The following is a 129912-nucleotide window of genomic DNA, read 5'->3' as shown; positions in this document are numbered from 1 at the left end:
TCTATAAATAAACTCTTCCAAATATACTTCTGAATCATCATATATTTCTTTGAGTAGCCTACTTAATTATTGGTATGAAGGATAAAACTCGATTTCTAGCCTCACACCTACTACTTTAAAGTTCAGGTATCCTGTCTTTTTGAAATAGGTTAAGGTGAACAGTTGAAATGCCGTTATTAGTATTAACTATGGCATTTCAGATGTTGTAATTACCGTAAAAGATCGATAAGAATCGGTCGAGGATGGCGCATCCACCCATATTCACCTTTTCCAAGGAGTTCATATTTTTCCATTTGGATATCTTATCAACACGCCTTCTGATCATTTCTTCAACGTCACTTTTCGTTCGAGGGATATCTCCTCTTTGTGCATCACTCGATGAATCTTATCTTCTTTAATGGAACGATAGGCATTGTGCAGATGCCACTTCACTTCAAGGTCTGTGATAGTGACTTCTGACCTTGTTAATCATTGTTTCTATACGTAAACTCCTCCAAATCTACTTCTGAATCATCGTATACTTCTTTGAGTAGCGTACTTAATTTTTTGGAATCCTTTAACATACCTACTTTTTTTAAACTATTATTATTTTAAGTTCACAACACTTAATATTTAATAAAATAACTGAACTTAAAAACATAACATATAAAATAAAAAGGAAATGTTATAAAATAAAATTAAAACATTGTAAAATAAAAGTTGTATGTAAAATCATGATTAAAAGATAAATTTTTAAGAATTTTATCATTGCCATAATTTTATTCTTAATAAGGGTAAAGATACTAGTGGGAAGGGAGATTTGATGGCATCTTGCTGAATATATTGCTTCCTGGACCTATGAAATGATTGTCTATATCACCATTCTGTTGAAATTGTTAGCTCCCGTTGAGACCAAGCAATCACTCTTTGATAGGAAATCTCTGTAGTTTTCTACGACGATCGCATTTACCACAGAAATTAGAGGGGCAACAAAGAAACACAAGCATAATAGATGCTATGAGGTTTCTACGCTCTCAATACAGAAGGACCATAAAAAAGAGTCAGAAGCCAATTTATTTGGTAAAATGAACGATGAGGCCTCCCTATATCACAGCCATTTTTCATCCATTGTGGTAAAATGATTCTTTTTTTATCCTCTCCGAGCTAACCTGATTAAGTTGAGCTCCGAATCTCGAACAACTTCTCTGAACTATTTTAGAAGCAGAGTTATGAATTATGCTTGTCACCAACTTTTCCCTAAGCAAGCTTGAGGGCACACCACTCAGAGCAATAAAGAAGGGAATTTGACAGGGGGGGGCAACTGTTTTGGAGCTTAGTCTTGATAACATCCGTTTAATTGCATTGAAGAGAACGAAGTTCTTGATAGATGTAGCGGGCTACAGCTGTCCAACTCAAGTAGTATTGCACTCCTTAAAGAGTTATTCATCCGAGAGAAAACGAGGGTAAAAATTAAGGGGTTGATTTGGTCTCATTAGGGAAGAAGTGTCCCAAGTATTGACTCGCAGGATCTTGACATTTTTGCCCAATAAAATTCTACTTCTTTGATGACGTTAAGGAGCTTTGTTGGGCATGCGAATATCCTGTTGCGAAATACTTCCCAACCAGCCTAGGGGAGAAACCAGGGCATTCTCTAACTGTTCGAATCCATCCAGCGGATGACTATGTGCTATCATCCTGTCCAGGGGAGGAAAAGACTATCCCATTCTCGTTGTCAGATTTTGTAACGATAACGATGCACCATCATCCAGCATACGATCACAAGCCATCGGGCCGTCCAGCGGAGAAACCAGGGTATTCTCCGACGGTGCGAATACATCCATTGGATGACTACGAGCTATCAGCCCGTCCAAGGATTGGAAAGGACCATCCCATCCTCGTCCGAGAGAAAGACGTGGAGGAGACTTAGAATATTATTACATGATCATACTATCTGAGAGGGACTTGCCTGTCAGGATATTTATAAGTATCAAATGTAAAAGTACACTATAACGCAAACAGCTTATCATAATAAAAGAAATTGCGAGGGAGGGAAACGTCTTAGTTGCAATGCACAACGATTATGTTATATTGATTTTTATATTTATGGGTTGAAAACTTTTTAAGAAACTTCAGTATTATATCGTTTTATTGGAAACTCAACATCTCTTTTAAACTTTTATTAAATAGTATTTCCCTTTTTTGTATTAACTTTAGATATCTAGAATCACCGGTATCTACAACCATAATCATCTCAGAAATGTTGACCTGATCTTGCCCGGGATTTATAACTTACTATTATGAATCGAAAGGAACTAAGCATGATTCTGTTTCTGAAACAACTGAATCAAAATATGCCTTACATACATTTCCAATGAACGAAGAACTTAAAGAAAAGAGGCTTGGTTGGGGATAGTATCTTATCTATGGTACAAGGTACCATAGGACCAAAGGTCACAAAATCAAAGTCCTTAGGGCCACATTCACAAAGATGTTTACAGATTATTGCTATCAGTTGAGCCTTTTTCTTCCCTTCTATTTACTCCACGTTCTCCACAAGCTCCATTTTCACGCATGCATCATGGAACTTAGTGAGCCTCAAGCAACGTAGGAGTTTGACCATCTTCATCGCCACGTTTAGTGTTTAACTACTTGATTTAGGGCACACACTACGGAGTAGTGAAATGATAAAGTACGAAGGGTTTGAAGGTGAATCAAGGACTATATTAAATACATTATTATACTATACACACTAAATATAAAACTGAGGTAAACATAAAATATTACTACAAAGTACACACATAAAATCACTAGTAAAACCGGCATATAGATCCTGTCTAGATCTAATATACATAAACATAATAATACATAACAGAAACAATTTGGACAAATACTGGTCATTAAGCCAAAAAGAATCCGTCAGACAGAGTAGCTGAGGATAAATATCAGAGCTATAAAGAGGTATGGAGGGATGGAGATTATGTAGTGGAAATGGTGACCGGTCCTCATATGGTTTCTCAGATTGTTCCTATTCATGGGTTTCTAATTAAATTAAAATTTAATTATCTCAATAGCAGTGTCAAAACTGTTTTAGCTTTGGGAATAACAAGTTCAGCTTCGAGAACGAAAGAATTAAAGTGTAGGAGTATGATAAGTCTTTAAAGGCTTTTCTGGCTTCCTTGGACTTATCTGATATTAGTATATTAAAGAAAAGTTATAATATGATGGATAAACCAGACCAAAAGTCTTCTCAGAAAGTATAGGAATCATTACTTTTTAGACCTGTCACTATTAAGAGTAGCTTGGCTGAAGAAAGTCCTAAAAAAGATAGTGATAATGACGTTATGCCAAACAATTTACCAGAGATCTTGGAGAAAAAGGAGTGTATAGTGGAGTTAAGTGCTGTCGATTATACATAGTCGGTTATAGGGAAGTTTTTGGGGATATTGCCCATAATAGAGAATATGTCCTAAAAGAAGGTATGACTAGTGATAAAAATAGAAGAGAAAATTAAAATGACATGATTGAAAAAGAAGATTGTGTCGTTGTTGATCAACGCTCCTCGGATGTGGGAGTGAAAAAAGGAAGAGAGTAAGTAGATAGAAAAAAGCCGGGTAATTTATCTAAGCCATATTTAGATGCCAAGCAAATTTTAAAATTTCATACTCGTTCGGAATCAGCTAGAAAGAGGAATAAAACTGACAGTGATTACTCTCATGGAAGGGAGGAAAACCTCTCAAAATAATTCAATTAATCATAGATTGTATTCCATGGTAGCTACACAAAAAATTAACGGTATGGACAGCCGAGTTAAATTTCAATAGCAAATAACGGATTTCTTCCAAGGCAAATTTGAAAACAATCCTATTCGCCAGGTGAATCTAGAAGGGAGAAAAATAATTTCATTCAATATTAGAGGAAGGTATGCCTTAATGAAATATTTGTTAACCTTCAAACTAGATATACTTTGTTTACAAGATACAAAGTCGTTGGTTTCTTCGACTTGTGAACTTTCTTGTCCTTTTTGTCTTCCTCATACCTTTTCTCATTTTTTACTGGTTCTGGAACCTCCACATGAATAGTAACCTTCATTCCAAAGAAAGTTGATAATCCTGTTTTTATCAAAGAGTTAATTGGTAGCAGTGCTTGGCATAAAATTTTAGTGACGTCCTCGAATGTTAAGTTTTCCCTAATTAACGCGTAGGTCCGAACGAGAAATCGTCTGTGCATTTTTAAACAATCATTAATGACCATATAAAAAATCTGGGTCATTTCTGCTCATAGGGTTATTTACTCAGTAAACATCCGAGTATATTTTTATTAGAATGCATAAAAAGAGTGCTTTTATCTTTCAGAATAAATATTAAAAAATGTTTCTTTAATCTAACTAACATTCCCTTCTAATACTATCTATTCTTTTAGGATATCGGATATCGTTGAGCAAGAATCAAGAAGAAAAGTGGCATAAGGAATTAATAAATATTTAACATAAATTGAAAACTATGAAACTGGATAAGCCTTTTCAATGCTCTAAAATAAAAAAATAAAAAATAATAATAATAAAATAAGATGGCAGAATCTTAATCAAAGATGATGATATACTTTCATGTTTCTGTCAGGACTTTCAATCCACGGTAGGGGGAGAAAGACTAAATTTTTCTCAAAAGTATCACAAGCCTTCTACATATTTTTTCGCATCAGAGTTATTTTGTAATTAAATCAAGGATAAGTTCAAAGACAATAAAGTCTTTGGACCCGATGGATTTGGATGTAAAGTGTTTTCATTGCTTATTGTTATAATTTTGTATATACATTATGAGTTTTATAAATAAAGGCCTTATTTAAAAAAACATATGATTATACACTTCTATTTCACATTGTTTATTACAGGGACATAGTCGTATGTTTTGCCAAACACATTAGGTAGATATAAATATATAAATACCTTATTTTAAAAAAATATATTGCTATGAAAATTTAGGAGGCTAATTTTATATAAAAACAACCTCCCAGGCCATTTGTGACCGAGAACAAGAACGGGGTAACAATAAAAATATATATTTTCAGTTAATAACTAATATTGCAATGTATCACATTGTCTTATATTTAATGATTTAATGAAAAATCAAAAGTATTCATAAGTACTTCTTAAAGTTATTTTTTCAAGAAATAGAAAATTTATATTTACATAATGATTTCATATTTAAATTTTTGTTATAAATATAATATTTAAAAAAAGCTAATGCATATTTATTTAAGTTTCCTTCTTTGAGTCAGAATACAATCTTCTATAGTCTTCAACTATGTACTTGTAGAAGAAATTTCAGCTGTGATTTGTTATTTGTTGACAAGGAATATAATATAGTATGATCACAACTCCCCTTACGGCAAGATCATTACTAACATTGAGCAACCCAGTTATTTCTTATGTCTACTTGAAATCATCCATTCCATTTCATGATGCAGGATCGACTTCTAAAAATCCATAAGGAAGCTCCATAATATCCATAAACTTTATTTTCTTATCTGTGATAAAGTCTTTCAAATTTTCATGTACATCTTTTGCATATAACTGTTGTTGCTCTATATTATTTACTTTTAGATGACAAACTTACTCGACTATAAAAAAAGGAAAGTCCCACAATTTCCTCAAGAAGGTACCATATATGTCTGGAAATTTTGAATGATGTTGATTTGGAAATTTGACAATTAATAGTTGAGTATTTTATTAATGACTTCATTAAATTAAGGTCGTTGAAAGGAGCGTCTGAGGGGATGGATGCATTGTACCATCATCTCATAAAAATTATGACTTAGAGTTTTGGCAGTTTGCAATAAAATAAAAACCGATTTTCGGCAGATACTTTCGTACGATCAAGGGCTGCTGAGAGTTCTGGTGTATTACAGTTTTTCTACCTCTCTTGGTTTTTGATATATACATTTACATTTCATCCTCTCTTTCATCATTTATAGTTTCACTATTATCCAAAGCATACAAAATTGGCTCTGTAATAGATGATGACGACTGTTTGATTTGATTACTTATTGCTTGCTGTTGCTCCTTTCTTTTAAGTACTGTTTTTTCATTAGCTGCAAGGACTCTATAAAAGCCAGCCATGGATTCTCTTTGTCCTTTTTCTCTCCGAGGTAACATGAAGTCTTAATCTTCTTTAATTACAACCATTCTAGTCAGTACATGTGCATGAGCTATGTCAATAAGATCATCAAGGGAGGAAACAAAGGCACACTGTTTTTGAATATGAGTTTTTAATGGTCGGGGCTTATTCTTTTTATTGAACTTCCATGCAAAAATACCCTTAAAGCTATAAATATTAAAGGCAATTTCTTCACTCTTATCTTTGTCACAGATTAACCCTATCTGGATACAATTTATTTGGAGATCTTATTTACGTTGCCATAGTTACAGAATGAATAATATAGATACACTACTTTAAAAAAAAACTTAAATTAATTTATCACACAATGCTTTTGTTTTCTAAAAAAAATGGTTGGACAAGATTTTAAAAAAAATTGTGTGTTACGCTATTTTTTTTTTAATGTTGCAACTCCATTTAACCAATTAAAGGAACATGAATTTTTTTGTTTTTTTTGTCTTTTGTTTAGATTATCAATCTACTGTGTAGTATGACAATACTACAGATAGTTCTAAAATTAACCATGCATTCTAAGGGTAGTGCTATTTTTAATTTTAGAATGGTTAAGGTGTTAGATTAAAAAAAAAATGTCTAAAAATATAATTTGCAAATTTTGAACCGTTTATAAAATTGATAAGATATCCTAAGTTTTTTTAACGTTACATGTCTTTACCCTAGGCCTCAAATGACCACAAAGGTCTTTTTTTCTTCTTTTTTTTTTCTTTGTAAAATACCATATTTTCATTGAAATATTTTTTTATTAGACACAATTTTTTGATTTATTTACAAAACTTGGCTATATAGGTGTTTTTCTTCAAAAAAGGTCATCAAGGTTAAGGTCATCAAAATTGGCGATCTTTTTATTAAGCTATGTAAAAAAACGAATTTGTAATTTTTGTAAATATAAGTAGCAGTTCATTTGCTGTGATACGCAGATGAACAAAGCAAAAAGGCTACATTTCAATAAAATATTTTTATCGTTCTTTTAGACACGTAAAAAATTATTCATCATAAATATTTATTTAAAAAAATTGATAGAAGTTTAACATAACTAAATTTGTTACTTTTACTAACAAGCTGTAATGCGTAGTATACGGATTCTCAAAAGAATTGAATAATTTAAGAATTTGCAAAAAAATAAAAAATGTCTAAAATAATGTTTAAGGACATGCTTGACTGCTTTATAAATCAAAATGCCAATTTTGACGTAAAATGGTAGCATTTCTTGAAAAACAATCGAATAAAAATATCTTTGACATTTATTATAGTATATATATGATTATAAACAATTTATAAATGTCGTGTACAAGTAGCAATTTTATACAACTCATCACTTGTATATGAAAATTGTACAAGTTGTCACCTCATAATAAGGTGAAGAACTTAGATTACTAGTGATGAGGGGGATTATACTATGATTGAATATATTCCATGCATGATTGATATATTAATTGTGTAATTTTTGACTTTTTTAATTATTAATAATATCAAATATACAGAGTTATAATGTTTGTAGATCTATAATAAATACCTAATTTTAATAGATCAAAATGAAAAAAATAGAGTTAATTAATAATTAGGAATTAAAATGAATATTGATGTCATTAAAAAAAGTGCGATAAGATCTAAAATTGTAACTTGTACATAAATCACAACTTGAAAACAACATATTTGATATTTATTCAGATAGAAACATGAACTTCTGGTCAAAGAACCTTTGGCCCCCTCAAAGCCCAGATCTGAATCCACTGAATTACTGCATTTGGTGGCAAATTGAGAAAAGGGCCTGCAATGTTTACTCCGAATATTGATGCCCTGAAGACCTCTGTTAACCAGTAGTGGAGGATTATGAGAAAGTATTACGTTGCCAATGTGTGCAAGGGGTTCCTGAGGGGGTTGGAGGGTCTCATTGAGGCTGATGGTGGCGAAATACATAATTAATGTGTATTTCTATAGTTTAAAATAATTTTAAAACAAAATTTACTATGAACAATATCATCTTGATGAATTATGAGTATTTTTAATGACTACTTAGAGACAAGTCTCAGTACTTTTTCTAAGCCCAGTATTCCCATTCATGTTACTCATATGTTATAAGATAATCTGTAATAATTTAATTAAGTGTTGATTTATTAATCATCGATTCATTTCATTATGAGGATGCTTTAACATTTTGTTTGAACCCCTATTAAAACAGTTCTAATAAAATCCATGACAAGCTTCCCATAAATAAATAAATTAGAAAGATTAATTTTTGTCAGGATGATTCTGAAATGAATAAATGATTAATTAATGAAATATGAATGATTGCAAATCATCTCCATTTGCTAAGTCTTCACATAAGAATCAATTTATATAATGTATTCGTCTAGGTTTGTCATTTTGAAGTATATTTTCTGCATGCTGAATTAATTACGCAATTAATGCATCCAGGTGCCTTGTAGAAAAAAAAAATTAGGTGATTTTTACAATGAATAATAATATATACAATAAGAAAAAATATTGTATTATCAAAAAAGAGTTGTTCAGAATCAAGAATTCAAAAATAATAGGTTCATTTTTTTTTATATTTATTTTGAGATGTGTTCTAAATACTAATTAGTTTTTCACAATACGTTTGCACTTGGGTTGGGTTTCGGTCTGGAAATCCTCGACCGGTCTGAGACCGTTATAATTTTTGGTGGACCCATTTAGTTTGGTCCAAAAAAAAAAGTCTCAGTCTGGACCGGTCTTATAGAAAAGTTTGGTCTAGATCGGTCCAAATGAAAAATTCGGTCTAGTTTGGTCCCAAAAAAAATCAGTCTACACCAATTTTACAGATAAATTATTTATAACATGACATAATATGTCTTTTCAAGTACAATGACGTCAAACGAAGTTTAAACAGAGATATCTCGCATGAATAAATTTATGTTATATGCACACAGTATTTGTTCTAGAACATAGAACTTTTGAGATTTTCAAGGTTATCCAGATATTTATTCTTCGTTAAATATAATGAATAAATTAATGACAGTCGATCTAGAAAAAAAGAAATTTGGTTTTTCATAATATATGAGACCGAAAAAAATAGGTCCAAAGGGTAAGGCCGAAAAAAATTGGTCCATCAATTGAGACCAAACAAATCGGTCCATCAAGTGAGACCGAAAAAAAGGTCTCCAAAGTGAAACCGAAAATAATTGTTCTACGGTCTGGACCGAAATATCTGAATAAAATAAACAGTCCTTGGTATAAACTTAGATAGAGAACATCACGGCTTCAGCTGACCCTGACGTGATGTTCTCTATCTAAGTTTATACACAACTTGACATGTATAAACGTGTATTATAAAAGTATGGTACGTTTAATGTTCCACGTGTCTGCCAACCCGTTGCTCGATGACGATTGCAGGAGAAGGTTATGATTGGATATTAGCCGACAATTAATATTATTCAAAAATGGGTAAAAAAGTTCAAAGTGGTAAAATAGTGACGTTACATGAAGAAGGCTATTCTGAGAGCGAAATTGCCGTAAAGATGTGATGTAACAAGGCAGCTGTTCACACTGCCATCAGTAATTTTGCAAAATTTGTTATTTATACGAACAAAAAGAGAGCAGGGTGCCCAAAGAAAACGTCCACGTGAGATAACGCCATGATGAAGTTGACTTTTTCGAGATCTCCCACTAGTTCCTTCAAAAAAATTCAATCTAATTTTGATTTGAAAAGGGTGCAAAGTAAGTGTCATCACTATTTTTCTCTGAAGGAACAAGTATATTTTTACTACCAAAAATACTAAATATCTAAACATATTTGTCTGTTTCATCCCCCGCGGGTAATGTTATTGTAATATAATTTCCTTCCAATTTTTAAATTCAATCCAATTTTCTAAGAAATGGATCGAAAGGATTTCTAAGAGGGGAGATAAATACCAAAAAATAGTTCCAATCCCCCGGCAAGTGCAGAGTACTTGCGGGTACTCTTGGATCCTTAAAAATCACCGCCAATTCATCTAATACATTTTTTTCGTAAATAATCCAAATGAGGTGACAATTTGCATCATATTTTCAAAATTATAGGCAACTGAGAAAAAAGAAAAGAAATTTGACGGTGAAATACAAAATTGATTTTGATTGAAGTGGTATTTGCTGAAAAATCAAAGTCAAAGTATATCTAAGTCAATTTTTAGCATATTTCGTGGCAATTTTTGTGATATACTAAAAATACTTTCAACAACAGAAGTTCATAATTAGGCATGGTAAGAAAATAACATCATCAAAACATTCAATATATCTTTAATATTTAAAATTATATTCTAGTCCATTTCGGCGAATGCAAAACGTCCAAGTAGAATCTAAGCATATATTGCGTCTTATTTAAATTATGTGGATGCTTCATACCATCGCTTCCCCAAAGATCTCCTCCTACAAAAATAACGTTTGCAAAGATTCAAAGTGGATAATCCCGTCCATCCGAATACAGAATATATTTGTGAGCGCAATTGATTATAAAAAAGATCTCAAAAATGAGCTACTAAGTCTTCCACTGGTCAAAATACTTCAGACGAGGTTGATACCTAGTCATGCTTTTTTTCCGAGACTTCCGAGACTCTACAATAAAAACTGCATCGGAAAAACGGTATAAAAGATGCGAAAACCAAGTTTTCGAAAACAACATGGTAGTTGCAATGCCGAATGAAGATAACAAATTGGGTAGCAAGAATCCAAATTATAAACTTTTAAGCTACGATCAATGGATCACTGAAAAATTTGGTAAATAAAGAAAAAGAAATGCTTTACTGGAAGACAAAGATTTAATAAATCTTAAAATCTTTCATAAAATAAAATTGAAACAATCTAACACACAATTATACAAGGACTTGAGTTAACATTTACCAAAAATAAATTAACCAAGGGAACACTCATTTTGTACAAATTAATTCAAGCCAAAAAAGGAATTTATCTTTTCGCCAAGGATTTTTCATTTCATGACGTAATGCCCCATAAAAGGAAGATCGAGGCAATCGAAGGAAAATACTTCTAATTTGATCATCCATCTCAAGGGATGTTCGAATTTGGATTCATATTCCACGTGGAACGATGGGAGGAGAATTCATCTAAGGAAAACTACTAGACCTCATAAGGGAGTAAAGTGGACTCAGCATCTGTTAATCTAAATGAAGTCGCGTGGTACAATGAAAATATCTTACACGAAGAGTACATCTTTGAACTGAAATAAAAAAAGTTTGCGACTAAAAAAACCTGTATAGAGTAAGTGTTTCATCCTGGGAGTGATACCTTTAACATTTTTCTACAAGTCAATTACCAAAAATAAAGTTTTAGATAGAAAATTTTATCTGTTAAAGTTGGGCAAAAGATGTATAATATGTAATATATATATCTTTAATGTATGTAAAATTAAGAAATATTTCTTTATTTTGTTTTTCTGATTAGACTAATTTTATAACTTCTTTTATCTCGGGTGTGAATTAACTATATGGTCAGATTTGGTTGTTGTATGCATTGAAATGTTGGTTTTATTATTTTTTCAACAGAAAACATCCATTACATATTTTGATTAAAAAAATCCAAAAAAAAATCAATTTTTACAAAAAATAACACAAACGACGTATAAATTATGAGGCAAAATAGTTATAGACTATCGTCTTCTAAGTTAACCTATGGAATTCTATATCCACGGAATAATCACGTATGTAGCTTAGCTTATATTTCCTTTCTTTTTTCCTCATTAAATATGCTGTAAAAACTGAGTTGGACTCGTTTTTTTCAATATTCAACCAATTACTCATTTCAAATGATCCTCATTTTTGATGCATCTGTATTCTTTGTGTCCAGAATGCCATGGCTATTCTAAAGGACTCTAGACATAGAGTGGACACTCAAGGCAAGGAATGGTTTAGTAGTTTTCAATTTTGATCGGCTTAAAGTTAGAAGCTGGTACATGTTAATAAACAGTTTTTGAAAGGAGAACAAGAAATGATTCTCTGAAATCTAAAAAATAGTAATATCTCTAGGGGGACAAAAAAAAAGTAAATTTTGACCAATACATTTTTCAGAGCTATTCATGACGTTGGCCCTCTAAAAAAAACTTGGTTTAATGCTTTAGGTTAATCCAACTCTTTTTTCTTTTTTTTTTGGCATCAGATGAATTAAATAAATTGATTACAGTAATGGTCAAAATTAAAAAAATATCCCTAAAGGAAAGACAAAATTTATATATACGGACTTGTCTCAGATGTACGGCACTTGTATCGCGACAAAACTTCATAAGATTTTAAACAATAAATTTGACTGAAAAAATTATGAAATATGAAAAATCTAAGTTCAATGCAATGTTTATATCAAAAGAAAATGATGCTAAAGAGTAATTTGAATTTTAAAGCAGAAATTAGACTTTATCTTAGTATTTAAAATTTGTCAGGTTATGATAGTATAAGGGCAGCACTAGTGGCTTTTCTCGTACATAAAAAATCCCTATATTTTTTTTTCAATGGTAACAACACAAAAAAATGGAGCTTTTAACGCGCATTGTTGTCGTTGATGTCGGCCGTTTTGAAGGCCTAAAAACCAAGTTTTATAACAAACAATAAAAACCATTTCTTCATTAATATTAAGGATAATAGGTATGTATCTATTTGATCTCAAAATGGAGACATAAAATAAATGGATTTAAACACTACTGTGTATCAGAAATCCAGTGCCTTTTATTATTATATATCAAACCCTTTTATGTATGTTGTTTGTAATATGTAATCATATTTACATAATAATATGAGTATAAAGTGGTATTTAATACAAGGCCTTTTATTCTTTAAAGTTGATGAGCTTCCCAAGATGCTGTCACCCTCAATCATGATACAATTTATGGTGTCAGTGAAAACACTCAATTTAAATTAAACAATTTATCTTTTATGGAACATATTAACTATTTTGTGGTTATGTAATCTTTACTAAATTTTTATAAGGTAAAATTGGCTTGTTATTCACATAAAAAATCCATTTGAAATTTGTTATAATTAAGGGTAATAATATTTTTTCCTCAACATATATAATAGAATGGTAATTAGATTCATTTTTTCAAAAAAAGAAAAAAAAAAGTTCAAAATAAATTGTATAGACTATTTATTTATTTCAAAGATTTTGTAATATTTGAATTTAATTTGACTTAACCCGCTTACTTCACTATTGAAAATGTTCATGCTTAATAAATCACTCACTCATTTCTCCTAATCAAAGTTATACGCAATGTTATTTATGTCTATTTTTCATTAAATTAAGTTATTTTCCCATCATTTCTTATAGTTTTAATTAACTACATATATTGAATATAATTAGAGTTGTTTGATTCTAAATATACATCCTAAAAACAGAAATTGATTAGAGAAGTAGTTCATAATAGAACTAAGTAATATTTCTTTCATAAATTATTTTTCTATCAAATGAAGGCTGAAGTAATAATGTTTATTAACTTAAACCACAAAAATACCATCTACATTAAATATTAATCGAGATTAGAAAAAGAAAATAGTCGAAGATTGCTCTCCAAAAAGTGAAGATTTCTTCCTTAGTATCCAACAGATTATGTTTAATTGTGATATCATTTAAAAGATTTGAGGAAAATACATATTGTTACTATGATTACAGAGCTCCAATTAAATATTTTGGATTCCGAGTAACAAACCTAAGCAAAGGTGTGAATATTCTTTCTTGGGACAAGTAGAGCCTATCACTCAAAATAAAGGGTGATTAAATTTTATACTGATTATTTTTAGTTGATAAGTTTAAAAAACGTAAGGTGATACTCATTTCAAAAATAATATTTATAATTCTATTTTATAGAATGATCACTGTGTTACTTAGAAAATTGCCTAACAGTAAATTATCCTACGTTATTAATTATTAATTAATACATAATTGAATATAAATATATGTCTAGAGTGCCCTTCAATGCTAAAATTAGGCTACTACATGATCCCAATTTCTCAATTTATTCATTCCTTCTTAAAGATTTTTGTTCAGGTATTCATAGGTTCATTTCTTTCAGTTCGTTTAAAAAAACAAACAGCAATTACTTGATTGAATTACATATTGGATTAGCAAAACTTTTCACTAGCATGATGCCTGTTTTGAGGAAACACAGATGACGTCACTTAATCATTTACAACTTTTTTAACAGAATTTACTAAGTAAAACTATAATCAATTTATAGATTTTAGATATGAAAAAGGTTGAATATAATTATGTGAGTTGTAAATTCTAAGATTTTGTTTCACTTAAAAAAAATAAAAGCCAAAATTAACTTTGTCACCTTGACAATTTGAAGCATGTTTGAGAGGAGAGCAAGTAAATTGACATTATGTTTTATTAGATTAGCTCCAATAAACTATGATAAAAAACGGGGGAAAGACCAATTTCACTCAGTATATAGCAGGAACATGGAAAAAAAGGACTCTGTAATTGATCCTCAAATTTACTTTAAGTCCATCAAGACGTACAATAACTAGATTGGTATCCAATATGATCTAAAACGCGTGTGATACTTTTTGTAGTTGCAACTTGAACATGGTCTCTTATTCTCCAAAGATATTATCATTTTTTTATGATTGAAGAAACAACATATAAATTTAACGTATTCTTGACTGCTTGTACTATTGAACGACGGAGATTTACACTGAGGATTTGTTAGATAGTAGGTACGGAGTGGGATCTGTATTTGTTTCTTTCCTTTCATAGCTGCCCACAGCTAAGTTATAATAAAACGTCATTAATTTGTAGATAAAAACATTCTTCAAGTTATCAGAGTGGCCATGTCTTTTTCGGTTTCTTTATTTAAACATACCCGGATAGCGCATTTTTTATAGCTCTAGTTATAATTGTTAGACTTGTAAATCTTAAAGGATCATGTATAAAGACTACACAATTTTTGGCAGTTACTGCCTCCTCTCCTGTTTGCATTTGTTCCACATTCCTTTAAGCCTACGTTAGTGAACATCCTTTTTACGTATTTAGTGAAATGAAGTACCACAAATATTAAACGAATTTTATTACATGATACACGATTACGCCATTTAAATTTTTAATTGTTTTATAACTGGTCCAACCATGTTTAAATGCGTAAATATTGTATCTTACATTTAAAAAAATGAGTTTAAAACAAGTAGAAAACTAGAGATTTTTAAAACTATTCTTTATAATATTAGTTTGGATTATCAATAATATTTTTTTGAAATTTTCCTTGGTTAAAACATTATATTTTCATTTTAATAATAACTTTTATGAAATCTATACTAATTGCAATGAACTTTTGGCACAAAAAATGTACTCAATAATTTTGATGAGGTTGAGTGGGATGGATAGAAAAAAAGCTGAAGTTACATTATTAGAAATGTGTATAACCCTAATTGAAAAAATGGAAATAGGAAAAGCAAAAGAATGTCTTTAAAGCAAACAATTCATCAAACCTTGATTATGAATTGTAATATTTAAGAATAATTACAAGGAAATTCACCTTACAACAACAAAAAGTTGCATAGTTTCTGGAGGATATTTTGAACGGATTTGAAGCAATTTCATAATATTTGGCGTATATAAAATCCCAGTTCACTAACAAGAGGTTACTATGAATTTAGACAAACCAATCAACCTTCGAGTAATTATTTTCTTTTTTTTAAATGTTATCTAAATTACCAAAAAGCTATAATCTTCTACGCTTATGTAACCTGCCCAGCCTTCCCGCAAACGAAAGTAATGCCCATGTTTTAACAATAGGTGGGACTTTCCAATTTTTGTGAAATTACAGTCATCATACAGCAACAAAAAAAATGTTACTTATTAAATTACAATTATTGAACCCTCACTTTCAAGACGATACACAGAGTCTGAACAAGTAACTTTGTCAATTATGATCAACATGTACCATGAATCATGACATCCCCACCCTAATGAGGATTGAATATCAAATTGATTCAAATTGGATCATCACACAAAATACAATAATAAAAATAACAATAAAAAAGATTCATGATAATAAAAAATATATATCCAGTTCCTCACAAACTAGGCGTAACAGATATCCCTTTAATCTAGGGGTGAGGGATGTTGTTAGTCCTTTAGTTCTGAGGAATAGAGCTCGGAACTGAGAATCCCTTCTCTTTATTGTATTAGGGGTAGATTCCTTGAGGGAATGAACATTAAATCGTCATCAAAGAACAATGTTGCTCCTTAAATACTAATAAAAGTAGGGAAGGAACAAATGTAATATATATAAAAAAAGAGAGGAAAAATTCCATCCCTTTACAAAAAAAATATATAAACACACATTCCTTGAACAACATCTGCAAATACCCGCACGTGCAAACCTCCCTCCTCTCTTTTATTCTTTCTTGTCTGTGTCGCACGTGCTATTGACTCCTTCAAAAATGGCTCCCCCATTCCCTTTTTCTTCAAATCCTTCTATCCACCAGATGACGTATCCCTACAGCACATCATGGACTCCATGTTTTCTCTTTCTTTCTTTTCTTCCTTCCTTCCCATTGCTACTCTCTTCTCTTCTCTGCTCACTATTTTTCTTTTACTTTTAGATCTTGTATAAATAAATACAATAAATACACAATAATATGCGTATAGAAGCTAAGAGATACTTTATTTATTTAAGAGGTCCTCTCTTTTGAGCAATAATTTTTGTTTCTCACACAAATGAAAAATCCCGTCTTTAAATAGCCTTTGGGAAAACACACATTTCATTAAAAAACAATATCGAAGGAGAAGTTCTAGTCTGTAGTAGGGACTGTTTAACGTCCGCCACGACAAGTTTGCAGATGCAGAGCGGTATAACTCATTTTACTTTTTTACGATCATTATGACTCAAAATATTAAGAAATGTGATAAATCCAAGCTCATAACAAAGTTTATATCACAAGAAATTGATACTTGCTACTAAATAGCTTCACTGAAAATCCGTTTATTTTCAGTTATGACAAATACTAAATTAAATGTAAAATATTTTTCTGAAATTTCTTCAGTTTGTACTGAAAGATTGGTAGCTACTGAAGTACTACTGCAACAATTTATGGAAAGTAAAGAGCTTCCAATTTATTCATCAAAACAACAATCAAAATTCGTGAAACCGCCGGGAAGTAATCATAAAGATGTACAGTTTTTGTACCACAAACTAACATAGTTAATTCGATTTATAAGATAATAAGGATGTCTCGTTTTAGGGTTACCATAAAATAAATAAATCTCAAATGAGACTTCTTGAATTTGAAAATATCATAACCCTGCCCAAGTTATAGCAGTTAATCCAATCCAAATCACTGGCGTTTATATATATATTAAACACTGTTTACAACTAAGTACTATTGAAGGCAATACTCAACTTCATTTGATGTAGCTTTTTCCCATAATTTCATTGTTGCCAATATTTTTGTATATTTATATTCATTTCTCCAGAAATTCAGACTTCGTCTTTGAGCATACAATTTGAGATCCTGTGAGATTCTGTAAATTGATTGGATAGAAGGTAACCGTGTAGCAATTCTTGTACATAAAAAAGTCCCTATATTGAATGGGAAACTGATAGTAAGCCTATGACATATTTTTATGCAGCATTTTACATTGCTATGATACACGTAAGGGAATAAAAAATAGCTATTTGAGGTGAATTGCTCGAGATTTTTCGTGGCTTTTAATGAAATTAAGAAAATTAGATCTTTATTCACTCTTTCAACCTTTTCTCAAATAATAAAAAAATACAGAAAAATAAATAGGAACAAAAACTACCAGTTAGTTATTCAAGTTTTTTTTAAATTTGTGTTGATTCGAATTTTACTCAAACTCTAAAAAAATTTGATTTTATTGAGGTCAGCCATTTTTTGAAAATTACTTAAATTAGACATAAGTATTTTTTTGAAAATATGACTTTACTTTAACTCAAATTATAATCAAAACTTAAAATACTCGAGTAATGATGATTCTAATTCCTTGTACGACTTAAAAGGACCAAAAAAAAGTTCATATATTATTAGTAAAAGATGATTTTACGAATTATAAAACCCCATTGCATATGTGGAAATTGTCAACACAGCAATATCCCAATGACTAGCCTACCTAGACGCAAAATACTTTCACAAATGACATGGGCAATTGAATCCAAAGCATAGTTTTTCCTTTAAATATTAAATTCTGAATTCAATCTGAATAACAGTTACTCACTACGGCAAGTAGACGATTTAATCATCCTTGTGTAATTATGGATAATTATATACATTATATAATACAAATCCAACTCGACGCAGAACGCAAAAAGTCAAACTTGTCCGCATTAGGAAATGTTTTACTCAAATTCATCACTATCTACAACAATTACATTCAATTCCTTAATTACAGTGTTATTCCACAACCAACTAAAACCTAAACCGTATTTTCTTGTCAACTATAAATTTTTTTAAGAATCATGTACAAAACTATTAGTGCTCTGAATAATGTTGCTTATTTAAACTAGAATAAGCTCTTGTTAAGAATTGAACAGTTGTTTACTATTAAATGGAGAATTGCCCAACAGTTAGCGTGAATGAGACAAATGGTTGGCTAACAATTGCTTTTGCAGAGGAAAGGTTACAAGAGGTCATAGATATTTATAACTGTAATGAAGGTTGATTTGTTGTACTCCAATTAGTTCTTGATAACAAGTTGGGAACAATTTCCTATAATTATTAAAATAAAAATCGTCCGACTGTAGGTAAAATGAAACACATGAAAATTATTGATATTTGTGGTATAACACCCTAATATATATAGTCAACCCTGTATTATGCGGTCAAGCAAGGGAAATTGAAAAAGTGTACAATTACTGCAAATGAACTCCTAAACCAGTTTTGCTTGTAACAATTCAAAATTTGAAGACTGGATATGGCCGCTTGGTGCGGTGATAAGCTTTAAACATGTAGCCGAAAGAACAAGATTGGCAGTAAGTACATTGCCAGCTCTATAAAATCAATTCTGGATAATAAAAAAACAACACAACAATTCCTAGCTATGTTACTGATGTTAATGACGTCACCAGAGTTTGATGTGGGAAATATAAATTAATAATTTGTAGAATTGTTTGAATATAAAAGGGCCTAAATATATTTATTTATCTTCCCAAAAGTTATATTTTGTTTCATAGATTCCTCATCAATATTTCATTTAAAATATATCCCTACATAATAGCAGAGTGATGTCACTATATTGTAACACGGCAAGGAATTATTGTCTTCTATTCTACTTGCAAACACTATTACATACAGGGAAGGGGAGCAAAACGTTGACTGTTAATTAATGTTTAATTTATCATTACTATCAAAGGTTTAGCAGAAACAAAAGAAGAGGTGCAATGGGTTTACCACACCCAATATATGACCCGAAACAATGGTCCGCAGCGCTGTGGCCTCTGATGTCATGCCTCCATTTTTTTCAAGGCTTGACGAAAAATCGTCCAGGAGGTCTACTATAAGGTTCTTAGGTAGACCATCTTGCCATGGAGGAAGAGCAACTAAGTGTATGCTCAGGACAGCACCCCCTCTCCCACGTCCGCCAAGTGCCAAAAGTTATGTGCAGATAACATGGCTAGATTCTCGTCCCAGGAGATGTGTCCCCTTCCTCACAAGATTTGAACTCACTTGACTTTTCTATATGGGTCACTTTGGAGAGAGGAAACCAACAGGACCTCACACCAAAAGTTTTAACTCACTGAAGTCTTCCATTGTGGCTGCATGGGACAACCTGTCAGAAGAGTTTGTCATCAACTATTGTATGGCCTTCAGGCAACGTGTAAAAACTGTAATTCATAATGGAGGGGACCATATAGAGTGATTTTTTAAGAAAATAATTTTTTGTCTATTAATGAAAATATAAAAATTACATATGTGATATCTAAATTTATCTCCCAAGTCCACGTTTTGCAGCTCTACCCTGTAGAGCATTACAATGTACGTATACTTGAATAAGTATACGTACATAAATACTTCTTAATTATCTATTTTATTTTTTCTGCTAGTTGAAGTCGCACTCTATAAAACACTTTTTTATTTGGTAAATAGATATTTTGGACAATAAATGAATAGAATTTTTTTATTATCAGTTTTTCTTCGTATATTTAACGTCATTATTTGTTCAAGATAAGGTAAAGACCAATATGTACAATACATAATATGTTTATATAAGGATACAACAGCTAGTGTTGAGACTCAGACCGACATTGAATTTACTTTTGGTTCGGTCCTAAGTTATTTTTTCTAGATCGATCCTTATCGATATTTTGATCTAGACCGAGGTCTGAAATAAGTGGAATGGAAAATGTATGTTCTAAATTGACCTCATTTTTATTTTATACGACGGATTTTTTTTTGTGTAGAGCAAATTTTACTACTAGACCGGTCAAAGCAAACTTGAACCAAATTAGTTCTAAGATAGAGGTCGAACCCCAGCAGAAGAGGCTCGCATCTCCACTACTTCATAAACAAAATGTTTTGCCGAAAACGTAACCTCCCAAATTACTGAGCTAGAAAATGGCACTTTATAAAATAAAGGAATAATGGAAATAGTTCTTTATTATGTTATCAAATTTCTGAGGCAGTCTACTCTCTTACCCTCCAAAAAAATCTGCAGACGCCACCGTATGGGAATTACACAAAATCACATATTTGTGTTCTAGTATTACTGGAATAAATATCAAAATACCGATACTTATATAAGTACTGAAATCTGTACAAAAATATATTTTGACTAGATACTACCTTCGAGTAAGGATAATACTTTTATAGAGAAAGGGGGGGAAGGCAGGAATGAGATATGTAGTAGTATGTCTTTATATATACAATTACTGTATGATTCTACGGTATAATTTTATATCATGTATATATACGGTATATACGGAAATTCGTCTCTCTTAGGTTTTTTTACTCAACCATCTAACAAAAGATGAGCATAATTTCAAAATGACCATTTTGAAATATTAAAAAATAAAACTGTATTTTTTATCTACAAATATCCCATCCTATTGGTGTTTTGTAAGATGATATTTCTATGCCTACTAGAGTAGTTCTTTGTAATTCAAACAAGATGTCCTGACTCCTCCTACTCCTTTTCCTCTCTGTCAGCAATGCACCAATGCGAGGGAATAGATGTGGCGGAAAAGAGAAAGCAGAGAGAGGGGGTTGCGGGTTGTGAAAGAGATGTGAGGGTTTTCTTCTTCAACCTCTTTTTATTATTTCTCTCCGATCGAAAAAGAATCAAATTGAGCGGTTAAATCCGTTCAGAACCGAATGATCCTTTGATATAGCAATTTGCAAGGGTAGTGTTAATTGACTACTGTCTGTATGAGTGGCTCTCTTCATTTGTGCGTCATTTTTTCTTTATCATAGTGAAGAAGGTAAGAGGTTCTTTTCAATTATTTGTAAATATTTAAACAAAAAGAAGAGGGAAATCCCCATTTTTGTATCAATAAAAATTATTAAATTTATCTACTTTATTCAAAGTTTAATTTTTGACATAAAACAAATAGAGAAAATAAAATATTTTTGTCCATTTTTCTATTATAAAAAACAACATTGGACAAATCCCCATTTTTTAACCCTTAGAAGCTAATAATCTGGTTTTTCGAGATTGATCTTGGTCTTAAGAACCATTACTTATCATCTCAATCACTCAAAGTCTTAGAATTCATTTTATCTTGATATCCACCCATAAACGTCCTTATCTCGTTGCCTATATTAAAAATGTGTAAGTTTTGATTTTCTACGAATTGCAACTTGTACCTCTCATTCATTTATAACATCCCTATTTTTAATTACTAACTACATATTTATTGATGCTTTCATTTCATTTTGATGGATTAAAATCGCTCATTTATTAGATATTTATGAGTAATATAACTTTGGGATTAGAACTGTAATATGTTCCATAGATAATTTTTTTTATTATTTTCATTTGATATTAGAATGGACGTAGTTTTTGATTACCTTAATTGGTAAAGGTGTCAAAAATGACAACTACCTTAGAAATACAATTAAAACTTAAGGTTTTTTAAAATGAGAATGCAATATATTGTTTAAATCCTTTAGTGGCACGTCAATATAAAAACAAACATGAACAAAAATCAAGAAGAAGAGAAAATCCCCCCCAAATTTCATTGATATACCATATTTAAGTCAAATATAGGCTTTGTATTCAAACTTGTAGTATTAGTTAAGATAATCAAGAATTTTAGCCTTAGATTAGAATCTTTTTTTGATTTAAAAGACTTATGTTGGCCCCCATATGACTCCTTTGAAATAAAATTTATAATTAATTTATTGAAATGATCAATTTGAGCTTTGAAAGTCATGATTAAGCATCTATTTTTCTACAAAATAAAGATCAATTGTTTCTATGGGTCACCAATCCCTCAAAGTCTTGGTTTCAACTTCTCCAAATCCTTGATATGTGCTAACTTGGGCTTGAAAACAACATTCTGAGGAGATTTTTCAGGATTGTTGTAAAGGCCTAAAACTTCAGACGGATAAACTGTATTAGCCTTTATGCAACAAAAAATAATAATTTGAACCTAAAAGAAGATTAAATGATTTAATCTATTTATAAAAATAATGATTGTGTCTTTGGTGTAAAGTGTAATTGTGACCTTTGTATGATTTGTGGCTATAATCACAAAGTTTTTCCTCCCTGTAAATGTAATATATATTCCCCGAAGGAAAGCTCTTCACCTAGAAATTGCGGAAGTAAACTTTTGATTGGTAAAATATATTTCCCCCAAAAACAGGTTTCAAAAAATAATGCAAGGCGCTTTTTTTTCTTTTCTTTTTTTGAATAAAGCCTTGTTCCCAAATTCATCAAGGAGATTTGGAAATTTAGCCAAAGCAAAATAATAATTACATGGGTTCCCAGTAAATTATTCATTTGTAGGATTCCGGAAAACCATTTGAAATGTCAGTATCCTGGGAAATTCTACCATCATTATTTTAAGCTTACCCATACATTCGTGAAAGACCCAAAATTTATTCATGTTTTCAACATTTGAAGGTGAAGTTATCATTAAATAATCATATGTTGATCTATTATACGTAGCTAAAACACATAATTGACATCTTTTTTTAACTGTAAAATAATTTTTTACACACTTTTTATACTGTATACAACTTTTCATTGAGAATAATATTCAATTAGGTACATAATGGAAGTTTATATTATGAAGAATTTATATGCAATATATCTGAAGCAATATTTTTTCTCAGAAATTTCTTGTAAAGTAGAAATATCCTTGAGACATAATGGCTTTAAGGCAAAATTATTTAAGGTAAAATGTCCTTAAGCAAGATAGTTCGAGGCAAAAGTACCTACCACCATATAAAAGCTGTAACTTGTACATTTAGTAGATTTTACTTGTTATTATGGTATAAAAAGAGATGATTCACTTAATGGGTATCTTTGATTTTATTCTCATTGATAAGAATTTTGTATCACATTATAAATTTCAGATGTTCACAGTGAAGTAAAGGAAATACATAAAAAATAAGTAAATTAAATTGATCAAAATGAAATGATAGCATTAATTAATAGTGGGTAATTAAAATAACTACACTTATACATAAATCAAACGTTGTAGCACGAACAAACTTGCAGCTAGTGATCACCTATGTTATTTATTAAACCTATGCAGAGCGTTGCTAGCTTTCATCATTTGGATGCCCCAATCATAGGAAGGACTAAGTTTCCAGACGAGGTCCACGTCCTCTTCCTTGTCTTCAGCTAGGATGATGTCATGAACTCACATTTATTTGCGAAGGGACAACACATCACCAATGACGTCTATCTGGATGTCTTGAGGGACGTGTGCAAACCCGGAATTGACCTGGGGGCTACTGGAAGGCCATTTATTTTCCAGCAAGATGGGACTCCGACCCTCACTCCCCATCTTGTCCAAAATTGGTGTTTTGGACATGTTTTGGGTACAGAAAATGTTATCTTCTAGCTCTCCGGATCTGAACCCCATGGACTACTATGTATGAGACGTGTTAGAGAGAGTCTAATAAAAATAAACTTCTTGACACTTCGTTTTTACTTCTTGAGGGCTTCCATTCTCGAAGCAGTGGTCAACATGGATAAAGAGTTCCTAATCAGGGCATGTGTCTGGTTCTAGGGACAGGTTTGGGGCTATGGTTGAAGCTGGAGCTGGTTGATTTGAGTGATTCACTTCACTATCAATTGAAAAAATATGAAATAAGAATTTAAATACTACGATTCCATGAGTCAATAAATACATTTTATTTCAATATTAAAATGTAGTTATCTATGGATTTATTGATCATTTCGGCCAAATTAGTGATTTTGGGTCGTAGAAGGTTTAAGTCCCCCATAATTTAAAATGTACCCGAGTTTTGCTAGTTTGAACAAGCTAACAAAGCCTCTCATCTGGGGTCCTACTAACTTAATACAATGGATTTCTATAAATTGTACAAATGTTATAATTGTTAAAATGTGAATAAAGATGCAGACTTTTTGAAAGCCTTGAGGGTGATAAACAAAAATTAAGGGCATATTTGGAATCAGAGGATCAAACTCTACTAAACTAAGCATTTTGAGATCTTGGGACATTTTTGTTGTTTAATTATTGTCTATGTAAATGTTATTCACATTATTATTCATATATTTAAATTATTTGAACTTGACCAAAGGTAGTTATTTTTATTAGTTTGCTCACGCCCTATTAATATTAAATTTATTAGAATGAGTTTCTTTTTGTGGAATCATTATGGCTATTAAAAATAGAGTAAGGTTTTCTTTTCTTTTATATCTTTCCCTTCTTTCTTCCTTTTCTCTCTCTCTCTCTCTCTGTCTTTTATTCTCTTTTTTTAATAAAAAAATTCCCTCAGAAATAATATAAGTGATATTTTCCTTTTTTCTTCTTGATATTATTATTAATTCTTTTTCAAACTCACTAGCTACGGGTATATCATATATATATATTATTTTTCTGCTTCTATGTGTGTAAGCTTACATACATATTTCTCTTTACTGAAACATGTCAACAATACCCTACGGGATTATCCAGGATTATTATTTACAAAAAAAGAAAAAGAGTAAAGATTCTCGCGGAATATATATTTATATACTACATAAATTCCTAGCTTATGATGTCATTTATCCCCTTTTCTAAACCCTCCCCCCTTCCCTCTCTCTTCTTCTCTAACCATTATTCATTGAGCCATCCCTAAATGATCCCTAGGGGGTTTTTAGTTGAATAATAATAATAGAAAACGTAGAGAAATCGTTTATTAATACAATGTGAGAATCTGTTAAAATAATATCTTGTCATTCCATATCAAACCGCTTAAAGATTTTAACCTCAACAATTATGAATTTAATTAATGCTAACATGTAGATTTTTACTTGCAAACTCTAAATCTGTCTTCTTTTTTTTTTTTTTTTTTTGATCAGATGATTGATTTCCCAGATATGAAGCGTTTAAATTTGAAATTTTAGCAAAAACTCTGATGCACATCAAATTTTAAAACGTCAAATCATTAGCTGCTAAAACTGCAGTTCCATTTCAAGAATCAAAGTGCTTCTGAAAAGTAAACAGGTCTGAAAAAGTTGTATTTCGCAATTATTTTTATACTAAGGGTTACCATGGTTATTAGACGTCAAAAACAGACACATTTTAGTTGTATAATATAGTGATGTAAATAGAGTGTATTTTTTAGCTGGCCCAATGCTTTGGAATTGGTAATCTAAATAATAAATATTATTTTCATTAGCCCGTTGTCTTTATTATTTAACTCTTGAACTTTTTTCCCTACTAGATTCAATTAGATTCAAAATATGATTCGTGTGTACTCATGAAAGACGAAGAGTAACTTTGAGGATTTGTTGTGGATTGATAATTTTAAGTCCTTGTTGCACACAGAGTAGAATTGGGGATCAACAACAGAGTAATTATCAGTGTTGCCATGTTGATTCTTTTTTTTCACCATCCCTATTCGTCATTAGAGGCAAATATATTTGAAGAAAGTTATAATATCTTTCTAATTCTCTTGTTCCTTATTATTAGTATTTGGTGAAAGGTTAACCTGTTTCCTCTCAAATAAGCTCTTGTTCAGAAGATGTGAACAATCCTCTCTTTTTACTATGAGGCAATTTTATCAATTAAATAAACCCATTCACCCATATTATGAAATTGTCATGACTTTTATTAGAAGAATACTTTCTATTTCTATTTCTTTGATGGCGTTTAATATGAAATCTGCCCCCCCCAAGGCATCTCAAATTATATCCCAGTTAAAGAACGACGCTCAAAATGAAGAAATTATTCTTCACATAAAAAAGTTAATCTTGAACCTATTTATCTATGGAAAAGAGAGGTTGAGAGAGACCATTAAGAATAATACCCGCTCCAGTTAGCTCTGCCCAGTGTCTCCCCACCCCCTTCCTCTTTTCATACTCTATTTAAAAATAATAAATCTTATTATTTGGAGTTGTAGTATACGCATCAGGTGATGACGATAATGGTTTGAAATAAAAAAAGTATAATCCGGAGCAACCAAAACGATTCCATTATGGGGGAGTTACTCTACCATACTTAATGACTGCCTCTTGTGAGAAAACTCTCAGCCATCGTTTTCATGTTTTCTATATATATGTGAATGTGATGCTTTAACATGAAAGTAGTCATAAATGAGCAACATATGTAAATACACGTTATACTTCATTACTTATGTTACATTTAAATATAAATATCTCAAAATAAAACTTAAATCTATTTTTTCACATATGGACTCATGGATAATTGTAAATTTTAAAGAATTTCTTTCAAAAAAATTCGTTTAATTATGATAATAGTTGTAGCAATCCATTATCTTTAATGCATTTTATTTTTTCCCCCATAATTTTTATCTCATGGCAATCAAAACAGTGTTTAAATTACTCTAAAATTTCAATTATTTTATCAATTTTCGACAATTAGCCTTCCAGAGCGTGGTACATCTTTGACAACAAAATTTCCCGGAACAGAATCAACAAAACCAAAATTCCACATCACAGGCTGTCATACTATCAAGGCCATAAATATTATTCACATTTTCAGCCGCCGTGCGTGTGTTTTCATAAATGATTAGATGTTTTGTCCCAGTTGGTTTGTTCCGTTTGCCAACAAATTCATATCCTCATATTTAAAAAAATCTAAACTAAATATTTATTAGTAACTTTTCACTTACAAGACTTTCATTAATCCCAACAATCTGACTGGTTATTTTGAAATTCTATATACTCAAGAGCGTGAAATTCATTCATCTTGTTTGAACCCTTCTTGATTAATACTTTTCTTGATCTAAAAAGTTGACTCGTGAGAGATACAAATATTTTAGTTATAAAGTACGGATAATGTTAAGAAGATTGCCGTTTAAAAAATAAGATCAATTTTAATGGAAGACAAACTTGACAACTTAATTTTTACCTAATGTCCGTAGGAATATATTTTTGGGGATCTTGGTTCTTGGAATTTTTCTTTCTAAATCCACAGCTATTCACAAAAAGATTCAAATATTAAATGTTTTGCTTTGCTGCATAATTTGCCCGAATAACCTTTTTTTAAGAAAATAAATCCTTCAAAAAAAATGTTTACCCCTATTTTCGACTAAAAAATCTTCATTCTCCCCAAAAATATTCTAATAAAAACCCCACCCCATGTGGACGCCCCAGGTAATGCCCATCGAGGCAAACTTTGTGTTGCACTCTTTTTAAGAGTACTTAGATGAATAAGTGAATGCATCTATTATAACTTAAGTATGAGTACTCTTTGTATTACGCATTCCCCTGCTACAAAAAATTCAACAAATATTTATTTTCAGTTCCTTTTTTTTTCTGAATGCAACAAATACCCAAAATATCAGAGCAAACATCCAAAAAGTTTAATATTTGTAGTTTCATTTTTCAAAAAGTTTAATATTTAAATTTTCTTGCCAACAACAGAAGGTTTTTGAATTTTTTTTCAAAAATTTAATATTGAAAATATTATGTTATAATTTTTTTTCCAAAAGATAATTATTTATTTAAAAAATTATATTTATTTGTAATTTTTTGGGGATAGATATGGGGTTTTAAAATTTAATTAAAATTAAGTTTTTAAATTTTTTTACAAAAAAATTAATTTTTTTAATTTTTTTGGGAAAAATTATAATTTTTGGATTTTTTTTCAAAAAATTCAAAAACCAGGCCCCCCACCAATACATAATCCTGCAAAAAACCTTGCAGTTACACATCATGTCTAATCAATGGTTTGCATGTACTTCATACATGGATTCATGCCACGAGTACTTTAAATAGTATTTTGTATTTAATTAATTCATTATTCTATTTCCAGGAGCGTACGTGTAAGGGATGGAGCCGGATCCCATAAAGCTAATGGAGCCGGGGACGGAGACGTGTGAGGGATGTTGTGAGACAATTTATGATCGATATGTGATGCGTGTAAGTGATTCATCTTGGCACGAAGACTGTCTGTATTGCTCAGTTTGTCGTATTCATTTAACTGACTCCTGCTATTTCAAGGATGGGCGTCTCTTTTGCCGAACCGACTATGAAAGGTGAGGAAGTTTTATTTTCAGTCTTTGTCACCTAACCATAATACCTACACATGGTCATTCTTAACTGTTTTTCCTTATTTAGGCAATTCGGAATCAAATGTGGACGATGCAGTCTTCCACTCCTTCATACGGATCTCGTGATGCGAACTGTGCTCTACATTTATCACTCTCACTGCTTTGTTTGTACAGTCTGCTGTTCTCCTCTTCAACGAGGAGATCAGTACGTCATTCGTTCCGGGCAAATTGTATGCCGAACAGACTTTGAAAAGGAGTTTTATGTCCTTCAACAAGGGTTTTCATCCTCTCCAGCTCCTCCTCAAAATGGGCGAGGTGGAGGAACGACAAATGGCGCCTGCAAAAATAATGTTAACAACAGTAATGCTAATACGAGTAATAATCCTTCAATGACTTCCAATCGACCCGGGGGTGGAACCAATAACGGAGTATTACCCTTGGAGCCTTCTTCCTCACCGGGACCAAATGGATCTGGGGATCAACGCTCCTCTGGTAAATAGAGAAAGAGAAACAGTAACATAACCCAGGTGGTGGCACGTTGGGATCATACTCTCCCAACAAAAAAAAAACACAATTGCCTCTCTCAGACAGAAATAAATGGTTTTAGGGGGGAGACATATCAGAATATTTCAGAGGGTGGATTCAAATTTCTGCACTTAAATATATGAATATGAAAATCATCCTTCATTATTTTTTAAAATAACATAAAAATAACTAAAAAGAAATCAAATTAATCTAGGTTTCAAATAAATTGTGTTATTTGTAGTCTAGTTTTGTATCAATTCTAATCTATTTGGTCACTTCCAGTTTTAGAATTTAGGATTGGTCCCTGGAACCGGCTCTTAGTACTGTCAGTCTTTGGGACCCATCCTTAGAATTTTCCCTAAAAATGTAGATATCGAAGCCAAATAAGATATAAATTAAGTATATTTCACATATCTTGAAACAAATATTCCTGTTTTCTTAAAAAAAGGAAAAACACCAATTTTATTTTAACAAGGTTAGTCACCAACGATTTTCAATTCTCAGAGAACATTTACTACCATAGTGGATGACGTCATCGGGATCCCAAATAACGGTAGAGAATAACCGAAAAAACGAAACATGCCTTTAGTAAATAAGGAATCAATTTAAAAAAAAACTTAAATAACCAATTTCATTACTTTTTATGATTTTTTTTTATTTACCCAAACAAATACCACCAATGACGTCACTATAAAGCGAAAGAAAGAGAGTTACTTAATAAATCTGCTGTGTTTGCCCTACGATTTTCTTGTTGGTTAACTTTGTTCTAATTACATTGAAAAGCAAACTCAATGACTTACCAAGGGATCAATTTTACCTTCTTTAAGAACTAACATGTAACTAGACTGCAGTCCTGGGTGCTAAATAAAGACTTAAATTACCTCCCCTAGTGAAAGTTAAGCCAGCCGCCACAGAATGAAATAGAAAGCTTCTGATACTAGAGATATATTGAATACTCGTATTCGCGTTTCCATCTCTTATTATTTCCATTTTATCAGCACACGCAAATTTAAATAATCGGATCCACCTATTTGTAATTTTAAATATCCGATACATCCCTAATATATTTGTATAATTGAAAATGTATCCTACTAAACCTGCAAAATTGATATTCAATCATTCAGAACGTATACTAGACTCTTCTTCTGAATAATCATCTATTTTTAAACTGTGTCTATTTTTAAGACTGAAGAGATATATTTATGTCATTAATATAAATAGTACTTGTTTCACTTCAGGTCTCTCAGATGAATTTGTGGTTGAAGGAACTGGATCCTCTAGGAGTCGAGATGGTAGAAGAGGACCTAAACGACCCCGTACTATACTTACAGCAGCTCAACGTAGGCAATTTAAGGCCTCTTTTGAAATAAGTCCAAAACCCTGTAGAAAGGTAATAATTATTTAATTATATTTGCATTTCCTTCAACTCCGTTTCTCTCACAACGCACACCTTGGATTAAAGGATAGATAGAATCCCTTTTTTTCAGACCCCCTCCATGTATTTACTTAATGCCACCCCAAAAATATGTACATATATTCTATTTATCTACGATTATGTGTATCTAATATATATCTCTTAAAAGCATAAACTATACTCATTAAAGGGGATTTTTGTAGTTAACTTATTGCTTTCTAATGTTTTTGAGACCCGTGAACATAAAAAGAAGCAGAAAAAACTTTTATTTTTCGCAAATGAGAATCTGCAATAAATCCTCTGGAAGGGCTGTAAATTGCACTACAATTCATGATTAAGATTTAAGATAAAAATACTCATCGGTCTTAGACTCTGGATCAATTTTTTATAGAGTGACTACAATAGACAAAAGAGACTCTGAATTGAATATTAACAATCAGAAATGATTTCTAAGTTAAATAAACAAAAATAAGATTTGCTGCATTTTTAGAACAATTAGTTAGTTGATAATAGGTTATTATTTTAATAAAATTGCTGTAAATCAGTTTAAAATGGATTTTAATACTGGAAACATCTTTCAGAATAAATGCAACTTTTGTTGTTGCAAAAATGTATACTATTAGCCAATTTTTAATCTACGTTTGGTAAATTTGATTAATTTGTTCAATTTTAAGTTGTAATTTTCTTTGTCGATTTCCCTTTTTCAATTTAAAGAATGTGTATTGCTACGAATTCAGTACGAGTAGTATCAGGTGTTATCATTTAAATAACACTCATCTCATCAAAGTTAATAAGTACATTTTTAGTTCCTTAAAATAATTAATATTTCATAGATGTTTTTTACCGAAAATGAAATTATAATATTTCAACTGTAATAATCACAAATTATATCCTGCTGATACCCAAATCAAATGTTGTTATGATTCATTAGCGTAATTTTGACTTTATTTCAACTGTGTATCAATCACTAAAATTTGCTTAATATTTAATCCAAGTTAATTAACTACCTCAAAAAAGTGGATGTTCAATAACAGAGGGTTAAAACCTCAAATCGGTAGTTCTCAAACTGTGGAAAACGAACTTTTCTTTAATAGAAGAATCTACCCTTTAATTTATATAAAATTACAGGGAATACCCGACATTGCTCGGAGTTGTTAGGCGTCAATTAACAGACATACTTTGCTTTAATTATATAGATATCCTTTTATTTTTTTATTTTTAAATGATGTGTGGAGTGTTAGTTACACACGCTCGTGGCCACATTTGTAATTCTTAGATCCAGTAGTCCCGCTCATATATTAAGTTTCCTGGATTTTTTTTATAAATCTACAACTATTCACAAAAAAGAATAAAAAAACATTTTGGAAAAAAATATCAAATAATTAATTTTTTTGGAAAAAATTTCAAAAATTAATTAATTGACAAACAATCCACTTAAAAAAATGGATTTTTTTGAAAAAAAAAATCAAAATTAATAGGCATTGACAAAAAATTCCTCTAAGAAAATTAAATTTTTCGGAAAAAGAAATTCAAAAATCAACACCTATTAACAAAAAAAAAAAAAAGTTGCAATGATTAAATTTCAAATATTAATTTTTTTGCTCTGCTGCATAATTTGCTGAAATGAAGAAAAAAATTTCTTGTAAAAAAAAAAAATTCCTCGTTGATTTTCCTGATAATGCAATATAATACGAATATGTGGGTGAGACTGAATAACAAAAAAAATATATACCCTCAATGACATCAAGAGGGTCATTATTACATTCTTAAGGATCAATGAGTGGCACAGGACCGGACTGGTCCTAGATAAAGACCGAAACAACACGACGAATTGCAAATATATCGTTACAATTTTCATTTCCTTTTGTCGTAGAATGGGAGTTTTAAGAGTCATAGTAGTTTTTTTAATCATAAGGAGTATATTTGCTAGAGTACTCAATTGCAACTTGAAGAGACTACTACTTTTAGTAGTGGGACTCAAAGGGAAATTTGATCTTGTACATATGTACATATATTTGACAAAAAACAAAAACAAGAAAAACTATATGTTGATAAAAATAAAAACTAAAGGACCCTTGACGAATTTCTCCTTTCTTTCTTTTTCTATCTTTTTTTATATTTGATGCCACTATACAATTATGTAAATACTTATTCCTTATGTATGCATTTTTGTAGGTAAGAGAGGCTCTGGCAAAGGACACAGGACTCAGTGTTCGAGTAGTTCAGGTTTGGTTTCAAAATCAAAGAGCGAAAATGAAAAAAATCCAGCGTAGAGGGAAATATGACCCTAAAAAAGGTAACTATTGATATTCAAAAGATTGTAAACTGTTGGACTTGGACATGAAACCAGTCATAAATGAGCAACTTAAAAAAATGAGCTACATAAATCGTCCCTTGGTCCCCTCCAACTAAATTTTCAGATGGGTGGCATATTCTATTTCTGGAGGAAAAGTGGACATGAGTATCGTACGAAGAATCATTTTTTTTTTTTATTCACCTTGATTGGCACAAAATTGTCAAATGTAGGCTGTTTCCAATTTTAAACATATTCAATATATAAAATTCAATTCCTACACTAAATTTGACAATCAATATATTTATTCAATAAATTATATTTTACTCGGTTGTATTTGTAATAAAAATAAATGCTACATACATTTTAGGAATGAAAATGGACGAGGGATTTTTCATGTATCAGCAAATAATTCTTCCTTTTTATCAGGCGAGGTTAGGAACTTTTTTTTTTTTTTTTTTGACGCTGAATATTATAGAGGGCGGGTAATTGAGAAACTATAAGAATAGTATCAAAAATAGCTTTTATGAATAAGAAAACATGAAAATTATTCCCTTAAAAAACGAGAAAAATCAATTTTAAAAAAGAATGGGAAATTTTGAACATATATGGTAAAGAAACGATAATATTTATACATGGTCTTCTCTGTCAAATTCGTGTGGGGAAGCTTTTGAACGGTATAACTACTAAAATTAAATCTATTTTCTGACCTGGAATTCAGTCGTGACTGGATTTGATAGAAGTATTTATAATACATGATAGGCAGTCGCTCAACCATATTTCTGACGTTGTGTATCTGCCTGAATCTATCAGTTGAACAAGTTACAGGACTGGTTTACTTTCGACCCTTCATTCTAGTAAAATAGCTAGAAAATATTTAAGTTTTGCTCATTGACTGGATTCATGTTTAACCTTCAGAATGACAATTATTTGTGACACATTTAATGTATATTACTTTTCTTTTCTTATGTAGGTGGTGATCCTAATAACTCTGGTGATGGATACTGTGATAGCGATGCCTCCATCGATGAGAGTGCATTTGATACTCTGGAAGATATGGGATCCCCTGGTATGGGTGGTGCTGGGGGAGAACTTATGGAAGGCTCTCACCACATAGCAAAAACAGAGCTCAGTGATCCTTCAATGACACCTGGGTCATCCACTTCCTCTGTGGGCTATCCTCAACACCCCAATCCCATTGATAAGCTTTATTTAATGCAGGATTCCTATTTTACACAAATTTAATGGCCATTTGTTGTTCGTTCATTATTATATTATGTATTATTCAATTGGTGATCTGACTATAATTGACCAAGGATGACCAAAATATATTGTTCATATAAATTTCTTATAAAACAAGCGTTACCAACCGTCCTTTCTAGGGACAAAACGGATCAAAATCGATGTATTGGACTATATCCTGGTTTTTTTTTTCGAAAAGTAATATCCTAAATATATTTTTTCTATACAATAAAACAGAAGATCCAAATTATTTTCCGAAACTGTTAAGGCTACAAGGTCATTTTTCGGAAAATAAAATTTGGTCACACTATTATGAACTCTCTGGGAGGTGATATTTGCATTTATTGATTGATTTACTACATTGTACGCCCACAAACTAAGTAGGGAAAGGAATATCATTCTTATATCAATCAAAAAATACTGTATGCATGAAACATGCACTCTTTTTTTCTTCCCTTTTCACCCTTAGTTGATCAAATTAAAGGCTATTTTAAAGAGTAGACTTTCTATAAAATTAAGAGAGAATTGAATTATAACAATTCTACTCCTTAAAAAATTACATTTAGATGGTCAAAAAAGGAAGACAGGAAAACGGAATACATGTTCCATGTATAATGTCTTGAATATTCCTTGTATCAATAGAGTTATCACCATCTACATAATTTAAAAGAGCGCTTACATGGGCAATATGTACATCACAAATAATTAAGTTCCTGATTACCTAATACCTACTTTATATAGATTGCATAGGATATTTCTAAGTTACTCAATTATTTTTGTGTGTTTTTGTACTATTACAGAATATATCTATTATATATATACGTCTTTTGGCTTATTTTTTACTGTTTTTTTCATATTCGGAATAGAAAAACTTCGATTCATACACACTTTTATTTTAATTTATATATTTCATCCCAAAGAAACTGCACTTTAAACACGACAATAAATAAAAATATGTAGAGGAGGGGCAACATTCTTAAAGGTGTTCTCATTTCTTTGTTGGGATGGTCTTCTTCTTATGAACTTTTTATGCTAGGCCTTACTGGGAAATTAAAGAGCCTTGTAAAATAATTGTATCCGTAGGAAATCATATTTTTTCCCCGCAAATAATTGATTGATAGCACGTAAAACACAAAATAGCTTCTCAAATCATTTGACCATGAGGATATTTCGATTTAATATATAAATAAATGAGGTTTATACGTCATTATTGTTCATTTTTGATTGAAATTGAAATTTTCTTTGAATTTCAATAATCAAAATATGTAACATTTAATGCTATAAAATGCATTAAATGTTAGTTTTCCCTTAGAATAATGATTAGCTTTATGCGCTTGCCTCATATTGTGCTTTTTTGTCAATCAATAAGTCTTCTATAGTATAAAATGATATTTATTAACAGAAAAGTGATTAGCAATTCTTATATTCGAATCGTTTCTGTGTTTATTTATTTCTGTTTTTCTCATTATTTTAATTTTATTACCTACTTTGTGTCTGGTTCAAATTTCATCACATAGTGAGATTTTGTTGCTGTATACATTGAATTTTGGAGGAATGATTACATCATTTTTCCAACAGAAACAACCATTTAATGGGATTTATAGTAATACAGGTTACATATTTTGATGATTAAAATTCAGAGGAAATTTCAATTTAAATCAAAAATATACAATAATGACGTATAAACCTCATTTATAAACTTGATTTTGAAATGCAGCTCTTCGAATTTCTGGAGGCAAACTTATGGTAAAAAAATGTTTGTTACACCATTTTTTTAGGAAACAAAAAGCATTTCCGTGATATTATTTAAATTTTAACTATAACAACGTCAACAAGATATCAAAATAAATTGTATCAGAATGGGGAATCTTTAACAAAAATAACAAGGAACAAATTCCCTTTAATACTTATGGCTTGAGGTCTTTTTCTAAATCACGATCTTTATCAAAAGAAGACTCATGTTACAATAACGGAAGTAATTAACTTTTGGGATAAAGTTAACATTCCTATTAAAACCAATCTAATAGCTTGAACGGCTTTTTAAAGAATGGAAGTTCTTTTAAAAAAAAAAATCCCGATCATTAAAAACTAAAACTCTAAAACAGTTACCCTTTATTCCTCCTTCAGATCTTATTACATTGTTCATGTTCATGCAAATTCACTTACTAGGATGTCTATAATTAAAGAAGATAATGATTTCATCATTGCCCAGCGAGGAAAAAGACGAAAAGAGTCCATGGCTTGCTTTGATAGAGTAGAGCCCTAGTAGCTTAGGAAAAAAAAGTATTTGAAGGAGCAACAGAAAGCAAGAAGTAATCAAAACAAACAGTCGTCATCCACTACTGAGCTTATTTTGTCTGATTCGTATGTATGTGAAACTATGAAAATATCTCACCTAAATTGTCTTATTATATCACAAACTACCAAAAGTCTAGGTCATAATTTTAATGACCTTGTTTTTAAGAAAGAAACAGTTTGAAAAACAAAGGCTAAACACAGATGTAAAAAAGCAACCGATATAAAATCTGAATTTAAATTAACTCCCAAAGAAGGAAAAAGATTGCAAAATATATGTATTTTTATAGTAATCATATATATATATAAGTTTAGATCAATCCATTTAAGGCCTCAGTTGCTCCTTACGACGGCCTTTGTTTAATTAAGTCATTAATAAAATATTGAACTAGCTTTACTTTAGACGAATCATAATTAGATATAAGGAAAAAACATTATTGATTAATATACATGACTCTTCTTTCCCTTGTAGTCTCTGTAACCCTAGTTATTTCCACTCTAAGTATTTTGGTTCCGATGCCACCAAAGGGAGATAATAGTTTAAGACATGGTTACTATAAACATAGTTCACAGATAATGTAAAAAAAAATTATATTTTACATGCTAAAGTATTGATAGAATATGTATTAATATAGTTATAAAACAAACATTAAAATAATCCTACGAATTCATTTTAAAACATTAAAAGAGAAACAAATGCTAAAGTTTCAATGGCAATAAAAAAAGACAACTATTGAACTTTTGAGGCGCAGAACTTCTTAAACTGTCAATGGTTGTGTATAAGGCGACGAAGAAACTTCCTTTTGTTATTCAAACTTGAAGGATAGTAACGAATAAGATCCCAGCATGTTTACACAATACAACATCCAGATCAGGGATTTTGATGGTGAATACTGAATACCTTGCAGCGGTCCCAATATAAAAAGCTCTCAGTTCTTCCTTTCTGATTGGTTCGCCTTCAGTTAACATCCTAGCTATTCTACTTTAACGGCTCGAGAGAGCAAACTCCAAAGCCTGTGTCCTTGTTGGAACATTAGCGACATTTGATGTGCCTCCGAATAATAGCAGAGGAGTTACGAACTTATCCAGATATGATAAGGGAAATAAATTCCTTCATAATGCAAAGAGCAGGGCAGTCAGCAAATGCATTTATTGCTGTATTAAATAGTTTCCCAATATCTTTACAAGGTGCGTTAAAAAATAGCTATCCTGTGGAGATTTGAAATTGTGAAGTAAAACTTTATCCATCATTAATTTTCGCAATTGAGTTATTAATTCTCTTTTTCCATGATATCGGTAGGCTTAAAACATTAAAAACATGTTGAATATTTCTTCAGCAGCTTCCTTAAAATATATTTCGAAAGACATTCTCAAATGCCATGGAATGGGCATTATATAAAATTCTGTAGCTTTCATGAATCGGTAAATTTTTTTACCACAGTTGAATATTCAGTTGTTACGTAAATCGTGAATCGAAACAATTTCATTTGATAAAGTCAACCATTCCAATTTTCTGGGTTCTACAAGGTTTTTAAAATAAAACTTCCTATTGTAATTTTGTTTCACCTTGTTAATGGTCAAGGACGATGAAAAAGACGATATTCCTTCCATAAAATCCTTTGAATTGCTGCTAAAGATGGAGAAAATTTCTCCAGATGATTATTTATGAAATACGTTCCAAGCATAAACCAGGTGTAACACAGACTTGGTGATATAGTAGATCTCAACTCAACCTTCAGATGTCGCATAAGATTAATTAAAACTTTTTGGTATATTTTAGGGATTATTCTGGCGAATAGAGATATTCCTCCTCTGATGAGAGATTTGAGTCTTTTGATTGAAGGTAAATCAAATCTATGAAACAATCGATTGAGCCAGCTAGATTCCATTCCGATTTCTTTCTCGGCCTGCAAGGGAATAGCTGTTGCTTTTGTAAATTGTATTAGGAATTATTAAGAAGTTATACAGATCGATTCTGTCCTGAAGGTTAAATTTTCCCCAAGATGAGAGCTCTAAATTAACATATTTACCCAGAAACGTAGAGTTGAAAAAAGAGGCACCGTTTTTTCTATCTGATCCCAAGAATTTCAATTGCTCCCCTAACAGCCAATCTGCATAATCTTAGAGATTCATATGAGAGTTCCATAGCCAGGGCAGGACGATTTGATAACATTTGAGGTGGATCCAATCATGCTCTTTCATTCTTTATAATCATGCTCCTTTGGAAATAGAATTATTGACTTCGGGAAGCATTTGTGTCATTGAAAGTGTAAGCTTTTCCAGTATTTTGGAGCTGGAACCGTTTGCTCTTTCTGAATGGGATCCAGTATGGGGTTGGGACTTGAAAGCTTGTGAGGGAACATTTCTTGGGATTGTTTGTTTATATAACTACTTTTGATATACCACAGATGACGTCCCTTTATCATTTTTCCTTGTGATGTATGCAATTTTTTCTTCCTTTTGCGGAATTCACCAAACAAATTCAATGAGGTTTCAAATTCAGTTATAGTGAACTATCAATGACATTATCAGGAATCCACTGCGGACAAAAAATCTCTCCTTTGCCAACTGAACCTTGAAAAGTTGATAACGTTGTTTTAATTTTGCCACTTGGATTTAGCTTTGGTCTTGGAGTAAAACATCTCTTTTAGAACAATAAAAATGAAGATTTTTTTTTTTTTGTCGTTCAGGTGCCCAAAAATGGCATTCATTTTCTGTTCAAAGTTTTATTGCATTGAAGGTAATGTATCACTTAATCCATGGTGTAATTCCCTTGCTTTCTAATACCTTTTTTTTGCATTTTCCCATCTTTACACTTTTCCTTCTTTTTTTTCTTCTTTTTTTATGGATGTTTATATGAAAATACAGTTAATTTAATTCAATCATCCCTTTGTGTTTCTCATTAGGCTAGTCCTGCTAGCAAGACGAAAGAAATTCGTAAGGAAATTATACTCTTATTATTTGAGATAGGCAAACTCAAAACATATTAAGTTATTATGGATGAAATTACTGGAGCAACGCTATTAATAATGGGTTTAACGATCCATGAAATAATATACCATGAATGAGTGAAAACCCCCCTAATTACGCCGATTTATCAAGAATATTTATTATTATATATGCTTTTACAACAGAATATAATATATTATTACAATAAACAACTACTTTGATTAAAATGTTTACTGTATAACTATGAAGTCATAACATTGTAGCTTAAAATCGCCATTCTACTTATTTTTGAGTTACAATCTATAGAAAATATTCAAATGAAAGAGTTGTATTTAATTGTTTGTTATTTTCTAATCCCGTTATAACGCGAATAATGTCCTGGAGCATTCCACACCCAAACACAATTAACTTTATTATGGCTATTTTTACAAGATTTATCCTTACAACTTTACATTTCATCTATTTTTCGAAAAAATATATTGTTTTTGTTTTTCTTTAGGGTTTTTTTAATACTTTAAAGAAAACCGACTTGACTCAACCAACAATGAGTTACATATCATTAAAATCTACATAGTATTTTATTCGATTCTGGATGAATAAGTATAGGATAAGTTATTACTTCTTTTATTTGTAAAAAAGAATATATTATGAAATAGCCATGACATATCAAGCAAGATGAGGCAATTGACTGCTGATAACAAAATACATAGGTTATTTATGTGTTTGCGAAGTAACACCGTGGTTTATGAGCTTTATAAAGACATCGTGCACTGAAATTATTGTTTGGGGTCTTTTCAAATAATATATTGACAAATATTTTTTCCAAAAAAATTTCAAAAACCAAGCCATTTACAATAACCATTAAACTTGACCAGTTTTAAGATTAGAAGATTTCATTAATACCTTCACAAATATTTATTTATATATGTATACTTAGAGAGGGTAGTTTTGTCGACCTATTTTTTTAAACAAAGATTTACTTTGAAATTTACCAACTAGATTAGAACTACTAGGACAAATTGAAACACTTTTTATCAAACATTAATATAGAATCATTAGATATGGTTTTTAACCCCAAGAGCTTAGAATTTTATTAAATTTGGTATACACTAGTAATGGTTCGGGCTAATAATGTGCATTAAAATAACGTCAACATTTTATGATGGTTGTCATTTTGGACGCCTAAACAACCAAGTTTTTTAGACCAATGGTTCTCAAATGGGGTAAGTGTACTCCTTGGGTTACTTGGAAGCACTCCAAAGGTACTTAAAATTTTGAAAGAATATTTCACAAGTGGTACATAGTGCAGGGCGTCTGCAGGGGGTGGTCTGGAGGGGCTGTAGCACATCCCCCAAATTAAAAAATATTATGCATATATTACTCCAAAAAATGGGTAAATTACTCGTTGGCAGTTAAAATGTAAAATAAAAAAATTTGGATCTTTATAAAATGACGATTCCCCTCTTTTGTTATAAAACATGTTTTCAGTATTATATGAAAATATTAAGAAATTTTTAATTATTGTAATTTTAGTAAAACTGTGATGCACATCAAATTTTAAACACTCATCTTTTCTGAATCGGTTGCCCAATTAAGGAAAGTATTTATTATTTAAAAAATATATAAATTGTATAGTATATATTATATTAAGTATTCAAAATGAAAAAGTTCATGAATTGGTATTCTTCCTCAAGTTCTCTTTAAATAAGTATCATCCTAAAAAGATAGGTACATTAAAGTGTAATCAAAATGAGAAAGAGATACGACTATTATAAGGGGCGTCCGCAGGGGCAGGGGGATTAACACTTACCACATAGACGTAACGAATTTGAGGATTTCTTGTTAAGGAAAAGAGTTTGAGCTCACATAATATAAAAGTATATCCAAGGAAAATAATTATATTCATTGTCCAATTCATTTCAATTAACTCAAAATATCTGAAGAGTCGAATTTTATCTTTTATTTTGTTGAACTGGAATGAATAAGTTGCACTTAATATGGCCTTTAAAATAATGCTGAAGCTGTTATAGTCAGAGAAGATCAATCCCGGAGTAACATTAGACAAACTTATTATTATTTATCTATGAAAGGAATATCCATTATTCATTTTTAGAAAAGTAAGTATAATCTAAATCAGAAAATGTATTCAATCAGGTGATAACTAAACATAAACATTTTGGAATTAGTGAATCTTTGATACAGGTATTTCTAGTGAGTTGTAAATATCTAATTTAAGCTCCATCGTTTTGATAGATTCTTTGGAAACCCAATTGAAAAAAAAAAAAAAAAAAAAAATTATTTTCTTATTCACGCCTTAATTCCTGTTTTATCAGGATTATTGTTACTATAGATAACATAATTTTTCCCTGATGTCACATATTCATGAATTTGCTCTTTTTGTCTAGGTTTTGTGAAAAAACATTCCGTGTATTCCATTAACATTTTATCAACAAGATGAGGCGAGGCGAAAGAGGGAAGAAGTAGAGTATACATATGCACATATAATCAGGTGTGCGCGTTTAAAACTGAACACTCCTTTAAATTTTACGCCATGCACATATTCGTGATTTTATTGAGTTGAAACCGGGTTATACTTCGAGGCAAGGGTCTTGACTAGTTATAAACAAAACTCAAGCAAAATCTAAATAGCAACAGTGAAACAACAGCCGATAATTGACGTTAACGTTGAGTCGCAATTTTGGAACTTTCCGCGCGGGGAAAAACTCCCACTGAAATTGCCAAGGTTTTGAACTGCAGCCACGCCACCGTTTACAGCGTGGTAGCCAAAGGGGCTCCTGAGGCGACCACAAGGTCTAAGTCAAGGTCTCGAAGGTCGGACGAAATGGTTGCTGTCGTGAAAAAGTCTGTGGAGGACAAGAGAGGCAAGGTCGCCGTCATCGGCCTCTCCAGGGAGTTCAACGTCAGCAGAAGGACCATGGACCGGCTAGTTAAGAAAGATCTTGGCCTTAAGGTCTACAAGAGAACCCCTCGTCAAACCTTCAAGCCTGTAGACAAGGAAAAACGCCTAAAATTTAAAGGAGTGTTCAGTTTCAGACTCGCACACCTGTATTGTTAAGTTATTATCGACTCGAGATCATCTCAGATGTTGTCGGGGTATTTATACTATAATTTTGTAATACTAAAACTATCTTGATTTAAAAAATATATATAAGTATATCATGTAGTGGGGCACACAACAATTGACATGATCTAACTTGATACCAGCGCTCTCAAGGAATCTATATTTATTTATAAGTTTAAACCATTACGCGTTTCCTACAAATGTTTAACTTCCACCACGCTTTTTAATAGTGACAACAAAGAGTATAACTATTACCGAGAGTAGCTATGTACCACTCACCTAGACTGTTACTGTTAGAGTACCGCTGCTATACTCTATGACGACGTCATATCTGTATGTTTGCCCTAGAATCGACACGGTACATCAAATTTAAAATACTGGCAAGCCCAATTACATTATGGCATAACCTTGTATTTTATTAACCTTGTATTAACCTCCTTCCAGCGTTGTGTGAACCCGCCTTAACATTAAGGATAAAATAGTGATAGTTCACATTTCAATCAAACTTTTGTGAAAAAAAGTAGCAGTTGAAGTACTTTTACAAACACTTTTCCTTTAATAAATGAATGAAGTTGACTGTTTACTTCAGGAACGACATTTTTATCTTGAATATGGCATAATTTTGATTTTTTAATTATAAAATAGGGTTAAATTAAAAATACATCTGTTATTGTAAGTTATGACAAGAGGATCGTTTACTGTTTAACGATTCCTTATTAAAATATTTAATTATTTTTTAAATGTGAAGGTACGATATGAGCTGATAAAGTTATAATTTAATGAAAAGAGGGCAAGCTCTAGGCAAATGCGTGATATTGACGAGATGAAGGAAAGAATGTTTTTGAAATTTGAAAGTTCATAGTAAAGGATAAAAAAAAAGAATAATTGAAGTCCCGAAGCAGGTTTTTACTATTGATGAAACTCAGTTCAGGACCAAAAAAAAACTCGGTTCCGTCTTAAGAAATTTTTTTGAGATCGATTTAGACCAATTTTTTGGTGCAGACCTGCAGTCTCAGACCGTGGACCGATATTACTTGTCGCACTTTATGAACCGGTTTTTTTCGGTCTAAATCTATTGACCTATTTTTTTTTTTTTTTCATTCTCATATACTATGAGAGACCTATTTTATATCCTGGATAGTATTAAAATAATTTATGTGGGTGTCTGATTTCTGTTCGTCCCGTTTGGAAAAATAATTATGAAAACTTCAAAAAGGGAGACAGATACATACTTAAATCACAAAATAAAAGTTGTTGAGAATTCTGAGTTACGTACTTAACGTATGTTTCATTCTGATCAGACCAGATTCCTGTGCTGTGGAGGGCAAGTTTATTTTTTGCAAATAGGTTGATTTTTTTTTTTTTTTTTTTTTCATAAAACAAGATCGATTCCCCATGTCTCAAAGTAATTTAAAGTATGTGTTGTCCGTTTAAAAATGGACCAAAAAATTAAAAATCCATAAAACGAATTATTGTACTGACAGAAAAAGGAAGAACGTATATTAAATTCGAATTAAAAAAGGGAATTTGGTATTTGAAGGAAGAAGAGGGTTAGGGAGTTAGTCTTAGTAAGTATCTTCAATCTTCATTATGGTTCAAGAAGGAGCATGCCAAGTTAGCAATGACAATGACAATAAACAAATCCCAAGGTCCTAGCATTTGAAAAAATTTCTTTATATTTCCCAAAATTAGTATTTTCACAATATAAATTCTATGTTTCATTTTCGAGAGTGTCAAAAGGGGGTGCAGGTTTGATACAAAAAGGTTTCACAATAGAAATTTACCAATTATATGTTTGTAGTTTATATTATATCTTTTTATTTTAGAATTTTAGCATACACAAACTAAATATAAATCAAATACTTTTAATTTTTCATTGGCTATCGTTTAAATAGCGTTTTTGCGCTGGTATATATTTATTGTATTCACTTTATAGAGCAGAGTCCCATAACACTTTTGAAGACATTGCTTTGGAAATAAAAAAGTAGTGTCAAACTCGGCACAACAACACACAAACTAAAAAATAGATTTGCCATGGAATTTTGACAGCTGTCTTTTGAAATTTGGTATTATCTGAAAAATAGGTGAATTCAAAATAAAATAAAAAATAGCCCCATTTAGGTGGTTTTATTAAAAAAAAAGATCTTACATAGATTATATACATACCTTGGATAACCCTGAAAATCTAAAAAGTACTCAATAGTTCTTATTTTGATGGGCAACGGGATAAGTAGAAGTATGCCTCATTTCCCAATGAAACCTCTTCTTTTGCCCGTATTGTTTTTCATTGAGTTTTTGGTGTATTTTTGTGGAGTATCGAGGAAAGGGGCATAGTAGAACTACGAAATCATAAACCACAAATTTATTGGAAAGGATACAAGTAATAGGGAAGGCCCATAGAGCAGTAAGGCATATGTTCTACTTTGCCGTTGCTCCACAAAAAATCGACCTAATATGTTTACGAAACGAACAATATATACATATAATATAGAGAATAATTCAAAATCTATTCATCCATATATTACAAAATGAAATTAAGCTAAAAATATAAAACATTAAACTAAATATATGACATCATAAATAATTAAAATATATGATAGATTAATATAGACCGAATAAAAATATCTTTTAGGGACCGAACTAGACAGAGTTATTCCTTTGATCAAATCTAGAGCAATTTTTTCCTTTGAACCGGTCAAGACCGATTTTTTTTCAATACAAATCAATATTTAAAATTATATGTACTAAAAGGACCATGACAGTCTGGGATTACTTAAGAGTGAAATAGAAGTTGTTATGATAGACTTATTTAACTAGCTACCAGATGATTTTCGTGCCTTTTTCTGTTTCTTTTTGGCAAGAAAGGTTGTGTGATACGATAAAGGTAACGACATACCAGGTCTCTAGAACTCCATGGTAGAGCGTATAATACTCAATTAGCATAAGTTCTAGCCACACACATTCTACTTTCAGCATAGGTTATCTCGTCTCTTTGAAAGAAGTCATCCCAAAACTTCAAATACTGAAATGAGGTAGCCAGTAACTAAATCCAATGTTATTAAAACAAGTTTAGGCAACAAGTAAATTGTAGGGGAAACACTGCGTATTTATTGCGTAACTCTTATTATTTCTGGTTGATGTCATTTGGAGAATTTATTTAGGTAAATGGAACACATCAAAAATAAAAAATGTAATCTTTTAAATTTGTTATATTTATCGATGATTCCTTATTTACTAACACTACACGTTTCGTTTTTCCAGTATTTGGGGTAATATGACGTCATCCGTTATGTTAGTAAATTTTTAGTGAGAACAAAAAATCGTTTCTAACTAACTTTGTTAAAATAACATTGAGTACGTCATTTGAACTGTTCTAATTACAATAAAAGACCGTAAGGTCCGGTCCTAGGAAAAAATTAATCAGGACCGGATGGATATTACTGCAGTGTTTTAGATCAATCTAACTCTAAGACTGACTAATAATTATTTGAGAGAGAAAGAAAGAGAATATTTTTGTATCCCTGAAGCGAAGAATCACTTGTACACACTTCCATTTTCATCGCTCTAAGAGTATCTCACTAAACAAATAATACAACGTTCCTTCCTACTTTTCTGTACAAATAAACGTTCATTCAAGAGTTTAATATAGAGAATGTGAATATTATATTTGGTAGGGTTTTATCTGTCCTTAATATGGAAAAATTGGCCCCATTCTACGTCCCGCCCCGTATTATCATTAGTATTTGAAAAACGTCCAAAAGTTTAGAACATTCTCTACAATGCATCATTTTACTAATTCATATATAGTAAAGAGTCTCAGTTGACCAATTAAATAAGTTCAGTAGAACTTTAAGTATCTTTTATACATGAGAATAATTTGTCATTATTCTTAATTTAGACCTAATTAAATTATTTATTATTCATATGAGCAACATTCGTATTAAGAATTCAATTCTAATATTTTAACTATAATAATTAAAAAAATAGATCTTGTTGAGACCTCAAACTAATACTGTTAAGATAAAATTTTAAGCCAAAATTTATATTTTTTTATCAATGCATTGAGCTCATACACGTATGTTTAGCATTTTCATTGACTTTACAAGCACAAAATCATTGAAATAAATTCTTCAAATGTTGCAAACTTAAATAGAATTTTATGTTTATGTCGATTGTGTTAGACAAGGATGCTCACTAATGGAGGAATAAAAAGGTTCGTCTAACTCTACCTATAAATCCAAATCCCCGAGTGGGAGTGCCAAGAAAAAAAATAATTCAAAAAATAAACATTAAATCAATCAAAATTAATTAGAGACCTCACTTCTTTCTCTCGCTAAGTGCAGCATAGAAGGCCCAAGCAAAAATAATATAAATCGAATTTGAGTTTATTAAGAGACATCTCTAAAGAGTGCACCTGAAGAAAAAGTCTACAGAAGTTCAGCTTCTACTCAAAGTAAAGAAATCTGAAGATATTAGTTAGTTTTTCAGAATCTTCGTCATTCATGTGACTCTGTAGCAGTTTTAACTTTGTCAAGCTCATCATTTCGTCAACAAAACTTTTTTTCATGACGAAGACGAAAATCTGACAAAAATCAGGACGAAGACGAAAATTTGAAAAAATCATGACGAAGATGAGACCAAGAGGAGACTAAAGCCGAAGTACTGACGAAGATGAGATGAGGATGAGACGAAGATAAGACGAAAACGGAATAAAAGATAACTACGAGGAAACAATGATGATGTCTGACAAAAACAATATAAATCAATATTTTTTCTCAGAGATTCATGAATGATACACAATGGACTAAAATTTAAAGGATTTTGAATATTTTACTTTTTAACTTCAACAAAAGCTATTTTGCAATTTATAGTCATATCTCTTAAATGTTTCTAAGCCTGAGCCCCCCATTCTAGATACTGACAGCCTTTGCAACCCCAGTACGAAGTCATGTGGGGCATATAAATAAAAATTCAACTTATACTCTAGAGGAAAAATCAGTAAACAGTGGCTTTATGCTTCATTGGTAATGGAGTCTCGAATAAGGGTTTTCTTTACTAATCGTAATGATTTGGTGTTGGGTTATGAACCTAGTACGGACCATACTGACACATTTTTTTGTACTTTGAAACCCTATTTTTCAAGCATTGTTAACTACTAAGAAAATATATATTAAATTGGAAAAACTGTTTCATATCCAGAGAAAACTCTGACAAAGGCCAAATTTTGACGAAGACCTGATCAAATATCATGACGAAGACGGAACTCTGGCAGAGACGAAATTCTGACGAAGAAGAGACTTTAACAAAGACAAAACTCTGACGAAGATGAAATAACAGATAACTATGACGAAGCAATTATGATGCCTGACAAAGACAACATTATGACACAGAAGAAACTATTTCGAAGACGAAATGATGACGAAGAGTAATGAATGACGAAGACGAGACAATACGAAGATGAGACGAAGACAAAACAAAACTGAGAATAGCTGACGAAGTTAACACTTCTCCATGAAGGAAAATAAATGAGATAAAAAGAGAATAAAGTTTAAAATAGTTGTCATATATATTCTATGATGTCGTAATACACATTGAATTATAAAAAGTACACAATAAAAAGTTATAACAGAGTAAAACCAGAATAAAAATTCCTTTCTGGATATTTTAGATATATACATGACAGTCCTTATACCCAGCTTTTTTACAATAATTTATCTAAGAAATAAAATAATTATTACATTTAAGGACCAATTAATTAATATTACTACCTTCAATTTCTACATCTTTTCTGGTCATTAATTGTTCAGATATAAAAAAATGTTAATTGGAGGGGATAGTCGCATTTTAGTAAAAATTTAATCACAGTTACTTTACTTTCTTTGTGAAGGGTAATATCTTTCAAATCAACTTCTATAAAAACTCGGTATCCTTAATTGAAGTAACATCATGCATTGGTGCCAAGGAAGGGAATATAACTTGAATAGACATTATTTTTCCTTTTTTTTTCTCTACTCTTTCAGTGGAGTACGAGTAGAGGAATTCTTATCTTTAAAACTTGACTATAATGCGAGTTCTATTTAAATCCAAGCAGCAAGATTTTTAAAGATATTTTAGTTAACCATTAACCATGTCAAACGCCTGTGTTGTACCTGGTTGTATTTTTGGTCCACCGAGGAAGCAAATCCCACCTCATATTTCAACCCAACGGCTCCCAGCCAATCCCATTTGAAGAAAAAAGTGGATTCATGCTATCAAAAAGTTCGAACCAATTAGGATTATTTATTCATTCCAGTAGAAGGGGAAAAAATCCCATATGGAAAGTATCGAGGCCTTGCTTAAAAGAATATGCTGTTCCTTCCATTTAGCCCAACTTACCCATTTATTTTTCTACTCCTTTAACATTAAGAAGAGCATCTACGGCCACTTCAGCTTCTCACTTTGAGAAAGAGAAAGAAAGGATAGATTCAGCGTCTAAAGCTTTTTTCGAAGCTGAAAAATCTTTCCATTTGAAACTGTCAGCTTTTAATTGAAAGGTAATTCATGAATATGGTTACCATCTCTGTTTTTTGTTTAGAATCACTTATTGACTCAAGAACGGTCTACTTAAAAGTCACTCTTTGTTTTTCTTCATTTCAGAAGGGAACGTTTCTCTACCTAGTGGATTTCAAGTTCTTCAAATCAAACCCAAAAATATAGATATTCTCAAATTTTGTGAGGGTGAAAATGGACTACCTGGTGTAGAAAGAGGAATCATTATAAAAGAAAATCTGGCCTTCAAATCTTTTCTCCAAGGTTCCATTGTACCTACTAATCGTCTTAAGCACTCAATTAGATAACTTCTTCAAGTAGAAAAAGCACTTCGGTTGATAGCTTTTTTTAAATAGACCAATGTTCCAATAACCGAGCTGTCCGGAATATTTGAAGTCACCAATGAATTGGAATGTGAAGGAGAGTAAGATTTGGCGTTTAACATCTGCAGCAAACTCTGTAACACCAATATTGGGTTTACCAATGAAGATACCCCACTCTTTACTACATCGGTGGGTTAATTACAAGGTAGTCACTAAAAAATGTTCTTGTTCCAGCTGCAAGAATCTTTTAATTAAAGAGAGTTCCTTCGCTGTCAATAATATTCAAGCTACCACCGAAGAAGATGCTGATAAAAACAGTTCAATTGAGTTGATCAATAGAGGAGTACTTATTACACCTTCGAATTTGCTCTTTTTGTCAATTTGCTACAGAAACAACTTCCTAAGTAGGATTTTAAAGAGCCCAGATTTAATCAAAAAAGTTGTTCAACCCTTCATCTGCTACTAATATGTTCAAATGTGCGGTAATCAAGAAAAAAGAATCAAGATCATATGAACAAAGAAAAGCTGTTAAATTATCCTCTGTGTCTTCCAAAAAAAAAAAAAAATTACTTGAATATTCTTTATAATCCCTTTTAAGACTTAAAATACATTTTGATTAAGATTAATATTTGTTATTCATTTTTTTTTTTATAATCGATGATGCAGAATTATACCTAACGTTGTATTTAAAGGTCTTAATTTAAAGGAATGTATCTAAAATCCTACTCAAATATATCATATTTGTTTATTCATAACTTTTTGATAATATTTCAGCACTATGGACTTTATTAATCTTTTTTTGTTTTTGGTACTACACTTGAACAGGTAAAAAATCGGTGGCTATCCCAGTCTACAGCTACCCTTGTTTGTTACTTTGCATTTTAGAAGTGTATTTAAAAACCATGGATTATAGAAAGTTAGTACAAAATTAGCATATTTTTTTAATTAAATTTATTTCAAAGTTGACTTTCCGATTTGTATGTTCGATATATTGGTGATAAGTATTTTTTTTTAATGCTATGTGTATATTTTAGTGGGAGAACTTATGTTATTAGATATTTTTCAAATGGCAAAAGTAATAACTCATAGAAAGGGGAAAGATGGGTGAATACAGTTCCATATGTCCTAATGCTTCGTGGTTAAGATCCATTTAAATCGGTGATCAGAATGAGTTACTATATGGTTTATACGTAATTCAACATTAATAATTGAATATTAAGGATGTAGCTATAATACTAATAGTTGCTATAAAAAGTCAGCATTAGTATGACGTATTCTTATTAGAATTCAAACATCAACAGTTGAAATGCCAATCGAACAATATTACAATATACTATTGTAAACACTCAAGGGCGCTCTATTTGCGCTCACCTTATTTTCTCCAGGATTTCTATAATTGAATATTACTTCTTTCAATTCCAACATCTTTTCTTAGCCTTTGATCATTGATTTTTCAGATATAAGAACTAAAACTAGCCTTGATGGCTGAATGGGATAATTTAGTATATTTTCTACATAAATTTGCTTCTCATTTAAGAGAACAGTACTGCTTTTTTTTCCCTACCTTTGGTGCTGACACATAATGGCATAATTACAAATACAACTAATAATAAGTTCTGTAAAATTATTTTTCTCATTCAATTGAAAATGTAAAGGTTGCATGACTTCAGCTAATAAAACTTCCGTTTTATTTTATGGTGATTTCATTTCTTTTTAATAATAATGTCACCGTAATTATACTTACACAAATGGTTAAAACCTTTAAAATAAAAGACGAGCAATAGTATGTAGGCTTTGTTGCATATTCCGAAATCACATTGGAAAAATCATTTTCGTTGCTCCTCTAATTTTATAAATAATATTTTTCTTTCGTAAAAATTTTAGTAGTTACTCATTAAACACTTGAAATTATATTTTCAAACTAGATAACTCAAAGTTCAGACTATATACAAATATATTGCTATATAGGTAAGGATATTACATAACGTAATTTTAAGAATAATTAATTTTTTTTTATCTTGAAAAAGGAGGTTATGTTTTGGCTAAGTAACGAGTAATGAATTAACTTTTCTATAGGTGCAACGGTCCCAACGTTGATTTTGTTAGTATGGGGAGAAACACGGTCTTAGATGTATCCTTTTTCAACGCAAGATGTCACTTTTTGTAATATCACACCCTTATGAAGTATGTAACATTTTCTTCCCTTCGTATTCAGTTAATAAGATGAATTTATGAAGGCTGCGTAGTTGTTTATGGATTAATATTCAACGCTGAATTGCTACGACTACTACCTTAAAAAAATATTGATCACATAGTGTTCCGGTCGCTACTTTGTTTTAAAGATATAATAACTTTGAATGAATAACTTTAGACATAGGCGTTGGCATACAAAAAAATCGATAAAATTAAACGGCCTATCACTTTTTTAATAGATTGAAGCCTAAAAAGGACAAAAACGATTATAATTTTTACAAATCCTTATATTTACCTAGGTAAATTCTTGAGTATTTTTTAACCAGCATATGGCCTCATTTACATATAGTAAAAGTACTTGGTGCTGAAATTACTATGATTTTTAATTAAATTTATTAATGTATTGTTTACTTGATAATTAAAGCAAAAAGATCAAAAATCGAACGAAAAATGGTTATAAAGATTATCCAAAAAATCACTTTATACTCTGTAAGACAAAAAAGGAAAGTATTTCGAGAATATACAAGTATGTATTCTGGTTTATTCGTGTATTCATCTGTATGATTAATAAAAAAATTGTGAGGCTGTAGGATAACAAAGGAAAAAACTGTTTATAAAGTAAAGTGTAATTATGGCTTCTGTCAAAATAACAAATCAGTGTTCAACCCATCTTAGTCACTATCTTGGGACTGGAAAAGAACTCCTCAAGTCAGATCTACCTAAATTGAGAGATATATTATGGTACATAATTTTAATTTGACAAACTTGATCAAAAAATCAAAGAATTTATACCAAAAAAGATATTGCCAAGGATATGACTGAAACAGTATTAGCTAATGCTCAATTCTACCCTCCTGTGGTCATAAGCCAAAAGAAGATATACAAAAGACTCCTATCAAACTGGGGAAACTCGCAGGAAGAACGTATTTGCCAATAAGCTTGACAAATTGTTTGACATCATATCCTGCAAATGCTCAAGACTCCTTTGCACTGATTTTGGCTATGAGCTTAATTGTAAAGTGAAATTTCATATCGATTGCAAATGCAAACATGAAGCAAACACTCTAGTTAAAAGAATTGGCATTCGTTTTAAAGCTCAGCGAGAGAAAATTGACAGTTACTGAGGACTTCTGATATCTAGTGAGGATATTCATGAGTAAAAAAGAAACACAAGAAACTGAAGTAAATACAAATTTTGGTTCTCCCTTTAAACAAAAACCCAAGAAATTACGAAACCCATCGTAGTTTTTACTAGTACGAGTTTTTTAAATTATTTTATTTAATCCAGCTTAAACATAAATAACTTTAATTTCAAAATGTAGGTAAAAGTCTAAGTTATAATTTTTTCTTTAAAGGTATAATTTTTTTAGATATGCATGAAAAAGTCTGATACATCCTTTTGACCCGACCCATGTGATCAAATTAGTGTACCTAACTTTTTTCTTTAGTTGAACTTTTCTAGATTATAATCAATTACAAATTAAGGTATTTTATATCGAAGTTGCAACCCTAAAAAAATAATTTCTTGCACTTCTATCTTTTAAAGTAAGACCTCATAGAAGATTTTTGTTTTAAATTGCTGTTTTCAATCAAAATTGTTCTTCTACAACTTAATAATCTATCTTTGTCGAATGGAACCATTCATTCCAAATACCCAAGTGAGAAGTTAAGTATCTTATTCAATTTTGTATGATTATCTACAGTATATAGCGGAATACACGTATCACAGCTGTGGATATTCCTTGGAATGATTTGTGACTGCTCAAAAAATCCCAGCAATATATGGTTAGCAATCCAACCGTGTCTAAGAGTGACATATCTACTCTATCCCGTTATCTGTGGAATCTAAGGACATATAGACTGGAATTACTCCGATGTCGATCCTTAATTCTACTCAGAAACTTAGACTTATTATTATAGAGTAAATCATATAAGCGTTACTCTCCGTCATTTACTCTTGGTTCCACTTGTTATTTTGCTTTTCTTTCCTGAGGAAATAAAGAATAGTAATAGCAGCTTTAGAAAATTTAAAAAAAAAAAAAACTCAGGTTGACAACAACAAAAAAACTGGCACGCTAAAAAATCTCAAGATTTACAACCCAACTCAGTTATCAAGTTTTGAAAAGTAAACACTCAGGAGGGAGCTCAATGGTTAAAAAAAAACCATATAATACACTTTCTTCAGTGAGTTTTACTGAAGAGGAAAATATTGCAACAGTATGTCCAATGTCTATACATAACTAGAGAATATCCGATTACAAATCTTTTGAAGTGGAAAATTTGAAGAACAACTTATGAGAAAAAACAGATGTATGGTCTTATACATATATATATGCTACGACTTAATAATATATATATATATATAATTTTTGGATAAGCAAGGTTAAAAACTTTGGTTAACCCTTTCACGACCTTAAGGTCCCTAATGATAATTTCATCCGACTATTTGATATTTTTTACTCAATGAGATTTACAATCATTTTTTTTCTTCCAATGATTACATAACTAGGTTTCGAGATAATTTTGGCACACTGGTGCCCCTATTGTCCCGAAGAGTATAAAAATGAATAAATAATTTGATAGAAAAAAAGTATTTCTCATTCTTATAATTATTTCATAAAACAAACATTTTCTATATTTAAAAGTGAAATAAATAAATTTTCTATTCTAATAATAAATAAAGGATTATTTTTTTTGAGAATAACCAAAACATTTTTTTGATTTTTGTCCAGTTACAATACATATAAATACTTAGCATGTATTACATTGAGTATTAGTCTTATTTTATACTTTTTTTTTTTTTCGCAATTTCTACATTTCCCACTCGTCAATATGATTGTTTAGGTGAAGCGGAATAGATTGAAGAATGATTTTTTCGGCGTGATACATGACTTGTTTTTAAATTTTCGAGTACTGTAGTAATTTTAATAAAATATTTTTGAAATCCAATAATTAGTAAAAAATATGCGAATTAGCAACAAAAATATCCAAGAGATACAAAAAAGGCCTCAAATAATAACGACCTTCCGATGATTTTCGATCCAATCTATAAGTTGTAAGTATTTTGGTCCAGAATATCAACACCTTTCAGACCAGAGTTGTATTTTCTTATAATGGATGGACATGGGACTACTATTTTAGAATTGTATTTTTGATACCTTTAGATAATATAAAATTATCAACGCTTCAATAAGATTTCAAATTAGGAAGCTTCAACACTGACATGAGTTTAAATCCCAGAAAGGCACGGATTTATTTTACATTTATTACAAACTCTCTACCATTATAAAGCAATTAATAGATATTGTTACCCCTAACGTACTTAATCCTTCAGGACTATAAGGACACCCACTTCTTTTTGTTTAAGAAATAAAAATGATAAAATAAATACGTAAAGCAATATAAAAAATGTAGTATAACTTCTAAATTAATAAAAACTGTCTAATTATAAATAATTTAACTTGATCTTACAAATCGTCAAAAACAACAAAAAATAAAATCAGTTTAAATAAGATATTTATTTTAAAAAGATCAATATGACAATAATATAAATGAAAAACTAGATATAGTTATTCATTTTAAAGTAAAAAATAACATTTTTGAATTATTATAAAAAAGTTATAAGCCAATTAAATTGGTGGGATGGCCATGTTCCTATTGCGCCGAAAGAGTTAAGGGAAAATTATACTGGAAATGATTAAAATACATATTATTATATGTATTTTAATATTTTTCTAGTTTAACTAGTACATACTAGTATGGTTTGTTTGGTATATCAATACAAAATATTGATATTGGGCTACTGACGCATATAAAACATGTCTGTATTAAACGAATATTGAAATTGGTACTTGCAGACAATGTTACTAGAACAAGGTTAGGCAACAAGAAAATAGCTGAGCAAACACAGCAGATTTATTATATAAATATCTCTTTTTCTATTTTCTGTGACGTCATTGGGACGACTCTTGGTAAATATAAAAAGTAAAAATTAAACTAAAATATCATAATCACAGAAGAAGTTGCTCAATATTTCTTAAAAGATATTTTACGAAATATAATGCCAAAAGTAAGTTTTTCATAAACTATTTAGATATAGACGTTCATAAATAATATGTTATCATAATTTTGATTTTTTATATACTTAATTTAATTAGATAACTAAAACTAAAACAGTCTGTGCAGTGCCTATTTCTAAAAACCCAAAGGCCGTTTGATACCACCGATTCCCAAAAGAGCATGCAAGAAGTAGGCCTTGGATTTGGGCTTGTCGCAAAATAGAAATTAGATTCTAATGAAGCCAGAATTTGTACTCCACATTTTGATCCTTAGTGATTCATATATTATATAATTGAACTTTTTGATTAATAAAACATATCCTTTGAAGTTTATTTAGAGTGATATCATATTATCAAATAATATAATGCATAAAAAAATATGAATGTGGGATTTTCTAAATTGATCATAATTAAACTTTAAATTGCACAATTTGTTTAAGCCTTCTGGCTTTAGCAATAGCTTCTTGCACTCTTAAATTAAAATAGAGTGATTTGATTCTATTGAATGATTGCACTTTAGGGAAAAAACACCAGCACTTCTTCTGGGAATATTTTTCGATACTTTTGTGTTAAATGAGCCAAATCAGCGGAGTCACGATCCAAATAATTATGAAATTGACAAAAACATCAATATCATTAAAAAGCTTACATTAAGTAATATCATTTTATTCTGGGACCATTAAACCACCCTTTGAGAGATGCATTAACCAGGGAGAAAGCAATGCTTCATCACGATGTACTTGCGAAGAAGCGGTACCAAGTGCTGGATTTATTCGTTAAATTTTCTTGCATTGTACTTAGTCCTTGAAAATAACAATCCCACTTTGCATTATCAGAAATTTCGAATGGTTGTTATACCCCAAATTCTTTTATAATTGCAAAATCATTTAAAATTTCCTATGGATCAATCATCCATTGATTCATTGATAGACTCTGGTATTACCCTCAACACTTTTACATTTCTTGGCAATATAACAAGGACTATTTTCATTTTCTTCTTCCATTTTTACTCAAGGATCTAGTACATAGAACTGCGCATTATCCTAAGCAATAAAAATTTGGTCCTTGATTGAACTTGGATTGGTCCTGTGTAAGGTAATTATCCCTGGATATACCACAAACTCTTCAATTAAACCTTCATTATTACTTATTACTAGTAGTAAAAATTAAGTTATGTTTATACTCTAAGTCCTTGGGGTGAATTTATTGATGATGATCTAAGCATACATGGCGTAATTACACGGAAATATATAAGCACACAAAATTTAAACAACAAAAGACTAAAGCCATGAGTTACTACAGAGATAAATAGGGATGTAAAAACCTAAGCACATTTTAGCGCGCTCGTTTTGTTGTCGTTGTCAACCTGAATAGGTTTTATTTTATTCTCTAAAGCTGTTATCATTATTTTATTCTCAATTAGAGACCCTTTAAGAGAAGACCACGAGTGTTCGTGCTGATGAATAACAAAAAGAAGTGTCGGCCGCAGGGGTGGCTTGAGGGGCTGGAAAAAAAATTATCCTCATTCTTGCAAGCTATGCAGCAGAGCAAAAAAAATATTAATAAATTTTTGTTACGAAAAATTAAATTTTTCTGAATGGCTATGGATTTTGGACTTTTTTCCAAATAATTTAATTATTTAATTTTTTCCCCAAAAGATTTATTTTTTTGTGAATAGTTGTAGATTTAAATAAAAATTTAATATTTGAATTTTTTTTCGAAAATTTAACTTATTGTGAATATTTGAGAACTTTCGAAGTATTTTTCAAAAATTTAATGTTAAATTTAAAAAGTTGAATTTGTTTGTAGCTATGAATTTTTGAAATTTTTTTCATAAAATTTATTTTTTGTGAATAGCTGTAGATTAATGAAAATTTTTCAAAAAATTTAAAATTGAAATTATGTCAAATAAATAATATTTTTTGTTAATAGCTGTATATTTATGAAATTTTTTCAAAAAATTTAATGTTTGAAACTATGTCAAATAAATATTATTTTTTGTTAATAGCTGTATATTTATGAAACTTTTTCAAAAAATGTAATGTTTGAAACTATTGCAAATCAATAATGTTTTTTTGTGAATCTTTGTGAATTTTTGAAGTTTTTTTTCAAAAACTTAATATTAAATTTGAAAAGTTAATTTTGGTGAATAGCTTTGGATTTAAAAAAAATTTTAATATTAGAATTTTTTCAAAAAAATAAAAATAAATCATCCTGCAGACACACCGGATAATAATATTGTAGATTTATAATTTTAAGTCTTTGTTGGACTCAAAGTAGAATTGAGGATTGAAAACAGAGTAATTCCTGCGGATGTCCTTACTTGATACAAAGTAGGATTGAATTTATTTTCTTCATTTCAAACATTCTTTAAATTGCCAAGGTTGCCAAATGTACTTTTGGTGTCTTTTTTTACATAGCGAAAAGTCTTATGATTTTTACACCTAGTATCACTATGTTATATGTTTGATGTAATCTTCATATATTGGTAATTATTAGTTATGAGACTCTGTCCAGCACCAATTTTTTTAACAGTTCAGTCTTAAGTGATTTTTTCTTAACCGATTTTTGGGTCCACATTGGAGTCTCAGACCGTGGACTAATTTTTATTTTTTTTTGGTCTCACTTTGTAGACCGACTTTTTTCGGTCTCATATAATATGAGAGACCATATTTTTTTTTCTAAATCAACCGTCATTGATTTTTTTTTTAAATATCAAAAGTACACGATATGTCCTAGAAAAAATACAAACTTTATATAATTGACAACGCTATTAAAATAAATCTGAGCTATCTATATTTATTCTTCATATGACGTCATTGTATTTGAAATGTAATGTTATTAGCAATTTATCTGTAAATCGATCTAGCCCGATTTTTTTTGGACCGAACTTGACCGAATTTTTCCTTTGGACAAATGTAGACCGAATTTTTATAAGACCAGTCCAGACTGAGCTTTTTGTTGGACAGAATTAGTTGGGCCCAACAAAAAATATAACGATCTCTGACCGGTCTAGGATTTCCAGACGGAAACCCAACACAAGTATGTAGTTACCAATTGTTTATACTGTTTTTTTGTTGTTGTTTTTTTTAAAGATACTCATGAAGTTTTCTACAATTTTCACATTACTACTTGAAACTCACTCCTTCAGAGACAAGGATTCACGGTGGATCATCATCTGTAGAGGAATATAATACGCTTATTTCTTTCAAATAAAGAGCAGAAAATGAGAAGCCGGTTATCATTCAAAGTCTCTCTCAGATATATATAAATATATAAGTGAACAAATCTGGGGTAAACACATGTTCACAAAATAAAAAAATAACAATTTCATTCCCCTTCTCTTCTCTTCTTTTTTCCCCCCATTCCGAGTAGACCCAACGAACTGATCACATCTTTGGTTCAGAACTCCGTACTATACTCTGGATAAGTTGTATTAAAAATGTGTTTGTGAAAGAAAACCTATATAGAGTTTCAATCTACATACATATGTGTACAGTGTTGTTTTAAGAAAGTAGAACAAAAACCTAAATATAGTACTTAAACAATGAGGCTGAAAGCGCTTTGGATATCCCCTTTGTTCCTCTTTTGTATCATTGTGGACTACGTAAAGACTGATGGAACAGGATCACCCTGTTACGAGGATGGGGATTTTTCTAAACCACAAGTAAGTTTGTCCTTCATTCCCCTATTAACAAACATTTACAAAAACTATATTATGTGTATATCGTATGTTTGAACTTTAGTCTTTTTCTTATAAATATGTACTTGTACATTGTACATATTGTAAGAAGTGTGATTATCTGCACTTGTTTATGTTTATACATCTTCTAATTTGAGACACATGTAAGCTTCTACATGGTAAATGCACGTACTATCAGTGATTCCCAACCTTTGGATCACTGCGGAAACCTATAGCCTTTTTTTTAAAACTTGCGGTGTATAAAACATATTCAAACAAATTTTTTAATGATGCTCTGATGACCATTAAGACGGGTTTTTGCATTTTCCTTTTCCTTTATTTTCCTTTGAGTTTGTCATCTTTAGGTCGAACATCTTGATCAAATTATGAAAAAAGACAACATCTAACTTAGAAGGCATTTTTAGTTATGAGCATTAAAAAGTTTTGATAGACATTTTTCTAACCTATAAAAAGTATTTAAAAAGTTGTTTTTTTTCTTTTTAAATTGCCCTTCGGAGTAAAAAAAAAAAGAGAGATAAGTTAGGGAAATTAGACGATCTGTGTTAGAAAATAAAGATTAATTTAATTTTATGTTATTCTCTTAATTTGCTCCAAAGTAAAGCTTTAAAAAAATTTATAAATAATTTGTAAAGGTATTAAAAATGTCTTCAATAGTTAATTAATGCCAAATAATGATTAATGCTGTATTTTAATCTTCATTGACGAAATAAAGAGTCTCCTTTCAAAATTTGAACTAGATCTGGTACCTAAGGATGACATCGAAGTACAATGACAATACAATTTTGTATAGGTTATTTCCTTACCATATCAAACTGCTATTTATCTCTTATGTATTCCTAGACTATCATTCTCATAATACTTATCCACGATTTTTAAAATTAATTACATAAATATATTTCATAATAATAAAATGCTACATAATATTTTATTCACTTCTATATTATAATATTACTTAGTAATATTTCATTAAAGGCGTAGCTATACATACATTTGTATTTCTATATACAATAGAAATAATAAGATGTCCAATATTTATATACGACCAGAGGTCAACAAGAAATTGTATTCCTCTCCTTTAGAAAACGGAGAATAATTTATTTTTTTATAATTTATAACTTATTACTTTGTTCATTTTTCAAAAAAGATAAATTATGAAATACCCAAATCAGACGAGGAAATCGACAACTAACAAGAACAACAATTTTTTTTTTTCGGTATTTTTGCATTAGCGAGATATCACCGTGATCTATTCATAATTTTTTTATAAGGTGAGGTTGGGAACTTTTCAGTATTTCATATTTACCTCCGCAATGAAGAATTTTGAGAGGTCAAGGGCAAAGGTTAAGTTCAAGATAACACAAAACGTAAAAAATGCATAATCGACATAACATTCTAACAAATTGAGATACATAACTCAATTTGATTTTAGGAGGAGGTTTTACGCTTTACTGAGTAGTAAAATATAGTTGTAGGGAAATATATTTCTTCATGATGAAAGAACAACTCCTTTTTACCAATATGCGTTACTCAAACTCTGATTCATTTGAGTGTAGATCAGAGAAAAATTAATACATAGATTGGAATCTCTGAAAAGGACGACTGTGTGAACCGTACAATCCACTTCTCGTTATACATTATATTTAATAGTGGGGAAAAAGTATATAATATAATTGATAAAGGTAGGGAATTGAAAGAAAGCATGATTAAAAAGCCTTAAAAGTTAAAGCTTTAACTTTAATTTTTTTAATTACAAAAATTTATAATACAGTTCACATCTAGATATCCTTTTTGATTTGATATTTATTATTTTCTAGACATTTAAGAGTGCAGCTGTCATATTAACTTTTTTATAGCTGAGTTATAGAATTATAGATACCGAGTGGTCCATTAAAATCTGAACGCTTTTAATTTTAAAATGCAAAAAGACATAATTTATTAACTAACGATGGAATTTCAAAAAAATGAATAATATAAATAGATGTGTCTCTGATCTCTATTCATCATTAATGAAGCCGCCCTTAGCAGAAATGATTTGAAAGCCTTGGTATTTGGATGACGGATACTGCAGGCCTTCCTCTCAACATGCACCTAAAAGGTATAATATAGGGGGTTGGCATCAGAAGATCTCAAAAGACTCATTTTAAGGAGTTTTGCAACGGAAAAGATGGCTTTCTTTTATTATTGGTGTCAAAAGTGGCCCTTCTACCCTCACAAGGTTCTTTCCACACACTTTTTTATAGTTCTCTGGACATTCTGGTGAGAAATCCCGAGATCTCTTGGATGGGCCATCATGGACTTGAGGGATTAGCCTGGGCTATTTTTTTTAACTCCTCCGGGTCCAGTTTAGCCTTTTTGATAGAGCCTTTCTTCCTCTCCAATGTGTTCCGGACTTGCTGACAGTGTAAACGCTGATGCTGGAGACGTCCATCTGAAATTAATCGATCACGCTCAAGTGTCATTTTCTCAGATCTCAGGTTATTTTAATTAATTATTGAATAACTAAATGTTCAGATTTCAATGAACCATCTGGTATCTGGAATAAAGACGGTATTCTTCCTTTTCCCTTATGTGTTCATTTTTATAAATAATAAGTGTAAAATAAAGGCTGAATATATTTATTTTATATTTTAAAATGTCAATTTACACTTTTCAGCAAGGATTGCTCTGCTTCATAGTTTTTTTTTATTACAAATAGTAATCTTAACAATTATTTAGTACAAAATAATTATTTCATTATAATTTTAAACAAAAAACTCATAACGTACCACGAACATCGTTTAATGTGTTGAGTTACAAAGAATTACCAGCAAAATGTATTTAAATACAAATTATGAAGTAACAACTGTAAGTTTATAAAAGAAAAAGGGGTGTATCACTCAAGTGGAAAAAAATGAAGTCGATAGACTTCCATGTATGAATCGCGTCTTCTTATTACATCTGCAACGAAGTTGAACACAGTTTATGTTTTTGCTTCTCTTTGTTTGTATGTTTGTTAGTCATCAGGATTACGGGAAAAGTTACAGATCGATTTGGATCTAACGAGTGCCCAATCTGTTTATGTTTTGTCTGTGGTGTAGATATATGAATATTAGTTATGCAGTCAATATTACCTTATCCTAGAAGTAATTTCAAGAGAGAGAAAAATATAATCAATTATGAGCAGTCAATTACAAGTGCATAATAGACCATAACTTTAGTACATATTGAGGCACAGAGTTCAAATTCTTGTCCATCTGTAGGTTTAATGAAGATGTTTGATATAGCAAAAATCAAATTCTGGAAAATGACCATAAGCAAAGGTTTGCACTCTATTGGACCTATTCTAGAAAATCTTATTTCCCTTTAAAAAAAATAAGTTCAGATCATTTTTTATAATAAAAGCAAACAAAGACAAAAAAAAATCCCAATTTTAAAAACGACCTCAAAACCAAAGATTCGATAAGAGTAGTTATTTTTTGAAGTTATCTTTTCTTTTTTACTTAAAATTAATTTCATTGACTTTGATGATTAACATAATTTAAAACATGCTTAATCACAATTAAATGATAGAATTTTCATTAATTTTTGTTTTTACAAAATTTGATCATGAATTATTCAATACTACAACCTTGTATAGAATCCCAGGCATAATGTCGGATCCATCCCTCCCCTTCAGTCTTTTTTAATTTCGGTAAAATATATTTTTTACCATTCAACGGCACTAAGGACAACGGTTCTAGCTATCTTTTTATTTACTTACCTCCTAGCTAGGATTAAATAAGATAAAAACGAAGAAAAGAATTAATGATAGCTAGAACGTATAATAATTGGGTGGCATACGTTCTAGCGTAACACTTCCTACTTTAAACTTCAGGTATCTTGTCTCAAGGAAAGAGATTATGCTGAAAAGCTGAAAAGACATCCTAAGTATCTATGTCATTTCAGCTCTTGTAGTTACCATAAAACACTGATAACGACCGGTCCTAGGACTGACAAACTTTCTTAGAACCAGATTGATAGGACTTCAGTTTTTTTTTAGACCGATCCATCTAGCCGCCCATCAATAAAAAAATAAATAATTTTAATCTGTCGAGCCCTAGTCTTGTCAGTGAGAACAGGACTTTCATGAATCGAGACAATATAATACAAATTGATCTTGTTACTTTTTTTTTTAGGAACTTATAAAAACTGAATCTTAATTTATGTGGTCGTGACAACGAAAATAAGAATTTGTGGAGTCGAGACAGATCTCTAGAACCACATCACTAGACCCTCTATTTATAATAAAAAACTACTTAAAGTCAATTTCACGATTGATTTAATTAGATAGATTACATAGTGGACATTCTTCTACATCAAACAGTCATTATAGGTTATCTAATGATTATCCTTCAAAAATTATGTAATAGGCAGATAATGTTAGCAATGGTATTACTAATTTTGTCAATACCATTGCTAACATAAAAATATACAACATATTGTATTGTCAATCATCAATTTTTCTGCTTTTTTCCCCCTAATCAGTGTTCTGAACGTTTATTGGTTGAATTGGAAATAGATTTTGTTATGCTTAAAATTTTAAAATGAGTTGTAGTCCCCCCCCCCCAATGTTGAGAAATTTAAAAAAACCTTTCAAATGGAAATATATTACCACCTCCCCCCACCCCCAAAAAAAAAATCAACTTAAGGATTTCTTTTTTCTTAAAAAAGGTAATTAGGGAAAAGTATATTCATATAACCCTGCAGACGCCCCTTTAATACCAACTGATTTTGGGTTTTTTTCTTGTTTTTTTTTTTTGTAGAAACGGTTGCAATGATGATTTAGTCAGCTCAAAGGCGTCTAACTATAGCCGCCTAGACTACGACGATTTCGAACACCATATGTACCTAATCATTAACATTTTATTATTTTTATAGAAATGCATGCCAGCATTTAAAAATGTGGTCCTCCAAAAGAAAGTTCATGTTTCTCCAGAGTACATAACATGTGGCCAAGGGCGGGTTATCGAATATTGCATTCAGACTCATGGAATAGATCGTGAATGTAATTTTTGTGACAACAGTGTTCCTTCAAATAAACATCCTCCGCAATTTTTGACAGATGTTGATACAGATTTTAATCGAACTTGGTGGCAGTCTGTGACTATGTTGGAGGACGTGCACATGGCTGATGTTAATCTCACCGTCAATTTAGGTAATTTAAGATATATTTTTAGCGATGATGAACTAAAAAAAGATAACTATATTTATTGCCTCTTTTTGCTTCCATCATAACAAAAGGGAAAACTGAAATACCAAATTTATCTATAGTATACATAGATCAACCCTCAAAACAGCAGATGGGACATTCCATGCAAAGTGTACTATAAACAGTGGCATTTTTGAGGAATTTTTTTAAGTTTTTTTAATCAATAAAAAATGTCTGTCTTGCTTTATAAAAAAATCAAAATTTCGAAATTCAAGTTTAGTCTCTCCCAAACATTATTTTTTAGCTTCTTCTTAAAAAGAATATAAAAACATTCTGTCAAATTGTGAAAGAAAAAAAATCCTACTCACAGTTCTGTATTGAAAATACATTCCAGCTCTTGGTGGCTATGAATCTGCATCTCATGTCTCAGAATATTATAATTTTAAAAGATTATCTTAAGCTTTGTTCGAAATCTGAATATTAAAGTCTATGGTATGACTGGGACAAATTTTATTTATATTGGAATTTGTCTAAAATAATCTCGCTTCAAAACTTTGAGACTCTATTTCTCATCTCCCTCTCGTTCATTTTTCAAAATTTTGTTATTAATTTGTTTAAGAAAGATTAATCTTTCCAGTTGTATACTGCCCTTAGGATTTCAGAGATTCTTTGTTAGTTTTATTCGTCATTTTATCCTTTGACTGTAAATGACATATGGGCGGTAACAGTAAATCAGCTAAAAATGGTATAAAGTCATAATAATAGGATGTATATAATTTGAAAATCTAATCTATTTGAAGCAAATCAATACCAAAATTTTATATAGAACAAGAGGAAGATGATAAATAGTGTCTTAAAGTTTTGAAGTGAGAGGACATTCTGAAACATTACAGTGTCAATCAGGCCTGTCCTCGTCATTCCATTTAATTAACACTTTACTCTTCTTATTTTGTAAAGTGAAAATTAAGATACACGTTAAAAAATATTTTTGATTCTTATATATAAATGGTAGATTGAAAGTATTCTTGACATGGAATGTCCCGGAAGGTGTATAATAGATAATTAATTTATAACTAATTAACCTTGAGTTAAGTTATTTGAAATCCCTTTTTTACTATTATTTGCACATACACATACTTAAATGGGAGGATGACTAAATATTTACTTAATTCATATTTCTTCATTAGATATTTAAATGATTAAAAAATAACAATCCCGTTCCCTAAAATCTACTTGCAAGTGGGGACCGAATTATTTGGGATGGGGGCAGGGTCGTGACTTGGATTTTTCTTAGAGGGGCGCATTGTTGACAAACGGGACAGAATGTGTTTATTTTTTTACCAAACCCAAATTTGACAAATAACTTCAGAGTTAATAAAAGATACATTTGAGGGGGAGGGGGGAGGGCAATGGCTCCTATGATTCTTAATTTTGAGGGGGATATTATAGCTTATTTTGTGTTTGTTCCCCACATATATGTTTTAACTTATTAATGTATTTTTATTTTGTACAATATAATAATTATAGGAAAGGCTTATGATATCACCTACGTTAGATTAAAGTTCAAATCTCTACGCCCGGATAGTTTTAGTATTTATAAGAAAAATCGGGTACAACCCAAACTGGAAGATCCTGAGCCTAATGAAGGATGGATACCATGGCAGTACTATTCAAATACATGTCGAGACACCTACAAATTAACAGACTCTACCTCAATTATTCAACCCAGGGACGGAGTAATGAAGGTAGATCATTTTAATATTTTAATCAAATTAATTTCGACATTCATCCCCTCTTTCTCTTTTCCTTCTTCCAAAGATCAATGAGGACCGTGCATTATGTACGTCTGAGTTTTCTGACATGACACCTTTGACCGGAGGTAACGTTGCCTTCTCTACCCTTGAAGGTCGACCCTCAGCCTATAACTACGAATATAGTCCAGAACTTCAAGATTGGGTCTCAGCAACGGACATTAAAATATCTTTTCAGAGATTAAATACTTTTGGTGATGAAGTATTTCAAGATCCTAAGGTATTGAGATCCTACTACTATGCTGTCACGGACTTCACTGTTGGAGGAAGATGTCAGTGCAATGGTCATGCAACACATTGTATTAATACCATTGAGGATGATCCCCAGAGTCCAACAGTTTGTCTTTGTCAGCATCAAACTGAAGGGCCAAATTGTGACTCATGTCTTCCAGATCATTGGGATCGACCATGGAGAAGAGCAACATCGGATAACGCCAATGAATGCAAGCGTAAGTATGATCCACCTCCTCCTAATACATGAAATTGAGGCTCATGTATGATGTAGTATGAAGTAAGGGGGAAAAGAAAAGAAAATGTCTAATAATAAAAAATTATACCTTGATGGGTGCTCAAGGTAAGGAACAGGTCATTGGAATAAGCATAATAAGTAAAAAAAGTGAATATGAGACATAGTGACAAGTGAGATGATTTGGCGACGACTGATTCTTGTTTGTGTTGTGTCCACTGGAGTCCTATCGACGGAAGATAGAGGCTCGGGCAAGCAATACCTAAAAGAAACTGAGGAGCGATATGGAGGCCCTTGGTTTACCGGCTCTTGTGAGTAGTAGAAGTTCATAAGAATTATCATCATGGGATTTTCCTAAATTAAAGTATTTTTGAGACATTAACTATTTTTGAAAAATATTTGAGATTATCCTAATTAATATATGTAGGACAGGTAGAACTATGATTTACACATGTTGACCATTATTCAAATTGGGAATTCGTTTTTCAGACGCCACAAAGGATTCATAATTTGCTGAGAGCAATTAGATAAATAAAGAAGAAATAATTGTAGCGATGATATATTTTAATAATAATAATTTTTAACTAAATTAACCTTGTCCTTATGATGATGAGCTACAATGAGCGAGGACAACATCTGTGAGCTATAGAGTTAGAAGGAACGAGCGAGCTTCTACTGGGGCTGAGGTAGAAGTATTGCCTATTGGGTAGGAAAAGAAAAAAAAGAAGGGTTGTTCAAAGGCGAGACTGGCAGCGGCTGGCTGTTCTGTTCAGATCTAAAGAAAGAAAAACTGTCTCTTTCTTTCTTTTTCTATATATCTTTCTTTCTTGCATAGCATTGTCATTGATTTATTATTTATTTGTGATATTGGATCGGGGAGTTTGGCTCAAGCTGAAAAAGCGAGGGTAGGATGAGTGCTGGAGGAAGAGGCACAGCTATGTTGCTCCTTTGGACTCTACTATTGGATTCTGTTAGTGGTCTTGGATCTCCTTACGTGGAGGAACTGCGGTGTTTGGAGAATGATGGTTATTATCGAACGCTTACTTTGGATGAGAAGAGAGGAGTGTTGTATGTGGGTGGAATGGACGTTTTGATTCGTGGCAATGCGAATAACATTAGTCTGACCTCCTGTTCCACGGATATCCTTCGTATGGATCCGGACAAAGTGGATTCCTGCGTGGGGCGAGGGAAGTCTTCCGAGTTTCAGTGCCGTAATCACATCCGCGTGATTGAGGTGATTGATGATGATCGGATCTACGTCTGTGGAAGCAATGCTCACCATCCCTTGGATGAAGTCCTCTATGCGAATCTCACTCGACTTGGGAGACATGAGTTCTACCCTGGGATCGGAGACGGCATTGCCAAGTGTCCCTATGATCCGGATGATAACTCTACTGCCATTTGGGTTACATCAGGGAATCCAGGAGAGCTTCCAGCCATTTACTCAGCAACGAATGCTGAATTTACCAAAGCGGATACTGTTATTTTTAGAGGAGATATTTTTGATCCTGTGAGCAATCGAAGAGAATATACCTACAAGCGTACTATTAAATACGATTCCTACATGTTAGACAAACCAGATTTTGTGGCTTCCTTCGAAGTTGGAGAATATGTTTTCTTCTTCTTTAGAGAAATTGCTATTGAGTACATCAATTGTGGAAAAGTTATCTATTCTCGTGTCGCACGGGTTTGTAAATCTGATGTTGGAGGCAAGAATATTCTTCATCTTAATTGGGTTACCTATCTTAAAGCTAGACTCAATTGCTCTATACCTGGAGAATTTCCTTTCTTCTTTAATGAAATTCAACATGTGTTTAAATCTGAGGATGACAACACGTTCCACGCTGTTTTTACAACCTCTAATAATGGATTGAGAGGCTCTGCTATTTGCTCTTTCCGTTTGGAAGATGTTGAAAAAGTTTTCCAAGGAAAATTTAAAGAACAAGCTACATCCACTTCCGTCTGGCTCCCAGTTGGAAAGTCCTCTGTACCACAACCTCGACCAGGAACTTGTGTGAAGGATACAAGAAATCTACCAGACTCTGTACTCAACTTTATTAGGAAGCATCCTCTCATGGATGCTGATGTCCCTCACGACTCTCGAGCTCCTATTTTCTACAGAAAGGACATATTTTTCACTCGAATTGCTGTCGATAAAGTTCATGCAGGAAGATATGGCCAAGAAAAGGAATATACTATCTTTTATGCTGGAACGGATATTGGGAAAATATATAAGGTGTCCCGCTGGAAGGATTCTAAGGGAGAATATCAATCAAGGCTCTTGGATATTCTTTCTGTTTTCGAAGATGGAGAGGCTGTGCGTGCTATGACCATTGCGACCAAACAAAGAAAGAGTCTTTTTGTTTCTTCCGATAAAACGATTAAACAAGTTGATTTACATCTATGTTCATCTCGATACGATTCCTGCGTCAAGTGTTTGAGAGATCCATACTGTGGATGGGATCGTGAGGCTGGAAAGTGCCGTCCTTACCATTTAGGACTTTTACAAGATCCATCTGAAGCAGAGCATGGTCTTTGTAAGGCTTCTACACCAACTCAGAAGCTCATTGCCAATTTTGGACAGAGCGTACACCTTCCGTGCCAATTAAGACAAGACAACGAAGGAGAAGGTGTATCTTGGTATCGTTTTGATAATCGACGAGGAAAGCGTTATCCTGTTCATCAATCTTTCGACAAGTATGTAATTACGAATGACAATGGCTTAGTTATCATTGGGATTAATGAAAATGACGCTGGAAAATATGATTGCGTCTTGAATGAAAAGGATATAGTCAACTCTTACCATATTGCAGTAGATTCTCACCGTTGCTCTGCTCCTAATAAAACAGCAGATTATCAAAAGATTTACTCTGATTGGTGCCATGAATTCCAGAGATACAAGTCAGCTCTCAAGACATGGGAATTGAAGCAAGCACAATGTGGAAGTGAACCACCTCCTATTCCACGACTTGAAAACTCAGGAAATCAAATCAGCTATTCTCCCTTTCTTAAATAAATAAAGAATGAACTCTTTGAAGAAGATGTTTTGAATCAAAGTATTACATTTTTACGATGCAAAATTGATCCATACAGATTATGCTCAGAATTCTCTTTGTAATCTCCCTCCCCTATTATTGTACCTCATACATCTGATGTATTCAGGTAGTTTTATCATTAGGATATTTACATTTTTTTTTTAAAGCAAAGTGTATCAGAGATACCTACTTAGTGCCCGCTCCCCTCATTGAAATTTGCATTTCATCCTCATGATCTACTCATCAGCAATACTCTACGACTTCTCCATTATGTATAAGTATAATATGGGATAGAAAAAAAACTGCGATCTCCTATTCAAATTTGTTCTTACCCTTATATTATTTTTTTTTATCAACAAAATGATATTCGAATTCGTTGGCTATTATGAATATGTACCGACCATAGTATTTTCTTTATTTCTTTTATACTGCCTATAAATTTTACATGTATATCTGTAAAGTGTCTTGTTTGTCTTTTTAAAAAATGAATCTCTCTCGTTCCGTTATTTATAAACCTTCGAACCACCTTCTCCTTAGATTTTTCTTTTGTGGTTTGGGACTACATACTTATCTACACACAAATACATACCTATCTACTTGATATTACGTTGTTATTTTAGAGCCTTCACTTATTAATTATGTTATTATGACATAAATATTCCACGTTACTATTAGTTACATAACATGTCTCTTAATTTCTTATAAATTACAGTCCTTGAATAAATATACAAAAAAGACACACCATCACATCTTGCAATGTCCTTTTATTTATAATCCTATGACTTTCAGCTTGTGAGTGCAATGGATGGTCCATGAGATGTCGCTTCAATGAACAATTATATATGGAGAGCGGACATGGTGGAGAGTGCATGGACTGTGAAGGGAATCGAGGTGGTGCTCACTGTGAAGTTTGTAAATCAAATCATTACTTTTCTCCTGTCCCTGATGCAGATGACAGAATTCCTTGTGAGCCCTGTAATTGTGATCCCACGGGTTTGTAGCTAATATACTTGAAATGTGTTTTAAGATAGGGTGATTGAGTTTTACCTTCTTCTATGCATTTGTATAGGCTCCAAAACACTCCAATGTGCTGATAATGGAATTTGTGACTGTAAGCCTGGTGTAACAGGGGAAAAGTGTAATCAATGTAAAGCAGATTTTTGGAATTTTGGTACACTTGGTTGTAAGGAGTGTGGATGCTTACCAGAGGGTTGTATCGGAAACAAAGCATCATGTGATACGAAAACGGGATATTGTCACTGTAAACAAAATGTTGAAGGACAAAGGTGTGATCGTTGTATGGCTGGGCACTTTCATATTGATCCAGAAAATGAATTTGGATGTACACCTTGTTTTTGCTATGGGCATACCTCTGAGTGTGAACTGAGTGGAGGATACACCAAATGTAATTTAATTTGTCTTCAATCTTATGTCATTGTAATCTTTCTTCTTCCTAGTCTCTATTCTTAGCGATTTCTCTAGAAGTAGTGAGGATTGGACATCTTTTGAACAAGATGAATCTTTACCACTTAGATATGATGGTATCAACAAACTCATCGGCGTTCAATCTCTTCCTATACAAGGAAGTCAATCTGGAGGCGCTTATTTTTATGCTCCTCGTATGTTCATTTAAAATATGACATCTATTTTACAAATAATTACATTTTATATATATATATACTTATTAGCTGCCTTTTTGGGGGATCTGAGAGCAAGTTACAATCAAGAGTTAAGCTTTAGACTTAGGATAAATAATGCAGGTCCACGACCTGATAGGTATGATATCATTATTCAAGGAGGAGGTGTGAAAGAAACAATGATTTCTCTTCCCATTACCAAACAAAATAACCCTATGCCCAATTACGAGATGCAAGACTATAAGTTTCGACTTCATGAAAACCCGGAATTTGGGTGGAGTCCAACCCTTAGCTCCAAAGATTTTATGTCAATACTTGCAAATGTATCGGCTATTAAAGTTAGAGGAACATATGTAACACAAGGAATGGGATTTTTAGATGAGGTAAAACTTGGTACGGCTCGTAGAGGGGTTACAGGACCTCAAGCAACCTGGATTGAAAGATGCAATTGTCCTGAGGGATATCAAGGTCAATATTGTCAGTTTTGTATGCCTGGGTACCATCATAAAAACAATGGAGGTCCTTTTGCTAGATGTATTCCTTGTAGTTGTAACGGACATGCTGATATTTGTGATACCGAGTCTGGTTGGTAGTCTATCGATTTTAGCTTATTTTATTCAAATTATAATTAAATTCCCTCTTCTAGGCAAATGTGAATGTAAGGATAAAACGGATGGGCAAAATTGTGAAAAGTGTGCACGAGGATACTACGGAAATGCTCTAAACGGTAGTCCAAATGACTGCCAAGCCTGTCCTTGTCCGAAGGGAGGAGCTTGCTTAGAAATTGCTGGTAATCCAGAATCCCCTATTTGCATCGAATGCCCAGATGGTAGGACTGGACCTCGTTGTGAACTTTGTAAGGATGGATATTTTGGAGATCCCATGGGTCAAAATGGAGAGGTAAGACCCTGTCAGAGATGTGAATGCAATGATAATGTGGATCCGAATGCCATTGGTAATTGTGATCGAGTTACTGGTGAATGTTTGCGATGTATTGATAATACGGATGGTTTCAACTGTCAACAATGTAAATCTGGTTTCTTTGGGGATGCCCTTGCCATTAAAAAACCCGGAGATCCTCCAAATTGTCAACATTGTCAATGCTACCCTGTGGGAACGAACTTGGATACTGAAACATTCCTGCCCATATGCAATGGTTTTACTGGAGATTGTAGCTGTAAGCCCCATGTTGTAGGTAGAGATTGCGAAAAATGCGCAAATGGATATTTTAACATTGATAGTGGTGAGGTAAGATACATTTTAAAACTTTACGCGTATATATGTAGTAGCTCTATGGGGGTTATAATATTTTTAATAAATTCATTGCTACTTAATTGATTAGGGATGTGAACCGTGTAATTGTGACTCAACAGGCTCCAAAAACGAAAGTTGCCACGTGGAAACGGGACAATGTAACTGTAACGAAGGAGTCACAGGTCAGAGATGTGACACTTGTATGGCTTTCCACTATGGTTTCTCCCAAGATGGATGTAAACCTTGCGACTGTGATCCCTCTGGATCAACTGATCTCCAATGTGATTTTGTAACAGGGCAATGTCCTTGTCGTGAAAAGGTAGAGGGACGTAAATGTGATCGTTGTATGGAAAACACCAAGTCACAACAAATAGGCCCTTATGGAGGAGAAAAAATTTGTGAACCTTGTGATGATTGTTATAATTTAGTATTAGACTCAGCTAATCGACATAGAAATAATTTAGAGACATTGGAAAATTTGTTGCAACAAATAGCTGAAAATCCTGAACCAGTGGGCGATGACTTTGAGTATCAATTGCGAGGCTTGAGAGTTAGAGTTGCTCAAACACTTGTAGATGCAAGGATTAGCTCACAAAATGAGGAAGGAAATACTCTGCGAGGAAGATTGGAGGAACTCCGGTTAAAATTAGAAGAAGTTATTAGTCAGGTCATGGAAGCCAATCGACAAATTGAAACTGCCAAACAGCATGGTGTAGAAGCAGATGACAAAGTGAGGAACGCCAAAGAAGTTATTGAAAGAGCCAAAGAATCTTTGAAGGTAAAGGTTATTTTTCATTTTCTTATGTTTTCTAATTGAATATCAAGTAGGTTTCCCAAAGACAACTTGAAACTCAAGGAAGAGATGCCCTCATGAAAGCTCAAGAAAAATCGAAAAAGTTTGGACGTGAAAGTGACAAAATGTCTGCCATTGCACGAGAGGCCGGAAATTTAGCTGAAAAGTAAATAAATGTTTTCCATATTTTCACAGAATTCTGAATTAAATTCATTTATATTATCAGACTTGTGGAGGATGCCTCTGAAATTACGAGCATTGCTCGCCAGGCCTCAAATACTTCTTCAAAAGCCTATGAAATGACTCGTGAAGCTCTAGAGGAACAACACATTGAAGCAAATCAAATTGATATCCTCAATCACCAAGTTGATGAAATGGGTGAAAAACTTAGATCCGTACAAAGTCTTGCAAACGTAGCTCTACGCGAAGCGAACGAAGCCTATCAGCAGGCATTAATTATTCTTCGTCAGGCTAAAGGTCTTGAAATACCTCAAGTCAACTCAGAGGAAGTGAGTGAAAAAGCTTCACAAGTCGAAGTCGATGCAGAGCGTATACGAGGTGAGGCTGAGAGACTGATCCAAGACAACATGGAGCTCCTTCAACAAACTCAAGATAAACGTGCCATGCTTGAGGAACTACTAAATAGAGCCAATGTTCAACAACAAGAGGTTGATCGGCAGTTGGCAGACATGGATGAATTTAGGAATAGAGCTATCAATGCTGTCAAATCTGGGAATGATATTTTGAAGGATGCGCAAGCTACCTTGGAAACATTGCAAGGTATTAATGTTTTTTTTTTCATTTTCTTTTTCCATGATAATTCCATCACTTCAAACCCATAGCATTTGGAGGTCATGTTGATGAAAATCGTGATTCTGCAAAGGAAGCAATGAAAAATGTTGACTACATTGAAAATATCATTCGGGACTCAGAAGGTAAAACCAATGAGGCAAGAGAGTCTTTGAGTGGAGCGGACACGTATGCAAATCTCTCATTGAGCGTCGCTAAACATGCCAAGGATATTGCAGAAGAAGCGTCTGTCAATGCTGATAAAATTGTGAATGAATCTGCAGTCACATGGGAGCAAGCCAAGGAGCTCTCCTCCTCTGTGGCTTCTCTTGAAGATAAAATGGAGGAAACAAAGAGTATTATAGAAGAAAAGGAACTAGTAGCTGAACAAGATGGACAACTAGCCAAAACGGTAAATTATTACAGTAAAATGAAGTTTAATAATATTGGTAAAAATATGTGTATATTTATGCTTGAAATAGGCTTTGGCTAAAGCTAATGAGGCTCAGATCAAGGCACGAGATGCCGTTGAGAAGGTTAACAATGCTAAAAAGGAATTGGATAACATTGCTGTCATACTCGCAAATGTGCAAGAGCCTGAGCCGGGTCTAATCGAGAGATTAGAGGTACGAGTTCAAATGGCCGAAGAAAAATACAAGGCTGCTGATTTAGAATTACGACTTAAGGAATTGGAAGAGGCGAAGCAAAGACAGGTATATTTTTACACTTTTCCTAATTTACAACTCCATGTTGGTATGTAATTAAATGGATAATTATTGCCAAAACATCAGAAATTTTTTCCCCTTTGCACGATAAAGCTAGCAAAAGAGGCAAAATTTTCATCAAATTCCTTTTAAAATCCCTTCATAGGCAGAGCGGATACGTTATTTTATGAGCTCACTCAATGTAATCAAAATGAAATTGGGAAGTATCGAAGAGATCAGAAGGGCTCTTCCCAACACTTGCTGGAATAAAATTAGACTTGAGCCCTAGGAAAAAATAATCTTTTCAAAAAAGATATTATATTCCAATCCGTCGATACTATGTGTGATAAATTTGTTAGTAAGTACGTTATGTAGGGGTTGTACTAACATATGTACAATGTACATACATAATTTGTAGGTGGCGGTTTGGTTTGGTTTCGAGTACTTTTAATGCACATCCAAGAATAGTTGGGACAGAGTATTTTTAAACCCTATTATTATTCTATTTTTCAGGCTATTCAAGTTCGAGATTTAGAGAGAGAATTAAATTATATGTTGGAGGAGTCAAGGAATATACAGGAGATTCGAGACACTCTTCCGGATTTTTGTCCGAAAAACGATGACCTCTGCATCGAGGATCAATGTTAGAACAAAACATAATTCGTTCAATTTTTGTGCCTGTCTTTCGAATGGATCCCTTCTTACCTCATCCATCTTAAGGAATTACAGAGACAATTTCTTTCCAAATAAATCACTTGTTATATTTATAAGTCTATAATAACTACATAATATATGTATATTCCTAATGTAATTACAATGTTGTGTTTTGAAGTCTAATGAGACGACATCAAACAAAGTGTACAATGCTTGTTTTCTGTTTTTTTTCTGATAGATGGGCTCTCTTTTCCTCTTGTATTCTCCCTTTGATCCTTGACGCACGAATACTAAAGAAATATTCGGGTGGGATTTGAACTCTTGGAGTTAAACAGATATAGAGTCCATATAGGGTCAGAGCAAATGCAATGAGCACACTCATGACGATGAAATCCATTAGCATGATGATTTGAAAATAGTAGAGTAGATTTCTACTTAAATTATCTCTCTACTCCATATAATAATTCATTTATAAGAGAAGGGGGAGTGAGAACCTGTTTTTGAATAAAATTCATACCTCTTAAGAAATGAATCAATGTAGATTATACTTTTTTTGCGTAAAATATACAGGTTTGTGCTTGTTTCTTAATATGATAAAAAGAGTGAGTATTCATTACATAATAGGGTCAAAAAATTTAAAGGATCTGGAATGTATTTAATAAAGGGAAGATTTGATAGATGTGAGAAATTTCTAGAAAAAAACATGTTCATACGAATGATTAATTATTTTACTCCTAAAAATTTGCAAGTTCGATACTGCTTACCAACCACATACCAAGTTATTTAGCGTTAGTTTTATAGTATTGATGTTATAGGTTATAACATTCAAAGTAAGCATTAAAATTTGTAAAACAATATAGGAAATTTGAAAAACGTTAGATACTTTATCTATAAAATAATAGTGATTGATCATATGTCAACTTCATTAACACTACCAAAATGTCTTACTCCAAAAAGAAATAGAAAAAAGGCTTAAATCAACGTTAACTTACTTAAGGTGGGTACATAGTACATACCTTGCCGCAAGTCTTTTTGTTCCTCCTTTATGGACATGTACAAAGTACGTATGTAAGTTTTTTGTATTTAGAACACATTTCTTTAGCCCCCTATCTTTATAAGGTGGTACGTACATTATACCTCCTATTCGTAATTCCAAAAACCCCTACTACTTACATTCGTACATTGTACATAGCCCCTTATTGTTACTATTATTTAATTAGTAAAGGACATTTTTATATCAAATATCTATAGTTTTGAAAGGCCCTTGTTCAACTTTTATATGAAAAATACTTTTAAAAAAATACAAAATAAAAGATGGAATACAATAACTATAATAGCGTCAAGGTATATATTCACCTTTGCCCATTTTCTTCCAAATTGTAGGACTATTCTTCATTAAGTACCTTCCTAATTATAAGTAAATGCTCCCAATTTGTTAGCAAACTAATTTGAAATCAACGTTATTCATAACACTAATTACAGTCGTATCTTTATTCGGTTTATACTCTACCTTTCCTTCTCTAAATAGAGAGAAAGAAACAAGACTTTAAATTAACTGGCCAACCAAGCCATTTTCTCCAACTGTTGTACTATTCGTTAATTATTTTAATAGTACGATGTTCAACAGGATTAACATAACTTAATTCGAGTTTAACCAATCAATATTTAGAACACTTATAATATGTCAAGGTGACTATAAGAGATTTCTTGGCTTTTGTTTACAAGTGTACTGGCTATTTTGATGACGTCACAAAGGAGTCAATTGAGAAAGAAATTAAAATTGATGTAAGTAATCGTATTAGTACAATATATAATAGTATTTTATTTTCTCATCAGACTTTCTATTAGTGTAAATTTTTACCGTCCGATGGTAAGTGCACTTAAATTAGTTTAAAAAAATAGATTAAAAGCTGCTTTGAATAAACAAAATCTTCAGGACATACATTTTCAAATAAATATAGTATTGCGAAGAAATCAATAATATATTAAAATAAAGTGAATAACATGCACTAAATAGGAAAGGCTCATTTGGAAAACATAAACTAACAATAAGATCTTAATTTTTCATTTATCTTGAATATAATAAAAGTGTAATTCAATGTAATTATCTTGCTAACATAACCGAATATGATGCCTTGAATAAACCTCTTTTGCCTTGTGATTTTGACTCTTCTCTCTAGAGATATTAATATATATACATATATTAATATCTCTAGAGAGAAGAGTCAAAATAAATGTATATCTATATATATAATACTAGGGAAATCAAGTTTTCTAAAGCATTGCCACTTTTATATAGCATGGAATAGTTACTGATAAGACCAATAATAGTTATTTAAGTAGGAATAATTTTGAGGTCTCAACTTGCCTGACAAGAATCTCAATAACGAAATAGCATTTGCAAGTCCAAAATAAAATCGAATGAATCAAACAATCGTAACATAATTTTGATACATTTTAAAATATTGCCTTCAATCAAACAACTTATAATTTGCTCATATGGCACACACTTAGTAATTTATTTATTTTTATAAAGATTCCAGATTTTCGAGAAAGTAATATTCCAATATGCTAACAAGCAATTTAGCTGCTTAGAAGATGACTCTGGAGTCAATATGGTTTAAATAACTATTTATAAACAAAAGCAGAATAGAAATCCAGACAGAACTATCAAGAAAAGAGAGACACATTATCTTTAAACTCTAGAATAATCTTCCAGTTGTTTGACAAGCACAAAAGGGACTCACAAGTAATAAATAAATCACTAATCAAGGGTCAGGCTTTAAGTGTCCAAGTTATATAATTATCCTTTTAGATAAGAAATTACTGCATTATATGAATCAAGGACACTTATCATTAAAATAATTTTCTTAGAGTAGAAGACGAAGCAGAGTTGAAGAAAATTAATCAATAACTTCAATTAAGGAGCAGTGGATGGAGGATGATATAACTATCCATGTTCCTCACTGGATCTTTCAGTCAATTATTTTGTCGTTCTATAGAACTACATAGTACTTATATGTAGATGTATACGAGGATCTCATAAAAGATATGGAAGAATTTATGTATTCTTGAGCATAGAGGTAATGATTCACGATAATAGCAGAAGTCACTATCATAGACCTTTATGTGATGTGCATTTACAGAATGCAGGATTCTTCGATTAAATGAGATGATATCCACCGAGTAAGGCACAAATACTAAGAGGCGAGATCCCTTTAACATGAAGTTGAAGAGAGGATCAGAAGATGCATTGGATATCCAAATGGGAAAAATATGAATTTTTAGGGACGGAAAGGATGGGTAGATACGGATGAATATATTTCAATCCTTTCTACAAAAGATTCATGCAAATCACTATGAATTAGATGTATTTCCACGCAATTCACAACTTTTTTATCCTCCTTCATCGTTTTGTATTTATCCATAATTATTAATTAACTCTGAACTTGGGTCCGTTGTGACGTCATCAAAAAGTTGTCAGCTAACAAGTTTCTTATCAACACACCTTATATAATGTCACCTTTACAATATATGTAGAGTATGAATGGACAAATCGGCAACTCACAGAAGTAGGTAGTGTTGTTGTTAATAGTATTGACTTAAGTCTACTGTATAAATGCCATATTTTATTAAGAGCGTAGCTATACATTAGTGGGATAACGACATACCATAGATATAAAAGATTGACGCCATAGGGGGAATGACTTCTATTTCTATAGATACTAGCAAGTGAATGCTACTGAGTGTAATGTTAGTTTTTAACGGAATCAATTTAGTAAATAAATGTTGAAGGAATGAGGATCTGCATAGATGTATTTAGACTATTTAAGATATACTAAAGTAGTGCTGGTCGACTTAAGTTGATAACTTTGAAAAGAAAAAGTATCCACTGTCACTTTGAAACAGAATGAATATTCAGACTGTACCCACATTGTCTTCAAATAGGAATGATTTTTGGTTTTAATTAAGTATTCGAATGTTGAAAACAACTTTTCTTGGATTATTTTCGTATATTCGAATGTACCTTTAATTCGCACAACAAATAAAGATCTGTTCATCTATGGTCTATAAAACTTGTTTGGACTCTCTTAAGTTATGATGCGGAATTGTTCCACTTATGATCATATAAAAAGCGGGAAAATACAGTTAAACATTCACAACTTTTACAAAATTTATGTGGTCTGATCTTAATATTAAAGAAGTTGTATGTAATATATATATAATTTTAATTAATAAGATTCTAGGATATTAACTTATAACGAGTCAATATAATTATTGTTTGTTAAGGTTGTTTGAATATAAATCCAACCCATTAAAAAAATATAATGAGTCTAGTCGAAAAATAAACGACTCAATTAAAGCGTACCCCGTGTGGATAATTTCTGAGTCGACATAACATTATTTTAAAGTAATATTATCTTTTGGTCATAGTTCTAAAAATACGTGGTTGTATCTATTCCTTCAATTCCTTTCTCGATAAATAACGACACTTTATTTTTCATTTGAATCTATTATAAAACCAACCTTGTTTTATCTAAGAAACAAAAGGATGTTTGGAACATGTGTGTATTGAAATCAATTTATACCGAGTGCATATAATAAAAAACAAAAGGTTATTTTTATTGTTGTTGTAGATAAGTGGACTCAATGAAGAAAAAAAGTAACAAAACAGGTACTATGAAACTAAAATGATTATTGACTTTCATATTTCTAAAAATACAAATAATACGCAGATACAAAGGTGAATATTTGATACGTCTTTAGTCAGATGGTTGGAGCTGTTGATAGGCTAAAAGAGGATGTTTTATTTATTTCCCCTCCCTTTCTTACTTTCCCAGGATGTCTTCGTAGTTCAATGTGTAGAGTTGTACAAAATATGGTCTGCTGCTATGTAAGAATGAAAAACCGGAAAAATAACATGGTGACCCTGGTAATTCAAGAATGTTCGGGATAAGAGTAGATTTGTTGTAATTAAATTTTATTAGATCAGCTGCAAGTAGCTGTGAGAGGAAGTAAATAAACACAAATCTCACTCAGTATCCAGCAAGAACAAAAAATTGAATTGCTCTTTCATTTATTCTCAGTTCTACTTTGAGTCTCACAAGGACTTACACTAATAACTCTCAACAATTCCTCAGCTTTACTCTCCGTCTTTCAAGAGCACATACACTAGTGGTAAGCTATTGCTTTATATTTAGATATTCTCTCTTCAAATATTAAACAATAAAAATAATAGTTTTGGAAAACAAAAAAACTATTCAGATAGCAGACTAGAAAAAAATCTTGCACGAGTTAATGCCATATTTTTTTAAACTCTATTAATATTATATCAGTTCTAATTTCATAAACTGGGAATAATTTTCGCTGCACCCTCCATCTGAGTAACATACTATACTATATATTTAATATTATTATCATTGGAGGAGTTGTATTATTTTGCTGCAAGACGGCAGTACTCTCTGTAGCTTTGTTTACAAACTAATATAAGTCAACAATGGTCATGCTCCATTGTGACCACATCCTAGATTCCCTTTAACGTCATACGTATGATATTTTATACTTCAGTTTAGGAATCTTTCATTTGAATAGTTTGACTTTTTTTTTTTACTCAAAAGCGCCATCAATACAGTTTCAAATAAAATATCAATGATTAATTAAACAAAAAAAATATTGCAAATTTCTTACTTATGACCTTTCATTGTTGCAAACGTATTGTCTATAGAAAAAAATGCTAAATGAACGTGTTTTTAGATATATTACAAATCTAATTTTAGAGATGCTTTATAGAGAAAATAGTTCATTTTTATAAAACTACATCAAGAAAAACAGTCAGTAAGTTACTTTGAAAATTTAAAAAAAAACTCAATTTTGACCCAAAACTCGAAAATCTCGATTTATAATCATAAATCTTAGATTTTGACAAATTTTATAACAAAAAAAACATTTTTGTTCTTGGAAATGAACAAGGATTCTAATTTCAAGTAATCCGAGAATTATCGTAACTGATTAACATCGTAGACGTTAGAGAGTTAACAATCGTTTAATTTTAAGTGACTGTACAATATACATAAATATTGAACAAATAATCTTTTGGGCCATGTAGAATGTATATACGCAAGTTTTGGGGTTTTTTTACCCTCTCCCTTACCCATGTTTCCACTTTGTACACATTTCTTTAGCTCATTTTCTTTATAAAGTAAGCAATTTTGGTAAACAAGGATAACGAAAAGAACAGTCTGTAATTTTAATTGTAGATTTATTTTAACTGTGAGAGACAGATTATAACCTCCGCCTTAAAAATCACATAATGAGAAAGTTATTAATACATATAAACCCATCTAAAGTTTCCCAATGAATCCCTGAATGATTCAGAGGAGGCTTGTGAGAAAGTGATGTCGTCAGATGAGGCCAAAATCGAGCTCTTTGGTATCAACTCAACTCGCCATCTAAAGCAAATGCTGACTCCGAAGAACACAATTTCTACTGTCAAGTATGGGGGTAGAAGCATTATGTTTTGGGGGTATTTCTCTGCAAAGTGGAAATTATGACTTCGCCGTATTTTTCTTTTTTTTTTGTTCATATATGTAATGTATGAAATAACTGTTAAAATAAACCTACCATTAAAATCAAAGAACGTCTTTTTCTTTTGTCAGTGGGCAAACTTAAAAAATGGGTGAGGGATCAAATATTTATTTCCGTCCACTGTACGTGTAGAATTTGTCTTGTGGTTCTGAAACTCTGTGGTATGACAATCATATAAATTTATATATGTAAAAGAGAAAAAATGCTCCCTTCATATTATCTTTTTATTTTTGAATTGAATTTGGAAAAGTTTGAGTTTGCTTGATTTGTGTATGAACTTAGTAGTGACGATATTATCTGAATTGAAATATGACTCTCTCTACTTATATTTTATAAAAAAGAATTATTCCCGACTACGAAAAATAAATAAAAATAAAATTATTTATTTTCCGCAAGATGCGTGAAGCACGAGTCGGAAAAATATTTGTAATTAGTTAGAATGTGCATACATTCACAGCCACATCTCATTAGTATGTAGATGGATCAGGTACCAATTTTTCTATTACTCTTGCCCCTTATTATTAGTTGAGTTGAATAAAATATGACCAGTCAGTATCCTTAAAAAAGAAACCGAAAATGAATTAGCAATGACTATGAGAGAATTACTATCTATATATATTAGGGTGTACCATAATGACAAAAGTTGGAATTTGTTATCGCCGGATATTTTTTATTCTGCATTTTATTCCTCTAAACAAAAAAAATAACCATCAAACGTCAAAAAAAAAAAAATGATCATTCATGGATGCATTTTGATATGAAAATCTCTAAAAGGTCGAAAAAATGAAATTTTGATGTTGTTTCTTTAAAATTATTGATTTCAATCAAGTTGCAGGATTTTTATTTTATTAAGTATTATAAACAAAACATTTATTTTGCAACAATATTTTAACATTCTATCTCTAAGTTGCCTCATGGTATGTGTTTTTTTTATTTTCAAACATGTTGACAATAAATAAATATTATCTTTTGGTACTGCGTATTACGCGTATTTATTTTGAATATTTTATTACTAAAATCTCATCAGGAAGGTTTGAGGGAGTCTATAAAGGCAGGATGGTTGTTACATATAATGATGTATTTTTATTCATACATTTGTAAATTTTATCAGGAAGAGCATCCCAGATGAAGGATCTTCCATCTTAACAAATCATGTGAATCCCAAATGTTTTTCTTAAAAAAAAATTGTTATATATAAAATATAGATTCTCAAAGTGGAAATTTTTTTCAATAAACGAGTCATTGGAATTTCAAATAGTAACCCCATGCTGCATACGTAAATTAATGGTGGAAGAGTCTTGTTGAATAACTAAGTGTCTGAGTAATGAATGCATAGAAAGGAGGAATTAGTCATTGTTCGTTCTCGAGAGGTTTGCTTATTTATAGGTACGTAGTGAGGAGGGTGAATATTGAGGGGGGTCTTAAGAGGAGAATCTCGAATCAACTATTAATTTCAATGTACACTTATTGTCTCCTTATTACATACACTTTTGAACGAGAAAATGTTAAAAGTTATAATTAATATCATATAAAATATGGCAACCAAATCGTTTCTATATAATATTTAATCAATGTTCAGCCAACAGCCAAAACTGTGTAGTATAATATCGTATGCTAGTATTTACGTGCATACATTATCAAAAACACAATTAAGATATACTGTGTATGTACTATGTATTATGTACAATAGATTGTAAAAACGTTGTAAGGAGGAGAAAAAATAGAGGAAGAAGGTCCCACTCCGCCAGGTAAGCGCATACCTTAACGCATAATATTATGTAAGGCAGGTAAGCCAAACAGGCCGTTTGGGACTTTTTATTTTCGATTATAAGGAAGATTGTGTTGTAGTAAATTATTGAAGATGATCAACAGTCATTGAGGGAGGTTACGTGTGGCAAGTGGCGTTTCTATATTACATATTTGTTATCTATCAAATTCTCCCTTGGTACACAAATTAGTTCATTAAAGTTTTCGAACAAGTTTCTCAACAACGGGCTTTTGTTTTTGCAATGAAACGAAAAATTGGGAGCACTCATCAGCTATTATGATGGGATCCCATCAAGAGGCTAATGATAATGAGGTTTCAACCTCCTCAGGTGGAGGAGGAGGAACCAATGCCACAATTAGTGGATCAACTGCATCTATCGGGGTTCTTTCTCTTATTTTAGCCATTATTTCAGTGGCTGTTCCACATTGGGGGTCCTACTTCCTTGGAGCGCAGTCCTACAACGGTAGGAGTGTAAATAGTACTTACATAGAGACATACATGTTTATTCCAAGCTTTTGTTTGTTACAGATTATTCGGGGCATTTCGGTCCCTTTCAAACGTGTCGTTATTACATCGGAGGGATTTCAGACTGTCATGGACAAACGGCTTTTCGTTCGAGCAGTAAGTCAGCTACTGTTATACACATTCAATTATTCTATTCCTTCATAAACTACTTGCATTTTATTATAGCCTGGATTTTTGCAGCTGGGATTGTAGCGATCTGTACAGTGGTGGCCATAGGAGTATTTGTTCTATTTTCTATTCTACATGTTGCAATGCAGCTTCAAAGAAAGAGTATTTGGCTCAAAGATATTCGGACAGCTCTGTTCATAAAGCTTGTTTCTTCGTCTATAGCAGGTGACGTGACCTTTACTCACTTAAACACAAATAATATAAATTACATACAATCATAACTATATTTCCCCCTTTTTTATGATAATGAATGTAGTGATAGGATGTGTTGTGGCAATAGGACTCAGCTCCTGGGAGTTTGAAATCGCAAAACGTAAAAACACTACCTATGTGCAGTACGGCATATGTTATTATTTCCAAGTAAGTACTCCGATATTAGCCTTTAATTCATCATAAACCATAAACTCTCATTACTCTCTTATTTTCAGATAGTTTTAATCATACTAAATATCCTACTTGTTGCGCTTTCATTCTTCACGTATCGCAAAGGAGACTCCGAACTCCCTCTAGCTCAAACCTCCATGAATCCTGGATATCCTTACGAGTAAGTGCCTCAACAATTACAGCTTTGTGTTTTTCATACTCTTTCTCCCGACATATAATGCAGTCCATTATTATCCAGAAGATCTCGGAGAGTTTCAAGGAACTACTATTTCGAAAATGATAAGTTACCTCCACTTCCGATCAGTCATACTGGATTCTGAGTTAGGTTTTAATTAAATAATATCGGAAAAAGAGGGATCAGTAATTTTGTGTCTTGATATTCAATTGGTATCGTTTGTATACCTATGTATTCTTGCATCTTTTATGTGATTCTTCGTTTCTTGTGATCGTTTCTCCATTTTAGCTTGGACTATTCTGTCCTTTTCCTTTGTTTTTTCCTTCCCTACTTCTGGGCTAATTAATTCATATAAAAATAATAAAAGCATATTGTTTTTGGGATATCATATTTTGTTTTTGTTTTGTTTGCTTTACTGAGAGCATGGCTTTACTATGCCTATGAATGAGTGCCTCAACGGCACTCCAGAGAGTGTGAGAGAGAAATAAATACGCGAGAAGTAGAGAGTAGCACATTGTATCTCTCAACATATACAATGTATTTATGTAACAGAAAAAAGCACTTATTTCTTCGGGAATCAAATTATGAAAATGTGTTTTGAATCATCACTTCATCCGTCCATTGCCTTTCTCTCTCCCTCCCTATCTTTTATCAGCTATATACATCATACATATATATATATATATATATCACAAACAGCTTTTATATCCATTCACTCATGGACTACTGTTTTTGTACTTATATATCAAGTTGTATTCAATGTTTATTTCCTTCCAGAGTCGGCACTCGAGGAGGAAGTGGGGTATCCGTCACAAATGCATCTGGGAGTCCATATCCTCACGGCCATCCCCGGATGCCTACCCATTACACAAACAATAACGGCAATGCACATGGAGGAGGTGTAGTGGGGTTTGAACCTGCCACTCTCAGTGTTCCTCAACCACTACGGACTATTCAACCTGCTCCAAAGGCTTCTTCCTCTCTTCCAGGATACTATAATCCCTCAAATAGTCTGGGATTGAACGATTATCGCGGACCTGGAGTTAGTTTCACACCTGGTGGCAGTACGAAATTTGCGAAAACGAGCAATCCACCTGGCGTTGGGAGTATGGAGAGTTTAAATTCAACGCAGAGTTTGACTCTTAGTTTAGGATCAACAGTTTCTACAGGTAAGACGGAATCTATTGCAAATAATTATAAAAATCCCCCTCCCTCTCCCTGAAATGCCAACATGATCCATTCACGTGCTTGTATTCTTGCTTTATTTCTTATCTTTTTTTTAATTATAAGTTATATAACAAACAAGTTGAATTGAATTTCCCCGCTTCAAAATTAGATTTTTTTTTATCTGCTTAACCAATCAATAAGCAGGTTTGTTAATTCATTATTTCTCTTTATTTCAGGAAGCAGTCATGGCCCTCTTAGGTCTATCCTACATAGGCCACACGGACGAGAATTGGGCTCAGTGACCTCTGAGGGTAGTGCAAAGCACGTTAAATTATCTATAGGCGGTGAACAAACTACTGTATAACAGACTACATCACTATTACATATTTTAAGACTTATAAAAAGAAAGGGATTCCCACTCCTTTATTCTTTTTCTGTCTTCTTCTCTCCTTCCATTTTTACGTATTATTCACTTTTTTATTTCTTTATCTTCTTCGTTTAATTATTGAAGGAGATAATATCAGCTGCAGGAGCAAACCTCAACGCCATTATTGTTATATACGGACTACATATGAAAGACGTTGTAACTGAAGTGCATTTATTTTTATATATATAAAATATATATTATAAAAACTGTTTTAGATATAATCTTTATCATTATTTAATATTTATACATATGATAAATAAATTTATATATAGATATGTATGTTACACAAATGTGTGTATTTTTTTTTTTCAATATGACGTAACATATTTGTATTTAAAAAAAATTGTATTTAGCAATCAAACAATTAAATAATAAGAGAGTACTACACACATTGCAATCCTTATTGTATCTCTCAACCTTTCCTCCCTCAAAGAAAAAGAAAATTCTTGAAATTAAATGGTAATTATTAGAAAGTTTGAACAGAAAATGAATGCAGTTCATCGTTTTCGTTCATTTTGAAGCACTTCAACAGACAAATAAAATGTTGAAGCGAAAAATCGCTTCAACAGCGTTCATTTAGCCATTCATTTCTTTACTTCTTTTTTTACTGTTCTTCAAAGGCAGCTTTTAGCTCAGGCCCAAAGATAAAATCAAGTGGACAACAACGGCTGCATTATCAATTTTTGTCGAAATATAATTGCTAATGTTCACAGCATCCCATGAACTAATTAAAGTACAATCAATCAACACTCAATCTACTTATAAAAGGCAAAAATAAGTAGAAAATGAACAGAGGAAAATAAAATGCAGTGTAAATTGTTATGTGAGTAATTAAACTACACCAATTTAATACTCAATAACTAGAAATTGCATTTTTGTATGAGTACGAATAGTAGGCGGGAGCCAGACAAATGATATTAATGAATTTAGACCCTTGTTAATATAAGCTACCTTTTATAAGATTTTAGAAAGAGAAAATGAATTACAGATATAAAGAAGATAACCTTTTAAATTTAAAATAGTATCAGTACAGGGAAAATATTATAATAAATTCGTCACTGTTTTGTAGACTTGTGGTAACTCGTTTTCGCCACTTCTCAGTAGAGAGAAAATAAAAATTTGGACTTTTTAATTTACTAATAACTTTTGAACTATATTCATTGTAATTACCTATTTTGGCACACATATGTGAAGTATCTATTCGGTACTATACATGTTTATCGAGTTATCCCATATAGACCATTGGTTATAGCTTTTTTATTATAGCGAATTTAAACGTAAATTTTTCACATATTATAGATATCATATAATACATACTAATTCAATCATAAAAAATCCTCAAAATCGAGTTATAAGTAATAAGTCATGAGCAACGAATGACCTCCACCAACGAATCAGATACATAACTCAACTTGATTTTAGGGGAAGGTTTTGCACTCTACCGAGTACCCATTCTGGTAATATTTAAATTCATATATATGTGTATATATTATTCTATATTTTTAAAACAATTTACATCAACGATTGGTGAGATTGCTTACTTCAAACAGAGAAGTTGAAACCACAAAAACCTATTAAATAATGAAAAAACGAAGAAAGTTACAACAAACGTTTTAAAGGTCGTTTTTTCTTTAGACGGATCCCTTCTTTAGCAATAAATAATATTAACATGTAGATTTATAAAGTATTACTTATTTGATGGTGCCTCTGTTTGTCACACATTAGGATTTTTGGAAGGTAGGGGGAGGGGTGTACAGGTAGTTGAAACTTTCACGTTCCATGCTAATTGTAAATTATAATGACACTGATGGTGATAGACCGAACAAAAATCAGTGTTTTTCTTTTTCAAGTCTTCTAATATCATAATGATTTATGAATTACAATGAAGAAATGGTTCATGTAATTTGAATTCCTATACTTAACTACGAATAAATGCATGTTTAAAAAAAAATGAAAATAAGGTATAGTGTATACATTATACAATATATATGGCCCGTCAACAAAAAAAAAACAAGCTAGAATATTTTTTCTCAAAATTGAGTGTATATTTCGTTTGTATTCTTCTACAAATAATCATCAAACTATATGAATAAATTATTAGGATCATCCTTTTTAGAGGCGATGCAAAATTACACTAAAGTAGCCAAAATTAATCTTCATAATAAAATAATTAGAAATAAATATATTTTGTTTAAATACCATATTGGGTCAAAGAATTTTATATTAACTTATATGAAAACTAAATTTACAAACGACCTAAAGACGCCCTAACACTTAGACTAGAAAAAAAGTAGCCTATGTTCCGTGAATTATTAAAAACTATAAAACAAAAAATTCAATCAAGCAGTCAAGCAGCTCTAAGATATGAAGTGCACAATCAAAAATGAGTCATCCACAGGCAAACAGACATACTTTACTTAATTAGCATAGATATAATTCTATTGTATTTAAGGACTGGTCTTAGAAAGGAATGGATTGAAAAAATTACTACCGTCTCAATACTAATTATTACAGTTTTGACAAATATACAAGACTCTTCATATTGCCAATTAGTAAAAAATATTGCACGCGCCAAGGTCATATTTTAGGCAACTCTGTCAATGTGATGTCTAAGGTTGTCAATCGCAAGCATTTTTGGTAGGTAATCCTGGTAGTCTGAATAACTTTTGAGAGGAGGGAAGCTTAGCTGTAATTACGTTTCATTAGATTAGCTGCGCGCGGCTGAGAGATAAAGAAAATAAATCCAAGTCCTATTCTATGTCAAGCAAGTAGATAGGGAGGAATTATTCCGTTTTCGATCTCCAATTCTACTTTGAGTCCAACTAACACTATAACTCCCCAATTTGTGATTACTTTATATTTAGATATTATCTACTCAAAAATGAAATTATAGTGATAAGGTCTTTAGAAAATAAAAATCACTGTTCAGGTTGCCAACAACAACAACACTCGGACTAAAAAACAACAACTTAGGATCGATCACCTTAGTGAGATCTATCAGATCTAGGGAATCTAATTCCTGAAGAGATAACATCTAAGTATAAAGTAATCACTAGTGGGTGTGCTTATAAAAAAGGAGTGTAATACTAATGATTTCTTTAGGAGTTATAAGTGTAAGTCATTTCAAGCCTTGGAGGAGGATATCCGAGTAATTTCTACCAATACATCCTTGCTTTATACGGAGTAGGTTTTTGTTTATTTTCTCCCTCTCATGACTATTATGAGCTAATCTAATAAAACGGCATGACAGCTAGGCTGCTCTTCTTCCAAACGTTGTTCAAATCGTCAGGGTTTCCATTTCATCATTCGGCTTATTTTATTTCTAGATAGAATTAGTTTTATATTTTATACAAATCTATATAGACTCCAAGGCTACTGAAATGATAAAGTTGATTTTTGAAAATGAAAGTTGAGGAATTGAAGCTATTAAAAGTAATCATTAAAATCCCTTACTTCTATATTCATATATACACACCGAAGCAGAGCAAGATAGAGTGTTCAATCAAAATACAAGATTTTTCTATACTCTCATACAACAAAGGCATCTCCAAGTATTTTTTTGTATTTATGGTCAAAATTTTTGTTTAAAATATTTTTTTAGAAAAGTCCAAACTATAACACAAATTCGTGCTTAAACGGAATTTTTGAGGCCCTGGCATTTGGGTAAAAAAACTAAACTAAGCTTTATAATATGTGAGGGATTTATGTTAAAGTAGAGCAATTAAGATTAATTTATTAATATTACTATTATCAAAACCTCCTGTGTTCAGTCTATAGTTTCATACGACATAGACTACAATACAAACACATAATAATTTTCAATGTGATTTCTGAATGTGCTGCAAAGCGCAGAGGGTATTCCTAGTACATAACTACCTATATGTGTAACAATGAAACAAAGACTTCAAAATAATATATTATACATACTTGATTATGTCTCATCGTGTGTACTATACACAATCATTCTACCTGATAAAAGCATGAAGGAAGAATAAACTTCTTGTTAATAAATAGTAGATACTATACAAAATATTAAACTACAAAGTGTAATATAAGGAGGTCAGTGTTCAGGACCAGACCGTCGGAATGTTAAAGCAAGGTTTGGCCCCTTTCAATTAGACTAATTTGTTCTCTTTGGTCAAAAGTTAATTTTTTTTGCTATAATTAGAGATGGAATTTGTGTAAGAGTGGAAGGAGAAGAGATATATGGGTATTAATTTATTAAGACTTGTTAATATCAGCTGCCTTTTGTATGATTTTGGGGACGAAAATTGATTTTTGCTTTAAAGAAGAGAAATTTCCACATTCAAAATATCATTTTGCTCAAGGAAAATGCTACTACAATATTCAAATTTATACTAATTTATTTCTTTATGGATTTTTAAAACAATTTTTACCATAGATAGGTGAGAATTCTTCTTTTAGAGGAGATGTTAGCACACCCACGAATGATTAAATAATGTACAAAAAAGAAGAAAAAACACACCCATCCACCGTTTTTCCTTTTTTAATCGCTATACTTGGTTGTTTTCTTTACACAGATCCCTTCTTTAGTTATAATCAATGTCAATCTAAAGAGGCTCTATAACACATTGTTACCTTTGTTTTATTTTCAGACTTTTACTCTTATTATTTAATATATTATTTATTCGCAATTTTTAAAATGTACCACAAATTTAACATAACTTATTACTTCGTTTATTTATCTAAGAGAATAAATTATGAAATAGCCATGACATATTAAATGAGACGAGGGAATCGTCAAATGGCAACAAAAGGCATATAGTATTTTTGTGTTAGCGAGGTAACGCCGTGATGACAGCGGTTCTTAATCAAGATGAGGGTGTGGATTTAGATGCCTATGGAGAGGAGTTGAGGTCTTGTATAAAACGCAATCTATGTAATAAATTATATTTAAAAAAAAGATAATCTAGAAGACATTGCTTTATTGAAATAAGTGGAACTAAATTTACAGATACCCCGAAGACGCTCTGGTGCTTGATGCAGAAAAAAGTAACATAATCTAGCACAATGATCAAAAGGGTAGGGTTTACATGCTAAAAATCAGCTCAATATCACATCAAGCTTTTTTATGCAACAAGCTTAAAAAAGGAAAATGCAATATATCCTTTTTTTTTAAAGAAAAATTGCGATATACATTGTATTATAAGGACGTGATGGAAGTATAAAGAGCTTACAGAAAATCGTAAATTGCTTTATGATTGAGGGAGACGCCATCTTGGGGGGTTAAAGTTGAATTAAATCAAAGTGATATGTACAGAAAATCCATATGAAATGTCTAAATTTGTACGATTCTATTTTTTGGATCCATTAGGAGCAAAAATAGTAGGATAAATAAATCAAAATATCTTATTCTTTCTTTAGTAATATCTACAATAAATAAATAATATTATATATCGATGTAATATATTTTGAATACATTTTAGGGTCATATATATATAATAAAACAAGACAATAGAATATTTTGATGCACATTAAGGTTTAAGTCTTTTTATTTTTTGCTCCAATTTTCCTTCATATTAATCAAAAAAGGGTTTCCATTTTTTAAAAATTTGGCTGTTGAGGCCCCCAAGCATGCTCACGTCACATGAAAAACCTCTACACAAATACTTATAAATTAATTTGTATTTTATGAAATTATGTGCTTTCAGCAATGTAATTTGCTCTTTTGACCACAAAAAAGGAAATATTTATTTCTTTATGCATCCGACTCTCCTGATATTACACAATGGTATCCACATAATATCAACAAAGTATTTGTTCATTTTCTGTTTTACACAATTAGTGATCAAAGCGTTGCTTTTTTGAACTCGAACTAACAGATCTTAAGCTGTGAACAATTTCCTAATAATATTAAACGAAGAAAAATTCGACAATTAGAAGAGTGATTCATACAGGGCCGGTTTTAGGGAGCATATGAGGCACTTGAATGGGTGTCCGTGGTGGATCTATATATTTTCTAATTTAAATTTATACACTGAAAAGAAATTTCTATAAAGACTTTAAAAAAATAAAAGATTGTAAAAAAAAAACCGTCATTTAATGAAATATGCTCACAATTTATTAAAAAATGTCGTTCGAGAAAATAAAATTTTCCCTTTTTCTAAAACAGGTCATTTGAAAAAAAAAACATTGTGATTTAAAAAATGAGATGGTGCTGTATGTTAGGGCCCTATTTGAAATTGAAATGCTGAATATAGTATATTCATCAAAAAGGAGTTAAGACCTTTTATTTAATAATTACCACAGAGTAGAATGGTTTGAAATTTTATTACATGTTATGCAGCTACTTATCAAAAGTTTTTCCTAGTTATAAAAAAACATACATTTTAATGCTTCAGTCCAATAGAAAAATGTTTGTATAGCTTAAAAAACAATTGAACTTACAAGTTACAGCTATCAAATGATATCTGAAGAAAAAGCAACCATTTTTTTAACTTTAAACAAAGATAATTCGAGTTCGAAGCATGATAAATACATTTTCAAAATTGTTTTATAATTTTTCACATTAGGCTTTTAAAAATATATTAAATCATTTATCCATATTTTCAACACCAAGTTCTTACAAACGCTTTGAATCCTAAAAATACCAAAAAGTTTATAGCCTCTCTCCCAAGGCCCAAAGGATTATAGATGAAAGCTAAAGCTATATTCAGAATTAGGGAATCAACTCAACTATTTCAATATAGTAAAATTCTGACTGTTGAACAAAGTTAGGAATTATTGTATATGTAAATGTTATTTTCTGTAGTTTTTCTTCATTTCAATTATACAAACTGGTCCCAAGGTGGTCTTGCAGTGTTTTTTTATTTATTAGTTTACTCCCCCCCATTAATTTAATAAAAGAAAGAAAAGGACCCTGCACATTTATATTTGCCCAGATAAACGCTATAACCGGTCATGCTTGTATAACTTACATAGTAATCTTCATTGCATCTCTCAATCATTCCTCCTTCCGAAAAATAAATAATACTGTCAAGGGTCTTCAAGACCAGAGTTGGTATGTTTGTAATGCAAAACTACCTTTCAAAATTAGAAAAGGAAAAACGGTTGTTGTGTGTGCTCTTTCTTCTTTTTTGTTCATTATTTAATAGGTCGTTGTGGTCTTAACTTCTCCCTCTGAATTAAGCATTCTCGCATGTAATTTTGGTGTACAATGTTTTTACAGTGGGAAATAAGTTAAATATAGGGCGCAACCTCTATTGAACAACCGATACGATTTAATATAAATTCATTTTCTCCTAAACTATTCACCCTATTTTAATAAAAACCAATTCCAAATGAAAGCTGAATAAAATAATATTATTATTCAATATAATTCTTTGGCTTCTATGATAGCCTGGATTCGACTTCGAAACAGGAGCAGGTCTTGATAACAGTCTTTTTTGGGCAAATTCTAGACTTCCTCGCAGATCCTGGAAATCAGCTCAAATTTTTTCGCTCAATTATACTCACACAAAAAAGTAAATAGGGTTGATGTCTGGTTTGCTTCGAGATTAAACACAGAGTCATACAAAGAAAAAAATATATTCAGACGACCAGGTCAACGTTTGTCTTTCGTCAAATTTGAGCTCTTAGCATCTTGTATGATTTGTATAGCAAATCGTCTACCACACACTTCCCAATCAGCCTTTTTGAACAGTTGAGATCCCTTGCAATGACCCTCATCGATTTGGATGGTTCATCATCAATGATTTTTTTTTTTTTTCATATTCCAATGAAATCCTTATCCTTCTGGCAGTTTGGCTTCATTTTGAGATCAGCACGCTTTGTTGTTGATTCATAACTACCTTCAGACTCTTCCAGTTCCTTCTTGACTCTCCAGGGTTAAGAAGTTTGCAATCTCTACATTTTCTAACACTGTGCGGATCGCAACAAGGACACTTTGCCTTTTTCGACGATGTGGAATAAATAATTCGTCGATTGATACTATTTTTTTTTTGTGACCTACGCCAAATAAAACTGGTTATCGGCCAAAAGAACAAATAACATCCTACCATTCGCATGTGTAGCTGTTGCAGACGCTCAAATTTTGTTGCTAAACAAGGGGCAAACTCTTTATATACGAGTTAAAATATAATTAACATAGTATTAGTACTATGAAAATATCATAATTATTAGTACTAAAAAAATATCATAAAATCCTTTGTTATATCAATTCTTTATTTTCCCCCATAAAATATATAACAGAGAGCTGATATTAATAAAGGTCTACACTCCAGCCTTTTCCTCACACTCTTTTTTTCATTACAAAAATGTTAACTCTAGGTATGACATTTGATCTCATGTTGAAGAAAATAAATTGATTTTGACAAATAAATACCCGTAAAAAATATTATTTTGCAATTTTGACTGATTAATTATAATCGATAATCTTCTCTTGGAACGATTTTACTAAATTTTAATTTATAGTTCAAAGAATTACTGATTATATAATGAAACAGTCTATACTCGGCTCACAAATGAACATGTAGTGTTCTATTAGGAACCTCCAATAACTTTACATACATACTATTTCCTTGAACTATAGGAATAATTCATTAAAAAATTACAAATATAAATACAAAGTATTCTTGATATCTTTCTTAAACGCTAGTTCTACATAGTAATAAAATGCAGACAATATGGACTTTCACTTAGTACACACAGATATGCGGATATCAGTGGTTACAAAACTGCATTTGCCCTTTTATAAATATTATTTTTGTAAAAAAGTTTTAAACGTTAAAGTACTCTATGGAGTAAAATTATATTATGTGCTAAATATTTTCAAAGATTGTCACATTGGGATGTGATTAACGTTGTTATGAAACATGGGTAATTTACCAAAAAAAAAAAAAAAAACACCTTTAAAATACCCAAAGTGTACATCATAGTTACATTTTTTTGATGAATCTAGGTATTTTATTTGGTATTGGAGTTAAGTACATATCACTATTAATTTCCTCCTATAGTAAAATAGCTATGTGAAATAACTTATCGTTTTAATAGTTATTCATTTCTAAGAAAACTACGAATTACATCATCCAACTTCAACTATTTTCTAATTGTGTTTTTTTTTTTTTCATCGGTTCTTCTCAATTGAGTTTTTAGCAAAAAATTTTATAAAGAAAAACAAGCTTTTTTATATGCTTGTTTTTTTATAAATGGTGTCCATTTTTAACCCTGGGATCTGTACGCTAGGACCTTTCAAAGATCTCAAACACTTTTTTAAAAAAATTTTAGAAGAGAAGAATTAGTTGTTTTAATTAAAAAGTGAAGAATCATGAATGCGGTGATAGGGACTTAAACGATCATCCATTGAAAACACTCATTTCTGATCGAAGTAATCAATCATGGAATTTTGGATGGTTTGGTGAAAGATTTTGTAGGAAAATTTTATTTTTTGGAGGTAGAACTTGAAAGAGTCCTCCAAAAGCAATTATCAAGGGTGATTCAATTCTGTCGAAAAAAGTGCTAATTTTTTATCCAAAATTTCTGTTCATCCATTTCGGATCTGACTTTCAATTGCAGATTACCTTTATTATTGAGTTTAGAGGAAGGGCCTCTTATTAAACTACTTAGAAGGAATATATTTTTTGAGGGAATATCCATAAAATAGTTATGAGATTGTCAGTTCCTTTGTAGTTCATCATTTGTCTATTGTATTTGAGAAGAGCGTCCCTTGATGAACCTGTTTTCATCTATAGATGACTTCACATTATGTAACTCATGTCTTGCCTCTAGTAAAATGTATTTAATCTTCCTTTTTTAATTGATTACAAGTGTTGGAAAAAATGTTTTTGACTTGATTTCCAAGATGAGTATATCTTTGTGGTTCATTTTTGAAGAAATTATTATCTAGGATGGCTCATCCTCCCTTGTACATATGTATATAGTATATATATATATATAGAAGATATCTACCGGAATATGTGCATTTAACTTCAAGAATTTTAAACTTATATTATGGATTAAGAACCTAAGTGTGGATTATTCAACATTTAATGGATGAATGAGTCCATATTTTGCCTATTTTAATGCAACAAATCGTTATTATCACCATTACTTAAACTATCAACCCAACAACTCATAATGAAGTTGGGTTGATATTTCTTTAATTTCAAATTGATTTTGATAATTTATTGTGACAGATAGTGCTGCAGAGTCAGATTCACTGCCTTTTTTTGGTAGAGTCGGAGTCAAGAGTCGAAAAATTCGTACCGACTCCGATTCTGGCTACAAAAATTAATATAATCTATGTAAATAAAACTTATTTATAATCTAAGGCTTACATTAAGTGTTCGTAAAGTTTTTTCCTAAATGGTTATAAATAGTAGGTAGTAAATACTATTAATTTATGAATTTACTTTACAAATTTCGAACGTACTCTATAGTCTATACAATTGCAAACTTCTTTAAAGTCTAAATTATTATGTTGGGTAGAGTTTAGCCATTAGCCATGCTAGTTCATTACTTAGTCTATTGAATAGTCAAGGTCATCAGAGAAAAGTATTACATTGTAGTGAGATTTAGTGTGTGATTTGTAGTGTGTATTGTTGTTCCTCAGTTACAAGTGCATAAATTATGTTTAGAAACTTATGAATGTATTAGCAATAGATAGATTTTGATCCATTTCATTTGTTGTTCAATATATTGTAAATATTTTTTTTATACATAGGACAATTATTTACTCCATATAACTAATAACTACCTATAGCTATAAATTGAATTTATATTTATAGTCTATAGACGCAAATGACTCAATAGTACTTATTTAGGTTATAAAACTTATTATTAAAAAATAATAAGAAAATACTGGAGTTGGTGTCGGACATTTTATGTACCGACTCTGCAGCCCTGGTGACACATACTATATGTCTGCAGAATTATATATATCTATATATTATTTATTTTTTTTTTTTGGGGGGCGTTTGGTTTTCTAACTTTTTTTTTTTTTTTTTTTCAATTCTGCCACCACAGCATAATTTGATCGAATGACCACTTTTTTTTTTAGAAAAGAAATTTAAAATATTTTTACATCTATCATTTTTTTTAATTCCTTTTTTTTTTTGGGGGCTACAGCCCTTCGAGCCGCCCCTCCCCTTTGAGGACGCCCCTGAAGATGGTTCAACTTAACTTAACTTTTACTTCCTGATATTTATTTATTAAATCATGTTTATATATGAATGCTGCGAATCCTTAATTGGAATAACTCATGATTTACATTGATTAGTCAATGTACAGTAGTTCACCTATAAAGTAAAATGTTAGAATAAGCATATAATTTCTTGTTCAGCTCTATAATTATTATTTTTATTTGAAAATTCTATCCTGTATTACTCAATATCAGTGTTGAGTAATCTATTATCCCATTGAATACAATTATTGATACCTACTGGTTTATCAGTTAATAGATTTTAATTTCATTATTTTTCGATGGGATGTTGAGTTTTTCTTTTTTCTAGATTGAACAAATGTTTATCTTATTTTTTCATTTGTTGGAACTACAAGTTTTTCATCATAATATTGAAAATTTTATTGGATATTATGGGTAAGAAAAAAGAGAAGAAATGGCCTGATTTACAGAACGTTGAAAAAAAAAAAATAGCAAGATATAGGATAGATTCTAGAGATTTAAAAAAAGGCGTCGAGGACATGAATATCATAATACTATTTTGAATCCATGAGATTTTTCAACAAATATCTAATTTTGAAGCTTAATACAAGTCAAACATGCAAGAAATATAAGATTGAATAGAGTTACTAGTCCTTCTCTTGAAATAAATATAAGAAAATCACTCTTATCAGTCATTAATTCTTCACTTAAATCAGAGAACATATTAATTATATCTATTTCAAACTTGTTATGACTTGCTAAAACCAGTAACATCAAATCTGGAAAATTTTAGATGTTTAGTTATTGATCTGGCAATATATTCTGAAACGTAGTATGTTACTCCCTGTTGTTTCATAAGGGATTCAAGTGATATTTTTATTTATGGTATAATTTTTAATAGCAAATTAAGATTTTGTTGAAGCTCTTCATCATAGTTACTACTACTTTCTTATAGCATTGCTTTAATTTCACTAATTAACAATTTATTTATCCTAACTAAAGAGCACAAACGTATCTTTTTCTCAGCTTCTAAAAACTGTTTGGTTCCTATATAATAATTCCCTCCTCCCAAGGGTCAGTACAAGGAAAATATCACTTCCAACTTATCAGAGCTCTTTTTTTCTAGAATAACGTACCTAATATAATCTTTTTTTTAGTTGATACTTAGAAAGTTTTATAAGGCAAGAAATTGTCGTTTTTAATGCATGAAAAGTTTTCCTTGTTAAACCAAGTATTTTTTTTTTTTCACCCTTCAATCCAAATTTTAAATTTCTGAAGGAATTCTAATGTACCATAATTTACTCTAGATATTACTTCTCTTCAAACATCTAGCTTTCGATAGGATGCATAAATACTTTTAACATTTACTGTGTTCTAAAATTGTCTTATAAGTTTCCTAAACTCAAATGTTTCTCTTCATCCATTTTCTGCTCTAGAAAAATGTAGCAGACCGTGTATTGTGGAATCGGAAAAAAACGAATCCGCCAATATAACATTTGACCTCTGTATAGGTTTAGGATCCAAAACTTTTCCGCAGAGTTTATGAGTATATTTAACTTTACTTTTATTTCCAATGTCCATAGAGATCTGACGTAGTCTAATTTGGGTGAAACATTGGCTTCGGTGAAAATTGGACACATGAATAATTTTCTGTTCAACAAGTTATAGTAAATATTTTTTAATGCATGAACTGTGTCGAATATTATAAATATTTTCGAAGTAAATAATTTAAAATAATTGACTGTTCCTTTCGATTTCCCTCTTGATACCTGCGTAACGGAAGACAATTATTTTTTATATGACTAATTTAACATTTTAAAAGTTATTTATAAAGACGAGGTGCTATTTGCCCAAGATAAAAGCTGTCGGTAAAGTTTCTATAGAATATATTTTCTGTTTAAAGAGTTGAGTCGCCAAGTTTAACCGCTCAGAAATAAATGATATTTTTTCATTTGAAATTAATTGAGATAAACAGGAAATGGTTTGAATGAAGTTGTTTATTCTAATTATTACATCTTTTTCGGTAACGTCCTCATAGTTAGTCTTCATAAAATCAAGTAAATTTAAAACTTCGCTACATGTATTTATTGGCTCTGCAACCACAAAATCAATAAAATAATTCCATTTATCTTATTAGAAATATTCCAGTTTTTAAATTTCAGGTCTCCTTGAATGATTACACAAAATCCAATAACTGGATAACTTAAATTGAATTAACATTAATTATCAATGATTAATTAAATAAAAATATATCTATTAAATCGAAATAATAATTAATTATCTTCTCAAAAAGAGAGTTATAATTTCACTAATTTTGTGTGCTGTAAAAAATACCTGAATCCAATATTGTATTCTACAGAAATTGAACTTAATCTTCCATCCAATCTACTTTTATTTTTGCTTAGTTAGTAGCATTTCTTGGAAGAACACACACCAACTTTTAGCACTCAATACGCACCAGTAGTGCACTGTACATACTTTGCACGAACTTTTCAAACCACCCTCGTATGTGTCCTTTTGATGTTTTTTAACTTTAGCAACGGGAGAGGGTAATTACTAATTAGTCAACACTAGGAATGAGTCATTATACTGCAAGTCCATCATCTCCAAAGTCCTTCAATATTTTCGTCGAGTCCAGTTCACCTCCTCAGAATAAAAGGTACTTTTACAAAGATACAAATTTGAAATGAATTTTGAGTCCATTTCAAGTCTTGAGTCTTTTATCATGACTTCAAGTCGAGTGGTAAGTCTTCAAAATATGGACTCATGTCCAAGTCGAGTACAAATCTCGAGTCTAAATCTCAATTTCTGTTAATAGGATATGAAATATAATCTTAATTCTGAATAGGGCATTACTAATACATAATTTAGATCCTATGTAATCATTATTGTATAATTTATCTTAGAACCTTTCTTCTATCAATAGAAAGAAAAAAGGTCAAAATCTCTTAGTTATAAAAAGCCAATTATTCCCAAGATTGGGACCGTTGTTTAATAGTTAATGAAACGAAATTTGTAAAGCTTTACGAGGAATAATCCAATTTTAACCAATCTACGTTTAGACATAATAGTAAAGTAAAAATCTTACAAAATAATACAGTTTAGTACATTTTCATATGAACGATGGGACAATGTGATAAATGCAACTTTTCTTTTCTTTTTAATTTCCTTTAAATAGTTCTAATTTTTTAAAAATGTGCAAATGAAAACTTAGGCACATCTATAATGATAAAAAAAGTTTGTTTATCCTTTAGTCTGTGTATTTAAACTGTATAATGTGGGTCTTATCGATTTTAACATTTTTAATAAAATGAAAAATCAAAAGTTACATAATCAATATATTGACCATCCCTGGAGTTGGGGAGAGTGAGGATACATGTTACAAAAATCTTTTTTTTTTAAACTGTCATAAGATTCACAATTTAAAAGATAATTCAACGCCCGGGCAACATGAAAAATAATTCCAAAGTATTTTTGATGTAGTGCAGTAATGAATAACCATTTATTTGTGTTTTCGAAACTAACCAAAAGTAGGATACTTGATACACCAGGAAGATACACAATACAGAGTAGGATTATACATGTTGCAACAGGAGGAAACATGTAAAAACTGATATTTGTAATATTCAAGCAATTTTTTTAACTTTTTATTGCAGTTTGTCAACATAAATTTAGTACCAATAATTACATATATAAGATAAACAAATAAATCATTTACAGAAATATTCAGTAATGAAATTGAAAAAAATATTTTTTTTACAATTTACTGTGATTAATTATTAAAGTATAACATGAAATTACACAAAAAACAAAGCATAATTAAATATAATATATTTATATATAGTACGAGTATATACTATAATAAAAATGGGGTGCTCAAGCATCTTCCATAGTGTTGGAATCAGAATAAATAATGTGAACTGAATATTGAAACTAATAATATATTATTAGCATGTTAATTAATTGAATAACATACTAGACTATTCAATTTAATAAAATCAAAGTAAAATCTCATATTTTATAACAAAAATATATCTCAAAAAACACTTACCTAAACTGTTTACTTTTTGTGTCAAAAATTTCAATGTCAAAATTCTCTATAACTGTAAGGATTAGACAAACAGAGTTTAATGTTGATTTGATAAAAAAAGAAAGACATTCAAGTTTATAAGAACAGGGTGATTAGATAACTTTAGATTTTAAAGTTATTGGTAGTGTAACATGTCTCCTCTGTTTCCTTATTCCTTTTGTAGTTGCAACGTATACACGGCACTTACAAATTTTGTTATGAGATCTTATTATTAGATATATTCTTATATTAATTTTTTTCTTTAAAATTACCAAGGTGGTAGAATGGGATGTACCACTTTAAAAATTACCCAAGAAATTTCAACCGTAAATTGTGTTCCTTAATTTTGCTAGTTATGTAAGTTAGATTAATATAATAATTTTACTAAAGATTTTGATTAACTAGTGATAAAATAATTAATAAGCAACGAAGGTCTTTACTAATAAAAGTTAAAATGAAAAGAAAAATTCTATGGACAAATTATGAGACTATATTCAATCAATCTGACCCTAAAAAGATTCAAATTTAATTCCAAATTTTCACAAAAAACCCTCAACGACAAGTCTTAGGTAAAAATGATATCGATGTGTAAAGAAACCTTTCCTGATTAGAATTAATTATAGATGAATATTAAGACCTAATAATATCTGAGTTAATAGTGTTCCTATTTAAGTAAGCGTTTTTGAGTTATGAAATATTTTTTTATGGATGATTAAAATTGATTGAAGATGCTTAAGAACGTGACAATGGATAAAGAACATCTATAAGCTGTAATTTACATAGCTAAAAAAAGATCGTAATCACCGGAGGGGGCCTGGACTCCAATAATTTTTCAGAAGTTTTAATTATCGGTCAATTAATGGTAAGTCATCCATTGTCACTCCAACCAGGCCCTAATAAAAAAACCTTGATTACGGCATTGAGAATGAAGATCCAAGAGCATCAATACTTAAGATACCTACCTAAAAATATAGCTAAAATAATGTTGATCACTAGTTAGGAAGTATAAATCACATCATCAACTAACTATTTTACTTGATATGACCATATCAAGTAAAATAGTTAATTGATAACCTTCTTGTTTAGGCTTGAGATAAATATTCATGAATGCCAGAAAACTGAGTGGGAAAAGAAGTAAATAATTACTTGATCCAGACATAGTTTTAATAAACGTAGATAAATTAACAACATAGGGCTGTTCAAATATTTTGACCTGTTGAATGGAAGTTTTTTTCCTATAAACTTTTTTTAAATTATTTTATTTTTTTAAATTTGATCACATACTTAGATGTTTCAACTACCACTTGACGCTATTTCATGAACCTCACATGAGCCATCTATGGGATATTGTGTGTCGAAAAATTCAAATTACTCCGTCGCTATCGAATAGATAAAGGAAATATTGGCATAATTGAAATCAAAAGAAAAGGCTACAACAAATGACGTTTGTTATTGCCTTCCAATCTTATTTTGTTGGAATAGTTAAAGAATATAGGTATCTATTTAGTTCCGGATATAAATTCTATCTTTTTGATTCTAACAATAGGATTTTATTTAAAAAAATTAAAACGTGTATACTTTTATATTTTTACAGCAGGAGTGTAAAGGATATTTGTGTTAAAAAAATCATCTCATTTGAACCCAATGCCATTGATATAAAAAGTGAATAATTAACAAAAATAAATCTAGCATCTTGATAACTGAACCATTACAAGCTCCTAATGAAATTGAATGGCAATTACAGGCAGATGTATATATTTAATGTTTCCCAAATGCGTACATTACTTATATAGTGATGATCACTTGAGTGCATTTAACAAAATACTGATAAAAAAATTGATACTATTAAATGTATATATAAAATCAATAATATCTTTCACTGATAAAATTAATGTAACAATTTTGGTTCATCAGCAGTAGAGGGTTATAATAGCAACATATGATGCTCCAACATTTTGCCTTGTAATATAATAAAATCATTGCAATAGGCAACACTTAATAATTATATTTAAATGAATAAAATTAAATACAATAATGAATGATTCAATGATCCACAAAAAAAGATGGATAATGTGCATAAATACTGCAATAAATTTAAAAATAAAACAATTCATAAATCCTTTTTTTCACTTTCAATGGAGCCGTGAAGCTTGAGCACGGCATCTTCTAAAAGATCCATACAAAGGATACCATTTTCGTCAAAAAAATTTGCAACTGATGAGTTGAAAGAAGACTCTTTTTTCTTATTGTTTCCATCAATAAAAGCGAGAGTAAGTTCGTACATATCATCGAATCTGCAAATGGAAAAGGATCATATGTGCTTAGTACATGGTCTATATATATATAAGACATTCGTACTTTTTCATATTAGAAGATGCTTCCCATCGGCAGTCTGGATCAAGGCCTGCGGGATCCTTTTGGATAACAACAACGAAAATACCCTTGATCTTATACGTGGTATAGAGGGTGAATACAATCATAAGGAAAAAGTATGTTCCAACGCAGAAAATGAGAATGGGCCTATAATCAAGAAAAAAGTCAAGTTAATTGAATTTGATAGCCCTAAGGAAATGGAAATTTCGTGAACCTTGACAATGGAAAAGGATAGAGAAAATCCCAGAGAAGAGCGAACATAGCTACAGCCACTGCCGTTGCACAAATGATGAGACGTCCATCTGATAAGGAAAAGTCTTCAGAATATGGCAATTTGGAAGTAAGGACCTCACGAACCCCGTCATCAAGGGCATTCTTCACAGCGATTCCATCCCATTTGCAGATTTTAACGTGATCCGACTGTAATGATTGAACAATTCTTATATGTGTGGAAAGGAGTATCTTTCCGAAGAGAATACGCTACCTTTTTTGCAGACATAGTGGGATGATGGATAGTAATTACTAATTAGTAGGGACCCAGGAGAACTCGAGAGGAGATCAGCCAGCAACGCAAGAGTGAAAGACAAGCTTAAGCAACAGAAAGACTAAAAGCTGAGAATTGTATGTACGCGTAGTAAGACTGACGTGGATATTTGACGTCATCGCCGGCTTTTGATTATTATTTATAAACCATGTTACGTCATGAAAACTCTCACAAATATATTACAGGGAGCGCTCTAGAGAAGGATTATATAAGGAAAACAAAAGTGTTTGGAGGAAGAAAAATCCCCATCGTCAAGCATGGGGTGGTTTTCAGGATACCCACAACCTCCTTACCTCAGGGTAGGGTATTTAAAATGGATAGTCCAAAACTTACGACCATGGAAACAAAGGAGTTCCTAAAAAAGAAGAAGCATATTAAGATCATGGACTGGCGGGCCCAGTCTTCAGACATCAATCTCATTGAAAATCTTTATAAGTGGGCAAACTTACAAAATCGACAAAAGACCAAATAATTATTTTTCTACACTGTAGATTTATATTAATAATATAGTGAATACGACCTACTAATTATTATATTCGACCATAGAATGTTAAGAATGGAGTTTTTCTTACCAGGTATGGTCAAAATGATTCTCGATGACAGTAATATTCTATTTATTTGAAATTTTTCTGCCAAAATTTTATTAACTAACTAACAATAAATTAAGAATTATTCTTACACAAATAAAAAGTAATTACACATATTAGAAAAGTGTATCACAACTTCTAGCATATTAGGACGTATAAATTATAATGCAGACTCCAGTACTTAAGTACTCCCTGTATATAATATGACATCTTGGACTATAAATAAAAAGGACTTACAACTTCTTTCTAACTTACAAAACCTGAAGACTCAAGTAGGTACGACTTTGAATTCCATTACTCAATAGTCAACAGAAAGAGGGGATGTGAGAGAAGCGAGGAGTTGGAAAGAAATGGCCATTTGGATGGATCTCTCCTACGTAGTAATCATATATGGATCTGCATCAATCCGTCCTTCCTATCCTTAGGAATATCCAATTCACACCCCTTCTGATACTCTCTTCAACGGATCCCTTGAGCAAGTGCTTCACTCGGTGGAACTCGTCTCATTTAATGGAAGATCGTTGATTGTGCAAGTGTCTCTCTATGTCAAGGTCTACGATAGTGACTTCTGATCTCGATGTTAATTGTCCGTGTACATTAATTCCTCCAGATTTTCTACGGAATCATCGTATATTTTTGCTTAATCTTATTAGAACTAGAGTTCCATAAAACGATAGAAAGACCCAGTGAGATAGTTCTCACCATCTATCAGCAGGTCCTTTTTTGAAATTCTTGAAAATCAACTTTGCTTGGTCTCCTACTCCAAGAAAACTATTTCATTAATTAGAGTCGTTCTTGATGTATTGAATATAATGCAGAAATCACTCATCATAATCAGATTTATATCAATTTATATGGATAATTATATAACGTGGACACTTCAATCTCACCCCTGATTACTTTATTACTGCTTAGTCTCTTTTGCCATTGAAAACAGTGCAAGATGATTATAGACTCGTAAAGATAATGTGCTTCACTTTTCTCGACATTTTGGTCTACATTGCATATTCTATTCTGATATTACATATAAATAGATATTTGGAACTGGAGAGTTCCACAAAAAGAAATAATTCCAGAATGAATTACCCAGTTAGGAATAAAGAATTATCATTTCTTATCCACAGCCCCTTCTTTGAAATTCTTGAAGCCTGTTCCTTCGAAGTTGATTGTATTCGTCTCTTATCCTGAGAAAAGTATTTCATTGTTAGGAATCCTTCAGATTCCTTAATGGCAGAAATCCATTGGAAAAAATTATGTCACTCTTAATGAATATGCAGCCTTTTTTCTCGATACTTTAGTCTGCAATGCATATTATATTTTGCTGTTATCTGCATAAATACATTTTGCGAGTTGTTAAGTGATTATGTGACAACAAATTATAAGTGACCTCTTAATTTCTGTAGACTTCTATTAGAAAATCTTAATATAATAGTAATTTCGAAACTTAGTTAGTCTTAATCATCTTCTAAAAAACTTAATTGCTTATCACCATATTGGAATATTACCACACTGAAGATTTAGGATCTCCTCACTAATAAAGATTATTAATAAAAGTTTACTATAAAAGTTCTTATATTTAATTATTAGTTATTTTAAAAATACTCATTAATGACATAGATAGAGACGTTCAAAATTAAAAGCTAACTATTTATATTTTAAGATCTGAATAATACACTTTTTTAGAGTAAATCCTTTATTAAACGAAACAAAATGAAAATTAAAGACTTAGAAGATAACTTAGTAATTTTTCTGGAACTTGCACCATAAGAATTCGACCTTTTTTTACCAGAGTATATGCCTCATTTATGAGATTTTGCTAGATATATTTAAAATCTAACATGAGTAATATAATTAGCAAAATGATGTTGTTTCTTACACTTCAACCCAATAGCAAGATAGGAATCTCCCGTTTCTACAAAATTGACAAATAGCTATGTAAAGCAACGTCTTGGATTTGTCGAGAAAATTCAACACCATGAGTTATTGATTTTTTAGAAATCAAATATTAATTTTGAAAAACTTAATGATGGAAGAGGCTATGTATCCGGATATATAAAACAATAGATTGGCTTGAGATTCTTTCATAGTAAAATTAGAATTTAAAAAATTGTATTAAATATATGTAGTTTGAATAATTGGATCAGTGCTTACAAATTATATGATGTTTTTATTTTTACATTCATGCTTATTATTTGATAATAATTTAAATTTAAGTTTCTAGTATAAATTCATTTCTGTATTTATTAAAAATATATACGTAATATTAACATAATCATATATGTTCTCTTAATTAAAATAAATGTATTAAAAATGTTCAAAAATGAGTTAAGATATCCCTTCAATGATCATATAACTACATAATGATAATAATACCATTCATACTTTTTTCACCTTCTATCCTTACTAAGGTATTATAGTATGAATATATATATATATATAGTCCCAGATTAAACATATATTTTAATATTAAACAACATTAATAAATGATAGATTAACTTTTTTTATTTTTTTATTAATTAATTTGGAATATTATACTTTTTTTTTTGCATTATAGTTAGCATTAGTACGGACTGAGTTAGATGATCATTTAAATAGAATGTCCAAGACTTGCAGACATTGCATGAGTATAACTATGGCTTGTGCAATCACATAGTTAGACAGAGAAGATCCAATTTCCAACCAGGATCCTACATCGCTCACTTGAAAGAAAAATTGCAATCCTAGTACATCTGATATGAGGAGCACACAGGAAAGTAAACAAAGGGTGTTGAGTCGAGTCAGAGAACGGATGCATACGAGATAAAGGCCTACATTGAATATGGGAATGAGTATTTTAAGTAGAAGAAGGAGACTCATAACAAAAGGAGAAAAAACCGTTAAAAAAGTCAGAATTGACTTGGGATCAAAGGAGTTGATGCTTGCGATGTTCCCTGTTCCGAAAAAGGATGCAATACAAAAGTAAATAAATGCAGATGATCGAAATATGTCTTTAAGCTCGATGATATTTCTAATTTTGTGGGACAAATCCTCGTGGTATATGGACTTATGAGAGTAACTGTCCATGTGCTCCATCCAGAGCCAACTGAGGAGAGCACCATTCAAACAGAGTAGAAATAGTACCTCATGACTAAGAGATAAAAGGGTATAGAATGCACTCAGACTCATTGTTACTGATAATAATCGTATCATCATTTTTCCAGGCGTTAATAGTATACTCAACGGAGTAGCACCCAGTCCAATTATCCAGGATATAGGATGGATAAGTGGACGCATTCCCATATTTTCTGAAGAAATATATACGCAGGCACCAGAAGTTGGAAGTATCAAGGAAAATAATATCAAACGAATCCTTATTTTATTTTCCATTTCGCTCATACTTATGCCAAAGAGATACATTACCCACGTCAAACCACTACTTAAGAAAACCAAGGTTGGTGAGCTTTCATTACCAATCGTGGGTTGAAAGGCAAAGGCAGATATGCATAAGTTCATGAATATCCACATGGTAAGGCTCAACTTCCCCAAATATGTTCTTGTATGTTTGAATTCATGGAAGTACAGAGCTTGTACAAGGGTCACGAGAGCGCCAGAGAGACATAAAATCCTTCGATCGTAGAAAGTAAAAAATATTCCTTGCACAATGATACATATACAAATGATGATGAATATAGATTTGAGCAAATTTCTGCCACAAGTGGTTGTAAAGCTAAGGCCGGGCGATAGTTTTAAGTTGAGAGTATCATTTAGAAGCATGCTAAGTATAAATAATGGTGATCCAAAATACAAGAAAGTGTACCAAGGTTGGCATGAGAGCCAAGTAAAAATAAATGCCACTCCGAATGATCCTGTCCATAGAGTCAGAGTCCTGCTTCTCTGAGACTCAATTTTCTGTGTCTCCATAAACAAAAAGGTATAACTTTTTAGTATTTTAAATGCGACATAGACCATAAAGGAAATGTAGGAAAATGTGATGGAAATATAAAGCCATCCGCGATGATATCGTTGATAGTATTTTAAGCCATCAAAGGCTCGATTAAATAAATCTGAAGAAATTTTATAAGCAGATCGTATTTGACCCTTGGAAAGATGATCTCGTACATGCGCTATCAATCTTTCAAAGTCTTTATCGTTTAATACATCTTTCTTCTCATAATGAAATAAAGACTGAGAGTACATTTGACGAAGGGAACTTAATTGTTCGTATATTTGTCTGGAGTTGGCTATCTCTCCTTCAATTATATGAATAGGATGGCTATTGAGGAGTTGAGAAGGGAGTCGTCCTTCGGAGTTACCAGGGAAATTGATTCCAAGTAAGGATGCAATAAGAGGCGTTACATCTGCTTGCTTTATGCTAAAAAGATCTGTCGACTATTTAAATATAGTTTAATAAAGTATCATTCGAATAATGAAAAAGTAAAAATGGACTACTCACATTCTTTATCCCTGCTCCCCATAGCACTATTGGAGTTTTAGTTTCATCGTCAGATCCTGAGCCATGTGATCCCCAATCCGTCATGCCGTGATCAGATGTAAATATAAATGCAGTTCGACTATCTCTTCTCCAATATTTCTGAACGGTCGTATAAACTTTTTCGACCCCTTCGTTTAGTACACGAATATTATTAATGTATTTGTTACTCTTGGGCCTATGAGCATGTCCATTTGTGTCTGAGGCGAGTAGATGTAGGAAAAATATGAGGCCTTCTTTTCTAAGATTCATTTGTAAATCATAGTCATGTTCTTCTCGATCAGAAGCTCGCTCAAACAGTTTAATCACACGTTCAAATACCCATGTGTCTAACTTACTTAGATCATTTGCCGAGAAATCCTCAAATTCATGAGCATACATCCATGATTTCATATGGGGAGTTCCTCTTGAAAACATGGGTAGTATGTCAGGACTTCCCCAGGCATAACTTCGCGAAGATTGGTTGAAAACAGTATCAAAGTCCACTGGATTTTCTTTCCACCCTTTAGTAATTGCTGAAGGATCCTCGTACATCCCGGCAAATAAAGCAACATGTCCTGGACGGGATTCTGTTGGAACACGGGTATGTGATATCCCTGACATTCCATTGAGATTCGCCATCTTTTTGATGAAAGGGGCTTTTTCTTCCCAATGTTCATAGAATGTTCTCGCTCTCATTCCATCTGCAACAAACACAAAGACCCTTCGACATGGCGGCTCCATTCCTCCTGGAGAAAATCGCCTGGAAACAGAAATGACAGGGGATTTAAAGTGAATGTCAAAGATGGAGAAGAAGAAAAGAACGTGGAGGCTGAGGAATCCAATGACTTGAGTCTTCATTGCGATGATGATGATTGATGCTTAAGTCTTATTCGGAATTCCGACCTTTGAACGAGTGCGTGACGTCATTCCACTTCTGCAATCTGTGGATCCAAAAAAAAAAAAAAAACCAAATAAAAGAACCCTTGAATTGAATGAGACAATCAAGTAACAACTGTCAAGTCTACTCACAATTCAACCCATTTCAATTTCCTCCTGGCAGAGGGTGTCTTCAAGCTACGGTATTGACGTGAGCCTTTAATTAAGTGTTGTCATTGTGAAATTGAGATTGAAATGAATGAGGTGAGGGCTGTTGGGACTCGTGTAGAAGATCTCAAGGGATTTAGAGGTTCCATTCGCTATGTTGGGTCTGTGGGATCTACTCAAGGAGAGTGGCTGGGAATTGAGTGGGATGATGCCTCTCGTGGGAAGCACAATGGAACGCACAATGGGATTCATTACTTTGAGGCGGCACCTTTAGGAGGATCTTTCGTTCGTGTTTCCAAGATCAAGTCTGGTAAAGGTATTCGAGAAGCAGTGGAGGATAGATATGGCTCCAAACATGCAGATGAGGAATTTCGTCCAGAGGACATCCTGGAAATTCAAAGAGGAATGAAGGCCTCACTCTTTGAGATCGTTGGCATGGATAAAGTGCGTCAAGCTCAAAAGGATTATGGGAAATTGAATGTGATATCACTTCGAAATATGTGTGTTCAGTTTATAGACGGGGACCTCAAGGATTTTATGCCCAATGTCATGAGCTTAGATCTGGGTGAGAACTTACTACACTCTTGGGACGAAGTTTTCTACATTATTAAAGGTATTGCTAATATGTACTGATCCTTTTCATGAATCCAATGATTGTATGATTCCAGATTTATCACATTTGAAATATCTTTGTGTGAGTGAAAATCGACTTTTGACTCCACGAAAATCTTTACCGTTCATCCCCCCCTTAAAACACTTAGTTCTGGGCCGTATGAATTACAACTGGAATGAAATATATTCAATTATTCAACACATTCCATCACTTGAAAATTTACAAATTCATGGAAACACTATATCATCAATTGATCATTCTTCTTGTGAAATTGCTGCCACTCTACCAAACTTGAGAGAATTAGATCTTAATTTAAACCCTCTCGTGAAGTGGAAGCACGTCTCTAAGTTTTCTAAATGTCAACATCTGGAATCATTGATGCTAAATGATTGTAAACTAACCGAGATAGACGAAATTGACGAAGGTTTCCCACTTTTAAACAAAATTGAATTAAATTGTAATGATTTTAAGAATTGGAAAACCCTGGGTCATTTGAACAGTCTCCCATCTCTTAAGGAAGTAAGGTTAAAAGGAAATGAACTACGTGGTGTTTTACCAAGTTTCCAACCCATGAATCGTCGACTCTCTCCTCGTCAAACAACTATTGCCATGTTAGGCAGGATTACCATTCTCAATGGTACAGAGATTGATCGCCAGGAGCGTATAGGAGCGGAGATCGACTATTGGAAAATGTTTGGTTTGGATTACATTGAGGCTAAGAAAAAGGACACTAGTTTTTCAAACCTTCCTCCTCGTTACGTGGAGATTGTAGCAATGCATGGTGAACCTGATGAGTCAGAGTTGAGAGGAAAAGACTCGACCATGGATGACATGTTTCTGAATCTTACGCTTAAAAGAAAGGAAGAAATTCGGAATAAAAAAGTTCCTTTAACAATGACTATAAAAGCGTTGAAAATTTTATCAAAGAAACTTTTTAAAGCTCCTAATCTGAAAGATATGGAACTCTATTACACAACGGAGAAGAGTAAAGATGTTAGCATTCCTTTAGATGATGATATGAGGGAGATCTCGTATTTTGGAGTTATAAATGGTGATACCATTCGAGTCCATTGGTAGTATTGGACCTAATAACTAGCAATGTATTTGTTTTTTCCGTTTTAATAAATTGAAACACTCAAACTAATACACTCAATATTAATTATAATCAAATATTTCTCACAAAATTTATATTCACACAGACGATGAATTCCCTTTTATTGAAATCGGAGATCCGTTTGGTTAATGCACTAAATTCAAGGAAGCTTCGCTTCGGAGTTCAAGGCTCAAAAATCACTGTACTCAAGGATCCCTCTGAATTTTTTCATGCTCTCAAAACTCGATCAGAAACAGCTAAATCAAGGATTGTATTGAGTGCTCTCTATTTAGGGACTGGTGGAAAAGAGCGTGAACTCCTTGGTTCATTCCTAAATAATCCATTTAAACCTCGAACAAGAATTCTTCTCGATTTTTTTCGAGGAACAAGGCTCAACTCTGATAATGTCTCATCATGCAGTTTTCTAAGTCCACTCTTGGAATATTCATCCAAGACTAGGGTCAGCTTATATCAAACTCCTTTACTTCGGGGATTCCTCAAACAACTATCACCTCAGCGCTATAATGAAACCATTGGGCTCCAGCATATTAAGGTCTATGTATTTGACAATTCTGTGATCATTAGTGGAGCAAATCTGAGTGATGATTATTTTACCAATAGACAGGATCGCTACATCATCATTGATGACTGTGAGGAATTGGCAGACTTTTTTGAAGAGTTGATTGATATTATTGCGGATTTTTCATACGAGATGAAGAGTAACAATAGGTTGGAATGGAGCGGAAGAACAACAAATATTGAGGATAATCGGGATTTATACATGTCTGAATTCAAGGAGCGAATGAATGATTTCTTATCTGTGAAAAGGATCTGCAATGAGGAGTTTGATACGTATATTTACCCTTCAATTCAATTAGGAAATATTGGAATTTTCGATGATAGTAATTTCACTTCAGATATTCTAATGAGTGGTTCAGATGCAGGCTGTATGAACTTTGGAACTGGTTACTTCAATTTAACAGAAGCTTACATGAATATTATATTAAATCATTCTGGAAAAACAACATTTGACATACTAATGGCACATCCCAAAGCAAATGGCTTCTACAATGCAAAAGGTCCTGCTGGAGGAATCCCAAGTGTAAGGCTAATAATGAATTATAATGATTAAAGTAGGCATGTATAAATTATTATATTATTTATAGGCGTATACTCTAATAGCAGCTCAATTCCACGATCGCATAATTTCTAATGGAGATATTAATCGGATAAAAATATTCGAGTATCAAAGATCCAATTGGACTTTTCATGGAAAAGGTCTATGGTATTCCACCTCTAAGAATATGGATCCCATCTTTACTCTTATAGGATCTCCGAATTTTGGGTACCGCTCTGTTCATCGTGACATCGAAGCTCAGCTAGCTATTCTAACAACTCACTCTAAGTTAAGAAAAGACTTACAAGAAGAAATGGAAAATATTTTTTCATCATCAAACCTAGTCACGAAAAGTACATTTCAACTGCCTGATAGAATAGTACCTCTTTGGGTAAAAGGAGTAGTTCGTCTTGCTCGCAATTTTTTCTAGAATTTTTTTTTATAGCATGATATATGATATATTAATAACACAATTCATTATTATGTACATATAAAAAGTAATAAGTAATATCTACATAATATGTAAGTGTCGTCCATTTTTGTTTGTTGTATCGCTTAATTTTTAATTCATATTACTAATACTTGATTAGTCAAGTTTGCAATATGCTAAATAATATTTTCATTCATGCAAAAGATAACACAAAGCAGCACAGGGTAGGCTCTGAATTGCAGCATACCTACAATGAAATATTCATCGCATTGATATAAACATCAGTACGTCAAGCTGAAAGCTAGAGCTAGAAATAAAATGAGTAAATTTAATATAAATAAGTCACACAACCTCCAAGTACCGTGTGGAAGTTGTTCTCTTTCATATTGCTGGATCTCCATGCAATCTCTGCATTTTCCATGTCTACCTCGAATTGTGCTTCCTCCTGACGGATGGTATTACAGAGGCGAAGGTAATGCCAATTTGGTAATATCACTTGTCTCTAGTCGCTCTGTCCTCCGGTTTAGAAAGAGCAAATATTATGACAAAGATCACGACTCCGACACACTCGAAATCATCCAGTACGTCAATAAAATCATGCGACCTCTTCTTGGGGAGCAATTTGTTAGGTCCTTATACGTTGCATATTTATCGACAGAGGTGAGAATAAACACGAGCGTTGCCTGCTATTCATATTATTACTAGTTTCGTTTGTAACTAATTTCTTATAGGATGTTGAGGAAGTGAAAACACGGATTCAGCCTTTTCGACCTCTCAAAAGAATCAAAAAGGATGTAAAGGGTACAATTGTGATCGTAAGCCCTGATTGTACTTATTTGACTCCTGAATATGAAAGAAACACGATTGGAGATACATTATCCGTCGAAATTAAGCCTAAAGAGGGTTGGCATTCAACCAAACTATTTTATTCTTCAGATCTATGCCATCGTTGTCTTAAATATCATGCAAAGACGAATAAAAATGAAATTTCGAATATATCTCCCTATTGTCCTCTGGATCTATTTTCTGGAATTCCAAGTCGTTCGAAAAGAGCTTTATACGATCTATATGATTATTCTCATGGACGTTTCAAAGTATTCAAGAATGGCAAAGTTCTCTACAACGAGGAATCTAAGAGTCCAGAAATCATGGAGGAGGAGTTGAAAGATTTTTTTGGTCATGAGAGATCTGAAAAGGACGTGAGGAACTATTTATGTTCTCTGTTGATTTCCTCTCTATTAGGTTTTGATTCTTGCGATGAATTCATCAATCTTATTCCATGGGAACGTTCACATAAGTTAAAGTGCGATGATAGTCATGTTCCTCTCCCTGAAGGCTCCGTTCTTAATGCACTTCTTAGTATCCAGAAATATCCAATATTATCGGATAGAAAAGCCAAATATATATCGGATAAATTCCTATGTACTACCGATGATCTAGATGAAATGAACAAATTTGTTCATTTATTTAATCCGGAGCGTTACCGATATGTACCAAAGACGGGTTTTGTACATGATGTAGAACAGCTTCAAAAGTATTTGATGTCCATCACTGCCAGGGATGTTTCGATATTTCTTACCTTTCGTAAGATTAAAGACATGGATGAAGAAACCCAATTTCAAGAAATGACAGCCTCATCCTCACTTTGCAATTGTAAAAGGCCCCCTTACTCTACAATAATACACTTAAAGGATCAAACATATCGTGTTATGATATCTGTGATAGATTTGGATCCAAAACCAATACATAGAATTTCGAAATGGGTGCAAGATAAAGAGGAATGGATCAAATCAGTGGAGTCCTCTCAATCATGAACTATATAGATTTAATTCCAGTATAACTTTTTTAGTATGTATTTGAGAAAACAATATTTGCATTTTTAATATTTACTTAATTTTTTTATTTTTTATTATATATGTTCGTTCAGGGTTTTCACGATACATTTATTCAATATTAATTTAAATTAAATTAAAGTTCTGGTTTGACAATATAGCCGGTGGAAAGCTATATGTGTTCCGACATTATTCAAATCTAGCTCATAAAGCCAAAAGAAGCCTGTCCTGGTTGTAGGAAAATGTTTCATTCAAAAATATTCTTTATTTTTGGTGCCTCAAACTTACAATATCCTTTCGATTTATGTATTTTGGGGCAAATTGGATGGACAAGTGGGGAACGTCATCAAAACATTGAAGGCGGACAAGAAGTAAAGTTCTGTTATACCAAATCAGGAACTTGTTTCTGCCTTCAGAGATCGTCTGGAGCTTGTAGTTGAGACCAAGGGCGATTATATTGAGTAAACATCTAATTTAATCTACATATTTTAACTTTTATTTAAAAAAAAGTTTTTAAGTTGTTAGTGGTCTTGATGACGTTAAATTATCTCCAAATTTCTTTTGTAAATTTATTGTGAAGATCCTGTATATTGGTTTTTATATAATATTTATCTAAGACGTATATACTCTAAATTCAAATCCCGAGTTTTCAGCCCTCTCATTCCAGTCTTTGAATTCTTCTAAGACAAAACAAATGTTTTTCATACCTACGATTATATTGTGTGCTATTATACGTCCTACACGCTTCAACTGTGAATTTGAATTCAAAAGTTTTTTATTCATTAAAAAAAAAAAAAAAAAAAAAAAAAAAAAAAATGAATTGATTGGAAACAAGAATATCTTATCTTTGCCAATTTATATAATTCAACACCTTCATATATTTTTTAATGTAATATATATAAATATTTATCTATTTCTTCTATACATTTATGTCAATCAAAGTATGTATGTTTTCCATAATTACAGAAACAGAGGGTTTGATATCAATCGACAATTTAATAATAAAAAAATCAATATTAATCAGGGAGAGACTATCTAAAATTTGATTTGCTCGCCATTTGAGACATTAAATACTGTATCTTGAGAACTGTGAGATACATCTAGTGTTGGCACAGTCCTAGTAAAAAATTAATTAGGTTTAATGATTTAGGTCCTAGGACTGACTTCTTAATCACTAATCAGTCCTCCCCCTTTCCTCCCCCTTTTCAGTCTTAGACAATAATCAGTATGTCAGTCTTATTGTCTTATCAGTCCGATCTTTTTTACCATTCACTTGTTCTAAGGACTGATACATTTTTATTTTCTTCACTCCTAGCTAGGATTGACGTATATAAAAACTCAGAAAATAATGAATGATAGTTAAAACGTTTAATATTACGTTTTAGTCAGACACTTCCTATTTTTAACTTCAGATATCTCGTCTCTTCTAAAGAGGTTATGAATTATGAATAATAATTTATGGCTAAACTTCATGACTGAAATGACGTAGTTAGTAGCAATTACTATGGGACTATGGGAAAAGAGCGGTCAAGGTAAAAATAAACAATTCAATTTAAAAACAAGGAAGATTTTTTTTCCTAAGGTAGTTGCCCTTATTCTTCTCTTTTCACTAAGGGAGACTTTCACTGGCTGCGTACCATGGTGGAGGAACATGTAACAGCTTTTAATTTTAAGCCAATCAGAATTGAGGACTATTAAACCCTACCTTCTTTGCCTTAAGTGTCCACTCAAGGTCTATGTCTATTTTATTTAAGTTTATAACACATCTTTTATTCTTTTAAAAATATGGGAACAGAGTACCTACCCCCTGTAGTTTTGCCACCTAGCATTTCACTCCCCCAGCCATCCACCCCCATCCTTTTTTATAATTATAATGAAAAGTACAGCTAGTAAACGATTGGGGCCAAAGTCATAATGAATATTTTGGTTGTTAAAATCGGTTGTTAGGCAAAGCTAATTTTGAGTTCTACAAGCCATCAAAACTCTAATACTAAAATAAAAACATTTTTCAAATAAACTAAATATTATACGAGCTTCAATAAATATTTTTACTTCATACCATTACAAAAAAAATGGCAAAACATTGAATTTTAGTAGTTATTTTATACGATGAATTTAAGGATCGATTTCACTATGAAAAAAAAATGAATGTCTTGGAACGCCCGTAGACTGAAACTCATATTTGCTAATGTTATTTAAACCGTCGAACACAAATATGACCATTAAAACTTTCAATCTATGAAGGGTTGGCCTTTAAAGCCTTTTAAAAAATCAAATTTTTAGGGGCTATCAAAGATTCAGTGCTATATTTAGACATGAAAAAACGATATATATGAAAATCAAAGTAAAAAATAAATTTTTATTTTTTCTTCAAATGCTTTATATCATGGATGAACTTATATAATATACCTTATATTTTAATTTAAAAAGAATTGCCTTTTAAAAAATTCGATTTTGATTGATTTATGGTCAATTAATTTTATAATATTTATTGAAAAAATTAAATATAATAAGCTGGTTAGGTTGCGTGAATATATATAACAATAATATTCTGACGAAAAAATTTAATTACTTATGAGTCTATATAATACTAATCAATTATGTCAAGAATATTAGACATAACTTGTTTTAATCCCCTTACTTATAAACTATGTAATTAAATAAACTCTTATATTCTATTCTATAAGTTCAGCTATGACATAAAGCATTTGAAGAAAAAATAAAAAAGATATTAACATCTAAGTAAGGTACTTCATTTTACTCGATTTTTTGGTGGTTGTATACATTTTTCATTAAATATAATCAAGATAACGTAATAAATAGTTCATTTTTTTAAATACTGAAATGTTTTTATCAATTTATTATTTACTTTGATTTTCATATATATCGTTTTTTCATGTCGAAATATGGTACTGAATCTTACTTATACCCTAAAAACTTAATTGAAAAAGAAAATGCTTTAAAGGCCAAACCTTCATGAATTGAAAGTTTTAATGGTCATATTCGTGTTCTACAGTTTAAATAACAATAATAAATGCAGGTTTCAACATGTGGGTTAAAAATGCTGTTGCATTGTGTTTTCGATGGAGTATGCACATAATTTTAAAATAAATGTCTAAGAAGTGGTATTTAGGATAGCTCTGGAAATACTGTGAAATAAAGTCATGATTATCGAATATAAATACTTAAATCTGTCAATTATATCTAATTTGTAATATAATTATTATTTCAACATTACAAAAGTCAAATACAATAATCCCAAATCTTCTCAAGTAATATCAAGTTCGTAATGGAAAGTTTCAAAATACTGACATGGATGCAATATGCATGTCATTCATATCTCATTTTTGATGAGATATATAAAAATTTCATATTACGAGTATTAAAACAGATAGATAACGTAGAAAATCCAACTTTGTACCCCACGTGATTATAACTTTTGAAGGTAATACGTTCTACGTAAAGAGACCCTAAGGAGTGTTGAGGACTAGAAAAACTTATTTGACTCTCCGTAGTATGGATTGGATAGGTTTGCCAGATCCCAGCTGAAATAATAAATAATGATTATTATTGATAATAAAACTTAAATAAAGAGCGGTGACAAGTGGTGACTTTAAAGGAATTCTGATACCTCAATAATATCAACGGCATTAAGATATAATAATAATTAAGTTTTGTATAGTTGTTAAAAGATTGAAAGTTCGGTCGTATGGTTTTAATAGGAGGTAAAAGGCTGTGGATAAAGGGATTATGCTTGGGGGTAGTAGGACGGGTTCTAGGACAATTGTCAAAAACATTTTTACCGAATGACATTTGGCCGAAGAACCATTGGAGACATTTGGCCGAAAAATTATATTAAATTTATTGATACTAGGACGTATCCGTATTACATATTTTATTTCGAATTAATACATTAAATAACTTCAGATTAGTAAAGCTTATCGATAAAAAAACATTTGAAATCCTATTTTGCCCATTATAATTAGAATAATTAGAAATATGTTCTTCCTTCAACCATTAAAAAGATACATACTAGTACTATCATGCTAATCTTTTTATTCCCCTTTTTTAATTCTTATTCAATATAAGTTCTCCCTTTTTCCGTTAGGACAATAATTTGTATTTTAGAATCTTAATTTTCTTAATGCATTTTCAAATTGACAAATCATACATTAAAAAACACTGTGACCTTATTTTATTTAAAAAAATCTTCTTATTTGGGAAAAATCAAACTTGCCCTCAATCTTGTCTGATCAGAATTAAACATAAATCTAGGTACATCACCCAGAATTTTGAAGAACTTTATGTTTAAGGCCTGTATTTGTCTCCGTTTTTGAAATAAATACCCTGATTATTAAAATGATGCTCTCAATTTTTATAAAATTGTATCCAATTCATTATAATGGTTTTTTTAACAGCCTCAAAATAGCATCCAGATAGTTATTTAGGGCACCCTCGAAAAGTGTTTAGAGGCAATATTTTTATTCAATTTATTTTCAACAGACTCCCTTCTTTAAAAAACAGCTGACCAGACACATTTTTTCAGGGTAACCTTATTTACTAGCAAGGCTGACCCGTGCCATAGACAATACAGGCAAATGCCAAGGGTGATATTGGGCGCGGGAAAAAAATTGAGCCCGCACCTAACCCGACTTTCGGGTCGGACTCAATTTTTCTAACATGATAGTTGGGCCAATATAGGCCCATAACACTTGGTCCTGGTGGGGCTTTAATTTTATTTGTGAGGCCTAGCCGGATTTCATTTTTTTATTTTCTGGCTGAATTTTTTTGGAGAGGCCTCTTATTGGTTTTAATGGCTTTGCAGATTTTTTTCAAAAGAATGTAAATTTCTCCTGGGAGGTCATCTCTCATATACCCACAGTGGCCTTAGTTTTATCTATACTGTTAACCTCTCTAGACAGGTGGGCTCTGTTTTATATATTGTTAGAGACATTGATGTAGGACTTTGGGGTGTGGTGTGCTGGCCGTGTGAGAGGACAACATTAGTCTCTAATCACGTTTCTATATTTCCCCCCTACAAACTGATCTGAATGCACTGCCCCAACCAATTAAGACCTGCATTTCTTAGTAAGAAAATAATAATTGTATACCTTAATTTGATAATTAAGGACTTGATTAAAATAGAATTTCATTGCATGCAATTTGATAATCTAGTCCAGAGATATCCACCCTGTAGATCGCAGGGTGTATTGCGGCCTGCCTAATGTTAAGATGTAGGACACTACTCATTCTAACTTCAAGTAGTTTTTTTTATAGCAAAATTGTTGGAATATCATCAGAACGTGTAGAACGCTCATAATACTTAGAAACATTGAAAAATATTTGATGGTATCTCATATTTTCTGAGACTTTAACAGGTTTGCCAGATTAGCTTTTTTAAGCAGTTTGGCATTGAAAAATTAGATTTGGACTTATTTAATATTTGGTTTAAAATTGAAATACATTTGTGTTTAATGGTTTTGTTTTTAAAGTGGCTGACAGTCTCAAAAACGAATATGACGTTTTTATAACAAATATGATTAGGAAGGGTAATTGTTTTTAGTAGATAATAAAAGAGAATTCAAGTAATACATTAGCATGTACATAATTAAGTGGAGTCTGATTGAATCTTAAAAATCTTCCTTGAAGACAGCTTGACATTTTTAGCTGTATTCTTATTTGAATTCCTTTTTCTGCTCACATGACGGACCCCATCATTTAGCTGGATGACCAAATTCTTACCCATCACATTGAAGAGAATTAGCAATCTAATCCCTTTGTGACCTTGTCCGCAAGCAATGGTATTAATATCTTCAATAACTGAATCAGAACTATCCAGCATTTTTTCCAAAACATAATTACAAAGGAAGCTCTTGGATTCGAGGTGTTAAGAAGTGAATCCTTCCTTTCATGGTGATGAAGCTAAATAAAGAATGAGCGTAAAGATAAGTAAGAAACAGGATATCGGTTGGAGTTTGAGAGCCCTCCTTTACTCATAATTCTTATCAACTTAGCCAAGTTAACTTGTTCATCTTCGGATTCAGCCACCAACCTTATACCTGAGATCTACTCATAGCAAGGTAGACTTCATCAATTATGGGAGTCACATTTTGTTCTCTTCTGTTCAGGGGCTTTATTCTGGCACTTAAATATTGCAAGGTTGAAACTGGCAAACTTGCCTCCACAATTACAGCACTTGAAAAGGCACTAAGATGCTTGGGACATGGAATTGTGAGAGTATTTGATCTATAAATTTGGTCGTAGAGGGTAGTACTCATATTTTGCCATAAAAGACAAACAAAAAGGAGGCCTGCAGTGCACTTCCTTGCTTTTGGGCTCTGGAAGGTTATTGTCAACTGTTCTAGATATTAAAAAGTATAACTCTGATTTTTGGGGTGTCTCCAAATCTTAGGATTCTTATCCCAATCTATACAGCAAGCTCATAATGACTTCATACGTGTCATATTGAGTCAATTTCTCCTTTGATCCAAGATATGCAGCATCAGATAGTATCAGTCACGGAATTGATCTTTTTAGATTTTAATCCACGAAAGTCGTGTCATGGAGTTTTGGTGATCCTCTCATGTCCTAGGAAAAATTTGAAGATGAAGTTGTCCTCGATTTCCAAACTTGCTTTGATTTCTAGGCCCTTGTCCTCAGTAGCATCAAGTTTTACGAGTGATGATTTGGGTGCTTTTATAAGAAGAAATCCTAATGGGAATGTCTCCTTTGATAACTTATCAAACATATCAGTTGACGTGTACACTTCTTCCTCCTTGAACATTCCAGACTCCAAGGTCTCTTGTCGTTGGTGTTCAAGTTGGAGTCTTTGACTACTATTGAAAGCTCGAATTGGCCTTGGTGGTGGTGGTGATGAGAGTGAAAGGTAGTCCGAAGGCTTAAGGATGACATTGCTTTGCTTTGACCAAACTGAGGGGACAACATAATTTTTAAAGCGACTGCAAGTCATAAATTAATAAATAATATATCAATTACTATAAATTTGAGCTGCTTTACTTACTAAGAAGTTACCTTCTATACTCCCGGCCTTTGCTATGTCACATGTCAATGGAATTAGTAATGAAGTCTTCCTCTTTAAAATGTAGGAAATACATCCTTGAATTTTCTGTTATTGTCTAAATCGTTGTTTTGGTTTTAAGATCCGTGATTGATCTTGGTATTGCCCTTTCCTAGTATGACTGAAGATGAGGATTAAGGGATACATTAAATCAGAAAATTTATGATAACTAATGTCAGGGTTCTTGGGGGTACCGTCATACCCCTTTCTATATCCCTGGGCCCAGTATTTCCATACCATTCTTTCCAAGAAGAAACATTTAAATAATCAAAAATAACTATATAATTTATTGGAAACAATAACGTCGTCACACCAAAACTAAGTACTTCTTCTTCTAAATAGCGAATAATTGTAATAATACGCGGCAAAACATCCAGACACTTTATGGAGCCAGTGTACATTTCTTCGCCTGAAGAGGGCAGTCCAGAATCTTAAAGACGTCCACGATATTTGATGATTACTAGATCTGGTAAAGCTTATACGATTGTGTAGTAAGGAAGACTATGTACAGTACACGAAGTAGAGTTGACTTAAGAAGAAAATGAATCAATAACTTATATTAAGGAGTAGTGGATGGAGGATGATATAACTATCAATGGTCCTCACTGGACGAAAACAATTATTGCTTTAAGGAAAAGACGTGATTTAGACCTCATTGGACCAAAAATTCATATCAAATTTCAAACAAAATTGCAAAATAGTTACTCATCCATATCAATTGGCGCAGTACATTTGTTCAGTATGGAAACGAACTTACGAATTCAATATTCCTCGCCTTCTCTGTTCGAAATCTAAATGTAGTTTCCCCCATAATGGATCTTGAGAATCAAAACGTCGTTCTTCTAGTTCATACTCCTATGGTGTGGGATGTGATTCAAATTTAGGTAGTTTGAAGTACAGGATAATTCCTTTTCCTCAAATTCTCAAGAATATCTTAAACAGTTTGATCATGCCATGTGTTGGAGCTTATGTAAATAGTTTTTTTTCATTCTTATTTCGAAAATATTTACAAAGAACATAGTCACCTGCCCATCTATCTGTCGTGTGAACTATATTAGTTGGAGACAATGCTGCTTTTAATTTGTTTGCCTTTTCCAATGTACCACACTCGTTGGTTGTCTAAAGTGTTGTATTATTTTATTGGTTATTAAAGTCGTAGTTTAAAGAAACTTACTAGAGTAACGAGAATATTTGTATATTTATTGTGTGAATATATTTTAGAGCATAAATTTCTGCACCTATAGGCTCAGATTATTTGAAATTGATAAAAAGACTACATAATTATTCTGAAATCAATAGTACACTTTTAAAGACGGCATCTCATAAACTTTCTAAGCATTTATGGTATTTATCGGACAAGCTTGTTGGTTTGGCTCTATTTGATATAGTCAGTCTGGTATCCCAAAAGAAAATATTATTTGCAATGAAAAATTAGGAAAAACAAGATCAAAATTCAAAGGAAAAATTTATACGTAAAAATATTGCAAGACTTTGTTACAGACGAGACAAACAATATCATTCAGATGTTGAATCTCAAATAAGAGTTTTAGTAGTTGATCCAAAATTATGGACAAGTAACTATGATTATAAAAAATCCCTTGAAATAATTTATGCTTTTAAAGTTATCAATGACCAAGCAGAACGACGAGTGGAACTCATTAAATAATACAGTAACCAAAATACAGCATATATTATATAAATTAAGAAGCACGAGAACTTCCCTGTCTCCCTGTTTGTTAACGTTTGTGTTTAATATGATTGAAGTTTGTATTAATTAGATGTTGTAATTTTGCTGAAGTATAGTTGTATAAAGAAACAAAAAAAAAAAAAAATAAAGGCATATTGAAAACTTTTTAAAGCAATAAAGGCTATATTGTAAACTGTTTTCATGATAATCGAGAAAAAAGTCGTTTTAAAATAAAAATTTTCAAAACTTTGAGGCCGTTGAGCATTTAACATGTCCAATTTTGATAAAACATTGCCAGTTGTATTTTTTATCAAAAGGAATGACCCAGACCTTTCAACAAAATGAAAAACACCTTTATAGTTAGGGATGTGAAAATTGTTTAAATCCCTGATGAGAGTAAATCAAAAAGAAAAAGAATATGTGGGTAACTTTGATAGACGATCTATCTGCAGAAAGAGATCACAATATAAAATTATAGATAGTAAACAATAGAAGGTCAAAGTAATAAATGGTTGTAATATAATGGTTGTTAGAAACGGTTGTTGGGAATACAACTTTCAAGCTCGAATTAGAAAGTAATTATGAATCAAAGGAATATGGTTATGATATCAAAACCATATCCCATTCGTCCAAATGGAAGAGCCCAGGTGAGCCAAGACCAAAATCGCCGAACACACAAAATACTTCTAACCGTTATGCCTCTCACATAAATTAAAAACTCGAGCATACCAAATGTACCTTGCCCGCGAAATTTGAAAAGTCACCTTACTTTTTGGACACACCTCATATATTAAAACATCAAATTACGAGTGATAGAAGAGACGGATAATGTGGAAAGTCTGGAGCTTTGTACTCCCCATGATTAGAATCTTTGAAGGTCCATAGTATTAATTGGAAAATTTATTATCACTAGAGGTGGCGGATAGTATTTGAGACTTACTACTCAACTTGAACTTGATTTAATATCTTGAAGACTTTACGACTCGACTTTTACTGTGTAAAGCTAATCTAGAGTTAATTCAAGAAAAATATTAACACTTTAAATCGTATATTATAATTATGGACTTGAAATTAGCTAGAAAGGAGTCTGATTACTCAAATTGGACTCAATAAAAAGATTCAAGAACTTAGATTTGTGAGCAAAGACTAGGGACTAGATTCGAGGTTGCACTGTAATAACTTTTTCCCACCCCTGAATATCACTGCATGCAAGACATAATAACCTATTCAAGTATTTCATTTTCATATTCATTACTTTATTTCACGCATGTAAGGAGTTGATTGTGTAATCAATACTTTAGATATTCACAGGTTCAAAAAATTCGGGGTAATTCTGTTTGATTTTCAATGTTGAAATAATACACATATTAGAAATTAGATTAGATTATTATTACTATCTTTTTTTTTTTTTGATATTCATGACTCCATAAATAATAATTATTATTAATATAAAAGTTTAAATAAATATGTAGACGTGACAAGTAATAACGTCGAGAGAAGTCCGATACATCAATAAAACCTACGTCATTAAGTTAAACAAATAAATACGTTTGTACGGCTGTTAATACTGGGGTTGATGGGTCAGGGAGTGAAATGCTAGGGAGTAAAAGGAGGGAAGTACTCGTAGTTAGGGGGGGGCTATAATGAACACTACTTGATGCCAATGATAAACACTCATATTTGAATTAAATCAAAGTAATATGTACTGAAAATCCCTAAAAATGGTTAGATTTGCATAATTTTTTTTTCGATCGATTAGAGACGAGAAAAATAGAAAAAAAAAGAAAAATATCTTATTATTTCCATTGTAACAGTTTATTTGTATCTATAACACGGGAATAAGATTATATAACGATGCAATAACATATTTTGAATTCCTTTTAGGGTCTTAAATATAATAAAAAAAAGGCAATTGAGCGATACAATTTTTTATAAACACTAACATTTAAGTCTTTCTATTTCTTGGTTCCATTTTGACATCAAATAGTTCAATATTGCCCTTAATATGAATGAAAAAAGAGGGTTTTATTAGTTATAAAATTTGGTTGTTGAACCCCCAAAATAGACGATCTCAAAGTTGTGATGTCACGTGAAAACTCTCAATTCCTGTCCTGGTCGAAACGGAGCAAAAGTATAGTCTGTATAATTTATTCCCTCGCATATTTATCAAAAGAATTAGCTATAAAATAGTCATGGTGGATCAAGTGAACCGAAGGAATCGACAGTTAACAAAAAAATTAATGGGGTATTTTTGTATTAGCAAGGTAACACCGTGAGGAATCTTTAAAGCAAACAAGTGCGTTTCGCCACTTGGTTAAGTGTTAAAACGGTTTTTTCTTAACAAATCTATGTTTCAGTAATCTTTAGGTTATTGGGAAAGTTCACAACTATTTCCAGTCTCCCTTAAATATTATATCAATTCCCTGAAATTACTCAAATTCTTTTTACATATTTATATTCCAAGTATTTGCACTATTGCATAATTTATGCATTTTCCCAGAGATTAGGGTTTATTTCTCCCTAAGTGATATGTTGAATGAGATTTAAAAAAAAATATTTTTTGATGATTCGTTTTATGGACATTCGCTCTTTTAAACTATGCATAGAGTTGAAATTCTTGTAAGAAAAAAAGAGCACAAGAAAATATGAAACCGAGACATAATTACTTCTCAACTAAAACCCTTGTTAGTATCAGCTGCCTGATATGATTCCTGGGGGGGATAAAATGAATTACTATTATAAATATGAGAAACACTTCAACATTTAAAATAGCATAGGTGCGGGAAAATATTATAATGTTATTATACATTTTTAAAACAATTCACAACAAAGATAGGCAATAATGGATAAAAAAGAAGAAAGAGCACAGGGCAAAAACCATTTTTCCTTTTGTAATTTATAAAAGTAGTTTTATTGGTGCCCGGTAATTTTGCTTTTAACTATTTTCTCTTCAACCATTTCGCCTTAGGACATGTTTGTTATGTTATCCCTCAAAAATGTATTTTTCCTATTTCAAAGAGGTAAAAACTGTAAAGAAGTTGTAGGTGTTCTGTGTAAAGTGCTAACCGATCTGAAGACTCCCTTTATATTACAGCATAATTTTCGAATTAATGATAAACCAGTTAGTACTTTGGCTCGTTGCTAATTCTCAGCTAAATTCAAATTCATTCTTTAATATAAAGTTTCTCCCATTTTTTTTTCCTTTTTTAATATGATTTGACCTAAATATCTGCGAAATTTTATTTATTTTTACATATCTCTATACATATATTTTTTTCTTTATAATATCTCGATTGAATTGTTATTTCTTAGATCCAGTTTCTACAGCCAAAAAGGACATACAGATAGTATAGATACAGAAAAACTTTGCTTTATTAATTTAAATATGTATATGATATACTACATGTAGCGATATATACTGTGCAACATGTATCCATGCTCGACGATTGTAAGATCTTCATTAAAATTACTTCATTTTTATTTCTTAAATCAAAAATGACATTATCTAGACATATATACAGGATGGTACTCAAGCCAAGGACCGTAGCCCGTGATAGTGGCCTAGTATGAGGCCAGGGGAACTAGTGGACAACTTCTGAGAGGTCGTTTACGAAAAAGAAGAAGATGCCCCCCATCTGGTTCCCCACTGAGACTGGGTTAGAGGACTGAGAAGTACATCTTGGACAAAAATAAAGCCCTAGCTGGAGGGCAACTTCTCATTAGGACACTTATCTGGCATAAGGATAGACCACGAATAATACACAAAACTGGCTCTCTGTAATGCTAGCTAACTTCTGGGTTAGAAAAATCCATCCTGCCTTGATCTCAACCCTTGACCATGGGATGACTGGAGCACCATTGAAAGTAAGATTGGACGGGTCTGTCTGTATCTGTAAATGCTCCAAAGGTTGCTTTGGACCTAGATTGGGATATTTTGTCTAAGAACTTATTCGAAAAGGTGTGCTCTGGCTTCAAGAGGAGGTGGGAGCTGTCTGTGGAGGGCAATGGTGAGCACTTTGAGAAATAAGATATAAAAATCCTTTGTTAATTTTCATATTAAATTTCAACATGTTTTCTTTTTAAGAACATGAGTTATTTAGTGAAATATCAACAATATTCCTGATGTGATAGTTAGGATTCACCACACTGTACATACAGAAAGAAAGAGAGATAAAGCTTTCTTTATTATTATTCATTATTTTGATGACATAGAGTAAATATATCAAAAAAAAAAAAAATCTTTTAACTTCTTGAGAGATTCATTACATTATTGTTATAATTCAATACCCTCCTTTATTTAATAAATATCTATCTTAAAAAAACACCTTTAATTGGTCAAACTTAGTACTAAAGATTGAAAAAGAAAAAAAAGTGCGTAAAGTATTCCTTATAATAGTGATATGTCAAATACTCGTATTTGTATCCGCAAATTATATGCATTTTAGAAATACTCTTACCTTTATATGCATTCACAAATTTATATATTTACATCTAAATATCAGCATTTTTCATATAATCGATACAGTTGATGCAACAAATATATATTAATATGTAGAAGCTAATATTTATTAGATGAAAAACATTACTAATGCAAATATATTTGGAAAAAAACCAATATTTTTTGTTAGGAAATTAGAATACTTAAATTTATAAAATTTTGAGATAGGAATGTGTAACGATTATTTTTTTAAATACGAATAATTTTTCTGATACCAATGGCATTGTTCAATATATTGGCATTATATAAATATGGAGAAATAAATTTGACTAAATTACTGTTAAAGTACATAACACAATGTAGGATAGAAGTCTACGATCAATAAACAAAATCGGTCAATTATTGTTTTGTTATTTTACCACGAAAATATATAACAATAAAGTTTGGTCATGATTGAGAAATAAAATAAAATACTCACCAATAATATGTTAAATGTATATAGTAATTAAGTAACATACATGGATCCCTCTTGGACGAGATTTTTTGGAGCAAAAAAACCATTATT

General features: G+C 31.5%; 9 protein-coding genes and 1 long non-coding RNA gene across 13 annotated transcripts; 8 read left to right on the top strand and 2 right to left on the bottom strand.

The window, feature by feature from the left end:
• Positions 1 to 21397: 21397 nt before the first annotated feature.
• Positions 21398 to 35049, top strand: LOC121117836 (LIM homeobox transcription factor 1-beta). Its single transcript, XM_040712349.2, has 6 exons — positions 21398 to 21540; positions 28522 to 28744; positions 28827 to 29251; positions 30523 to 30674; positions 32874 to 32994; positions 33965 to 35049. The coding sequence occupies exons 2-6, from the start codon at positions 28539 to 28541 to the stop codon at positions 34234 to 34236; spliced, it is 1176 nt and encodes a 391-aa protein (XP_040568283.1). The 5' UTR covers positions 21398 to 21540; positions 28522 to 28538; the 3' UTR covers positions 34237 to 35049.
• Positions 35050 to 58802: 23753 nt separating this feature from the next.
• LanB2 (laminin subunit gamma-1) lies at positions 58803 to 75884 on the top strand. 4 transcript variants are annotated; one of them, XR_005864251.2, is made up of 16 exons: positions 58803 to 59328; positions 64261 to 64537; positions 66059 to 66276; positions 66350 to 66791; positions 70633 to 70836; positions 70913 to 71248; positions 71301 to 71462; positions 71532 to 72065; positions 72127 to 72728; positions 72823 to 73512; positions 73563 to 73693; positions 73754 to 74307; positions 74370 to 74728; positions 74799 to 75029; positions 75187 to 75378; positions 75534 to 75884. XR_005864251.2 is itself a non-coding variant. In XM_040712315.2 (15 exons), the coding sequence occupies exons 1-15, from the start codon at positions 59209 to 59211 to the stop codon at positions 75666 to 75668; spliced, it is 4995 nt and encodes a 1664-aa protein (XP_040568249.1). In that variant the 5' UTR covers positions 58803 to 59208; the 3' UTR covers positions 75669 to 75884. The 4 variants fall into 4 exon arrangements, 2 of the variants coding, with proteins under 2 accessions (XP_040568249.1, XP_040568260.1); XR_011781498.1 differs by having other exon boundaries at positions 59026 to 59328; positions 66350 to 67119; XM_040712315.2 differs by lacking the exon at positions 75187 to 75378.
• On the top strand, positions 67436 to 70590 carry Sema2a (Semaphorin 2a). Its single transcript, XM_040712339.2, has one exon. It carries the CDS (start codon positions 67719 to 67721, stop codon positions 69822 to 69824), a length of 2106 nt encoding a protein of 701 aa, XP_040568273.1. The 5' UTR covers positions 67436 to 67718; the 3' UTR covers positions 69825 to 70590.
• An 8103-nt stretch (positions 75885 to 83987) lies between the features above and the next one.
• On the top strand, positions 83988 to 87163 carry LOC121117803 (uncharacterized). The gene is made up of 7 exons (XM_040712306.2): positions 83988 to 84490; positions 84556 to 84648; positions 84718 to 84885; positions 84977 to 85080; positions 85149 to 85264; positions 86057 to 86448; positions 86683 to 87163. Exons 1-7 carry the CDS (start codon positions 84304 to 84306, stop codon positions 86808 to 86810), a joined length of 1188 nt encoding a protein of 395 aa, XP_040568240.1. The 5' UTR covers positions 83988 to 84303; the 3' UTR covers positions 86811 to 87163.
• Positions 87164 to 90835: 3672 nt separating this feature from the next.
• LOC139906153 (uncharacterized) lies at positions 90836 to 91354 on the top strand. Its single transcript, XR_011781485.1, has 2 exons — positions 90836 to 90972; positions 91042 to 91354. It is a non-coding gene; the product is annotated as an uncharacterized lncRNA (long non-coding RNA).
• A 12697-nt stretch (positions 91355 to 104051) lies between these two features.
• On the bottom strand, positions 104052 to 105081 carry Spase25 (Signal peptidase complex subunit Spase25). Its single transcript, XM_040712293.2, has 4 exons — positions 104919 to 105081; positions 104649 to 104854; positions 104420 to 104581; positions 104052 to 104355 (listed from the first exon to the last, which is right to left on the bottom strand). The coding sequence occupies exons 1-4, from the start codon at positions 104931 to 104933 to the stop codon at positions 104172 to 104174; spliced, it is 567 nt and encodes a 188-aa protein (XP_040568227.1). The 5' UTR covers positions 104934 to 105081; the 3' UTR covers positions 104052 to 104171.
• Positions 105082 to 108045: 2964 nt separating this feature from the next.
• Positions 108046 to 110956, bottom strand: PIG-N (Phosphatidylinositol glycan anchor biosynthesis class N). The gene is made up of 2 exons (XM_040712240.2): positions 109998 to 110956; positions 108046 to 109933 (listed from the first exon to the last, which is right to left on the bottom strand). Exons 1-2 carry the CDS (start codon positions 110871 to 110873, stop codon positions 108149 to 108151), a joined length of 2661 nt encoding a protein of 886 aa, XP_040568174.1. The 5' UTR covers positions 110874 to 110956; the 3' UTR covers positions 108046 to 108148.
• Positions 110957 to 111146: 190 nt separating this feature from the next.
• On the top strand, positions 111147 to 112816 carry Tbce (Tubulin-binding cofactor E). Its single transcript, XM_040712252.1, has 2 exons — positions 111147 to 111672; positions 111728 to 112816. The coding sequence occupies exons 1-2, from the start codon at positions 111147 to 111149 to the stop codon at positions 112747 to 112749; spliced, it is 1548 nt and encodes a 515-aa protein (XP_040568186.1). The 3' UTR covers positions 112750 to 112816.
• Positions 112817 to 112874: 58 nt separating this feature from the next.
• On the top strand, positions 112875 to 114418 carry PGS1 (Phosphatidylglycerophosphate synthase 1). Its single transcript, XM_040712282.2, has 2 exons — positions 112875 to 113867; positions 113932 to 114418. The coding sequence occupies exons 1-2, from the start codon at positions 112875 to 112877 to the stop codon at positions 114310 to 114312; spliced, it is 1374 nt and encodes a 457-aa protein (XP_040568216.1). The 3' UTR covers positions 114313 to 114418.
• On the top strand, positions 114364 to 117164 carry Ipk1 (Inositol phosphate kinase 1). Its single transcript, XM_040712271.2, has 3 exons — positions 114364 to 114972; positions 115044 to 116160; positions 116240 to 117164. Exons 1-2 carry the CDS (start codon positions 114631 to 114633, stop codon positions 116124 to 116126), a joined length of 1425 nt encoding a protein of 474 aa, XP_040568205.1. The 5' UTR covers positions 114364 to 114630; the 3' UTR covers positions 116127 to 116160; positions 116240 to 117164.
• The last annotated feature ends 12748 nt before the right edge of the window (positions 117165 to 129912 follow it).

The sequence above is a fragment of the Lepeophtheirus salmonis genome, chromosome 1 (genome assembly GCF_016086655.4).
Source record: "Lepeophtheirus salmonis chromosome 1, UVic_Lsal_1.4, whole genome shotgun sequence".
Taxonomy (NCBI): domain Eukaryota; kingdom Metazoa; phylum Arthropoda; class Copepoda; order Siphonostomatoida; family Caligidae; genus Lepeophtheirus; species Lepeophtheirus salmonis.
This window is presented reverse-complemented; position numbering and strand designations above follow the sequence as displayed.

Coding starts and splice junctions, on each gene's coding strand:
- LOC121117836 (XM_040712349.2), top strand. CDS start 28,539: ATGGAGCCGGATCCCATAAAGCTAATGGAGCCGGGGACGGAGACGTGT. Junction 30,675..32,873: donor GTCCAAAACCCTGTAGAAAG/GTAATAATTATT, acceptor GCATTTTTGTAG/GTAAGAGAGGCTCTGGCAAA. Junction 32,995..33,964: donor GAAATATGACCCTAAAAAAG/GTAACTATTGAT, acceptor TTTCTTATGTAG/GTGGTGATCCTAATAACTCT.
- LanB2 (XM_040712315.2), top strand. CDS start 59,209: ATGAGGCTGAAAGCGCTTTGGATATCCCCTTTGTTCCTCTTTTGTATC. Junction 74,308..74,369: donor TACCTTGGAAACATTGCAAG/GTATTAATGTTT, acceptor TCAAACCCATAG/CATTTGGAGGTCATGTTGAT. Junction 75,030..75,533: donor AAGAGGCGAAGCAAAGACAG/GTATATTTTTAC, acceptor TCTATTTTTCAG/GCTATTCAAGTTCGAGATTT.
- Sema2a (XM_040712339.2), top strand. CDS start 67,719: ATGAGTGCTGGAGGAAGAGGCACAGCTATGTTGCTCCTTTGGACTCTA.
- LOC121117803 (XM_040712306.2), top strand. CDS start 84,304: ATGATGGGATCCCATCAAGAGGCTAATGATAATGAGGTTTCAACCTCC. Junction 84,886..84,976: donor TGTTTCTTCGTCTATAGCAG/GTGACGTGACCT, acceptor TAATGAATGTAG/TGATAGGATGTGTTGTGGCA. Junction 85,265..86,056: donor AATCCTGGATATCCTTACGA/GTAAGTGCCTCA, acceptor ATTTCCTTCCAG/AGTCGGCACTCGAGGAGGAA.
- Spase25 (XM_040712293.2), bottom strand. Junction 104,582..104,648: donor TATCCTTTTCCATTGTCAAG/GTTCACGAAATT, acceptor TCTTGATTATAG/GCCCATTCTCATTTTCTGCG. Junction 104,356..104,419: donor GCATCTTCTAATATGAAAAA/GTACGAATGTCT, acceptor TTCCATTTGCAG/ATTCGATGATATGTACGAAC.
- PIG-N (XM_040712240.2), bottom strand. CDS start 110,873: ATGAAGACTCAAGTCATTGGATTCCTCAGCCTCCACGTTCTTTTCTTC. Junction 109,934..109,997: donor GGGGAGCAGGGATAAAGAAT/GTGAGTAGTCCA, acceptor ATATTTAAATAG/TCGACAGATCTTTTTAGCAT.
- Tbce (XM_040712252.1), top strand. CDS start 111,147: ATGAATGAGGTGAGGGCTGTTGGGACTCGTGTAGAAGATCTCAAGGGA. Junction 111,673..111,727: donor AGTTTTCTACATTATTAAAG/GTATTGCTAATA, acceptor GTATGATTCCAG/ATTTATCACATTTGAAATAT.
- PGS1 (XM_040712282.2), top strand. CDS start 112,875: ATGAATTCCCTTTTATTGAAATCGGAGATCCGTTTGGTTAATGCACTA. Junction 113,868..113,931: donor CTGCTGGAGGAATCCCAAGT/GTAAGGCTAATA, acceptor TATTATTTATAG/GCGTATACTCTAATAGCAGC.
- Ipk1 (XM_040712271.2), top strand. CDS start 114,631: ATGAGTAAATTTAATATAAATAAGTCACACAACCTCCAAGTACCGTGT. Junction 114,973..115,043: donor TTGCATATTTATCGACAGAG/GTGAGAATAAAC, acceptor AATTTCTTATAG/GATGTTGAGGAAGTGAAAAC.